The 129,545-nt window shown below is 46.5% G+C and overlaps 3 protein-coding genes across 4 annotated transcripts; 1 reads left to right on the top strand and 2 right to left on the bottom strand.

Moving 5' to 3' along the window:
* Positions 1–27,199: 27,199 nt before the first annotated feature.
* Positions 27,200–30,337, bottom strand: GPX1 (glutathione peroxidase 1). The gene is made up of 2 exons (XM_038740584.1): positions 30,046–30,337; positions 27,200–27,858 (listed from the first exon to the last, which is right to left on the bottom strand). The coding sequence occupies exons 1-2, from the start codon at positions 30,292–30,294 to the stop codon at positions 27,499–27,501; spliced, it is 609 nt and encodes a 202-aa protein (XP_038596512.1). The 5' UTR covers positions 30,295–30,337; the 3' UTR covers positions 27,200–27,498.
* Positions 30,338–34,871: 4,534 nt separating this feature from the next.
* On the bottom strand, positions 34,872–103,811 carry RHOA (ras homolog family member A). Of its 2 annotated transcripts, XM_038772662.1 has the most exons (7): positions 103,722–103,811; positions 94,310–94,390; positions 83,981–84,142; positions 47,673–47,830; positions 44,771–44,891; positions 40,125–40,255; positions 34,872–36,131 (listed from the first exon to the last, which is right to left on the bottom strand). In XM_038772662.1, exons 4-7 carry the CDS (start codon positions 47,826–47,828, stop codon positions 35,958–35,960), a joined length of 582 nt encoding a protein of 193 aa, XP_038628590.1. In that variant the 5' UTR covers positions 47,829–47,830; positions 83,981–84,142; positions 94,310–94,390; positions 103,722–103,811; the 3' UTR covers positions 34,872–35,957. The 2 variants fall into 2 exon arrangements, with proteins under 2 accessions (XP_038628590.1, XP_038628588.1); XM_038772660.1 differs by lacking the exon at positions 83,981–84,142.
* On the top strand, positions 103,484–121,002 carry TCTA (T cell leukemia translocation altered). The gene is made up of 4 exons (XM_038771718.1): positions 103,484–103,595; positions 103,728–103,880; positions 104,105–104,452; positions 117,066–121,002. Exons 1-4 carry the CDS (start codon positions 103,484–103,486, stop codon positions 117,182–117,184), a joined length of 732 nt encoding a protein of 243 aa, XP_038627646.1. The 3' UTR covers positions 117,185–121,002.
* The last annotated feature ends 8,543 nt before the right edge of the window (positions 121,003–129,545 follow it).

Below are 129,545 nucleotides of genomic sequence, written 5' to 3'. Positions count from 1 at the left end.
GGGCTTTGGAGTCAGAAGTCATGGGTTCGAATCCCGGCTCCGCCAATTGTCAGCTGTGTGACTTTGGTCAAGTCACTTAACTTCTCTGTGCCTCAGTTACCTTATCTGTAAAATGGGGATTAAGACTGTGAGCCCTCTGTGGGACAACCTGATCACCTTGTAACCTCCCCAGCACTTAGAACAGTGCTTTGCACATAGTAAGTGCTTAATAAATGCCATTATTATTATTATTATTACTATTATTATTATCAGACACCCAGTGTAATGGAATGCCATCACATGTACTGGAAGCGTTCCAATTTCACATTATCCTCAAAAGTTTTTTGGGGGGAGAGGGGAAGAACCTCCTCCAAGTACTCCAGAGTCTTTGAATTTCCTTCCCGCATACAGATAGGGCGGCCATGTATCCAGTTTTATGCCAGAGAATCTGATTTTTGTTTACCTGTCCCATCTAGTTCCAATATGATTCCAATATGTTTTTATATCTGATAAACTTATCTCAGTGCTCTGCCACGGCTCCTGTATTCTTTGACTGGGATATGCAGGCCAAGGTCACACTGACTTGGGAGGGGAACACAGAGTCTCTGGAATAATTGTGGGTGGGCGGGGATGTCAGACTCACCTAAATAAACACTCTAGTTTTAGGCCAATTCTGGCCAAATTGGGCAGACTTCCACAAAATGGCAGTTTCATAACACTATTCATTCAGTTGTGTTTATTGAGCACTTACTGTGTGCAGAGCACTGTACTAAGCACTTGGAAGAGTACAATATAGAAATAAAGTCACATTCCCTGCCCATAATGAGCCTACAGTCTAGAGGGGGAGATGGACGTTAATATAAATAAATAAATTACAGCTATGTAGGTAAGTGCTGTGGGGCTGGGATGGGGGGATGAATATAGGGAGCAAGTCAGGATGACCCAAAAGGGAGTGGGAGATGAGGAAAGGAGGGGCTTAGGGGAGGCCTCCTGGAAGAGACCTGCCTTCAGTTAGGCTTTGAAGGGGTGAAAGGTAATTGTCTGTCGGATTTGAGGAGGGAGGGCTTTCCAGGCCAGAGGCGGGACGTGGGCCAGGCGTTGGTTGGGAGACAGATGAGATGAAGGCATGATGAGAAGGTTAGCACTAGAGGAGCCAAGTGTGCGGGCTGGGTTGTAGTAGGAGGGTAGTGAGCTGAGATAGGAGGGGGCAAGGTGACTGAGTGCTTTGAAGCCAAAGGTGAGGAGTTTTTGTTTGATGTGGAGGTGGCCGGGCAACCACTGGAGTTTCTTGAGCAGTAGGAAACATGGCCTGAATGGTATTGTAGAAAAATGATCCGGGCAGCAGTGTGTAGTATGGACTGGAGTGGGGAGACAGGAGGTGGGAGGTCAGCAAAGAGACTGATAAAGTAATCGAGGTAGTAATCGACTGATAAAGTAATCTTTTAGACTGTGAGCCCACTGTTGGGTAGGGACTGTCTCTATATGTTGCCAATCTGTACTTCCCAAGCGCTTAGTACAGTGCTCTGCACAGAGTAAGCGCTCAATAAATACGATTGACGATGAGGCGGGATAGGTTAAGTGACTGTATTAGCGTGGTTGCAGTTTGGATGGAGATGGAGAGGAAAGGGGGGATTTTAGCGATGTTGAGAAGGTGGAACCGACAGGATTGAATATGTGGGTGGAATGAGAGAGAAGAGTCAAGGATCACAGCATTCTTTTTTTATGGCATTTGTTAAACACTTACTATGTGTCAGGCACTAAACTAAGCACTGGGATGGATACAAGATAATTGGGCTGGGTAATAATAATAGTGATGGTATTTGTTAAGCGCTTACTATGTGCCAAGCACTGTTCTAAGCGCTGGGGTAGATACAAGGTAATCAGGTTGTCTTAATGCCCATTTTACAGATGAGGTAACTGAGGCCCAGAGAAGTTAAGTGAGTTGCCCATGGTCACCCAGTAGGCAACTGTACTGAGCACTTAATAGGGTACCCTGCACACAGTAAGCTCTCAATAAATACGATGGAATGAACTGGCAGAGGCAGGATTAGAACCCAGGTCCTCTGACTCCCAGAGAAAGAGTTCCACTAGACCCCACTGCTTCTCATCTTGTGTGGTGCTGAAGTGTGTGTGTTTCGGGGTCCAGATGTTTCTGATGGCTTGTCGCTGGCCATCTTAGTATCACTACAGGACACGTGACGAGCAACCTGACCACTAAACTGTTTGGTATGAAACCTGATGAATAACAACCCGACCATTTCAGTCTGAACCCAGAGTGTTTCTAGGAACCCTGACCTCTTCAAATACTTCAAAGATATTGCTTTCCCCTCCTAGGTTTGTTTTGAACTCAGACACCATGTCCAAACCACAAAACTTGCAGCAGAAGTGAAGGCAGAGGGAGGTTGGGCAACGGCAATAGAAATGGTGGAAATAAAGGCACCTGATACCCTATCTATATCAGACAGAAAACCCGTCCGCTGTAAACTAGACAACTGACCAAACTAGGACTATGGGGGTGAGGGGGTGGTGGATGGGTCACAGTGTGATGATGGGTGTTTATATGAATTTGGTAGAAGTTGATTGGTACAGAGGTGTCGACTTTTTGTTTTGAGCAGTGGGGAAAAAAGTGATAGGGATTTGGGAAAGGGGGGAATGAGGACTGGGAGGGAATAGACACTCCAGAGTAATACACTGAAAAGCCATGGTTTTGAGTCTTTTCAGCCCTAATTGGAAACTCCTAGTTCTTGTTAGAGACCTGAAATGAGCAAGTGTACACATGCTGCCTCGAATTCCTCAACACCAACTCTCTCCTCGACCCCCTCCGGTCTGGCTTCCGTCCCCTACATTCCACGGAAACTGCCCTCTCAAAGGTCACCAATGACCTCCTGCTTGCCAAATCCAACGGCTCCTACTCTATCCTAATCCTCCTCGACCTCTCAGCTGCCTTCGACACTGTGGACCACCCCCTTCTCCCCAACACGCTATCCAACCTTGGCTTCACAGACTCCGTCCTCTCCTGGTTCTCCTCTTATCTCTCTGCTCATTCATTCTCAGTTTGTTTTGCGGGCTTCTCCTCCCCCTCCCATCCCCTTACTGTGGGGGTTCCTCAAGGTTCAGTGCTTGGTCCCCTTCTGTTCTCGATCTACACTCACTCCCTTGGTGACCTCATTCGCTCCCATGGCTTCAACTATCATCTCTATGCTGATGACACCCAAATCTACATCTCTGCCCCTGCTCTCTCCCCCTCCCTCCAGTCTCACATCTCCTCCTGCCTTCAGGACATCTCCATCTAGATGTCTGCCCGCCACCTAAAACTCAACATGTCCAAGACTGAACTCCTTGTCTTCCCTCCCAAACCCTGCCCTCTCCCTGACTTTCCCATCTCTGTTGACGGCACTACCATCCTTCCCGTCTCACAAGCCCGCAACCTTGGTGTCATCCTTGACTCCGCTCTCTTGTTCACCCCTCACATCCAAGCCGTCACCAAAACCTGCCGGTCTCAGCTCCACAACATTGCCAAGATCCGCCCTTTCCTCTCCATCCAAACCGCTACCCTGCTCGTTCAAGCTCTCATCCTATCCCGTCTGGACTACTGTATCAGCCTCCTCTCTGATCTCTCATCCTTGTGTTTCTCCCCACTTCAATCCATACTTCACGCCGCTGCCCAGATTGTCTTTGTCCAGAAACGCTCTGGGCATGTTACTCCCCTCCTCAAAAATCTCCAGTGGCTACCAATCAATCTGCGCATCAGGCAGAAACTCCTCACCCTCGGCTTCAAGGCTGTCCATCACCTCACCCCCTCCTACCTCACCTCCCTTCTCTCCTTCTCCAGCCCAGCCCGCACCCTCCGCTCCTCTGCTGCTAATCTCCTCACCATGCCTCGTTCTCGCCTGTCCCGCCGTTTACCCCCGGCCCACGTCATCCCCCTGGCCTGGAATGCCCTCCCTCCACACATCCACCAAGCTATCTCTCTTCCTCCCTTCAAGGCCCTACTGAGAGCTCACCTCCTCCAGGAGGCCTTCCCAGACTGAGCCCCCTCCTTCCTCTCCACCCCCACACCTTACCTCCTTATTTTCCCCACAGCACCTGTATATATGTATATATGTGTGTACATATTTATTACTCTATTTATTTATATATTTTACTTGTACATATCTATTCTATTTATTTCATTTTGTTAATATGCTTTGTTTTGTTCTCTGTCTCCCCCTTCTAGACTGTGAGCCCGCTGTTGGGTAGGGACCATCTCTATATGTTGCCAACTTGTACTTCCCAAGCGCTTAGTACAGTGCTCTGCACACAGTAAGCGCTCAATACGATTGATTGAAGTGTAGGAATCTAGTTCAGAAAAGCATTCATTCATTCAATTGTATTTATTGAGTGCTTACTGTGTGCAGAGCACTGTACTAAGCACTTAAAAGCAAGAGGGGATTGCCCTCATCGCCTACCTGGAGTGGGCACCCCTGGATTGCTGAGCATGTGAATGTGTGTGTGTGGGAGAGAGAGAGAGAGAGAGAGAGAGAGAGAGAGAGAGAGAGAGTGTGTGTGTGTGTGTGTGTGTGTGTGTGTGTGTGTATGTGTATGTGTGTTTGTGCTTGGAAGGGAGGGGGTGGGGGAGGCCAAAGCCAGGGGCTGAATCTGTCTCACTTGGACCTCTATCCGTTGAGAAGCAGCGTGGCTCAGTGGAAAGAGCCCAGGCTTGGGAGTCAGAGGTCATGGGTTCTAATCCCACCTCTGCCACTTGTCAGTTGTGTGACTTTGGGCAAGTCACTTGACTTCTCTGGGCCTCAGTTACCTCATCTGTAAAATCGGGATTAAGACTGTGAGCCCCACGTGGGGACAACCTGATGACCTTGTATCTACCCCAGCGCTCGGAACAGTGCTTGGCCCATAGTAAGTGCTTAACAAATGCCATCATTATTATTATTACTATTACGGGTGCTCCTTCACTAACAGTTTTTGCAAGGAAACAATGTAGTTCTCACCGATTTCAATTTCTTTCATCGCTAAAAATGTATTTGATTGCAAATAATTTTATTTGCAATTTATTGCACCTGTATATATGTATATATGTTTGTACATATTTATTACTCTATTTATATACTTTACTTGTACATATCTATTCTATTTATTTTATTTTGTTAAGTATGTTTGGTTTCGTTCTCTGCCTCCCCCTTTTAGACTGTGAGCCCACTGTTGGGTAGGGACTGTCTCTCTATGTTGCCGACTTGTACTTCCCAAGCGCTTAGTCCAGTGCTCCGCGCACAGTAGGCGCTCAATAAATACGATTGATGATGATGATGATTTCTGAAAAAAATATTAGAAAGGCACATAAGCGGTTAATGTGCTATTTGTGGTTTGCATGTCGATGTTAATCATTACAGAAGCCCTCACCCATAGGATGGGGTTGGACCTCCCTGAGCTCTCCTGCCTCCCAAGGCGGAAATGCAATTTCAAAACGTTGCATCTGCCCGAATGCTATGCCAAAATGACGTGCCATAACTGTTCAAAGTGAAAAATAACTCCCCCTTAATTCTCTCCCACTTTTTTTGTCCCCTAAATCCGTTCTCAAATGTTCTGCACTTTACGGGCCTTTTCTCGGGGCCCGCGTCTGGGCCGTGCTCTCTGCCGCCGCCCGGTGGCCGAAGCGAGCATCGTGCCCAATTGTACGCAAAGAAAAACCAGGTTCCAGAAGGTTCCTGAAGCAATCAATCAATCAATCGTATTTATTGAGCGCTTACTGTGTGCAGAGCACTGTACTAAGCGCTTGGGAAGCCCAAGTTTTGCCCCCCTCCTCTCTCCTTCCCCTCCCTCCTGCCTGGGAGTCCAGCCTCCATTTTGGTGCCTAAAGACCTCATATTTCTCTGAAAACATTATGCAGCGGAATAAATCAACTTTGCCCCCTTCTTGTGAGAAATGCGGAGCGGTTATTCACACCAGAAGGGGGTGAAGAGCTGTCCGGTTCCGCACTGGCCCAACCCTGGCCCGGTTCTGATATGATTCAAGGCACCTTTATGTTCTGTATTTATTTCTTTGGCCTCCCGCCCTTCTGATCCAAGTCTGAGTTCGCATGGCCCTGGGAGGGGAACACAATGTCCCTGGAACAGTTACGGGAGGTCGGGGTTTCCCAGAGAAATGTGAGTGTACTAGCCTCCGGCTGATTCTGGTCTAATAGGGCAAATTTCCCTCACAAGGCAGCTGTAAAATGTCATCACGTCGCACTGCCTGCCAGCGTAGCCTGTGTTACGTCAAGTTTGTCTCGGGATCTAGTTTTTTTTATGGCCTTTACTGCCATAATAATAATGGTATTTGTTAAGCACTTACTACGCGCCAAGCACTGTTCTATGCGCTGGGGTAGACACCCGGTAATCAAGTTGTCCCACGTGGGGCTCACACTTTTAACCCCCATTTTCCAGATGAGGTAACTGAGGCACAGAGAAGCTAAGTGACTTGCCCAAGGTCACGCAGCAGACGTGTGGCAGAGGCGGGATTAGAACCCATGACCTCTGACTCCTAAGCCTGTGCTCTTTCCACTAAGCCACGCTGTTTCTCTGAGTGTTGGTACCAGACAGGTGACAGGGGTTCTTAAACCGGACTGTCTGGTACAGAACCAGAAAACTGCTCTTCCTAGGAGCTCAGTGGGTTTGCATGTGAGTGTGGTGGAATTTATTGAGCACTTACTGTGTGCCGAGCACTGCACTAAGCGCTTCAGAGAGAACACTATAACAGAGTTGGTCGACTATGCTGGCTGGGTGTGAGAATATTGGGGAGTGGAATATTAGGGAGTGAGGTGGATGTGCGTGTGAAAGTAGTAGAATGTGAATGAAGCGTAGTGTGGTGGGTCTGTATGTGAAGCGAGGGAGTGTGGGGTGTGAGTGTGTGAGACAGAGAGACTATGGGAGAGTATGGTGTAATCATAATAATAATTAGGGTATTTGTTAGACTGTTTTGTTCAATTTGTTAGACTGTAACAATTTGTTAGACTGTATTTTTTAGACTGTGAGCCCACTGTTGGGTAGGAACTGTCTCTATATGTTGCCAACTTGTACTTCCCAAGCGCTTAGTACAGTGCTCTGCACACAGTAAGCGCTCAATAAATACAATTGATGGATTGATTGTTAATAAGAATAATAATTTTGGTATTTGCTACGCACTTACTACGTGCAAAGCACTGTTCTAAACGCTGGGGAGGATACAAGGCGATCAGGTTGTCCCATGTGGGGCTCACAGTCTTAATCCCCATCTTACAGATGAGGTAACTGAGGCACAGAGAAGTTAAGTTACTGGCCCAAAGTCACACAGTTGACCAGCGACGGAGCTGGAATTTGAGCCCATGACCTCTGACTCCCAAGCCTGTGCTCTTTCCACTGAGCCACACTCTTTGTTATGTGCTTACTATGTGCCAAGCACTGGTCTAAACTCTGGGGTAGATACAAGGTAACCAGGTTGTCCCAAGTGGGGCTCACAGTCTTAATAATCCCCATTTTACAGATGAGGTAACTGAGGCCCAAGGCAGTTAAGTGGCTTGCCCGAGGTCACACGGCAGACAAGTGGCGGAGCCGGGATTGGAACCCACGTCCTCTGACTCCCAAACCCATGCTCTTTCCGTGAAGCCATGGCGTGTGCATGTGTGTGTGTGTGTATGTGCGTGCGGTGAGAGGGCTTCAGGGATATGTTGCCAATTATATGTTGCCAATTTGTACTTCCCAAGCGCTTAGTACAGTGCTCTGCACATAGTAAGCGCTCAATAAATACGATTGATGATGATGATGATTGAATCTGGCCTCCTTGGACACTATTCCCCACTCACTGAAGCTCCTTCCATTAACAAAGTATTTGCTATAAAACAAGGTACTCCTATTCACCAATTTCAGTTTCTTTCATTCTCTTTAGTAAAAATGTACCGGAATCCAGTACCTTTTCCAAAGACTATATTAACAATTTACACGTGTGGTTTTTGTGGCATATGTTGTTTGCAAGTCCCCCCCTCTAGACTGTGAGCTCATTTTTTTTTTTGATGGTATTTGTTAAGCGCTTACTATGTGCCAAGCGCTGCTCTAAGTGCTAGGGTAGATACAAGGTAATCAAGGCGTCCCACACTCATTCATTCATTCAATCAATCATATTTATTGAGCACTTACTGTGTGCAGAGCACTGTACTAAGCGCTGATGAAGTACAAGTCAGCAACATATAGAGATGGTCCCTACCCAACAATGGGCTTAATCCCCATTTCACAGATGAGGTAACTGAGGCACAGAAGCGAAGTGACTTGCCCAAGGCCACACAGCTGATAAGTGGCAGAGCTGGGATTAGAACCCACGACCTCTGACTCTCAAGCCCAGGCTCTTTCCACTAAACCTTGCTGGGCAGGGAACATGCCTGCCAGCTCTGTTGTACTGTGCTCTCCCAAGAGCTTAGTATCATCAATCGTATTTATTGAGCACTTACTATGTGCAGAGCACTGTACTAAGCGCTTGGGAAGTCCAAATTGGCAACATATAGAGACAGTCCCTACCCAACAGTGGGCTCACAGTCTAAAAGTATGGTGCTCTGCACACAGTAAGTGCTCAATAAATACGATTGATTGATTGATTCTCTGTGCCTCAGTTTCCTCATCTGTAAAATGGGGATTCAATGCCTGTTCTCCCTCCTGTGGTTTTTAGGGCATTTATTAAGCACTTACAATGAGTCAAGCACTGTTCAAAGCACCAGGGTAGAGAAAAGATAATCAGGTTGGACACAGTTCCTGGCCCACACAGGGATCAGTTTAAGATGGAGGGAGGAGGATTTAATCCCCATTTTACAGATAAGGTAATTTAGGGGCAGAGAAGTTAAATGACTTGCCCTAGGTCACACAGCAGGTAAGTGGCAGAGCTGGGATTAGAACCCAGGTCCATGCTCTTTCCACTAGGCCACACTGCTTCCTACTTAGACTGTGAGCCCCATGTGGGACAGAGACCGTGTCTGACCCGATTAATGTGTACCTACCCCAGTGTTTAGAACAGTGCTTGGCACATTATAATGATGGCATTTATTAAGCACTTACTATAATAATAATGATGGCATTTGTTAAGCACTTACTATGTGCAAAGCACTGTTCTAAGCGCTGGGGGGGATGCAATGTGACAAGTTGTCCCACGCGGGGCTCACAGTCTTAATCCCCATTTTTACAGATGAGGGAACTGAGGCTCTGAGAAGTTCAGTGGCTTGCCCAAGGTCACACAGCAGACTTGTGGTGGAGCCGGGATTCGAACCCCCGACCTCTGACTCCAAAGCCCGGGCTCGTTCCACTGAGCCATGCTGCTTCTCTATGTGCAAAGCACTGTTCTAAGTGCTGGGAGGGTTACAAGGCGATCAGGCTGTCCCACGTGGGGCTCCCAGTCTTCATCCCCATTTTCCAGATGAGGTAACTGAGGCCCAGAGAAGTGAAGTGACTTGCCCAAAGTCACACAGCTGACAAGTGGCGGAGCCGGGATTTGAACCCATGACCTCCGACTCCAAAGCCCGGGCTCTTTCCACTGGGCCGCGAATGCTTCTCTAGCAAATAGTAAGCCCTTAACAAATAATCGTGATAATCGTGATAATTATGGTATTTGTTAAGCACTTACAAATAATAATAATGATGATGATGACAATCCCATCATGTTGTAGAGCTTGGTCTGGATTTTTTTCCATGGCAGTCTCTGCCTACCCTATAATCGGCCCTAGAAAGGAGACAGGCCAGCTGCAAACTGGACTGTCCAGTATAAAACTCATCGATTTGGCCCAAACCAACAGCGTTTCCCCCTCCCCGAGTTGCTCTAGAGACATTTCTCTCTGGCCCCAGGCTTCTAGCCGGAGGGAGGGGTGGCACTGAAAATCAACATATAATAATAATAATAATGATGGCATTTATTAAGCGCTTACTACGTGCAAAGCACTGTTCTAAGCACTGGGGAGATTACAAGGTGATCAGGTTGTCCCGCGGGGGCCTCACAGTCTTAATCCCCATTTTACAGATGAGGGAACTGAGGCCCAGAGAAGTGAAGTCACTTGCCCAAAGTCACACAGCTGACAATTGGCGGCGCCGGGATTCGAACCCATGACCTCGGACTCCAAAGCCCGGGCTCTTTCCACTGAGCCGCGCTTAATGATAATTATTATTATTAACATATCAGAGGTGAAGGTTTCCAGGGCTGTAGCCGTACCTTACGGGGGCAGGGACAGCCAAGGCAGTCCACTGGAAAACCAGCATATTTACCTGTGGTTGCGGGGTCTATATTTGTTACCTGTGGGCTACTGTCATTCATTCATCCATTCATCTGTATTTATTGAGCACTTACTAAGCACGTGGGCGAGTCCAATATAACAATAAACATTCACATTCCCTGCCCACAGTGGGTTTACGGTCTTTCCCCCTGGAAGCTCCTTTCACTGACACCGTATTTAGATGAAGATCATGGAGTTCTAGTCACCAGTTCCTTTGGATCCTTTTAGTAATTGTAATGCTAATAACCACATTTGGTTGATAGCATTCCAAATCATTTATTTGTAATTTGCGGTTTTTTAAAAGGGTGGCTTGCACGTGAAGCCAGGCTCGGTGGAAAGAGCCTGGGCTTGGGAGTCAGAGGTCATGGGTTATAATCCTGGCTCCGCCACTTGTCAGCTGTGTGACTTTAGGCAAGTCACTTCACTTCTCTGGGCCTCAGTGACCTCATCTGTAAAATGGGGATTAAGACTGTGAGCTCCGTGTGGGACAACCTGATTACCTTGCATCCCCCCCAATGCTTAGAACAGTGCTTGGCACATAGTAAGCACTTAACAAATGCCATTATTATTATTATTATTATTATTATTATTAAGCAGCGTGGCCTAGAGGAAAAAGAGCACAGGTCTGGGATACACAAGACCTGGGTTTGAAGCCCAGCTCCACCACTTGTTTGCTGTGTGACCTTGGGTAAGTCATTTAACTTCTCTAGTCTTAGTTCTCTCATCTGTAAGATGGGGATTCAATATCTGTTTTTTTATGGCACCTGTTTTTTTACGGCAATCAATTGTATTTATTGAGCGCTTACTGTGTGCAGAGCACTGTACTAAGCGCTTGGGAAGTACAAGTCGGCTTACTATGTGTCAGACACTGTTTTAAGCGTTGGGGTAGAAACCAGTGAATTAGGTTGAACCCAGTTCTTATCCCGAATGGTGCTCAATCAATCAATCAATCGTATTTATTGAGCGCTTACTGTGTGCAGAGCACTGTACTAAGCGCTTGGGAAGTACAAGTTGGCAACATATAGAGACAGTCCCTACCCAACAGTGGGCTCACAGTCTAAATAGGAGGATGAACAGGAGAACTGAGGCCCAGAGAGGTGAAGTGACTTGCCCAAGGTCACACAGCAAGCATTTGGCAGAGCTGGAATTAAAATTAGAATTAGAATTAGAATTAGCCAGAATTAGAATGCAGGTCCTGTGATTTCCAGGCTGCTGCTCTTTCCACTAGACTACACAGTTTCTCATGCAAACCACCCTTTTAAAAAACCGCAAATAATAAATCAATCATTTGGAATGTTGTTAGAAACCAAATATGATCATTATGATAATACAATAACATAAAAAAAATTCTGGACTAGTACTTGGGCAAATGAAAAGTTCTGAAATTGAATGTTAGGTTTGGGAGCAGGGAAAGCGTAGGCATGTCAAACTCATTCCCGTGGATGGGCTGATTAATAATAATAATAATAATAATAATAATGTTGGCATTTGTTAAGCGCTTACTATGTGCCAAGCACTGTTCTAAGCACTGGGGAGGTTACAAGGTCATCAGGTTGTCCCATTTGGGGCTCCCACTCTTCATCCCCATTTTACAAATGAGGTAACTGAGGCCCAGCGAAGTGAAGTGACTTGCGCAAAGTCACTCAGATGACGAGTGGCGGAGGCGGGATTTGAACCCATGACCTCTGACTCCAAAGCCCGGGCTCTTTCCACTGAGCCATGCTGCTTCTCTAATTATGTAGTTATATAGTTACGTAGTTATGTAGTTATACAGTCACATAATATTAACAATATTTGCTAAGCATTTACTAGGTGCCAAGCACCAATCTTAGCCATGGGGCCGATACAAGAAACTCAGGTGGACACAGTCCCTGTCCCACATGGGGCTCACGGTCTAAGTAGGAGAGAGTAGGATTGAATCCCCATTTTACAGATGAGGAAACTGAGGCACAGAGAAGGTAAGTGACCTGCCTAAAGTCACACAGCAGACAAATGGCAGAGCCGGGGTTAGTTAATCACTTAACCTGTCTGGGGCTCGGTTTCCTCATCTGTAAAAGGGGGATAAGGTACCCCATCTCCCTCCCATTTAGCTTGTGCGCCCCGTGTCCGATTTGATTATCTTTTCCCTAACAGGCCACCCAGCCCGTAGGAAATGCAGCGTAGCTCAGTGGAAAGAGCCCGGGCTTTGGAGTCGGAGGTCACGGGTTCAAGTTCCGGCTCCGCCAACTGTCAGCCGTGTGACTTTGGGCAAGTCACTTAATCGATCAATCAATCAATCGTATTTATTGAGCGCTTGCTGTGTGCAGAGCACTGTACTAAGCGCTTGGGAAGTACAAGTTGGCAACATATAGAGACAGTCCCTACCCAACAGTGGGCTCACATCATCATCATCATCAGTCGTATTTATTGAGCGCTTACTGTGTGCGGAGCACTGTACTAAGCGCTTGGGAAGTCCAAGTTGGCAACATATAGAGACAGTCCCTACCCAACAGTGGGCTCACAGTCTAAAAGGGGGAGACCGAGAACAAAACCAAACACACTAACAAAATAAAATAAATAGAATAGATATATACAAGTAAAATAAATCAATAAATCAATAAATAGAGTAATAAATATGTACAAACATATATACATATATACAGGTGCTGTGGGGAAGGGAAGGAGGTAAGACTTCTCTGTGCCTCATTACCCCATCTGTAAAATGGGAATTAAGACTGTGAGTCCCCCGTGGGACCACTTGATCAATCAATCAATCAATCAATCAATCATATTTATTGAGCGCTTGCTGTGTGCAGAGCACTGTACTAAGCGCTTGGGAAGTACAAGATGGCAACATATAGAGACGGTCCCTACCCAACAGTGGGCTCACAGTCTGAAAGGGGGAGACCGAGAACAAAACCAAACATACTAACAAAATAAAATAAATAGAATAGATATGTACAAGTAAAATAAATAAATAGAGTAATAAATATGTACAAATATATATACATATATATAGGTGCTGTGGGGAAGGGAAGGAGGTAAGACTTCTCTGTGCCTCAGTTACCCCATCTGTAAAATGGGAATTAAGACTGTGAGCCCCCCGTGGGACCACTTGATCACCTTGTGACCTCCCCAGTGCTTAGAACACTGCTTTGCACATAGTAAGCGCTTAATAAATGCCATTATTAAATGCGGACTGGGCACCAAAATTGTTTATGACCTCTTCTGTGGGCGTGGATCCTGACATCTAATTTCGACTGACACCCATTGGCTATATGTGGTATCACATCTAACTGCTCAAGGGAAAGGAAATTATGATCTAAAATCTTCTTTCCTGGAAACTCTGCACTTACCCCAACCCCCAAGCTGGGTCTTCGGCTGCCATTTGGGGATCTAAGAAGCCCCCAGTCCTTCCTCCAGTAGAGAAAATCAACTGGATTCTAATCCCGGCTCCGCCACTTGTCTGCTGTGTGACCTTGGGCAAGTCGCTTAACTTCTCTGTGCCTCAGTTCCCTCCTCTGTAAAATGGGGATTAAGACTGTGAGCCCTGGGTGGGACAAGGACTGTGTCCAACCTGATTAACTTGTATCTAACCCAGTGCTCGGAACAGTGCCTGGCACTTAGTAAATACTTCACAAATACCACAATTATTATTATTATTATTATTATTATTATTATTATTATTATTATGTTTCTGGTTACTTTTGAGATAGGACACACAGTTATTCACACCAGGGCCAGGTGCCCCAGCAATTTACAGCTGGTGTAGCACTGAGGAGGCTGACACTATTCAAGTCAAGATACGCCTCTTCTGAACCAGGCCATTTGGAAGGAGAAGAAGAGGCGGATTTGGGAAAAGTTATGGAGGATTGAGCGGCAGACCAAATATGAGAGGTGAAAGAGAGGGAGGAGTCAAAGATAATGCCAAATTTGCCAGCTTTAGTGACGGGGAGGGTGGTAGTGGTCACGTTGTGGGCTTTTGGGACAGGTGGTCTGGTGGTCAGCAGTGATGGGAAGGTTAGGTGGAGGAGGGGATTTGGGGAGGGAGAGGAGGAATTTGGTTTTAGACATATTGAGTTTGAGTGGCAGGAAAGACATCTCATGGAGATGTCCTGCAGGAAAGAGGAAATGTGAGATTTAAAGAGGAGAGGAGAGATTAGAGCTAGCGAAAATTTGGGAGACATGCAAGTCGAGGTGGGAGTTGAAACCATAGATTCGCTCCCTAGGGGAGTAAGTGTAAATTAAGAACAGAAGGTGACCCGAAACAGAGCTTTGAGGGACACCCACAGTTAAGCGATGAGAGGCGGGGAAGACAGTGAAAGAGACTGAGTGGCCAGAGAGAGAAGAGGAGAACCAGGAGAGAGCTGTATCCATGAAACCATGATTGGACAGCATTTCCAGGAGAAGCAGGGTCCACAGCGGCAAAGGCGGCCGAGAGGTACAGGATGATTAGAACAGAATCGAGTCGGTTAAGATTAAGCAAGGAGAAGGTCATTGGTGACCTTGGAGAGGTCTCAGCGGAAACAAGATTGTAGATCAAAAAGGGAGTTGGAGGTAAGTAACAGCAGCAACATCCTGCTGATAGGAGGAAAGAGGTGGAGCCAACGTTCATTTCACCACTGGTCCTTTTCCCCCTTCGAGGGGCAGGGTGGGCTAGTTACAGTTGTCTGCCTGCCCTGCCCAAAAAGCTAGAGTTAATGACTTAGCCCCCCTGGTCCCTTTTGCCCCAAAGGAGTTTGTGCCCATAGGGGCGGAGGAGTCTTCTGAAAGCATCGGAACCTCTTCTACAGTGTGCTTCAGAAGACGGAGGAGGGAAAGTGCCTTTTGCTTCCTCTTGCAGCCATGCCCAAAGTGATTCAATGTGACTCTGCCACTTGCTGCCCAGGAAAGCTCTTTCTTATTTCTTTTTCTTTACCCACTCAATGCCCCCCCACTCCTCACCTGCCCCCCTCAGTCTTCTCTTGCCCCCTCCCCTCCCCACTCGTCCCCACCCTCAATAAACAAACGAAGTGACAGACAGCAGAGTCAGGTTGAATCATGTTTGGCATGTCTGGGAGAGAGAGGAAGTAAAAGACACCCTCTGCGGCTCTCCGGTCAGGGGACTTGGAAAGGTTCCGTAGGTGAAGGGGTCTCAAAAAGCCTTACAGCATGCTTTAAGATTTGAATAAAATGCTTTTGCATTCTTTCACTTCATCTGTCCTTTAAGGAATGCTGAGGGAGTTGCCTGAAGAAGAGACTCTAGGCAAGTCTAATCGAGAAAAAGGTCATCTCTCTGTTTCAAGAATTTGGGTTGGAGGGCAGATTCCATTCCTATTTTGTCACCATAGCACCTGAGTGCATTCCTGAGCAAGTCACGTTAGGTTTGAAGGAGGGTTCGGTGTCAATGGGTTTATTAATAACAATGATTGCGGTATTTGTTAAGCGCTTACTATGTGTTAGGAACTGTACTAAGAGCTGGGGTGGATACAAGCAAACTGGGTTGGACACAGTCCCTGTCCCACATGGGCTCCCCATTTTACAGATGAAGTAACTGAGGCACAGAGAAGTGAAGTGACTTGCCCAAGGTCACACAGCAGACAAGTGGTGGAGCCAGGATTAGAACCCATGACCTTCTGACTCCCAGGCCTGTGCTCTATCCGCTACACCATGCTGAGAAAATCAGTTCCTTTGGCTTATTTTATTTCTTCCATTATGCTTATATCCTAATCCCAGCTCTTCCTGCTGTGTGACCTTAGGCAAGTCACTCAACCTTTCTGTATCGGGTTCCTCATCTGCAAAATGGGGATTCAATGCCCCCTCCCTTCTTCCCTCCCCAACTGCCACCTTCAACTGTTCGCTCTCCGATGGCTTCTTCCCCACGGTTTTCAAATGTACCCATGTCTCCCCTAACCTAAAAAAAACCCTCCCTTGACCTCACAGCTCCCTCCATCTCCCTCCTACCATTTCCTCTCCAAACTCCTTGAGTTAGTTGTCTACATCTACTGTCTCAAGTTCCCCTCCTCCAGTTCTTTCCAATCTGGAAGTCCCCTTCACTCCACAGAAACGGCCTTCGCAAAATGATCTCCTTCTTGCCAAATCCAACAGCCTCTACTCCATCCTAATCCTCCTTGGCCTCTCAACTGCCTTCGACACTGTCGACCACCACCTTCTCCCGGAAATGTTATCCAACCTTGGCTTCACTGACTCCATCCTCTCCTGGTTCTCCTCTTATCTCTCTGGCCATTAATTCTCAGTCTCCTTGGTGGGCTCCTCCTCCCCCTCCCATCCCCTTACTGTAGGTGTCCCTCAAGGTTCAGTCCCAGGCCCCCTTCTATTCTCCATCTACACCCACTCTCTTGAAGAACTCATTAGCTCACATGGCTTCAACTACCGCCTTTATGCAGATGATACCCAAATCTATATCTCCCGATCTCTCCTTCTCTGCAGCCTCCTCCTTCAAACCACCTCTACTTGAATGTCCTCAAGCTTGGCACATAGTAAGTGCTTCACAAATACCACCATTATTACTACAGTTATTATCTTGTGCCTTACCAGGCAGTATCACTGCAAAGTTTGGTACCCACGAGTCTAAGTTTTATGCCAGGTGGGGCGTGGAAAGATGGGCAGAATTTTTCTCCACCAATCAACGGTGCTTATTGAGTGTGCTTGAGCACAGTAAGTGTTCAATAGATACCACTGACTGACTGAGTAAGGGGTCAGAGGCAGGATTCAACAATGGAGTACATTTAGGAGGTGAGTTTGGGAAGAACCAAGAGCGGACGCTGGGGAGCAGTGAGATGAAGAGTGCTGACATCTAATCAGTCAATCAATCAATGATATTTATTGAGCACTTACTATGTGCACAGCACTGTCCTAAGCACATAATTAGCAGACACGTTCCCTACCCACAATGAATTTACAAGGTGGACAGAGCTGGTGGAGGGTCTTGAAGCCGGTGGTAAGGAATTTGTGTTGATAGGGAGGGAGAAGGCGGCCATTGGAGGATTTTGAGGCATGGAGAGCTGTGCGATGAGTGACGCTTTCGAAAGTTGAGCCAGGCGGCGGTGGCGGCGAGGGCAGACTGAATTGGGGAGACGCTGGCAGGTGAGAGACCGGGGACGAGGCTGATGGAGTGGTTTAATCGAACAATCCATCTATGGTATTTATTGAGCGCGTACTATGTGCAGAGCACTATACTAAGCGCTTGGGAGAGTACTAAGCGTGAGATGAAAAGAGATTGAAGTAGGGTTGGCTACTAAGCGTGAGATGAAGAGAGATTGAAGTAGGGTGTTGTCTACGGAGGCAATTGGTTCAGTTTTCAGCTGGTCTGTTCCCTGTCCGGTACAGATACGGCATCAGATGACTTTCTGTTTGGTATTTTTATTTGCAACATCCAGCCTCCCTCCCTCTGCCTTGCTTCCTGCCATGGAGTTCCCCGACTCGGAAGCGGTGTCCCTGTTTACAGGGACCGGGGAGGGAAACTCAATGGTTCTGGAGCAAAGGCAGAGGTTAGGTGTCCCTTTGAGGTCACACTGTAGTTCTGTGCATTCCCACAAAAAGTTCTCAAAGACAACATTATGTTTTGTGCATAACCTGTGTAATAAATGTCTGGTACTTCCAGCTCAGCAAAGAGACGGCCCGTCTGGCATTCACCCCTGCCATCAGTGGTCACCCTTTGTGGCCGTTGGGGTGGAGAGGAAGGGATCTGGGAAGCGTTTTGTCGGAAGGCCGGGCAGGACTTAGCGGTTGATCGAAGGCGATGAGTTGCAAGTGACACACAGGTTGGTGGTTTTTGGGATGGGGTTGGGGGTGGGGGTGGTCATCCGCAGGAAAGGGAAAGTTAGGAAGAAGTAAGATGAGATGTTCAATCTTGGACATGTTGAGTTTGAGGTGCTGGTGGGGTATACAGGTGGAGATGTACTGGATGCAATAGGGAATGTGAGCTTGTATAGAAGGAGAGAGGATGGGGCTAGTGTGGTAGATTTTCTATTTTACGGTATTTGTTAAGTGCTTACTATGTGCCAGGCACCACACTAAGCACTAGGGTAGATACAAGCTAATCAAGTTGGACACAGTCCCTGTCTTCTTTAATCCCCATTTTACAGATGAGGTAACTGAGTCCCAGAGAAGTGAAGTAACTTGCCCAAGGTCACCCAGCAGACACATGGCGGAGCCGGGATTAGAACCCAGGTCCTTCCGACTCTCGGGCCCGGGCTCTATCCACTGGACCTTGCTGCTTCTCAATTTGGGATTTGGGAGCCATTCGCATAGAGGTGGTAGCTGAAGCCATAAGAGTGCTGAGTATAGAACGAGAAGAGTCAGGGAGCCAGAACAGAGCCTAGCGGGCGCATCTTCCCAATAGTGAATAGGATATATAAATCCAACTAAAGTTCAGCCCCTCTACCCACTTTCCAGGCTCTGTTCCCTTAGGAGGTGTCATCGGCAGTGGCGACAGGAGTGGGAGAAGCGAGCAAAGTCTTCCGAGTGAATCGGAGATTGACGTGGAGGGGACGTGAGTCTGAGGGCCCGGCCGGCATCAGATCTTGGGCTGCCCGAAACGGGGGGCAAATCCATCTCCCCGCCACCTTCCGGATGACTTCATTAAGTCATGACTTGAATAAAGGGAACGCGTCAAGGTGACGCAGAAGGGAGTGGGAGAAGAGACAAGGAGGGCTCAGTCAGGGAAGGCTCTTGGAGGAGATGGGCTTTCAATAAGGCTTTGAAGGAGGGGAAAGTAATTGTCTGTCAGATTTGAGGAGGGAGGCCGTTCCAGCCCAGAGGCAAGATGTGGGCGTGAGAGACGAGACCGAGAAGGTTGGCATTAGAGGAGCGAAGGGTGTGGTGAGGGTTGTAGTAGGAGAGTAGTGAGGAGTAGTGCCAGTAGGAGCTGGCAAGGTGATTGACTGCTTTAAAGAGTGCCCTGCACACATATGCACTCAATAAATACCACTGATCGATTGATTGATTGACTGCGGAATAGAGGAAAGCCAACAGGTGTCCGTTTGAAACAAAAACTCCTCACTATTGGCTTTTAAAGCACTCTGTAACCTTGCCCCCTCCTATCTCACCTCGTTTCCCTCCTTCTACAACCCAGCCCGCACAATTCCCTCCTCTAATGCTAACCTTCTCACCATGCCTCCATCTCGCCCGTCTCACAGCCGACCCCTGGCCCACGTCCCGCCTCTGGCCTGGCACACCCTCCCTCCTCAAATCCGACAGACAATTACTCTCCCCACCTTCAAAGCCTTATTGAAGGCACATCTCCTCCAAGAGGCCTTCCCAGACTAAGCCCTGCTTTTCCTCATCTCCCTATCCCTTCTGCATCGCCCTGTCTTGCTCCCTTTGCTCTCTCCCATCCCCAGCCCTGCAGCACTTATGTATATATCTCCAATTTTATTTATTTGTATTGATGTCTGTCTCCCCTGCTCTAGACTGAACTCAGGGTGGGCAGAGAATGTCATGGTTTTTTGTTGTATTGTACTTTCCCAAGCGCTCAGGACAGTGCTCTGCACACAGTAAGCACTTAATAAAGACTATTGAATGAATGAATGAATGAAGTGTCTGAGAGTGTCATGGGAGGAACCATTTAGGGTCTGAATCACCTACCACTAGCAGGCAACGGACATTCCACAGCTGGCTAGGGAGGGACCATTTGGCTTTATACAGAAGTTGAACCTTGCCTAATTCAAATTTATACAGTTTACTTAACCCACTCTTCCCTTCTTGAGTAACATGGGAATTCCCTTGCACAACCCTGTTTCTATCTGCCCAGATCCTATGAAAGAAAATCAGGTTTTCATATCAAGTAATAATAATACAAAAATGGCATTTGTTAAGCACTTACTATGTGCAAAGCACTGTTCTAAGCGCTGGGGAGGATAAGGTGTTCAGATTGTCCCACGTGGGGCTCAGGTAGAAACCACTTGTTCTCCACTACAGTTAATAAGAGCCGGGAAGCAGCACGACCTAGCAGAAAGAGCCCGAGCCTGGGAATCAGAGGATCTGGGTTCTAAACCCAGCACTGCTACTTGTCTGCTGTGTGACCTTGGGCAAGTCACTTAACTGCTCTGTGCCTGTTTCCTCAACTGTAAAATGGGGATTCAATACCTGTTCTCCCTCCTACTTACACGGTGAGCCCCATTTGGGACAGGGGCTGTGTCCAGCCTGATTGATTTTTATCTACCCCACCACTTAGAACAGGTCTTGACACATAGCACTTAACAAGCACCATTTTTTTTTAAAAAAAGAGGAGCTTCAGTTACCTCTACATTTGCAAATTGTTCTTCTAGTGCAAAGAGTTGGAAACAACTAGATAGATGGGGGAGGAGAAGGGAACATTTACTGTTTCCCCTAGTCAGATTTAAGAGACATAAACTGAGCGGGGCGGGGGGTAAAGCACATTCACATTTATGAGACACATAGACTCACAAGGTACACAGATTTACAGAAAGATGCAGGCATACTTGCAGGGAGATATGCAAACAACACACCATCAATACAAACAACAAACCATCGATGGATGCGCAAACTCAAAACATTCAGAGAAAAGCAGAAAAAAAATTGAACCAGAGGCACACAAACTCACAAACACAAGCACAGAATTGCTGTAGATAGGGAGTGGAATTTTCAGGTTAAAAATATCTAACTCAGGAGGTAATTATAGAATGTTTTTATTTGGGTAAAAACTGTGTTTAAAATTCCAAAAATTGGGGATTTTAGTTTGGCAATCACCGTACAGGGCTACCTGCACAGCAAGCTTCTGAGCTCCATCATCTCAGCTACTGGGATCAGACTCCATCAGATCAGAAGCAGCGTGATTTAGTGGAAAGAGCATGGGCTTGGGAGTCAGAGGTCGTGGGTTCTAATCCTGGCTCCGCCACGTGTCAGCTGTGTGCCTTTGGGCAAGTCACTTGACTTCTCTGTACCTCAGTTACCTCATCTGTAAAATGGGGATTAAGACTGGGAGCCCCACGTGGAACAACCTGATTATCTTGTATCTACCCCAGCGCTTAGAATAGTGCTTGGCACATAGTAAGCGCTTAAAAAATACCATCATCATCATCAATCCAAAACTTAACAATACCCAGATTTTAGTTTTGAGGGGAAGGCTCTACATCGGAGCATAAAGACTGATGACACTCACACATTAATAATAATGATGGTATTTGTTAAGCGCTTACTATGTGCCAAGCACTGTTCTAAGCGCTGGGGAGGTTACAAGGTGATCAGGTTGTCCCACGGGGGGCTCACAGTTTTAATCCTCATTTTACAGATGAGGTAACTGAGGCACAGAGAAGTGAAGTGACTTGCCCAAAGTCACACAGCTGACAGTTGGCAGAGGCGGAATTTGATTTCATGACCTCTGACTCCAAAGCCCGTGCTCTTTCCACTGAGCCACACTGCTTCTCTGGAGACTAACAGAAACTTACTGCAGGTGCCGATTACCCAAGAAAACTTCAGAATGTTTACCAAGTGGGGAGAAGGGAAATTCTTTAGAAAAAGCAAACAAACAAAATAATGACTGCTTATGATGCACTGATGTATTTAAAAATGATTAAACCTCCCAGATTGCTCATTCCAAAGTTCGCACGGAGTCTATTGACATCAATGGAGATACTGATGATTCATCAAACATGCATGCTAAATTGATTTAAGACCACTGTGACTGCATGAGGATGGGTTAGTACATCGATTTAAGCCCATTTTCACAGTGAAAGTGTGCGGAAAAGCTACAACATTGAAAAAATTAAGTATTTTATTTTGGGGGTTAGCCCTAATTGAAAAAAGAGAAAAAGAATCGGGGCTGCGAAATCAGGTTAAATTGGGTAACGTGGCATTGGAGCAGCATGGCACAGTGGATAGAGCCTAGGCCTGTGAGTCAGAAGGTCATGAGTTCTAATCCCGGCTCTGCCACTTGTCTGTGTGACCTTGGGCAAGTCGCTTCACTTCTCTGAGCTTCAGTTACCTCATCTGTAAAATGGGGACTGAAACCGTGAGCCCCACGTGAGACAGGGACTCTGTTCAACCTGATTTACTTGTATCCACCCCAGCGCTTAGTACAGTGCCTGGCACATATTCATTCATTCATTCAATCGTATTTATGAAGTGCTTACTGTGTGCAGAACACCGTACTAAGCGCTTGGGAAGTACAAGTCGGAAACATATAGAGACGGTCCCTACCCAACAACGGGCTCACAGTCTAGGAGGGGGAGACAGACAACAAAACAAAACATGTAGACAGGTGTCAAAATAGTCAGAACAAATAGAATTATAGCTATATGCACATCATTAACAAAATAAATAGAATAGTAAATACGTACAAGTAAAATAGATAGAATAATAAATCTGTACAAATATATACAAGTGCTGTGGGGAGGGGAAGGAAGTAGGGCTGGGGGGATGGGGGGAGGAGATGAAAAAGGGGGCTCAGTCTGGGAAGGCCTCCTGGAGGAGGTGAGCTCTCAGTAGGGCTTTAGAGGGAGGAAGAGAGCGAGCTTGGCGGGTGTGTGGAGGGAGGGCATTCCAGGCCCGGGGGATGATGTGGGCCGGGGGTTGATGGCGGTACAGGGGAGAACGAGGTACAATCAGGAGGTTAGCGGCAGAGGAGCAGAGGGTCCGGGCTGGGCTGTAGAAGGAGAGAAGGGAGGTGAGGTAGGAGGGGGCGAGGTGATGGAAAGCCTTGAAGCTGAGAGTGAGGAGAGTGAGGAGCAGGCACATAGTAAGTGCTTAACAAATACCACAATTGCTATTATTTATTAGTCCCTCTAGACTGTAAGCTCTTTGTGGGCAGGGAACATGTCTACCAATTAATAATAATAATAATGATGGTATTTGTTAAGTGCTTACTATGTGCAAAGCACTGTTCTAAGCACTGGGGAGGTTACAAGGTGATCAGGTTGTCCCATGGGGGGCTCACAGTTTTAATCCCCATTTTACAGAGGAGGCAACTGAGGCCCAGAGAAGTTAAGTAATAATGATGGTATTTGTTAAGCGCTTACTATGTGCAAAGCACTGTTCTAAGCACTGGGGAGGTTACAAGGTGATCAGGTTGTCCCATGGGGGGCTCACAGTTTTAATCCCCATTTTACAGATGAGGCAACTGAGGCCCAGAGAAGTTAAGTAATAATGATGGTATTTGTTAAGTGCTTACTATGTGCAAAGCACTGTTCTAAGCACTGGGGAGGTTACAAGGTGATCAGGTTGTCCCATGGGGGGCTCACAGTTTTAATCCCCATTTTACAGATGAGGCAACTGAGGCCCAGAGAAGTTAAGTAATAACGATGGTATTTGTTAAGCGCTTACTATTTGCAAAGCACTGTTCTAAGCACTGGGGAGGTTACAAGGTGGTCAGGTTGTCCCATGGGGGGCTCACTGTTTTAATCCCCATTTTACAGATGAGGTAATTAAGGCACAGAGGAATTAAGTGACATTCCCAAAGTCACACAGCTGACAGTTGGCGGAGCTGGGATTTGAACCCATGACCTCTGACTCCAAAGCCCATGCTCTTTCCACCGAGCCAAGCTGCTTATCTACCGAGTCTTTTATATTGTCCTCTTCCAAGTCATGAATTCATTTTTTATGAATTATAATTTGTCTGTGAATTGTTCTCCACTCCCAGACTCTGAAGCGTCCGTGGGCAGAGGATCTTGTCTTAACAAATAGCTGTTGATGATGATAAAAGACTCACTTCCTCCAGGTTTCCTTGAAACTAAAAAAGTGCACAAAAGAAATCATGTGATAGAGAGAGGAGTTGTGCAAGAGGTCTCTGGCCTGCTTCATCAGATTGAATTTCATCCCAGAAAAAACAACCCACGAGAAAGTTCTAGCATGAAAGGTTCCAAACCTAAAGATGGGTTAGCCTGGCTCCTTTAGTTCTCTGGAGAACTCAGAATAGGAGATCCATTCTTGTCTCCGCAGAAATCTTTAAAAAGGCAAAAGGAAGCTTTCCTCATCCCTGAAGACTACAGCTGGGATGCATTAAAAGCTTCCCACTGAAAGGATTAGACAACTTTTTATCTTCTCCTATGGCTTTTAGGCTCTGAATTGTTTCTCTCACGTCCCGGACTCCAGAGCATCCCCGCCATCCCAAAGGGGAGAAGCAGTACATTTTAGACCAAAGGCAAAAGCTGTTGCCCCAGAGCCAGCAAACCACCCACACACTTCCCCTTTGGCCTCTTCCTGGAATTGTCCCAGGCAACAGTTGGCTCATCCGCCAAACTAGCTCTCTTCCCCTCTTCAAAGCCCTACTGAGAGCTCACCTCCTCCAGGAGGCCTTCCCAGACCGAACATCCCCCTTTTCCTCTCCTCGTCCTCCCCTTCCCATCGCCCCCATCCCTCTGCCCTCCCCCACCCCCTCCCCACAGCACTTGTGTATATTTGTACAGATTTATTACTCTATTTTATTAATGATGTGTATATACCTATAATTCTATTTATCTATTTTGATGGCATTGACACTTGTCTACTTGTTTCATCTTGTTGTCTGTCTCCCCCTTCTAGACTGTGAGCCTGTTGTTGGGTAGGGATCGTCTCTGCTGCCGAATTGTACTTTCCAAGCGCTTAGTACAGTGCTCTGCACATAGTAAGCGCTCAGTAAATACGATTGAATGAATGAATGAACAACTAGCAAATTTAGAGAAGCAGTGTGACGTAGTGGCACAGGCACCAGAGCCAGAAGGACCTGAGTTCTAATCCCAGCTCTGCCGCTTGTCTGCTGTGTGACCCTGGGCAAGTCACTTGGAAGCAGCATGGTGTAATGGATAGAGCACGGGCCTGGGAGTCAGAAGGTCATGAGTTCTAATCCCAGCTCTGCCACTTGTCTGCTGTGTGACCTTGGACAAGTCACTTCACTTCTCTGTGCTTCAGTTCCCTCATCTAGAAAATGGGGATTGAGACTGGGAGACAGGGACTGTGGCAAACCTGATTTGCTTGCATCTACCCCAGCGCTTAGTACAGTGCCTGGCACACAGTAAGCACTTAACAAATGCCACTTAACTTCTCCGGGCTTCAGTTACCTCATCTGTAAAATGGGGATAAGAGTGTGAGCACCACGTGGGACAGGGACTGCGTCCAACCTGATTAACTTGTATCTACCCCAGGGCTTAGAACAGTGCTTGGCACATAGTAAGCACTTAGCAAGTACTAGTATTATAAGTTGCCTATTCTTCTGCTGGGCCATGGGCATGTGCTGTTCCATTATGCCCCCCCACACCCCAAATGCTTGTGGAGATGGGTTAAAGTTAGATCAGGGCAATCCAAGAGCAATCGTTTTCCCTTTGCTGGGACTCTGCTGTTTTCTCTCACCCATGTGGCTGGGCTCCTCCTTAACTCCCCCCAGACTGAAACTCCTCCAGAGTGCAGACTCAGGCCTGGGGGCCAGCTGGGAGCAGGGACGCAACCTGTAGGATATGTGCAAATTTCCCACTTTTTTTTTTTTTAGCCAGTTGAAGTTGTGTTTGTCCCACAGGGGAAATGAAATTGGTCGGAATCTCTCAGTGTGTTTGCAAGCTTCCCCTCATTTTGATAACTATTTCATTCACACAGTATAAATGGAAGAGATAGAAATGTAGAATCAGCAAGACCAGGAAAAGATTTGTTTTAAGTGTTGGCAACACGACTTAAAACATGGGACTGGTGATCAGGACTCCAGGGGCCATTGTTTGCACCGTAACTACCACTGGCAAGTTCATAGCTCCCAGTGGGCTTGATGAGCAGCATGACCTAGGGACTAGACCAAGGGATCGGGAGTCAGGTCTTGGGTTATAATCCCGGCTCCGCCACTTGTCTGCTGTGTAACCTTGGGCCAAGTCGCTTCACTTCTCTGGGCCTCAGTTACCTCGTTTGGAAAATGGGGATTGAGATTGTGAGCCCCATGTGGCTCAGGGACTGTGTCCAACCCGCTTCGCTTGTATCCACCCCAGCGCTTAGTACAGTGCCTGGCACAAAGTAAGCATTTAACACATGCAAGACTTGTACTTTCCAAGCACTTAGTACAGTGCTCTGCACACAGTAAGTGCTCAATAAATACAATTGAATGAATGAATGGATTCTTCTTATTACTTGGATCTGTAACCTGCAAGCACTTGCTATCCATCCCATCCTCAGCATTTATGTATGTACTCTGCCATTTTCCCAATCTGTAAAAGTCTGTCTCCCCCTCTAAATGGTAAACCTCCTTGTGGGGAAGAATCATATCTACCAATTCTATTGTCTGGTACGCTCCCGAGTCCTTAGCACAGTGCTCTGCACACAGTAGATGTTCAGTAAATTCCACTGAAGATGTTACATATACTGGAATTTATTTAAGTACGTCACATAGGTGATTCGCTTCTGCTGAGGTTATCTGAAGGGAACCGGCTGAGTGGGATGGTGCTGCTGTTCACTACGCAGAAGGTGGTCAGGCAGATTATGAAGTGTCATCTTTATCATTGATTGTTTCTTCGAGTAGGAGGGGGAAGAAACCAGCCACCGTTAGAAGAATTTACTTTCCACTGTTAAGTCAGTTAACCATGATGTTTGGGGAAGGCTAAAGGAGGATAGGAGAAGGTACAGTTCAAGCAGAACTATGCTAAACAAGTAGCATGGCCTGGTGGAAAGAGCATGACCTAGGGAGTCAGAGAACCTGGGTTCTAATTCCAGCTCTGTCATCTGTCTGCTGTGTGACTTTGGGCTGGTCTTTGTGCCCTGGGGATTAAAATCCTCCTCCCTCTAATTTAGATTGTGAACTCCATGTGGGACAGGGTCAAAGTCCAAGATGATTATCTTGTGTCTACCCCATGGCTTAGTATAGTGCTTGGCACATAGTAGGTGTTCAATGAGTACCACCACCAAAAAAAAAAAAAAAAAAAAAAGAGTGGGCAAGGGTGGAAAGAGGAAATATTTAACTAGAAGATGGAAATAAATAATACTTGCTTCTCCCTCAGCTGGTCCAGCAGAGGAAGTAAGCAGCCCTAATTAGTTTCAGATGAAATAAAATAGAGACACACACATACACACACGTACACAGCCATGCTTCATTCTGCAGCTTTATTAAGAGAAAGCCTTTGGTCACAGTGACAGATTGAGAGCTGTAGCTAGACTGGTATGCTGCTACCAATGCACATGGAGTTTCCTCAGTATCCATCAAGTACTCTTCTGTAAAGGTTTAGAAGAAGCACCATCATAAATGAGATCTCCCCCATGGGCAAACAGCACCCTACCAGCAGACAAACAGCTGATCTGTCTCAGAGAAAGCAATCAGCTCAAAGGGCTAGCCATCAGAGGCTGTGAAGCCAGGGCTAAAGAACAACTGGAAATGCTCTGAAAGCATCTTAACCTTCCCTGGACATCTGATCAAGAAGCATCGCAATATCTTCTTTAATATTGATGGTTTCAAAGCGCCTGCTGTATCTCTTCAGTGGCACGCCATCAGGCCCGACAAGGAACTTCTCAAAATTCCAGGAGATGTCATTCCTGCACACCGGAGACCAGATGATGAACTTCGGGTCATTCATCAGAGATGTCGGGTCGTCACTTGGAGTGGGCAGCGATTCCCTCAGGAAAGCAAAGAGTGGATGTGCTTTCTCCCCATTCACCTCACACTTTTCAAACAGCGTGAAGTTAGGCTCAAACCCGTTCCCGGGCCGGACATACTTCAGGCAATTCAGAATCTCTTCGTTCTTGGCATTTTCCTGAAGAAGAACGGAATGGTTTATTACTCACTCCTCACGGCTACTCTATTAACTCCTAATGTAATGCGGGGGTGCGGAAAAGGTAAGTGACTTTCTTGGTGTCGGGGCTCGGCAGAATGCGAAGAACAGAATCCAGGAGTTGGGATGTCTCCAAAATGACCGTGTACCCCACAGTCTAGTCTGGCGGCAAACTTCTGCTCCGAGTCAGCCCCTCAGGTCTCACTGCCTGCGCTTCTTGCCAACTGTCACTCCCTGCTCTGTTCAGGCAGATGCCCCGCCCGCCCAATCTCTGGTGCACTGAGGCACCTTCCCACTGCCTCCCATGGGCCTTTCCGCCATCTGCTTCCGACGCTCTCCTCCATGCTGTCCCCGACAAAGCTGACCTCAACTCAAATGCCCCGGAATTCTTTTACCTCCACACCTTTTCCCTACCCGTGAGGGTGGAATATGGGTTTGTACCTATCCTTAAACTCTGTTGCTTCCCCCTACCTAGAATTATTTTAATGTCAGTCTCCTCCACTAGACGAAGCTCATCGAGGGCAGGAATTCAGTCTACCAACTCGCCTGTACTCCCCAAGTGCTTAGAACAAGGGTCTGCTCACCATAAGCGTTCAACAAATATCGCCGATTGACTGCCCCATTGCTTTTAGTCATTTTTATTTAGCCCTGTGACTAGACACCGTATTTAGGTTTATTTTACTTAGATCTCCAGATTGTAAGCTCATCGTGGGCAGGGAATGTGTCTACCAACTCTGTTACGGTACTCTCCCAAGCGCTCAGTACAGTGTTCGGCAGGCAGTAACTGCGCAATAAATACCATCGATTACCCCATTTCGCTTGCAAACTCTTTGAGGGCAGGTATCTTCTTTGTACCCTGCAGCCTCTAACACTACAATCACAGGAGGAGCTCACAAAGTTCTCTTTGGATCATTCCAATAATGCAGACCTAACCATTTTGGGAGCACTGGAAAACATGGCTCAACTGGGGCAGAAGTATTTCAGAGTCACATGTTTCCTCTTGCAACAGACCGTATGGGCCAGAGTCCTTGGGATACGGAGGAAGGCGGCTACCCTCTGGTCTGGAAAAAAGGGAAAGTGCCTAGGTCTGCACATCCCGGAAAGCAGTGGAGCATAGAGACCAGGACCTGTGCAGTCCTTGCTGAACTGGTGACCGGGCAAATCACCCCCCACCCCGCCCAAGAACAGGTCAATTTAGGGTGCCCTGCCTCTGGGGAGTGGGGTTAATGCTAAGGAATCAGTCTTTCTGCCCCTTGTGCGGTACAGTCCTCTGGACTGTAAACTCCTTTGGGGCAGGGAACGCGTCTCCCTACTCTGCTGTACTCTCCCAAGCTCTTAGTATGGTGCTCTGCACCCGGTAAGCGTTCACTAAATACCACTGATGTCGAGCTTAAACTGCTCTCGGTCTTTTAGACTGTGAGCCCACTGTTGGGTAGGGACTGTCTCTATATGTTGCCAACTTGGATTTCCCAAGCGCTTAGTACAGTGCTATGCACACAGTAAGCGCTCAATAAATACGATCGATTGATTAATCGTGGCCATCGGCAGCCCTCCGGAGGGAGGCCCAGTTTATAGATTCAGTTAGAGAATGAAAAGGCCACTTCGGGGGCCTCGCAGCCTTCAGTAGCCACCCTATACTACCTGGTGTGATTATGGGCGAGCAACCGGAGGAAAGGGCGAGGGCGGGCTCGGCGTGTGGCTCGCCAACCTACAAGGGCGGCCTGGTTTAGGGATCGGCGGCGGGGCGCGCACGGGCCTTAAAATCATGCAATCGTATTTATTGAGCGCTTACTGCGTGCACAGCACTGTACTAAGCGCTTGGGAAGTGCAAGTTGGCAACATATAGAGACGGCCCCTACCCAACAGTGGGCTCACAGTCTAGAGAAGCAGCTGTGGCTTAGAGGAAAGAGCCCGGGCTTGGGAGGCAGAGGTCATGGGTTCGAATCCCAGCTCTGCCACGTGACAGCTGGGTGACTCTGGGCAAGTCACTTCACTTCTCTGTGCCTCATCTGTAAAATGGGGACTAAGACGGTGAGCCCCACGTGGGACAACCTGATAGCCCTCTATCTACCCCAGCGCTTAGAACAGTGCACAAAGTAAGCGCTTAACAAGTACCATCATTATTATTATAAAAAAAGTCTCCAGCCCGCCCTCCCCCCCCCCCCTCACCTGATGGCCAAACTGGTTGCAAGGGAAGCCGAGCACGGCGAACCCGCGGGGCCCGTAGAGGCTTTGCAGCTCGTTCATCTGGGTGTAGTCCCGGACCGTCGTGCCTCAGAGAGACGCCACGTTCTCGATGAGCAGCACTTTCCCCCGCAGGGCGGCCAGGCTCAGGGGCTCGCCGGTAACGAGCAGCCGGGCCGAAAACCCGTACACTGTTTTTGGGAGCCCGGGGCTCGAGGCCGCTGCGGCGCACATGGCGGCGGGGACACAAGGGGACAGGCAGGGCGAGGGATCCCGGCGGCAACGGGCTCAGCCTTTTAAAGGGGTAGTCGGGGGGGGTGTGTGTGTGTGGTGTGTGTCATATGATTCCCCCGCCCCCCAGCCAGCCTGGGCCACCACCCGGGGGCGGAGGGCCACGAAACCACACCCAACTCCCGCGCTTTTCGCCCGCCCCGAATCGCCTCAGACGCTAGGCCCGACGGAGGAGGGAGCAATGGAGGCCGGGCGCCTCAGCCGCTAGGCCCGACGGAGGAGGGACCAATGGGGGCCGCTCTCCTCAGACGCTAGGCCCGACGGAGGAGGAAGCAATGGAGGAGGGTCGCCTCAGACGCTAGGCCCGACGGAGGACGAAGCAATGGAGGCCGGCCCCGTCCCCAGAGGCCTGCTTTTCTCGCTCCTCCTCGAACCGGTTGTGGTGAAATGTTGCCCGCCCCCCTCCCATTTTCGTTTAGCATCCTTGCTTGCGGCGGCCATTTACTGTGCCGGCTCACTCCGCTTCCCCCCCCCCCCCCCCGGCCCGTTCCCATCGAAGCAAAGAGGACCCCGCGGAAGTGGAGCGATCCCTTTTTCCGTGGAGCGCACACTGTGCAGAACGCTGGACTGAGGGGATCTCCGGCGGTTCTGGCGGATGAAACTGGGGAACGCACGTACGACTGGACTGTGAGCTCGTTGTGGGCAGAAATTGTCTCTTTATTGCTGTACTGATTACAGCAATTTATTGCTGTAGAACCTGATTACCTGTATATAATAATAGTTGGCTTAATTATTAATTATAATTAATAATATAATTAACAGAGAAGTTGTGACTTGCCCAGGATCACACAGCAGACATGAACCCATGACCTCTGACTCCAAAGCCCGTGCTCTTTCCACTGAGCCACGCTGCTTCTCTCCCTATATGTATATATGTTTGTATGTATTTATTACTCTATTTTATTTTGTTAGTATGTTTGGTTTTGTTCTCTGTCTCCCCCTTTTAGACTGTGAGCCCACTGTTGGGTAGGGACTGTCTCTATATGTTGCCAACTTGGACTTCCCAAGCGCTTAGTACAGTGCTCCACACATAGTAAGCGCTCAATAAATACGATTGATGATGATGATGATATGTATGTTTGTACATATTTATTACTCTATTTATTTATTTATTTTACGTGTCCAAACCTATTCTATTTATTTTATTTTGTTAGTATGTTTGGTTTTGTTCTCTGTTTCCCCCTCTTAGACTGTGAGCCCACTGTTGGGTAGGGACCGTCTCTATATGTTGCTAACTTGTACTTCCCAAGCGCTTAGTACAGTGCTCTGCACACAGTAAGCACTCAATAACTACAATTGATAATGATATGTATATATGTTTGTACATATTTATTACTCTATTTATTTTACTTGTACATATCTATTCTTTTTATTTTATTTTGTTAGTATGTTTGGTTTTGTTCTCTGTCTCCCCCTTTTAGACTGTGAGCCCACTATTGGGTAGGGACTGTCTCTATGTTGCCAACTTGGACTTCCCAAGCGCTTAGTACAGTGCTCTGCACACAGTAAGCACTCAATAAATACGATTGATGATGATGATATGTATATATGTTTGTACATATTTATTACTCTTTATTTATTTTACTTGTACATATCTATTCTATTTATTTTATTTTGTTAGTATGTTTGGTTTTGTTCTCTGTCTCCCCCTCTTAGACTGTGAGCCCACTGTTGGGTAGGGACTGTCTCTATAGGTTGCCAACTTGTACTTCCCAAGCGCTTAGTACAGTGCTCTGCACACAGTAAGCGCTCAAATACGATTGATGATGATATGTATATATGTTTGTACATATTACTCTATTTATTTTACTTGTACATATCTATTCATTTTATTTTGTTAGTATGTTTGGTTTTGTTCTCTGTCTCCCCCTTCTAGACTGTGAGCCCACTGTTGGGTAGGGACTGTCTCTATATGTTGCCAACTTGGACTTCCCAAGTGCTTAGTACAGTGCTCTGCACACAGTAAGCGCTCAATAAAGATGATTGAATGAATGGATGAATGAATTGGATACACCATCAGAATATGGTGTATCGGAGAAGCAGCACGGACTAGTGGAAAGGCCAAAGGCCTGGGTGTCAGAGGACCTGCGTTGTAATCCCGGCTCGGTCACTTAATAATAATGGCATTTACATGCTGTGTGACTTTGGGTAAGTCACCTCACTTCTCTGAGCCTGTTACCTCGTCTGTAAAATGGGGACTTACCAAGCACCATGAGGTACATGGATTGTGCCCAACTTGCATCTACCCCAGCACTCAGTAGTGTCTGGCACAGCGCTTAACAAATGCCATTAAAAAACAAACAAAAAAACCGGGATATACCATCAGACTGTGGTTTTGTTTTCTGAGGCAGACTCCTTTTAGGTCTGGACATGCCAGCATTTAGATAGCAAATGCAATTTATTTCCTTCCCTAATGATCTGGCACCTTTTTCCGGTAAACCCCAGAAAATGGGAGAAAACGGGGGTGCAGACACAGAGAACAGGAGTGCTTCTCCAGGGTTGTAATTCTGTTTCAAAATACTCGTCAGATGCAAGGCAGGATGCGGTTAGGGTGATGGATTATTTTCTATAAGCAATTTTGCTTTTTAGTGATTAATAAAAATTACGGTTAATGTAGCCGAGAATTAAGACAAAAAGTGACAATTCTGCTCTCAGATAGTACTTTTTCCTCCAAGGACCCAAAAGGACTTTATGTATTTTCCTCACTTACTTTCCTACTATTCCTGTGAGATGAGCATATATAGAGAAGCAGTTTGGTCTAGTGGCTAGAGCACAGGCTTGGGAGTCAGAAGGACCTGAGTCCTAATCCCGGCTCTGCCACTTGTCTGCTGTATGACCTTGGGTAAGTCACTTCACTTCTCTGTGCTTGTTACCTCATCTGTAAAATGGAGATTAAGACTGTGAGCCCCATGTGGGACAGGGACTAGGCTAATTTGCTTGTATCCCCTCCCCAGTGCTTAGTACAGTGCCTGGCACATAGTAAGCATATTTAACAAATACCCAAATTTTTACTGAAAAGGAGGAAGGGTCCACAGCAGTTTAAGACTGGAATCAGGTCTCTTACTGCTCCTGCTTACTCTTTTCATGGAAGGGAGCTACTCAAATGTACAACATAAATTACAGGTTCACAAGACCGCGATATAATTTGAGTGCCAAGAATAGGCCTCATACTCAGAATTATATTGTAATATCTTTCCGGGAAGTTTTCAATCGTAAGGTACAATGCAAATAATGGGAACAATATGAGTTATATTGAAGAAATGGCAGAAAAAGGGGATTCTAATCAGTCTGTCGTCGGTGGGTCCAGAAAACTTCACAAGTTCTATCCAACATCTGGACTGCTTTAATTGAAGATGAACGTTTTTAACCCAGTAAGTCTCAATGGCACAGAACCGTTCAAATTTGAATTTCTTTTTCTCCATTCCTTGAAACGGAGAAATGTGTGGGGAAGTTCTGGAGGGAAATTTCAGATTGGGGGAGCGCTGTGGTCACACTAAGCATCGTCACAGATGCGTCAGAACTAAAGGGAGCCCTGCTGTTGATGCAGTGGAAAGAGCCCGGCTCCGGGAATCGGGAGACTTGGGTACTTGTAGCCCCGGCTCTGGAAGTTGAGGAATGCTTGCTGCGTGAAGGTTTCTGATTGAAGAGCCTCCTAGGATGTTCTCTGAGGTGGACATGCCCAGTGGGAATCCTGTAAAATCCTATGGTTAACAAGGGTGGCAAAGACCACGGCAGCTATCAAGAAAAGCTTTTAATTCTAATGCTGTATTTTGGAGGTGACAGATCTGAATCCCCCAAGAGACCACCACGTTTGGGAACTAAGGCCATATCAGTAAGGAGAAGGAAAACAGCTAACTTTTAACCTTAAAAAAGCTGGGCCCAATACTCTCCACATGAACATCAGTCAATTGTATTCATTGGGTGTTTATTGTGTGCAGAGCACTGTGGGCTTGCTTGCTTCGAGGGAGTACAATATAACATCTAAGCACACTGGCCCTTGGGTGGAGAGTTCTCTTCTACCACCCCAACACCTGAAAATGAAAAAGACAAGGGTGGGGGGAGAGAGAGAGAGAGAGAGAGAGAGAGAGAGAGAGAGAGAGAGAGAGTGTGTGTCTCTCTCTCTAAGACCATACTATTTCCAACAGTGCTCTGGGAGAAGGGGGGGAAAAACTAGATCATCATCATCAATCGTATTTATTGAGCGCTTACTGTGTGTAGAGCACTGTACTAAGCGCTTGGGAAGTACAAGTTGGCAACATATAGAGACAATCCCTAAAGCTATTAACTCTCTCAAGTGGGGAGACTAAGTAGTTGTCTAATCATGAACGGTTAGTGCTTTCCCCCCAAAACAGCTAGAGACCACAGTCAGTTCCTCTGGCCAGATAAGTAGCGTGTCTTCAGCGCCTGAAAAACCAATGGCTTGTTTTGAGGTATCATTTAGCAATCTGTATTTTACCAGAGGCTGCCCTGGGATGCACGGTCCCCAAGAGCGATCAATACAAACACCAGGATCCGGGGAGTTTTAGAAAACTGCCTTTATTCTATTAGTAGTTGGAAAAATTAACTGATACAGAAAAAGAAGAGTTTAGTCAGCTGGAATGAGAAATCTGTTGAGTAAAGATTTTGGCCATCGGTGGAGATAACTCATAGCTCAAAGAATTCAGCGATCTGAATGGGAGGCAACTGAGCAAACTTCTGAAATGGCCAAACACCTAAATGGTGAAACAAAGTTCTCATTCATTTAGCAAAGCTCCAGGGGCAGGCAGGTGCTGCCGTATTGGTGCCAGGGGGAGTAGACAAACTGGGATGTCTGAGAAGGATCTGAATGGCCGTCTCTCTTTGAAGAAACTGGCAAAAGGGGGTTTTAAATGCTCTTTTCCATTTGACTACTTTCAAATACACTTTCTTAAAGAAAAAAAAAACCCACCAAAAAGCCAAAACCACTTTCTGCAGAGATTACAAGTGTAAGTATTAAGAAATCCAATTATACCAAAAATACTACATCTAAACTGGGGTAAATATATTTATTTTTTGGTAGCATACATTAAGTGGCACTAATTACACAGTAACTATAAGATAACTAATATGAAACCACAGAACTGTAACTTTTCCACAGCTGCCTAGGGATCAGTCCTTTCAGGCTGACTACATTTTCACACAATTGAATACCCCAGAGCTACACCAATGAAAAACCGTACAAAAGACACTGCTCTGAAGTACCTCCGGTCCCCAGAGTGCCTTGCAGCTGATGACAATAGGACAGGTTAATTATAAAATAGTTACAGCCCAATCCACAAGTTACCAGCTTTACTCTCCTCCTAAAAAGCAAGAAATGAAAGAATTCTCTTGAATTAGTGCCTGGCGTGTTGGGTGGGAGTGAGAGGGGGGTTTGTTACAGGACTGTCAAAATGACCCTGGAGTGCACAGATGTACTGGATGCAGACTGCTGTTAACAATCATGATTGGCTTCTAAATACTGGTAGCAAGATGATTTGTAAATCTCAAGTAAATTATAGATAAATGAAAAAGGCCAGTAATCATACACTAAGATTAATAAACAGCACTTCAAAAGTTAACCAGGCAAGGGCTGTGCTCTCTGCCACATTTTACAAGACAAGGCACCCGGACTTTTTCTTGCCACGTCTGGCTTGCAAAGCCGCTCTTGTAGCCATTTCAAAAACTTCCCTCACACCATCTTTGGTCTTTGCTGAACACTCCATGTATCCAAATGCACCAATCCGGTTCGCCATATCTCTGCCTTCTTCGGGTTTCACTGGTTCCTGGTGGGGGGTGAGGGAGAGAAAGAGGAAAAAAACAAAGCGGGAAGTTCAATAATTGATGTCTAATAGAATAAGTTAAAGCATGCTTCAAAAGCTGCTAACTACTCCCCTAAACTAGCACTTCTTTTCCTGTTCCATGTAGATTAAAACCTGCAGATTAATTAATTACGGTATTTGTTAAGTGCTTACTATGTGACAAGCACTGTTCTAAGCGCCGATTAGAACCAGGATCACCGTCCTCCCTCCCTTCTGTGGGAAGCGGCAACCTGCATATTTGAAACCAGCCAACGTAAGACTGGAAGGCTGGAATGTAAAGGCACATCACTGTTTGAAAGATTAAAAATTAGGATGCTGTTCACAAAGTCGTTCAGACCACAAGATGCAGGTGTATCTGCAAAAATGCGTGCACGGTCTTTCCATCTGAGTTGAATGATGACATGTTCCAACTTTCACTCGGGGTGAGCAGGAGGAGGTGGTTGCAGTGGTGGTAATAGTAGTGACTCAATTATTAGTGCACTGACAGCCAGGTTTGTGATTGAAGTATGGGACGACCTCTAGTCTGTAAAGCTCGTTGTGGGCAGGGAACATGTCTGCTAACTCTGTGAACTGTACTCTCCCAAGCACTTACAACAGTGCTCTGCACGCAGTAAGTGCTCAATAAATACCACTGACTGATTGATCTCACGGTGGCTTGCCTGCCGGGGCAAAAGTAATAGACCTAATTTCATGAGACACAGGGATATCCAGAAGAGGACATGAGGAGTTGGGGGAGAATCCAGAGTGAGTCGAACGGGCATTTGAGGAAAATATTGGGGGCAGGTCAGACTGCCCATCAAACGAAGACGCTGACGGTTGGAGACGCCTGCCTACCGAGGAAATTGGTTTATTGGAATATTTAGCGGCTCATGAGGACCTCAGTATCATTGGTACGTCAAAGACCTGGTGGAAGGAAGAAAACTACTGGGATTCAGTGCTGCAAAACTACAACTATATTAGAAAAGATTAGGCATATTGGGGGAACTATGCTATTTAATATGACGGAGAGCAAACAGAAACATAAAAATCTTACCAGGTAAGAGGAGAAGTGCTTGCAATCCCTTTGGCTAGACAGTCCAGATTTAAAACAAAAAGATCACAGTAGGAGTGTTTGGAGGCCTACCTGACCACAGCGATGAATGTGATCACCTAGTCATAATGGGAGCCTTCCATTATGCTCACAAGGCTAATTCATCAAGATAGAATAACTCATCAAGGAAGGAAAATGGAGGCAAGAATTTGAATATGATAAATGACTTTTCTAGAACAGCCAGTCCTAGAATCCACAAGAAAAGATAACATACTGGAGTTAATTCTGAGTGATGACAGGCACTGATGCAAGACATATGTGGGAACACCATTCTGTAACAGTGACCACACAGGAAGATTTCATCCAAACTCATACATGAAATGACTGGCCCTCAATTTCATCCTTCTAGCAGTTCTCAAAGAACTCAGGAAGTTGAACTCCTGGAGAATGTATGTAAAATCTTGTTACAAATGGTCACTGTTTTAACGGGGTGACATCGTCACTGTAGTTTCCACCTGTAAGAAGAGGTGTGGAAGCGACGCGAGAGGTTTTAGACTAGCGAGGGTCACGTCCACATCTGGCTGCTTACTTGTTAGGAACCGATAAGTTCAGCATGAGTGGTTTCTTGGAAAACACCATTTTCAAGGAGGAAAGACAAAATGGGTTAAGGGGAAATCAGGTCTCATTCATCTACGGGAATTCTTTGAAGGGATCACGCCTGGGAATAAAGGGGAACCAACAGACATAATAGATATAGATCTATGAAAGGTCCTTGACAATGTTCCACAAAGGGTGGGGATACATGACCCCTTTGGGTCTGAAGTGTAAATAATGGGACTGCCCCCCACAGGGATGAATTTTAGGACTAGTTCTGTTTAGCATCACCATTAAATAAATGAGCTCAAACAGAGAGTGGGCCATAAACTCTCCAAGTAGGAAGAGGACACTAAGCTAGATGCGAATCAACTGCAGGAAGACCTAAAAAAGCTGAAATAGTTGGCTGAAAGAGGACAGATGAGCTTAGGTGTGAGCAAATGCAAAGTAACATCTAATGCTAAAATAATCAGCACCGACTCCACTGAAGTTGGCAGGGGAATACAGTGGAGCACACTTCTTACACTCCCCCGCAACCCCCCCGCCGCCCCTCAAATAGGCACTCTGGAGGCAAAGCTATTAACTTTTCCCCCCTAGTCTTTTGGACAGGGGAGGGTAGCGGTAGCTAGCTCACTCCGCCAATTCGAGCCGACCCGAAGTACAGCGCTCCTGAAACAGTGGTTCCTCATCTCCGGGCCAGACTCCCAGCCTTTCTGTATTCCCCACTGACTCCGGGGATGACGACAAGAATTTCCACCCCTAGAATCACCAACCCCAGAGATAACACACTCCTCAAAATTCCACCCAAAGGTCACCACTATACTCATAAAGAAACGGAGGTACCTATGTAAAAAAAAAAAAAAAAATCCAAATTATTATACGACGCTGGTTTCCAAGCTACCAGGGCTCATTAGATTGTAAGCTCTCTGAGGGCAGACTGTGTGGTTTTTACTTCTGTTGTGTGTTCCTAAGCATTCAGTAAAATGCTCTGCACATGGTAATGCTCAAATACTGATTGAGGAAAAATCTTGGAGTCCGTTCTTGGCCGTTCTCACAAATCATTGGTTTGATGTGTGCCGGCAGCCGAAAAACCCAACCAAGTGCTGGGCGTCATCGGGAAGGGGATAGAAGACAAAAGGTAGAGAGTTATACAAAACCATGATAAGCCCCCACCAATTCTGGTTGCTCCATTTTAGGAAGGACACGGTGCAGTTGGAGAAGCTAGAGGGCAGCCACAATGATTGAGAGATGGAAAAATCTGCATTTAAGGACAGACCAAAAACATCAGGACTCTTCAGTCTGTAAGGATGAAGGCTAGGGTGGTGGGGGTGGAAGAGAGGGGAGATGCACATAACTGAAGTTTACAAAATTTGCCAGGACAAATACAAAATTACTCTTTCGTAGATCCCAGAAAACTAGGATGGGGGGCACAAATTGAAGCTTGAAGTTGGTATGCTTCAAAGAAATAATTCTTCATTAAGAGAGTAGCACACATGGAATACACTGCCAAGGGAAGTCATGCAGGATGAAAATGTCAGTAGGTTTTAAAGGGTTCTGGGTACATTTATGGACAAGACAGCCATAAAGGATTCCTAGGAGGGAAAGTTAAGGTTATGGCTCACCCCTAACCATTAAGATAGATGTCAAGAAAAGCAATCATATGGTTCCTCCACGTATTCTGATACCACCAATGAAGACCAAAAACTGGCTCAGAAAGACCACTGGACCTTCGTATAACATTTGGTAAGGGTTGAAAAAAGTGGGTTTATTCTTCTGTTACTCCCAAGATAAAACTTTACTTATAAATCTATTGGAACAAATCATTAAATTGATGTTTGGCTCATATGTCACTTAAAAGTCTTCTGAACAGTTACCTTTAAGAGAGCTTTATCATGGCTTTAGAAAAAAAAAGTTGCTCACTAATTTTAAGTAAAAACAGGCTCCTCCGTCTCTAACCCTGTCAGGTTATCACTATTACATTAATTGATAAAAGCAAAAACTATACTTTCACCACAGTCACTCCTTGAGGTGGCCCTGCAGACTAAGGCCTGCTAAAATTCCTCTTCATAATGGTCAGGGAAAGGCTAACCTCTGAGAAGTGGAAAAAAAAAAAGGGAAGGAGTATTTCTTCCTTCATCCACCAAGGCACCAAATAGGAAGGGAAATAAAAGCTAAATAAGAGATTTATACTGTAGACCTTAGCTTTATTTCCTGTGTGCTGAATTTTCTCTTAGCACCCCTGAAAAAGCAAGAGGGCCGGTTGACAGATAATCAATGATTGATAGACATATCAATCATAAACATCAGCCAATATAATTCGCAAAGCAACTTGCCTGCTTCATCTTAGCCAGCTCCCGCCTTGTGTGCTCATCATTCCGCAAGTCCTTCTTGTTTCCTACCAGAATGATGGGTACATTAGGGCAGAAATGCTTCACCTCAGGGGTCCATTTTTCCGGGATATTTTCTGGAAAGGGGAAAAAAAAATTGAGTCAAAATTTTTAACTATGCCAAAACAGAGGAAGAACATTTTCTTTTCTAAGCAGTCCAATGCAGGTTGAAGGGGGTAGGGAGGAGGAAGCACCAAAATTGGGACAGTTGGGGCTTGAATGTGCTCACACTTTATGGTAGGGGGTCCCTCGGTTGCAATTCTCGGGGACTTCCTGGGTCTGATGCATGCATCTCTTAAGTGCCTGGACTTTTGGGACTTGTTATAAGTATTTGGCTAGTTTTCAAATATGCAATGTTCTCATCACGCCTCCCCATTCTTGTTTCACCTCTCCGACTCCCCCAACATACTGCTTGTTGTGGAACCATGCCCCAAGGCCCAGGAATAACTTGGCTGTTCCCCCTCTGGAAGACTTCTGTTTATACTTTTCAGTAGGGGCAACAATAATATGAAAAATTCTAATTGGTTAAAGGTAAAAAAAAAAAAAAAGATCTCAATCATGGGTCAAGCAGCAAAGGGGAGTTTGAACAAACTAAACTTCAGCACATTTTTCAATTTGAGCCGACATCTTTTTCAGGTCGCTGAGTCTAAACATTTACATCCACCAAAACCCAATAAGCCATGTCAAGTGGCCAGAGTACAATGGGTAGATTGAATAATAAACAGGGCAGGAATCCTATTATAGCAGAGATCACCCATATTGGGCTGCTCAGAAAAGAACATGCCCGCCTTCTGTTTTGGTATAACTGAGCACAGATCATCATTTGGATTTACTATTATAATAATAATAATAATGTAGTATTTGTTAAGTGCTTACTATGTGCCAGGCACTGTACTTGAAACTTGGATCTGATGATCTTTGTAAATTTATGGGAGTTCTCACATCTACCACACTCACAATGGTGGGAGCTGGGATGGAGGGAGTGAGCCACTTTGGGCCTTATTTCTGACAGGAACCCCCCACCCATTAATTGGATTGGCTGCCTTCCCCTTGGTCGGTCTCTCTATTCCTCCTTAGCCCTTATAATTCCAATGGCAGGCGGGGAGTTTCAGGAGATGCTAGGGATATGCTTTCCACTCATCAGTAGGGGCAACAATGATATGAAAAATTCTACTTGGTTAAAGGTAAAACTGGATTGGCTGCCTTTCCTTGGTCGGCCTCTTTATCCTTCCTTATTAGCCCTTACAATTCCAATGCCAGGTGGGGAGTTTCAGGAGATGCTAGGGAACCGCTGCAGCCACCGTGCATTCCCCTTGACATCCGGCTCTCTCCACCATGGCAAGGTGAGAGGATGAAGGGGCAACATGCCTTCTGAACTGTTAGCATGTTGGGACTGTCTCTGTGGCTGAATTGTACTTTCCAAGCACTTAGTACAGTGCTCTGCACACATTAAGTGCTCAATAAATATGATCGAATGACTGAATGAATGGGGTTGGGGTGGCAGTGACTGTTGTGACTGATGGAAGAAGGTGAGAAACATGAACTGTTTCACCATTTTGTTTTGAAGCTCCCATAGGATTTATTCTCGCCTTGCCCTTTTATGTTGTTTTTGTTATTGTTTCCCTTTTCCTTATAAATCCATTCCCCACTTAGATTGTGAGTCTCTTTAAGGCCAGGGACAGTGCCTATTTCTCATCCGTGTACTTTGTCCCAGAGCTCAGTACAGTGTTCTGCAAACAGACGGCAGGTTAATAAATACTATTACTGCTACTACTATGAATATGCAGCAAAACTGATCAGGGACCCCTCTTCCATTCATGGCCTATACCACCTAGGGGACATTCGGACGGAAGAAAGAAGTTACTATAAGCAACTAAACGGCAAGAAAATTATCTTTTGCCTTCTCGGATATACCAGTACTAATTTAGGCATATATATGTCATCTGGCCCCCGAGGTCCTGCCTTCAATCAGCAAAGGCAGCAGTGCAGGCTGTAAACTGAAACCAAGGCAGATAGCTTTAAAAAGAAAAAAAGTAATTAAACAAGTGGAACAGGGTGGAAAGCTTTGTTCCCTAAGGTTTTCAGGCTGAAGGTCAGGATCATGCCGAGAGAGTCACAATACAAATGAGCAAATATGGTGAGAGTAAGGGGGAAACAAACAAAAACACACACGCTGCATGGCAACGGATAAGCATCGAAGGAGCAGACCTTGGAAAAATGTGCCTGCCAGCCCATTGATGACTGCATATTCAACCTTGGAAATAATCTTGTGCTGGAACAAAGGATTGAGGAAATTGTTCCAGTCTCCCACTCTAAATGGTTGATTTGGGAATGTTACTCCCAGATACTCAGAAAGCTTATGATCTTGTAACCAGTACCAAGGTTCTAAAAACCGGGAGCAGACTAATTTTTGGCCTCAGGGTCAACTGACAACAGAGCTCAGAGAAATCAAGTTGTCCCAAATTTCATATGTAAGCCCCGCATCTCCACATGGATTATAGAGGAGGAACTGGATAAGGCTCTATAAAGGTCCTTCAACTCCTTTCTTCCAGTGGCAGAAAAGGAGAGGAAGTTCTAGAAAGCAATGCCATTACTACCTCTCCCGCCTGTCCTTTTCGCTACTGTCTCCCTGGCATAAGGGAGAGAGAGCCGCTGACAGTGTCATTGCCAGGACTTGCTGGCCTCAGTATTATAATAATAATGGCATTTGTTAAGCGCTTACTATGTGCGAAGCACTGTTCTAAGTGCTGGGGAGGATACAAGGTGATCACGTTGTCCCACGTGAGGCTCACAGTCTTAATCTCCATTTTACAGATGAGGTAACTGAGGGTCAGAGAAGTGACTTGCCCAAGGTCACCCAGCAGACATGTGGGGGAGCCGGAATTAGAACCCATGACCTCTGACTCCCAAGCCCGTGCTCTTTCCACTGAGCCACGCTGCTTCCTAGTCTCAGGAATCCATAAAAAATTCAGCAGTCCTAATGTGAGCAACAAGTCTACGGGAGCTCAGTGATTTTCTCTTTTTAATTGGCTCCATTTCTGAGTTTGAGGGGAGGAGCTCAAATTGAAGGCATACATAAGAGGTAGGGGTTTTTTTGCTTAGCTTTTTTATGGTATTTTTTAAGTGCTTACTGTGTGCCAGACACTGTATTAAGTGCTGGGGCAGATAGAGGATCATCAAGTTGGACACTAGCTGTTACCTTATCTGTAAAATGGGGATTCAATACCCATTCTCCCTCTACTTAGAATGTGAACCCCATGTGGGACCTGATTATCTTGTATCTACCCCAGTGCTTAGTGCAGTGCCTGGCACATAGTAAGCACTTCGATACTGCAAATTATTATTATTATTATTATTATTAGGTCATGGGGCTAGATGGTTCGAAGGTAACACCAGAACTTTTTTTTAAAAAAAAAAACAACACACAAATTCCGGTATTACTATGTTCACAACAGGCAGAACGCTTCCTATTCTCCTGCCTCCTCTTGTTATTTTACCATATTAAATACTTTATTGTTGCAAACTCACAAGAGACACAAAGTCCTCTTGTTACATCAGAAGAGACCCTCCTTAATTCTTCCACTGTGTTATATCCAAATCGTGTAATAAAAACATGTGTTATATCAAATTGGGAGTGTGCCCTACTGAAAGACCAAAACGTGAGGCAATTCAGCGTGGTCTTACAGGGTAGAAGAACACGGGCCACGGTGAATGACATTCAATTTCCTCTTTCTCTTAGTGACATGGGCAGAAGACAGTGGATTAGGGTGTACTTTGACCACAGAATTAACCACCCCACACTCCCTACCATTAAGGTACCTTGCCAGAAGGTTGATTCACGCTCTCTGGCACCCGCCACCCCGTCCCTCGAGAAAATAGGGAGTGAAGAGATGGACAGGGATGTGAAAGGAAAGAGTTATGATGTCCTGTTTAAACAGAAGTGTTGCATGAACATTTTTAGAAGCGCTTCACAGGAACTCTTTCCTAGGGCAGCTGTTTGAAATAAAGCAGTTCTGGAAGAAAACTGTTGAGAAGCTTCCTCTAATGGGTGGTGCCCCATCTACTAGCCCAGCAGGAGCATCTACAAACCACAATAATGTGTCACAGAAATGGGCAGAAAATGCAGGAAAAGCTGGAATGCTCATTTCTGGAACAATGATTCTTTCACAGACAAATGGTACGTACTTATCTGGAGTGGAATACTTCAGACAGGAGTACCTATGCTTCTGTTTACTGCAGTCTCTACTGCTATTTTTAGAAGCTTCCCAGTTTCATCTCTACGACTTCCATGACAATCTTCCCTTATCCTCCCATGAGTTGCACAACTTGAAAAGAATCTTACCAAAGTTTTACTTTCTATTTAGTGATGAACAGAGGAAAGAATTCAAGAGCGCTGCCCAGCATTCCGTGTTATGACTAAACTGGAAGTTAATGTCAAACAAATAGAGCTTCCCACTATTTGGTGTATGGAAAAGTCTTGGTGATATGATGACCGCGAGGCTTCTAAACACCCCAAATTAATGAGCCGGACACCACCGTATTCCTTAAACTAGAAGGAACTGACATTTCTAGTGGGGAAAAAAGTTACTTACCTAAACTATCAGGACTATCAATTGAAAAACACATAAGTATAACATCCGTATCTGGGTAGGAAAGAGGCCTAAGACGATCGTAATCTTCTTGACCGGCTGTATCCCACAAAGCCAATTCCACCTAAAAGAGGACGAAAACAAGTCAGCCAGGTGGAAGTAAAGAATGAAGGTTGGGGGGGTCAACAAATATAACTACAAAGGTTGAATAAACTGAATTGCCTAGAAACACTTTTCCACCAAGGAGAAATGCACTTATGTATCAAAGAAAAATAAATGTCAATAAAAAGCTTTTTTGCTTTTAGATAGTATGGGCAACCTTTCAAATACTCAACAGCTGTCCCTAAAATTTGGCCATTGATTTTACCTTTGTTCTACTGTAGCCATCAGTGATGTGGAGTGATGTAGTAGCAAGACCATGAAGAAGCCCATACCAGATTGTGGGCGAACGCTAGTGGAAGGAGAGGTGGAGGGTCTGACATGTACTGAATGTTTTCGTAGAAAAATAATCCGAGCAGCAGAGTGAAGTATGGACTGATGTGGGAAGAGACAATAGGCTGAGTGGTCAAAAAGGAGGCTGATGCAGTGATCCAGGTGAGATAGGATGAGTGACTGTATTACCATGGTAGCAGTTTGGAAGGAGAAGAAAGAGCAGATTTTAGCGATGTTGTGAAGGTGAGACCGACGGACTGAATATGGGGGTTGAATGAGAGTGAGGAGTCAAGGTAACGCCAAGGTTTACAGGCTTGTGAGATAGGAAGGATGGTGGTGCCATCTACAGTGATGGGAAAGTCAGGTGGGAGGACAGGGTTTGGGTGGGAAGATAAGGAGTCCTGGACAAAGATAAGGAATTTTGGACATGTTAAGTTCGAGGTGACGGTAGGACATCCAAGTAAAGATGTTTTGAAGGCAGAAGGAGTTGTGACACTGGCGAGAGGGAGGAGAGAGATCAGGGCTGAAGATGTAGATTTGGGTATCATCCATAAGGAGTTGATAGCTGAAGCAATGGGAGCAAATAATAATAATTAATAATAATAATGGTAATTGTGCTATTTGTTAGGTGCTTACTGTGTGGCAGGCACTGTACTAAGCGCTGGGGTAGATACAGGTTAACCATGTTAGACACAGTCCGTGTCCCACGGGGGGCTTATGGACTTTATCCCCATTTTACAGAGGAGGAAACTGAAGCATAGAAAAATGAAGTGACTTGCCTAAGGTGACACAGCAGACAAGTGGCGGAGCCAGGATTAGAACCCTGTTCCTTCTGATTCCCAGGGCCGTGCTCTATCCACTAGGCCAATATGTCTTCCCCTAAGAGTTCTCTTAGGGAGTGGGTGTAGATGGAGAATAGAAGGGGACCCAGAACTGAACCCTGAGGGACAGCCTCCCACAGTTAGGGGGTGGGAGGCAGAGGATGAGTCCGCGAAGGAGACTGAGAATGAACGGCCAGAGAGATAAGAGGAAAACCAGGAGAGGACAGTGTCAGTGAAGCTGAGGTTGGATACAGTTTCCAGGAGAAGGGGGTGGTCCATAGTGTCAAAGGTAGCTAGGAGGTCGAGGAAGATTAGGATGGAGTAGAGCTTGCTGGATTTGGCAAGAAGATCATTGGTAATCTTTGAGAGGGCGGTTTCCGTGGAGTGAAGGGGACCCAAGCCAGATTGTAGGGGATGTCAAGGAGAGAATTGGAGGAGAGGAATTTGAGATAGCCGGTGTAGACAACTCGCTCAAGGAATTTGGAGAAGAAAAGAGGGAGACGGGGTGACAACTGGAGGGAGCTGTGGGATCAAGGGAGGGTTTTTTTCTTTTGGATGGGGAGACATGGGCATGTTTGAAAGCAGTGGGGAAGATGCTATTGGAGAGCGAATGGTTGAAGATGGTCGTTAGGGAGGGCAGAAAGGAGGGGGCGAGAGTTTTGATAAGGTGCGAAGGAATGAAGTCGGATGCGCAGATGGAAGGGGTGGCTTTTGAGAGGAGGCAGGCGATCTCCTCTAGAGATACTGCTGGGAAGGATGGGAGAGCTGAAGAGGGGGCTGAAAAGGGGAGGGACTGAGGAGGGGCAGGGGCGATTTTAGGGAGCTCACACCTGATGGTGGCAATTTTCTTTAAAAAGTAGGTGGCCAGCTTATTGCGGGCAAGGGGCCTGAGGAGAGTTAAGAAAGGTACGCTGAGAATTGGGAGTGCTATTGAAAAGAAGGCACTCTATTGAGAGGTTGCCTTTATTAGTGCAAGTTTCAAAAGGGAATATTTCTCCTGCTCTAAGACGAGACACCAAAGATAGTTTGGCCCTAGGGCAGGAGCGTTTGCCACCAGCTTATATCAGAGAAATACACCAGGGCATTCCGCCTGGCATGCTAGTTTCTGCTGTAGATTGCAAGCCCTGTGATGGACAGGGACTGTATCTGACTTGATTACATGTATCTTCCCCAGTGCTTTGAACAGGGCTTGACACACAGTAGGCTCTTAAATACCACTGTTTTTAGTATTATTTATTACATTGGCCATTACTGCCTGCCCCACTGTTCTGGGTTCTATGCAGTTTTTCCTTCTATGTGCATTATCACTCGTAGATCCCTACTAGGGCTCCAAAGTAGTAGCCTTAAGGAGCAGAGTGGTAGTAACTCAGGAGCATCTGAGCTGCTGAATTGGCAGTGGCCCCACTTATTTCCCTCACACTCTCTTTTGGAATGACACAGCCACTAAAATATGTTGCTGGGGCCTCGCTTAGACTAAGCAATACTAGGTGACGGGTAATCAACATGAATCCCATCCTCCTGCCATGAGAGCAATGGCTTATCTGTGCGTCTCACTGAGTACAGTGCTTATTTCTCAATAGGATTTATTAAATTTCCACTCATTTTTCCCGAGAGACTGTCAAGAGTAAAGCCAGCTATTGCAATGCACCTACCTGTTTCCCATCCACTTCGATATCAGCTACATAGTTTTCAAACACCGTGGGAACATAGACCTCAGGGAACTGGTCTTTGCTAAATACGATCAGCAGACAGGTCTTCCCACAAGCACCATCACCAACTATAACCAACTTTTTCCGGATGGCAGCCATTGCTGGAAAAAAAACAAAAATAAATGCAGCTTGATATTCAAACACGCCTGTCATACCAACCATTTCACACAACATCCACTTTCCCTATAGAAAGACCTCATTTTGTATTATCACATTCTGGTCTCAGAGTATATACTGATAGTTTTTTTTATTACAATCCTTAATTAGCTTATCTGTGTTGGGTGAAAAACTTTGCCCTCATCCCAGAACACCACCCGTCTCTGGCAAATCACGGGTTATGTTGGATCACCCAGGCTCTTGCTATGCTATTATTCCCTAGGTTTGAAAACAAACCTATGTGAATCAATAGGAAGCAGCTTCAAGCTACCATTTCTCCCCTCTTCAAGAAGTTATCCTTTAATGTTTGTCATCTGTATTTGTGTTTCCCTTCCCTTCTGTGTCTGGCACCAAGTCCCCACTCCACCCTTATTCTTAGACGGTAAATTCCCTTGGGGACCAAGGATTGCTTCTATACATCCACCGTGCGCTGCTGCCGTGACTACTACTACTACTACTACTATGACATTTTGCTCTCTGGATGGCAATCAGAATGCATCACTCCTCTCAAAAAAAACAAAACAAAACCCCAAAACCTCCAATGGCTACCTACCTTCTCTCCACACCAAGCAGGACTCCTGCCGACACTATTCAAGGCTATTAGCTGTCTCCTCACGACGATTCCATTATCTTCCCCTGCTGCATCCCCACTTGCTCTCTTCAATCCTCCAAAGCTTACCTCCTACCTGCACTTTACGCCTGTCCCTCTGCATGCAATCCCCTCCTTCCTCAAACCTGCCGAACCCCCTTCAAAATCCTCAAAACCAAACCACCCCCCTGAAAAACCAAAACCAAACCAAAAAAACCACCTCCAGGAGACACTCCCTGCCTAATCCTCCCCTCCCCTGATGAGGCTATCCCACTGGCCACTTTAGTGGTTTTTGTGTACTTCTGTTACGAGCTGTAATTGTTCTCTTTCTTGTTCATGATGTTTCAGCCTACCTCCCCCATAAGACTGTAAACTCCTTGAGGACTGGGGCTGTGTTTTCTACTTTTACTGTACGCTCCTAAGCACCCAATACAGAAGGCGCATGAAGTAGGTGACCAATAAACACTGATTCTTAGTGCCGTTTGAAAGTGCATCCATTGCTCTCCAAGTGTTCCATCCACACTACGGCTGGAAACATTTGTCTTTACAGAAGCCTATTACATTTCTCTGGTGCTCTGTCTGGGTGTTTTGATTGGGACTGACATCTTTCTCATTCTGCCATACTAAAGGAGGATGGCTAGAATTGGACAGGGGAGGGAGAAGATAAGTAAAACTTTCAGTATAGGACGGAAGATTCTAAGAAGTAGACTGGGCCTCTCTGCATTTCCCCTTGACTGCTCCAGTTGTCCACGTGAATTCTGTAAAAGCAGCTGTAACCTCCTATAGGTCTCTCACAGACTCAGATGCCATTCTCATTTCATTAAAGGACGATCTGGTATTCTCAGAACAGAAGTGCCTGAACCTCGCCTGGTAGCCATTAACGGCCAGTTCCTGCTCTCGCCACTTGTGCAGAAATTGAGACCAGCACTCAGTTTCCTCTTTTGAGTAAAGGGACAGCTCTCAAAATGGAGGCACTCGGTTTCCCTCTTGTCTTTTCTCAGAACTTTTAGGCGGTGAAGCTTGAAGCTATGATTAAGCACTCTTTCTTCAACCATTTGTTTAAATGGCTACACTTCTGAACATTCATTTTATTTCCACACCAGTAAATGCATTTTTAAACCAGCTTTTGGTAACCTTTCACTTAATCGCACCCTAGGCAGCATCAACGGGTATTAGGTGGTGAAGGAACGCCTTCAAAGAGACAAGTGGGTCAAACTGTATTTACAGGAGCCAGCTCCTTTTTACCTGGCCCCTGCTTTATATTTCACTTCCCAACCCACTTTGGGCCCTGGCTAGGTTCCCTCCTTTTCCTTCAGTTGCCAGGATCCTGCTGTCCCAGGGGAAGACATAATAATAATAATGATGATGGTATTTGTTAAGTGCTTACTATGTGCCAAGCACACTGTTCTAAGCGCTGGGGGAGATACAAGGTAATTGGGTTGTCCCACTTGGGGCTCACAGTCTAGGCACAGAGTGGCTTGCCCAAGGTCACACAGCAGACAAGTGGCAGAGCCGGGATTAGAACCCACATCCTCCGACACAGCAGGGCTTTACATGATGTCACTCAGAACATCCTCAAGCACCTCTGAAACTCCCCTACAATCCTGAGTCCTGAAAGAGCATTTGGTATATAACTAGAGCAACAGTTAGAGCTTGTGTTCAAAGCCCTTCTTCGGACTCCCATGCTCATCAACAATCATCTTGCTGTTTGCCTCGTCCTCAGTTCCAGTGGTCAAATGGATTTAAGGGATATGGGAAACCCATCCTACTCCTCCCTTCCCTGCCCCCTATTCCTACACCACACTTTCACACTTCTTCATTAGGGAGATGATTTTTGTCATCTCTGTACTCAGCAACAGCTGGATCAAAAAAGGGAAAGAAGGGGGTAGTGGTAAAATGCTACTCATTTCTCTCAGGACCCAGGTTGACAGGCGGCGAGAGGAAGAGGCCTAAGGAGTTTTTGGCTCATCCCTCTTCCCCAAAAGCCAATCTTTAACAAGTAGGGTAAATCAGTAAAATTTCCTCTTTTCATGGCAGCTGAAGCCAAAATTTCAGTTGTACGCAGGAAGAGACCAAAAGACGAAAAACAAAACAAAGAACAGTAACAACAACAACAACAAGAGAGAAGCTGGGCTTCCTGAAATATCTTTCTAGTTCCTTGTCTTTTGCTGGTCCTTAACTATGCAGACATTTGAGATCTTAACTGTGGACAGGACATACATTTAAAAAGCAGAAAACCCACATCCCTGGATCTTGAACATTTTGCTACTGCTACACCTGCCTGGTCAATTCAACCAAATAAATCATTCTAAGTGATTTAATTTGTGGGGAGATCAACTAATTCCCTTACCAAAGGATCACAATAATTGCTGGTGAAAATACAGCCGCACAAAGTAACTCATCAGAGGCTACTGCTATACGCTAGTTTTTAGCTTCCCACATTTGTGTTCTGATAGCTGGAACGTGGATCGCTACATAGTTCTCCCTGCTTAGCAGTTGTAATGAAAGGAATGAAAGCATTGAAACCAATATATCGGTGACTAGCTTTAGAGGATGTGCTTTCTTAAAAAATTGTGTGTGTGTGTGTGTGTGTTTTCGGGGGAAGGGCACAAGGGTAAAATGGTGAAAAATGTATTCATGGGCCAAGTGGTCTATGCGAACTAGGTAGACAAATACCCATATGCACACAGGATCTAAGAGTTTATTAAGAACGATCAGGGATGGAATCAGGGCTAGGGGTGCCAATTTTTCATTTCAGGTACGGTGCGGGGCAGGGTGAAAAATGAAACAGACACACATAGGGAAAGCAGCCAGGGCCCAAAGGCCAGAGCAGAGCCCTGGAGCCCCATCGCTGATCCAGCTTCCAGTTGGCCCAAAGCAGATGGAGATGGATGGAGTGGAAGGCCCAAAAGACCTCCTCACTTTCTCTACGGCTAGAGCCCTTGATGACGGGCACGTGCCAACACAAAGCCTGTGGACAGGAGAGCTGGGTGGAGTTGTGCCGAATCGGGAGGAAAGGGGATGGGTGTGACATCAATGGTTTAAAATAACATGAAGGACAGATTACTGATTGTCCTCAAGCCTGTGACTTGCAGCTGATCGCCTTTCCCGTTTTTGTGTTTCTAGGGCATTCCCATTTTTATTTGCAAATTGAAAGGAGGGGCCGTTTTGAGCCCCTCCTTCAATGTCTTCAATAGCTATATTAATCCAGGGAAATACTGTGCAAAAATTTAAAGAACAAATGTTACCTTGCGATTTGAAGGGGTTTGTACTACACTGCGACAAAGGAAAGAAAAGGGTACCTACTCTACTATAAATTAAGTTAGAATATTCTTAGGGAGCAAGATTGCTTGTTGGCTTGTCAGGGCTTATTTGTACTACTGCATATGCAGAGTATAGACTTTTCAGGCTTATAAAGAAAGAGCCTGGGGATAAGGATTATCCCCAGGCAAGCATTATCTTTTTTGAGTTTGGGGAAAAATCAAGTTTAAGTGATTAAAAACTAGGTTTTATTTTCACTTATGATTTACAGACAAAAAACTGAGTAGTGAGTATTTCTTGTGTGCATAGAACAGTGCTTTGCATGTAATAAGCACTTAATAAATGCCATTATTATTATTATTATTTGGAATATTACTCTTTCAGCATTTGCAAATGGCTAGATGAATGCTTAACATGACGGCTAAATGTTGAGACAAAAAGCAAAATTAAGGCAACCTCGTTCAATTTAGGAAACTGAACTCCAATATCAATACAAAACTGAGTAATATCCAAATCTCGGACTTAGGGGAATAGCTTTATAAGAGCACCTCAACTTATTTCCAAAGCACTTTTCCATTATTTAAGTCATTTTTGTCCTCACAACATCCCTGTGAGGTAGGGAGAGGCAGATATTACCACCCACATTTTGCAGATGGGGAAACTGGGGCACAGAGCAGTCAAGTGAATTGCCCAAAGTCACCCAGCCAGTAAATCGCAGAGGATCTGGGACTGGAGCCAGGGTCCTCTGAGCCCCGGACCTGTTTTTTTTTTTCCACCGAAACACGCTGCCTCGCCTTTATCTTGGCGTGAGAAGAACGATGACATTCACATACGAGATATGCAAAAATTGACTGGGGATGCCTGCCAGCTGAGGAAATTCCATACTCTTTAGAGAATGGGAGAAGGGAATTATTCAGAAAAGGATACATTAATGTACATAAAAATTGCTAAACCCACTTAGAGGTCACATTGCAAAGGGGGAATGATGGGAAATGGTGGGGGTAATGATGGGAAAATACAGGAAAAGCAACCTTTAAAAAACTGTTTAGCTACATTCCATATTCTATAAGTAATCCATTTGATGTGGATACATCAGAATAAAAATGCACTGCTACTCATCTCCATAATGCTTATCAGGGAGAAGCCCCAAAATATTTCAGGAGTGTTTTTTTTTTCCCTCCATTAAGCACATTTTCATTACATTCTAGGTGCCTGGTTTAAAAAAAAAAGGAGGGGGTGTAGTTACCTGTTGTCTAAAGGCAAATCTGCCACTTGCCACAGGGTTAGTCTCAGGGAGGCAAGTTTTGCAACTGCAAATAGGCTAGTACGCCCCAACAATATCACTCAGAGATACAGGGAGAGGGAGGAAAGAAGTCATGGTGGATAATTTTGGGTGGAAAAGAGCTTGGAGAGTAATTGCTGAAGGCTACATGGCCCAAGAACTGTTGCTCAGATTTCCACCTCTACCCAAATGACCCATTCTTACAAACTAACTGAGCTCATGACCCCCAAAAGTTAAATCTGCTATTGACTTTAGAACCAAGGTCTGTTATTATAATACTTAACTTGGGCTAAATTTTTAGGAAATGTCCTCATCCAAAGCCCTTCATGGAACTGCGTCATCTGACTCCAGCTGCACAGCTAGAGTCTGGTGTGGTTTCCTCTCTCAAAATGGCAGGTTGAGTATGTGTTAAAGAATTGAAAGGCAAAGAGGAAAAAAAATATAGCGAAGTATGTGTCACCTTACTTACTGCTTGCACTGTTTAGTCTTGCCCATTAAGGAGACAGCAGTTTCCTTGAACTCAGTGGGACTAAAGATTTGTTCAATTATCTGGGACAGGTACATGCTGAATTTTGGTTGATTAGTATCCAAACTTTCCTCTCTTTTCCCCTCAGTTCTCCCAATTTCGCCATTCAGATGACCACTCTTTAGGCGGGTAAGACACATGTTCTGCTCAAATCCAGGAATTTCAGACTCATCCAGTTTATGTCAAAGAGTGGGGTTTTGTCTTGAATAAAACAGTCTACTTTAATTGATTCGGACATTAAAGACACCTGAAAATTTGAATAGAATTGATGCAGGGCAAGTCTGGAAGAATTCAAAGGCGCGGGGGGGCGGGGGGGGGGGGGAGAATTTGATTAATAGACTCATAAACTAATAAGAGATTCTCAATCAAGCAGGGGGCCAGCTGGCTTGGCAGCCCTTAAAATAAATGTAATTACGCTTGGTTCTGCTCTGCAAGAACTCATCCCCCAAATTATAGGAGAGCTGGATGTACTCGCCTGTTGGATTAACTGGCCATCGTAACTTATGAAAATGGCATACCTTTAACATGCCTTGCTCCTTTTGATTTTTTCCCCCTGGAATGCAAACAAATGTTTCCCATTCTTCTCTATTCTCTTTTTCCAAAATAAATAAATACACTCCGGCTGAAGAGGCAGCTCTGGGGGGGGTTCTAAACCGTGAACAAGTCTTTACAGAGAAAACGACCTTGCAAAATTGTTTTTCTGCATTAGTTCGAATCGCTACAAAATTGCAATGCCGTCCTTACACATCTGGATTCATGCTACACCGGATCGTAAACACAGCTGCTAATCCACGCAGTCGTTGCTGCTATAATGCACAACCTGATACGGACGGGACGTGGCGGAACAATTAAGGAACATTCTCCCGCTAGCCCGGGTCTGTTCTGGGGAGAGAGCGAGCCCTGCGTTCCTGCTGATAGAGGGGGTAGGAAGAAAAGGTTGGGCGTGAGTCGCTGGTGGGATGCTGTTCCCCTTTCCAGCCTCAGCCTTACCGTAAAGGCCCGTGTGTTTCCTAACAGCTGCTCCCCTTACTCTCCACCCCCGGGGGGGCGGCTCTGTGGGAGGTACTGCGCTGTGAAGAGCCAGAAATCCTGCTACACCTTCCGCGTCTGTCATCATCTTTGACTTTCGTCTTTTTGTTTGCCTTTTCTTCTGTTACCAAGCCCACCCCTATCCCCCCGGCATTCTTTGGCTGTCAGCCCCTTGGGGGCCAGGGAGAATGTCGATACCTCACCTGTGTAATCCTTTCCCAGTGCTCCGCACGTGCTAGGCGCTGAATGCTGTTACTACTACTTCGGCGACTTCAGAGCATTTAATACCGAAAAACAAGAGTGAGTGGCGAGGCTGAAAAACATTCTGCTAGTGGTGGGACTCGTGTCAGTAAAGGTCAGTCGTGATGGTACCTTCAAATCATCTTCCCACAAAACCATTAACGGCTACTGACTCAATGGTCAGAAAGCAACTTTCTCATAACATGAGGTTCCTCCAGAACGCAACCATCGTGCTATTGTTGAACTAAGTCCAGAAATTATTTTTGCTGAGTATATTTGTCTTGACCCAACCCTTTCTTACACCACCAGCATTCAGAATTTGTCTACAATTAAACTGAGGAAACTAGGACGGTTCAGCCCCGTTTTCTGATTAGGAGCCACCCAGCGGGAGCTTTTTGACTATTTTAACATCAATGAAACGGCATCACCCTAGTGGAAAGAGCACAGGCCTGGGAGTCGGAGGACCTGGGTTCTAATCCTGGTTCCGCCACTGACATGCCATGTGACCTTGGGCAAGTCACTTAACTTCTCTGGGCCTCAGCTCCCTCATCTGCAAAATGGGGGTTCTCTCTGTTCTCTCTCCTTAGACTGTGAGCTCCACGTGGGACCTGATTATCCCGTACCTACCCAGCACTCAGAATAGTGCTTGGCATATAGCAAGCACTTAAATACCACAATAATTATCATTAGTAATAATAAAAATAATCATCTCTATTCTGTACCCCTACTTAACTGCGATTTCTTTGGAGCCTTCCTTGTAAGTTCTTCAATTAATTTTCATCCAGTCTGTTGAGAACTACTTTTAGCAACTTCAAAACTTCCATGCACTGTTTGCATTTCTCAGTACTAGCAAATACCAATGCCACCTGTCAAAACCCTCATAGCCTTAGTAGCCAGCTGTTGGTTCTAGTAATTAAAAGTGAAGCTCTTCCTTTTCTTCAGTGTGGGTGGTAGTATACCTTGTAGTAAAAGGGCCAGCTGAATTTCAGTGTTGGCTGCAATGCCAGCTTATTAAAGATCAGTTTTCATCCCTTGGCATCATCAGTTCTTTCGAGGTAAATCGAAGCTCCTGAAATTTGCTTCTTATTTCTGGGGTGGGGAGGCATCTCTCAGCTCCCCCCATAAATGCCCACTTTATCCTCCTCTTTCATGCACTCTGAATTTCAGTTTGGTCATCAGCTTTTACTAATCTCTTCAGAAATCTCAACAGTCTTGTCCAGTGGGGAACAATGTTTCATCTGTGGCCAGCTGGCTGAAATTCATGGACTTCAGTGAATAATCACACCAAGCAACACAAAAGTCAATGTGTGGGTTGGTGATAACCGTATTCTATGGGCACATAGGAAATTCCCTGTTTGAAAACAGTTGTCTGGATAATTTGCTTTCTACTGCATTTGTAAGACTTCCCTTTGCTTTGGGTACTTTACAGGTACCGGCGTATTCTCCTTTACACTTCTCCAATATAACCACCCTAAAATTTATTTTAAACTGTTCAATATTGGAGAAATAACTTTTTTTTTTAAATGATAGAGCTGTAGTACTAGACTGCAAATTCCTTGAAGGCAGGAATCATGCCTGTTACCTCAACTGTACTACACTTTTCCAAGTGCTTAGTTAAGTCTCTATATGTTGCCAGCTTGTACTTCCCAAGCGCTTAGTACAGTGCTCCGCACACAGTAAGCGCTCAATAAATACGATTGATTGATTAAGTACTAAAGTGCCACTGACTGATCCTACTTCTCTTCATGTCTGGGGCCTTTATTCCACTTGCAAAGCCCAAAATCTTTTTTTCCTAGGAAACATGCAGTAAGAGACCCACAGGACCGATAAAACCAATACCTGGTGACAAGCCACGAGAAGCTATTATTCGGAGAGACAATCAAAAAGATCTTCAAGAGTATGTAGCCAATGAGCATCAAGTAGAAACATGCATATTCACTTGAGTGCCTCACCCTTGCATTCAGTTTCCACTAATACACAGCCTGTGATTAAATATGGGGATTCAATCTACGAGTAAGAAAATCTAATGCCCCTTACTGTCAGGATTTTCCAACCCCAAGAAATCATAGAGAGTCAGTGATGGCCCTTGTGTCCATTTCATTATATGTAATACCGGGTAGGGTTAAAATGGCTTCTCGAAGCCTCGTGTTTTGTATGCATTACCATGGTGATTCTCAAAACATCCTTACATAGAAGGCAGATTTGAATAGTACCCACCTCGGTTTTACAGCAAATTAGTGGCGCCAGAATAGAACCCACTTCTGATTTTAGGATACTGTTCTAGTCAAACTCTTGCTTCTGGCTGAATGAGATAAATACTATCTCCGCCACTTGCCTATGTGACCTGGGGCAAGTCACTTCACTTCTCTGGGCCTCAGTTTCCTCAAATGCAAAATGGGGAATCAACACAAGTTCTCCCTCCTACTTACATTGTGAGCCCCATGTGAGAGAAGGACAGTGTCTGACTTGATTGATTTGTATCTACCCTAGGGCTCAGAACAGTGCTTGACACACAGTAAGCGCCTGATACCACAAAAACCCCCAAGATTAATAGCAAACTACTTAAAATACCTGGTTGGAAAAAATAATTTATACCAGTGTGTCTGGAGATAAAAGGCTTCAGGGAGGTGGCGCTCGGCCCATTTTCTTTTGATTACGTTGGAAATACGGCAAATGTCACTTGTTGACTACAAATGGATGTAACAGACCACTCATTGTACAGCAAAAGTTCTCATCAAAAACACTTCTATAGTCTTATAGTCAATAACTGTTCAGGAAAGTGCTCACATTCATCACCCTGTTGGTTCCTATTTTAAAGGCTGGTGTAAGGTAGCACATAACACCATGCTATTAGCAGAGATGGTTTCCAGTTTCAATGAAAGTATGTCTAGGAAGCATAGTCTATCTCCATAAGGGCAGAACTTCCAGCAGAATACCTTGGGCAGCTGCCCTAGGGACCTTGGGATTTGCGGGGAGGAGGGGGGAGAACATTCTTGGTGTTGGAGATCCCAGGCCTCCCAAAAACTGTGGATAGGCCTTCTGCCATGAGAAATTATCTGGGACAGTTCTAGAAATGCCCAGACTTTGGGTTTGGAGCCTTAAGCACCCACACTTGGAGTTCAGGGAGTTCCCACAACACAAGCTTTAAGTCCCAGGAATTCCTGAGCTTTAGGCACACCCAGCCTACCCCTGCTTGACTGTTTATTAGTGCTCCAATACTGAGACCTGCAATCTGCAACGACATTTTCACATGGTCTGAACACGTCCTAATGGATCACTGCACTTCTCAACGAAGATCTGACTTGGATGGCCTTTGAAGGGATGAATTTATATACATAAATTAATCCCCAGATTCAAAATGAAGCCTCTCTTTTGAATGGCGCACACAAAGCCAAGTTTGTTTGCAAATGAGGTAGCTATAAATTTAACTTGCGAAATCTGTTTAGACAGGGCAGGACATTACTCACCCAAGAGGATTTCAACTTCAACTACAGTATTCTAAACTCCACCCATGTAAACCTATGCTGGGAAACCAATGAACAGGCCTACTCTGTTCAGCAAAGGTGCCATGGAAAATCTTGGAGCCCACCTGGCTAATAACTTCAACTCCATCAAGGTTAACAGACTTCAGAAGAAAGAGCTTTAGCACTAACATTTGTTACCCAGGTCAAAATTGGGAGCGACTTTTATCTATCTGGGAGCGACTTTTATCTATCTATAGCTATCTATATATAGATATATAAATAAAACACACACACACAGACTTTACAGCAAAGCACTAGTTCCATTTTTGTAAAGCAGCAACATCACCACTCTAAGTCTGGGATAATGAAAAAAAACTTGGGATAAGGCTAGCTTGTTGAGTTACAAACTGAAGACCCGGGTCACGTTAGTCCCAACTTTTACCTTTCATTGAATAAGCACCATATTTGGAGCAACTAAGTAGACAGATGTCATTTCATGTTAAACTGTTCTGGCAAATTCCAAAACAAGATAGTTTACAATCACCTGCTGCTTCACAGCCATCTGACTGCAAGGAAGAGAGGAGAGGAGGGGCCAGGAAACTATGCGGTAACAGCTGTTCACTCTAATGCAGCAGCTGAAAGCTTGCATCATAGGAGCTGACAAACCACCAGCTTGCAGGTTTCCTCTCGGGGTTTCTGAGTCCAGTATGGTTCCACCCAAACCCCTCCTGGAGTTGAGGTTGCTTGGGTGTCCCCTGGGGAGTCTGTGCCCATGGGCAATGGCCTCGAGCAGTCCAAAGCAACCCCAGAGGACCCCTTGGTAGAAACGGGGCCAGTGAGTGTGGGGCATCTCTGTAGGGGCCTAGGTTCTGATTTCACAGGTCCAGTAATACGGTTTAGTCTGTGACTCCCCTGGCTCTCAATGCCTTCATCCCCTCAGAGGGTCACCGGACCATTCTGGATCTGTACCCTTTAAGAACCTGAATTCCACCCCGCCCTCAGCTCCACAGCACTTAGGTACAGATCCTCATGCCCTGCCACTTCCCCTCTCTGTAATTCATTTTAATGTCCGTTTCCCCAGCTAGACTAAGTGCCCTGTGGGCAGGGAACATGTCTACCAACTCTGTTGTACTGTACTCTCCCAAGTGCTTAGTACAGTGCTCTGTACAATAAAAACCACTGGACTGACTTTGGGATCTGCTCTCTCTAAGCACAGACCCCAGAGAAGAGGCCTGGACATCTACACGAAGACTGAAGGTTGCTTGGCCACCCATTTCCAGCTTCCAATCAGCCATCATTGCTAGAAGCACTATAAAATCATTCTTTACTTAAAGATTCACTCTGCAAGCAATCAAAAATATGCTCCCCTCAGAGACGGCCATCAACCAGTGGTATTTATTGAGAGCTTACTGTACGCAAAGCACTGTATTAAATGCTTGGGAGAGTACAATACAACAGACATGCTCTCTGCCCACAAAGAGCTTAGATTCTCTATTTCAGATATATATTACCTATTATTATAGATAAATCTATATAATCTCTCTATTTAATTTGAAATATTATCAACTGTTTCCAAACACACCTCCAAACTAAAGAGCACGTAGGGCTGCACTGCCAGGAACTCTATTCCTCTGAATTCACTGTGAAATTTTCTCAGAAAGGCTGCTCACCAGGCAACTATCCAGATTACTGGAGGTGCTAGCAAAAGTCTGTGCTAAAGAGCCAGGGAAATCTTGCTCTGAGCAGTGGGCCCTTGGGTCTACTTGTGAGCGCTGCAATGTCTGGCCTGGGGTTCTTTCCGTCTGCCAGAGAGCCTCGGGGCTTCACCTCTAAGCAGGACCACATGTCCTTTGGCAGGCACACTCGGGGAGGGCCAGATCCAGTCTGGGTAGCAAATGGGGCCCACTTTGTTCCAGAGGTCTTGCTCTTAGCAGTGCGCTCCTAAACGGTGAAGTCAGAGGAGCAGTCAAAAAACCCTTATGAGGTCCAACTCGAGAGTCTGGGCTACTCTGATGAGCCCAGGCTCCAATTTACAGCAATTCTGTCTGAGGCAGCTAACTATGGCAAAGCCCATCTTTGATGGAGCCCCTTACGGGGCAAATTAGCACAAAGGGACGATTCGGGAAAGCTTTAATTCCCTTAATCTTTCTTTGACAACCTATTATTTCTCATCCCCTCCCAAATACTTTAGAGGTCACAAAGCTGAAGAGCTTCACAGGGCTTCTGCTTTGACAAGTTATTTCCACACGAGAGTTGTAGTAGCAGGGATAGCAAAGGTATTAAGTGCTCACTGTATGCAAAGCACTGAACTAAGCACTGAGAAAGACTACAGGGGTGGGAATTAGGCCCAGTCCGCCATTCGTTGGCATCATTATTCCAGGTGCTGTTTAATACCCAGATGGGTAGAGTCCCAGTTTTCTATGGTGTGATTTGCAGGGTTGCCACCACTGAGGTCTGTAGTTGCTTTTCTGTGTATCTTTTGATTAGTGACATCCGGGAGCCTTTTTTTATTTGCTAGGCACTGGGGAGCTCTCAGCAATGACTTGATTCTGGCTTAAATAAACCTCAAACGGAGTCCTGAGGGTATACTTTGCTCGGAAAGAACACCGAGAGACAGCATGGTCTAGTGGATAGAGCACGGTCCTGGGAGTCAGAGGGCCTTGCCACTTGTCTGCTCTGTGACCTTGGGCAAATCACCTCACTTCTCTGGGCCTCAGCCACCTCATCTGTAAATTGGGGATGGAGACCGTGAGCCCTATGCTGGCCAGGGACAGTGTCCAACCTGATTAGCCTGTACCTTCCCCAGCGCTTAGTACAGTGCCTGGCACACCATAAGCACCCAATAAACACCGTTTAAAAGAAAAAGGACTGAAAAACGAAAGGAGGGACAAATGTGAAAACTTAATGGGCAGCATCAGATCCACTGTACGGTCCCCGGCTCCGTGGCCCTTTCTCTACCACCTTATTATCCTTTTCCAGAAACTTCGCCCCTACCTCCCCCAGTGGCTTACCACCCCCCTGAGCCTCCTCTTTGATGGCTACCCACCAGAAACTGGCTCCATCAATTGGGCCCTGTTCTACTGCTTCCAGCCCTGAACCCGCTCCATGCCCAAGCTTTCCCTGACTCAAAATAGCCAAGCTGAGCCTCACCCTCCAGTAAGTGGTTAGGATATTTCTAGCCCTCGGGGGTTAACAAGTGGGACCGGTCTCTCTGAAGCCACACAAGCAAGCCCTCTAGCTACGGCTCACCTTTGGAGAGAGAAACACATCTGAGGCAGGAAGGATGTTAACGTCTCCGAGGAATAGCAAGGACCTTCCTCCCTTCATGCGCTCAAGGCTTTGGGCTTCATTTCGGTTACAGACTGGAATGGTAGATTCAAAACCCTCAAGCAAGTGGCCGTGGATTAGGGAGTTTGGGGGCTATCTGTCCCGGTGCAGTTGACAAACAGGCCACTGAAATGCGAAGTGTGAAACGGGGAGCAGAGGGGAGAAGAAAGAGGCCCATAAGGCTGTTGAGGCAAGCCTGGAAACCAGTAAAGCCATAGATAGCAGCATGCTGAGGAAGACTGCAGGAAATGACCTCTTCCCTGGGAGCCCCAGTCCTTCTCCACAGGCTGGTTGCCCTCAACCCTCCCCAATCTCGGGATTATTCCCTAGATATTTGAGTCTGCTCCGGGACTAGGCAAAGCATTAAAAACAGAGAGAAACAGCATGGCCTTGTGGAAAGAGCACAGGCCTGGGAATCAGAGGGATCTAGGTTCTGATCCTGGCTCTGCCACTTATCTGCTGTGTGACCTTGGGCAAGTCACTTCACTTCTCTGTGCCTCAGTTACCTCATCTGGAAAATGGGGATTGAGACTGTGAGCCCCAGGTGGGACAGGAACTGTGTCAAACTTGATTACCATGTATCTACCCCAGTGCTTAGGACAGTGCTTGGCACATAGTAAGCACTTAACAAATGCCATTGTTATTAAACATAGTATAACCAACGTTTATCAAGAAACAACGGCAGAGGAATGAGGACGGCTGGCTTAGAGAGGACTATTTCCCTAAAACTGAAGAATTGAAAAACTCTTAGCGATCAGGAGAGGACTTCTAAAGCAGGCAGATCCTCGTGCCTCTGAACTGTTGAAGAATTACACCTTTATGTTGACCGATGCATATTCTGCATCCAGACAGACTTCACCTAGGGCTCCTACATGCTACATGTAAAAGGAATGGGACCACCATGCTTTTAATGGTACTTTTTTGAGAGTGGAATCAGGTCAGAAACACTGAGCTGGTCCCATGATGTCAACACCCGAAAGACGGTGCTGCCTGAACTGAAAGGGCAAGGGCAAACGAAGTCTGGGCACGCTAAGACGACGAGGTCATGAATGCAGTCAGCCCACCAGAATCGAAGCAAAGCTCAGCCCATCACACCTTTGCTGGGGGGGAACATGTGAGGAGAATGGATCACAGCAGGATACCCAATCGGCTGCTCTGTGGTGAGCTGAGATGGGATACCTGGAAACGGGAGAAACGTTTGAAAGACATAATGAAGCAAACCTCAAATAATACGGCACAGACGTGGTCAGCTCAGCAACAGCGGCAGAATGAAGACCAGATCGGGGGTCCGGCAATTAGATGCGGGGTGATTCTTAGAACCGGGGCTTCCAGTTCATGACACAAAGAGGGAGGAGGAAAAAAAGAGCAGCAAATGCAACAGTGCAAGGGACAATTTTTATGTGTTTGGGATATGGAAGGGATTGTCAGTCATGCACTGGTCTTATCAGCCGCACATAAACACAAAGAGCAACTCAGCTCCATCTTGGTCATCTTTGAACTTGGACAGCTATATCTCACTATATAGTGAGAGGGAAGAGGGGGGAGAGGAAGGGAGGGGAGGAGAGAGAGAGAGAGTGCAATGTAACATCAGCCTCAAAAGCTGGAAAAGAACCCCTCCGACATCAATTTAATCAGAAGAATCAGAAGTAGGGTTGCTTCTTACTCCAAAATGGGAGGCAAATAGGCACTGTAGTCACTGCAAAAAACAGAGCTATAGGTAGGTAATCAGTGTCAAAAAAGCTAAAGCTTTAAAAGAGCTACAGGCCTAAATGTTATCATTTGGTGACACTCAAGCCTAAGGGTCTTCTCCCCCACCCCCAGAAAAAATAATAATAATAATTTAAAAAGTGCAGTCATTTTTAAATTGCTGCTATGCTTATATGGTTGGAAGGGGAGTGACAGTCAAACGTATATTAAGCTCCTAATCTAAAGGTCTACGATTAATCGTGCCTTTCAGGAGCAAGGGTTGACCCTGCCCATTCAGCATTTGGATTAATCAACAACAGCTAGATCATCATATAGGTCAACAGGGACGCCCATAAAATGGTCCCACAGTGTATTTGGTTCACCGGTATTAAAGCACGCTTACTGCAACAGCTCTGCCGGGGAGAAGTTGAAAGGAGAAGGAAAAGAGGGTTTTACAAAACCAAAAACAACACTGCTCTAGGGAACTAAATGGAGTATATGCTGGACATAACAAATAATAAAAGGATGCCTAGAGCATAATTTGAAAAAATATGAGAGCCACAATAGGTTGCTAGGGAGCAATGGGAACAAACGAACTAGACTGCAGTTAAGCAACGGGCCCCGTAACTAGTGGAAATTACAGGTGTCCCTCATTATGGTCAAAGAAACAATATCCAGAATTTTTCTCCAATGCAACTGATAAACCAAGGAACACGTTTAAATGGGTGCTGTTACATTCTCACTTGAAGAATTGTGAGGCCGAGATAAAAGGGTCTGGACTCAGTGCCCTCCCTAACTCCATTTTCTAGACAGGCACCTTCATTTTCATTCACTATTGTGCCGAGATGCTTTACTTTGAAGCAGCTGCTAAAACGGCAAGAGGCGCATCAGAGCTTCTGCCACAGAACACAGGTGGAAAGCGTCAGGGGAAGCCACAGAACCACCACTGCTTGGCCCCACTTGGGTTTCCCTTGGTTTGAGGAGGTTGGTTTGTTCAATCTTGGGAACAAAAGGGGTAGGGAAGAGGGAGGAAAACGGGGAAGTGGCCCAGGCCACTTGGAAGCTTGGAAGCTTTCCCTTGTGGACTAGCACTTTGGAAGTGAAGCCTGCCCCTCTCCAGTGCCAGGCCGCGTCAGAGAGAGGAATAAACGGGCGACGTGAAGTACCATTTTTCTTGCATTTGGGGGATGCAACCTGGACGTCAACAATTACATAATGTCAGGCAGTGATTACATGTCTGTACTATGCAGCCCAGGGGGCCAGCAGACAAAGCCCCCGACAGTAATAGTCTTATAATAAATTTAAGACTGCATGTGTTCTTCAATTTCAAAACTGGCCTTCTCACCAAGGTACCAGCAGTCATTTTAACTTTGGGTACATACAAGTTTGACAGGTTGAGAGGGAAATGACAATTGCTGACACTGATAAATCTGTTAATTATTTTTTCCCAGTTGTTAAAAAAAAAAAGGTAGAAAATCCACATGGGTTTTGTGAAACTAATGCTGTCAAATTTGGCATCTTAGTTATCATCTTGAAATTTCCAATACTTCAGTATGACTCTACAAAAGTGGAACAAGGGGATTTCTACCTGCAGACTAGGTCTGGCTCTCCTGTCACATTGTGGGCTGAAGAAACGGGGGTGGGGGCGAGGAGGAGGGGAGGTGGGTTCGACCCTTTGGCTCAGTTTTAGAGACTAGGTGGACAAAACAGGGGACCACATGCTACAGGAAATTGGTGTGCAGTGCTATAGATAAGCCTGCTCCTCCGAATCAGAAGTTAAGAGGATAGAGCTTGAACTAAGCCTCTGAGGCGTTTACTGTCCTAGTCTGCTCTCCGTCACAGAGCATCTTAAAGGAGCGTCATATTATATTTTTGCTGCAGGCTCCTGAATCTGCAAGACAATCGCTGAATTTCTATCAGTGTAGGAGGCTGGAGTTAACACCATATGGTAAGTAAAGGTAAGAATTAAAAAAGCAATGTCTTTTTTTTTTTTGGAGGGGGGAGTTAAACAGCCTTAGTGGAAAGCCATTCAAATGACAAGCATACACATTATCCCAGCAAAGTCAACACTTTTTAAAGGCATTAGTTAATCAGCTTTCAGAGAGGAAACGGATGACAGATGCTTCTTTTTGTTGCATCCTGTAAACTTTGGATGCCCATATCCTCTCAGACTAAACAGGTTCTCAGTACTGACCATTTGTGGAACATTCCATATTTTTCCTCTATTAAAAACTCACCTCTTGGAATCTTTTCCGGATTAACCCCACCTGACCCTGTTTAGACTGGCTCCGTTCTGGCACACGGAAAAGAAAATTAGGTGTTCATCGTACGTACTCAAACTACATACTCTGCCCCTATCGCTTGTGCCTCATGTCTAACTATTATTGTCTCCCTGTTCCTCTCCCAAAGCCAGACTGCAAATTCGAGGGCGGTGACTGCAGTTTTCTTCTAATTCCTTTGCTGCGTATACAATGCTCTATACACAATGGCTGCTCAGTAAATAATGTCGATGAGGATACCCGGGCCCATTATCGTTAGAGCTGAAGAACTGCAGTGACATCAATTTACTGGGGTGCGGTAGTTATGGTGTGTTGCAGATTCTTCAAACCCTTCCAGCTGTGGGTGAAGAGGAGGTGTGGAAGAGACCGAGGGGGTAGGGGCGCCTAGCGGTCCTACTCAAGCCGAGAGCCTTCTGACCTCTGCTATGAGAGCTGTGGTGATGAGCGGGGTTTAGGCTGTCCCGCCTGGTTCAATGCTTCGAGAATCAGGCCGAAAAGAGCCTCCAACCTTCGCCACGAGAACCGCAGGGAAAAGGCTGGAAACCGCTTGGCTTGGGCGTGTCGCCCAGGCATGTGATGGCTGGAATTTCTTTTACTCAGGATTCTAGAGCACAGCTATGCACTTTAAGGATGTAGACACGTTGGAGAGGGTCCAAACAACTCTAGTTATTGGGGCCTGGGGAATGCAATCTCTCAGGACAAGCTGAAGGACTTGAGATGACTTAGCCCGAAAGAGAAAACGGGAGGAATTTGTGTTTTTGAAGGGATCTTTAGAGCACTCTGTAATGGATTCTCCCAAAGCCCATCTTCTCACTGTGCCTTCTTCCTTGACTCCCTTGCCTACGCCTTTCCTGCTTCCCAAAACTTCTTTTCCCCTTCAAATCCACCAGCCTGCAGCTCTCTCAATCTTCAAGGCCCTTCTAAAATCACATCTCCTCCAGGGGGTCTTCCCTGGCTAAGCTCCACCTTTCCAGGGTGCGTCCACCCAACTGCCCACCTTAGCATTTAGATTTATACGGGACATATTCATATACACTTCTGTATTTAACCTGATATACTTTTCCTAACGATCAACGGCCACAGTGTTTGGGAATGACTCATGTCTATCGGTCACCCCTGTAAGAGAGGAAGCTTCTGCACAAAATAGGAGCTCAATAAATACTACTGACTGATTGGAGGATAACGGTGACCAACTAAATGTTGTGACTGAAGCTGGAGGAAGAAGTATGTTGACTCCAGCACTGAATTTGGATTGTTTGGGGTTTTAGACTGACCGTAAGCTCCTTGTGGGCAGGGAACGTGTCTACTAACTCTAGTTACTGTACTGTCCCACGGACTTAGCATGGTGCTCCGCACACAGGAAGCACTCAGTAAATACCGTCAATTGTTGGATGATGGAAAAAGAAATTCCAAAAGATAATATGGTCTCTCACTTTTCTGGGCTCTGTCAAGGAACGCAACTACATTTTTGGAGGCACATCTCAGTAAGATCTGAGATTCTAAATATGAAGAACAATAATGAACATGCTATGACTTACTGGATCATTAAGTACAGGCTAAAAAGGAACAAGAAACAGCAAAGACCAAATTTTTACATACCAGTCACACCCTATCTTTTTTAACACACACACACGTCATCTTCGGAGTAGCGTACTGGAACAGAGGCCGACTGAGATGAGTACAGGGACCCCAGCATAATATTGGGAGAGCCAACTCATGACAGCTGGCTAGAAAACTAAAGGGGGCTAGCAGGAAAGCAGCCGAGAGAGCGCAAGGGAATCAAGGACCTAGACGGAAAGATTCCAAGCACACTGACAAGCAACTCCTCAGTTTAACGCACACATCCTGATGGTCAGACTCCCTCCCTCCACTCCATACCTGGAACACACAGAGTGTTTATGAAATGATGCAGGGGGAAGACATGTTCACCCTCATTAGGGAAAAATCCACAGGGCTCCGGGGTTCATTAACACTGGCAGTTTCAAGGACAATCGAGTTTCCCGAATTTTAGTTCTCCGGTACCTTTGCCCACTTGATTCAGAACGGGCAGAGACACAGTCGCTGAGCTGAAACCTGATGATCTGCTTCATACCACATGAGAAGCTAAACCCCTGTTTAGGCCAGACGCCAGAAACTGGTCCTGACTGGGCACTGAGGTGAACTAGATGGGAACCCCGGCTGCTTCGTACAGTGCTCGGCACACAGTAAGCGCTCAATAAATCTGGCTGAATGAACCAACGAATGCGGCTCAAGTTCACTGGCACTTGGCACTGCCCCAGCTGCCACGGTTTGGCTTTGTGTGGGCCACACCCAATCCCCTCACGCTCGGGCCCAAGAACGCATTATTAGAAGTGCCCTTAGACCTTTAAACACTTCTCTAGAACCCAAACCAAATCATGAAGAGGGGAAAACGGCCACCCCCGCCCCCCGACACACCCATCAGCCAAGGCTTGCAAAAATCTGTTCCTGCTTGTAGCTCTCAATTTCTCATTCTGAGTATGTAGGCAGCAGGCCAAAAAAACTGAATATTCTAGCCGAGAAAAATGCTGCTGCTACAAAAAAACAACAAAAACAAGAGCCACACACACACTTTGGTCTCAGGTACATTTTCCCTAAAAGCTAGTTGCCTTTTAGTGACTCGACTTCAAAATTCAAAGTTTTTCATCTACCCCCAACCCAACTACCACCCACAATTTTTGTTTTTTTTTTGTTTTTTTTTTGAATGGGATCTGTTAAGCTCTTACTTATGTGCCAGGCACTGTACTAAGTGCTGGGTCCCCCTTCTAGATTGTGAGCCCGCTGTTGGGTAGGGACCGTCTCTATATGTTGCAAACTTGTACTTCCCAAGCGCTTAGTACAGTGCTCTGCACACAGTAAGCACTCAACAAATACGATTGAATGAATGAATGAATGTAGCTAATCAGGTTGGACACAGTCACTGTCTCACACGGGGCTCCCACTCAATCCCCACTTTACAGATGAGGGAAATGAGACCCAGAGAAGTGAAGTGACTTGCCCAAGGTCACACAGCAGGCACGTGGCAGAGCTGGGATTAGAACCCAGGTCCTTCTGACTCTCAGGCCTGTGCTCTAAGCCACTAAGCCACGCTGCTTCTCGGTTACCTTTCCGACCAAAGTATACCCACAGACCTCCAACACTCGAGGCTTATTTAAGCTAGAATTTAGTCATTTCTGAGAGCTCCCCAATGTCTAGCAAATAAAAAAACCCTCCAGGATGTCCCTAATCAAAATATACACAGGAAGGAAACTACAGACCTCAATGGTGCAACCCTGCAAATCACACCATAGAAAAATTAAAAACAAAAGTGTGTGGGAGAGTATGGAGACTGTCCTTAAAATACAAACACACGTAGGAGGCCGGAAAGTTGGACTGAAGTCTGCCAAAACACAAGGTCTGCAACACCATTAGCCGAACAATGTAAACTCCAATCAACAATGGTAAAAAAAAAAAAAATCCACAGGGTTCCCAGCATCATATGGCTGGCTACCGAAAAGCAGCATTGGGAACGGGCCTGAAAGTCAGACGGTCGTGGGTTCTGATCCCGGATCCTCCACTTGTCTGCTGTGTGACCTTGGGCAAGTCATTTTACTTCTTTGTGCCTCAGCTACCTCATCCGTAAAATGGGGATTGAGACTGTGAACCCCACATGGGACAGGGATCGTGTCCAACCCAATTTGCTTGTATCCACTCCAGAGTTTAGTACAGTGCCTCGCACATAGTAAGCGTTCAACAAATACCATTATTATTATTATTATTATTATTATTATTATATTATTATTATTATTATTCCGATTAACATACCTTGAACGGGCAAATCTTAATCTTCAGAATTTGAGTGGGTGGCACCCCGAATTTTTCAATGCCTGCGGTACCCAAGCTAGGGTCCAGAAACCTGGCCAGCACAGGTAATGGCAGAAAGAGGAACAAGGAGGGGAGGGGATGCTTGGGGGGGGGGGGGGGGGTGGTGTGTGTGTGTGTGTGTGTGTGTGTGTGTGTGTGTGTGTGTGTGTGTGTGTGTGTGTGTGTGTGTGTGCCCATGCATGCAGGTCAAAAGGATCAGGTGGGGCAGGTGGAGAAGGATTTGTGGACAGGAACTCGGGGCAACATTTCCTTCCTACCCACCCTACTTCAAACCCAATCCCCCTTCCGAGTCCCTGGGGAAGCTAAAGGACCAGGAAGAAGAGGCTTTGCGCAAGGCTCTCTCGTGACTAGGCTGGGGATCTGCCACGCCACCCCCTTTCCCTCCTCGCTACTCTAAGGGGGCTGGTGACCGGACTGCAAGGGAGAACTGCACCTTGAAGGGAAATGGGGTGCTCTGCCTCTGCATGCACGGCTCTGATTTCATCTCTCTCCCTTTCCAGTCCCATCACAAGTTCTGCTGCTTGGTGTTGCACCACATCGATGCCACCTTTCAATGCCAATCACTTTTCACATTGCTCTCAATACTGGTGACTCCTTCTTGGTCTTGCAATCTTGGTCCCATGTTAGTCTATTTCTTTTCTCTCCACCCCTACTGTTGCCAAATCCTGTCACTGTTTTCCTGTGCATAACCTTAGGCATGCAACTAACCACTTCCCTGCTACTGTGGGGTGCCTTGGGGCCCAGCCAGGTCCAAATGAGTATGCCATCCCTCTTCTTCCCCCACACTCTCGGCCTCTCTGCCGCCCCTGCTACCAATTGGAGAGGAAAGAAGAGTGGCCAGGGTGCCAACTTTACATGCTGAGGGGGTAGGAAAAGGACAAAGGTCGGGGGGCAGGGGGTGGAAGCAGAGAGAAAGAAAGAGGGTGGGGGGAGAGAAAGGACAGAAGGACAGGAAGGTAAAGGGGCTCCCACCCTCTCTGCTGTGTTATCTCCTCCTCCACCCATGTCACACGGGCTTGGGGGCCAGGTCGTTCATCCTTACTGGACTCCAGAGCCCAATCACGGTGAGAGAAACCTCTGCAGCAGTTGTGGCAGAGACAGCATATCAGAAAAGGGGCCTAAAATGCCCTCCCTCCTCACATCCAAACTAGCTCTCTTCAAAGCCCCCCTTCAGAGCCCTACTGAGAGCTCACCTCCTCCAGGAGGCCTTCCCAGACTGAGCCCCCCTTTTCCTCTGCTCCTCCTCACCTCCCCATCGCCCCAATTCCCTCCCTCTGCTCCACCCCCTTCCCATCCCACAGCACTTGTGTATATTGTACATATTATTCTATTTATTTTATTAACGATGTGCCTACATCTATAATTCTATTTATCTATTTGGATGCTATTAATGCCTCTCAACTTGTTTTGTTTTGTTGTCTGTCTCCCCCTTCTAGACTGTGAGCCCATTGTTGGGTACGGATTGTCTCTGTTGCAAATCAGGTATCCCCTACTAGGCTACCAATTCACACCTTAGCTCCCTAGAAGAGATGGGAGACCCGGTTCTGGAACAACGAATGGCTGCCCTTCCGCCAAATGGATGTGGGTGCTTTTCGTGTCTCTGGAGCTTGAAGCCAGGAAATGGGGATGAGTGCAAAGCCCCGTGGCTCGGGTTCCCTACACATGCCTGTCAGTGGGTAGCTTTGGAGAGGTTGGATTCCCATGGATGAAAGAGCTGCAAGAACATCGATGAGTCAGGTCGTTCCCGGGGGGGCCGACTCTGAGGGGGCGAAGGGGGATTTGCCTCCAAATGGGGCAAGGCCATTACCTTGGCCCCCACAGCCCTCGGGACAGGGCGGGCAGCCTTAGCTAGCTACCCGAACAGTGCTTGGCATATAATAAGCACTTAACAAATACCATCGTTGTTATTATTATTACCCCCTCTCCTTGGAGCCGAGATGTTGGTATTACCTCTTACTCCTTGCCAGCAGGCTGCAGCCCCCAACCTCGCCCTGGTGGGTTTTCTCTCATTCATTCAATTGTATTTATTGAGCATTTTCTGTGTGCAGATCACTGTACTAAGCACTTGGGAGAGTCCAATCCAACAGAGTTGGAAGCCACGTTCCCTGTCCACAAGGAGCGTATAGTCTAGACGGGGAGACAGACATTAAAACGAGTTACAGATGGATATGCCCTTAAGTGCTGTGGGGCGAATATCAAGAACAAAATCAAGATCCCAGGTGCATAGGTGGTGCAGAAGAGAAGGGGATAAGGGATTTCTCCTTAGTTCATTCAGGATACAGCTCCCACTAGCACATTTTTGAAGCTATGCCTACTGGCTCCAAAGTAACTCCCCCGGTTCTGATTATTCCAAAATCATTTAAGCACTTCACCTAGCATCTGAGGCTATGGATATGTACTGCTACGATAAACTATGCTTAGGCTTTCCTTCTCTTCTCATTTTCTCCAATTTCACTGGATCGTAAACTCCTTAAGGGGTGGTTTTTCACCGCCTAACTCCTCCCTGTGCCGGTGGTTGCGGCATTCGGCATCCACACGGGTGTGTTCAAGTTCTGCTGACTGACTTGAAATCAAGCTGGCTTTTCCCTGGAGGCCCTAACCAGAGCCTGATGGAGCACGGGTTTCCCACAGGCCATTTTTACAAAGAGAGAAGTGAAGGGAAGGGAGAGGTGCTCACCCGAGGATGCAGAATGGAATAAGGGAGCAATTTCCTGGCCTAAGCATTAAAGTACTTGGGACTGCCCTCCCAATAACCCCACAGTTCATGACAGGGTTGGGGAAAGAGACAGCACCTTGAAGATAGTTGTATTAGAGACCTGCAGACTGGGTTGTTGGACGGGGCACGATTGAAAGGATATATTTTGATTCTTGAAGTCCTAGTCTGAGTATCAGGAGAAAACTGAAAGGGGAATGAGCTTAGACTCCTGGAGAGAGCCAAAACCTAATTCCATTTAGTTGCCGCTTCTTAAACTTCCTAGTAGGCACCCTTTTTGATATTTTGCTGACTCAAGTCTGGGGAACATGGGAACAAGTACAAAAATACAACTTCCATATTTCTTTATCCGCCTTTGAAGAACCAAGTTTTGCTTCAAGTTCTAAGACTAGAACTCCCCCCGCCAGGAGAAACCACCCCACCGGCCCCGACCCCATCACCCACTGTTTGAAATTCAACTTAGGGTTTGAACTATTTTTGAAATATACTTAGAATCAAGGTTGAAAGGACCCAAAATAGTGGTTCTTTGACATAAGAGCTCTTTGAGCTTGTCCCCCATCCCCACCCCAGGCTAAAATTCCTGCTCCCTATTTGCCCCTGTGCTGAAAATGAAAAGCTGGCACCTCTGCTCAGAATCATTCAAAATTGATTCAGTCTAGAGTAGGATAAAATGGTTGGAAATGGAAAGTGGAGCACTGAAATAATGAGGTGATGGAAGAAATAATGTCACAGATGAGAATAAAGGAAAGGAGACAAAGAGCCTTGAGGAACTTCGTGGCTCAGAATAACATACTACAAAAGATCCAAAAAAATTAATCTCGAGCCATTGACCACCTCAAAACATAATTATGGCACCCCACCAAGAACATCTTAACTGACTGCCTACAGAGAGCCTAAGCAGTGAGAAAGCTTTTCCAGCATTCTGAAAAAGAAAATTCAACAATCCAGATAAAATGGAATGATGAAGACTAAAATCAGAGGCTAAAGAACTTAAACAGGCTTGCCCTGAGGTAATTAGCCTTATTCAGTACTGAAGTAAAACTCTTCATTCCGTATATTAATTGAAAGCCAGAGCTAGAAGAGGGAAAAGGGCTGGAAAAAGATACCTCTGCAGTGAAAAAGAAATGAATTACGGTTTACTACTACAGAATGCTTTACGATTTTCCCCCCTAAAAATCCTCCAAGAGCAAAAGCACGAAACATCTATTTTCCAAAGTTTCTTCATGCTTAATTCAGAAGATTTTTAATATTGGCTTTAAAGGCATTGCGATGCAGGACCGCCACCAAAGTGTTAAAAAAATTTAGTATAAAAATATCAAGTTTCACACACATACTAAATGTGCTTTCATTATCTTAGCAAAGAATACACGCCAGGGATGCCTAATTAGACAAACGTTATATGGAAAAGATGCTTGGCGGTCACATAAAATACAGGCAGTTGAAATGCAACCACCAAGTATGTTCTTCAGTGCACAGCTTATTTATACTCAATTTCATCCTCACTCACAAATGCATTTTTGGTTGCCAATGCCTAGGCTAAAGCAGGCACTGGTAAGATTTTCCTGTTACTGTGAGTCTCAGCAGGTGAATCAATCAACTGTATTTATTGAGCACTTACTGTGCGCAAGGTGACGGGGGGGTGGGAGGGGAGAGGAAAAGATGAGAAGTGGCATGTGGAACAAGTGAACAACGTATGTGTGGAGCTTACAGTGGAAGCCATGTCCACTATCAGGTTTTATATAGCCAGCTTTGTCAATTTCCTGGGGTCTCTATGATGCCCTTGCTTCCCAAAGTGGAAGAAAGGCCAGCAAAGGGTCGGGGTGGGGGGACATGGACATAGCAGAGCAAGAGCCTAAAACAGTAGGGGAGAATTTGGAAGCCATAGCAACTAAGCTTTGATCTGCCAATCTCTAGAGGGTGTGAATTCTAATTTTAGTTCTGAATCACCAAAGGCCATACTAAGTTAGGACTTAACCTCCATGCACTTCACGTTCCTCAATCTGAATATAGCTAACCTACGTGTTTGAAAATGATGTCACGGACAGTGAACTTTATTTTAGACTGTGAGCCCACTGTTGGGTAGGGACTGTCTCTATATGTTGCCAACTTGTACTTCCCAAGCGCTTAGTACAGTGCTCTGCACACAGTAAGCGCTCAATAAATACGATTGATTGATTGATGTGTGTGGCTGGAGAGACCAATGCTCTCCTGACAGTCCCTGCCACACTGTGCCCACAAATACCGCCCTTTGCGGTGGTGATGTACTTGCCATTTGTCTCCATTTTTTTTTAAATTTCAGGATGGAAAAGAGAAGCATTAAATTATCTCACAGACTTGCACTGAATGTTGCAACGTGAAAAGGTTTTGGGTTTTTTTTTAAAAAAACAAAGCTACCCAGTCACCCGCAATTTACAGATTAACAATATACTTTATCTAGTTTACAGAAACCTGCCTTATAATATGCAAATCAAGTACTAGGCAGCAGAGCTCCCCAAAGCCAATAATAATAATAATAATAATAGTTATGGTATTTGTCAAGTGCTTACTAAGGGTCAGGCACTGTTCTAAGCGCCGGGGTAGATACGAGCTAGTCAAGTTGGGACATAGCCCCTGTCCCACAAGGGGGTCACAGGCTTAAATCCCCATTTTCCAAATGAGGTAACTGTGACCCAGAGAAGTGAAATGACTTGCCCAAGGTCACACGGCAGACAAGTGGCAGAGCTGGGATTAGAACCAAGGTCCTTCTGACAACAAGACCCGTGCTCTTTTTCCAGTGGGCCACGTGGCTTCTACACAGCATTAAAGACATCACAAACACGGCCCGAGAGAAGCCATCGTTAGGCCTCTGAAGAGCGAGGACGGCTCCAGCCTTGTCACAGGAAAGGAGAAAAACCACAAAAAGATGGCAACGACATTTTCCTATTCTCCTCAACACACCTTCTATGACTGAAGCTTGAAACCCTTCTAACGTGCAATCAGACTGCATTTGTCCCAACCTCAACAGCTGCCTTCCTAAAGTCTATGAGCAGCTAGAGGTCTCCAGTCAGAGCCCTCAAAAATGGCAAACCACCGGGATCTGATAGCATGACCCGATAACAAGAACAGAAGGGACAACCTGATTAATCACCTCTACTAGCTTTTCCTCAAAGTACACAACGTGGCAGAGATACTGCAGAATCCCAAAGATGCCACCATCAGTGAAAGATCAGACTGCGGCAGTTAGAGGCCTCTCATTACTCTCCATTTCTGGCAAGACCCTAACTAATAATAACAACAACAGTGACATTTGTTAAGCGCCTTCTACGTGCCAAGTGTTGTATTAAGCGCTGGGGTAGAAACAAGATAATCAGGTCAACATGGGGCTCCCAGTCAAAGTAGGAGGGAGAACAAGCATTGAATCCCTATTTGGCAGATGAGGAAACTGAGGCCCAGAGAAGGTAAGTGACTTGCCTAAGGCCACACAGCAGACAAGTGGCAGAGTTGGGATTAGAACCCAGCTCCTCTGACCCCCAGGCCTGAGCTCTTTTCAGTAGGCCATACTGCTTCTAGAGCAACTACTGAAAAGTATCAAAGATGGTATATTCCTGGAATCACACTGGGGTTTCAGATGTCTGTCTGGCCCAGCACCCCAGATATAGGAAAAGGGCAGGGAGCCTTTCTATATGCCTTTTATAGAGCTTATGAAGGCATTTGATACCGTCGGTAAATCTGGACTCTGGAAATCATTTACAAATTCGGCCGTCCTAAACAGTTCATTAAGAGTCTAAGGCTTCATGATGGCGCACAGCTGGCCACGTCAGGGCTGGGGGGTGCCCTGTCCGATTCATTTCCTGTTGCCAAAGGGGTTTTAAAATAATAATAATAATAACGGTATTTGTTAAGCACTTACTATGTGTCAGGCACTATTCTAAGCGCTGGAGTAGATACAAGCTAATTAGGTTGGAGACAGTCCCTGTCCTACACAGGGCTCAGTCTTAATCCCCATTTTTCCAGATGCGGAAACTGAGGCCCAGGGAAGTGAAGTGACTTGCCCAAGGTCACAGAGCAGATGAGTGGTGGAGCCAGAATTAGAACCCATGACCTCCTGACTCCCAGGCTTGTGCTCTATCCAAAATGATACACAAATGGTTGTAAGCTGCTTTGCTGAATGAGCCAGGAGTTAGAGGCGAAGTCTAAAGAAAACCAAGGTAGTGTACCAGACTGTGCTACAAAAGCCATACACAAAACAAAATCTATATTGGCGATACAGGGTGAAACGTGGTCCCTGAATTTTAATTCATACACAGCACACTGATCAAAGATGCGATAGACAGGGGAGAAGAAAATCAAATCAAGGAGGCCTGCACATTCTCCGGAAGACTGTCAAACCGAGTGGGGCGGCAATGTAGTGTTCGGCCTTAGGCCAAACTTAAGATCTATGGATCAACCTTCTTTATAGCCGAGAGACCTGGTTTTCCCCACAGATGCTGCAGCTGACTCTTTTAACAGTTCCAATAATGTCAAATACAGGCTAAACAAGTGGCAAGACAGAGAATGGCACGGTGTGGGTGCGCAGGTGCACAAATACAGCATATCTACTTACAAATTAGTTTTTACATTCCCCTGCCCTCCTTTTCCAGGAGTGACCAAGTTATAGTTATTTCCAAGTAGTCTCCAACATCACTTACTCTGCTGCTTTTTTCTTCTCCAAGACTTTTACATCTCACCGTTCATCATCTTTGCCAACTAAGGATTCTCCCCTTCCCAAATGTGACTGGCAAACTGTGACTATGTTCTCATTGGGTTTTTATAGAATCTAAAATTGCTCCTTTCTATTACTGAAGGCCCAATTCACAAATTTTCCAGGGTTTGTAAGGTTTTTGAATTATGAACTCAACCTAGTATGATGTGATGGCTTCTTGCAACTGGCTCCTTACCTGGGATAATTTGGCAATCTTTGCACGGGAGTACTAGAGAGTGTTAGTTTACCTAAATTATTGCACATAGTAAGTGCTTAATAAATGCCATTATTATTATTCTTATTTTACATGCACGGTATAAAGGGGAGAATGGTAGACCTGCACACCCACATTTTGCCTGACTTATGGGTAAGGTCAGCTGCACTGAATGATAGTCATGTAACAAATAGTATTTATTAAGTACTTACTGTTTGGAAACCACTTTACTCAGCCCTGAGAAAGAAATATACAGATGATGTATAGAGCCAGTTCCTGACCCCTAAGGGCTCCCAACCTAATAGGGGGCTTTGGGGTGCTGGGGGGGAGAAGAGGTCCGGTGACAGAGCCGTAAGGAAAGGTGAACAAAAATACAAGAGACAAAAGACGATGAAAGTATGAAAGGAGCAACAGGATTTCAGGTGCCTCACGGTTCAGCAGAACGAGCAGAGAAGTCACAGCTGTGCTTATGGCAGTGACCTTCTCAATGACTGAGAAGGTTTGTTGCCACTGGTCACGTCCTGCCTGGGCTGGAGCAGGGATGACAGGAGTCCCAGTCCCCAATCCCAGGGGAAGCGGGGAGGGGAACAGCTTTCTTCCGGTGCGTCTAGACCCTGGAAGTCAGCTGTAAGGGGGGCGGCAGTCAGCACAAGTGGCTGCCGCTGATCGAGGGAGGGACTGATGGGAAACTCAGTGTCGTGGGGGCTGGGGCGGCCTCTCTCCCGCACAGCTGGGCCCCAGAGGTCAGCTGGAGGGGGAGAGACCGACGGCTCGGGTGGCCGCTGCCATTTGAGTCAGGCTGGAGCAGGGACCGACGGGAGTCCCGGGGTCATGAGGGTGGGGCGGTGTCCAGAGGCCGGGGGTAAGGGGAAAGACGGGTGGTTCACGTGGCCGAGTGTGAGGAAAGTCATGGCTGGGACTGTCCTGCAGCCATGCTCTGCTCCTCCTCCACCCCAACCCCAGACCTGCCCCCCTACTCCTCAGGACTGAGGAGCAGGCAGCCAGTGGACACCTAAACGCCAGCACAAGGAACAGGTAGGGGGTAAGGTGGCTACCTGTAGTATCCACGGGTACCGGAGGCAAAGTTACAGGTCAGGCAGAGCAAGCACATTCGCTGTTGCCGTTGATGAGGCTGGGACTAAATCTAACAGACCTGAACGGGTTCTAAAGAGTGGGTTGGTTAGTGTTTTTGTTGTTGTTAGTAGCATCACAACATTTCTGAATACAGGTCACTCAATGTTACAAGTTGATGGCCGGTATTTGGATAAGGGACTTTTAGACCTAAAATTGTTTTGGGATGGAGTCGTTCCTCCAGGGCCAGTCCAGAGCCTCAATCACATTTACTGAGCACTATGTGTGGAGCACTGTACTAAGCGTTAGAGAGAGCACAATCCAACAGAGTCGGTAGACACCTTCTCTGCCCACAACGAACTTACTCCTGGGCAGTTTGCTCAATATTCATGAAGTGCCCACACTAACATGGATGCAGTCCTCACCTATTTGAGAGAAGCAGCGTGGTTCAGTGGAAAGAGCATGGGCTTTGGAGTCCAAGGTCATGGGTTCAAACCCTGGCTCCGCCAAGTGTCAGCTGTGTGACTTGGGCAAGTCACTTCACATCTCTGGGCCTCGGTTACCCCATCTGTAAAATGGGGATTAAGACTGTGAGCCCCCCATGAGACAACCTGATCACCTTGTAACCTCCCCAGCGCTTAGAATAGTGCTTTGCACATAGTAAGCGCTTAATAAATGCCATTATTATTATTATTATTAAATCTTAAAGTGAACAAGATGCCCAACCATTTTAATGTCTATATCCCTGTGGGCTTTTGGAGAATGTCTTTTTCACTTACAAATACCATAATCGCCAAAAGGCTGATCTAAGCTTCTTTCAACATTTCCTCTTCCTCCCAATGCCCACCCCCAAATACTCTCATCTGGCCTGAAACCTATCATGCAAAGTTTCACACTAAACTACGTGCTTGTTTTAAGTTAATGGAATGTCAAAAGGGGGGCTTAAAGCAGAAGGCTGACAGCTGCCCTATGCAGCAAAGACAATGACTGCCTCTCTAAAACAAGGAAGAAATTTGAAGAGGAGTGCCTTGATAGATTGTTTAGAGGACTGTGAAGAGTTTTGCAATGTCTGTTTTCTCAGATTCATCCTCTTTTTTCCAAATAATAGTAGACACAATGCAACTGATGACTAAGACTTCTGTCAGATCTCATGATTGTGCTGTGTCGCTGAAAGGAAAAGAAATCTCCGCATAGAAACAGAAGCTTTTCGACTAGTGATCAGCTACTCAATCTTTAGGACAATTACAAATTTCATCCCAATCCTCCCTCAAAGTCTGATTAGAACAACAAAACATTTCATTTATATCCAGCTTGCTCACTCTTCAGGACCTTTTAACTGTTCGTGAGGACAAAAAAAAGGCACAATGAACACAGAATCAGATATTGTCTGAATTTACACTCATGCTGGTTTCTTGAACTTAGCCTCCCTTAATTTAAAAATCCTAGCACATCCCAGCACTGTACAGGAGACAAACTAGTTCCGCCAGCTGTCACGTAACTGTTCCGAAGACAATGTTGGCAGGACAGCACTGTGAACTAACCGTCCCAACCAAATCCGGCAGCCTTATCCAGGTTTAGAAAGAATTGCCAAATTCAGTGCTCCTGTCTGAATTCAGAGGGACAGACCGAAAACTATCTATTGGGTAGCTGTTTCCTCTCAAACCATCATCGTGTTTCTCTTTTACACCTGTGGTACAACTGATTGCAAAGCTTATACCCAGTTCTAGACCGCGAGGGTTGAGTTTGGGCAAAACCCCATGCTATGGAAAACTGGCACCGAACACGCCGTACTCACCTGGTCCGATGTCATGGTGCGCCACATCCAAACAGGTTTGCGTTGTTAGATGAGCATCCCCCGATTCCCCAATAACGTTCTAGCGGGCACCAAAGATGGGGATACTGCTAGACCTGAGTGTATATTTAGCTGCCTCTGGGATCTGAAAACCAGGCCACTGCTCGTGAAGCTGCAGCCGTGTATATGACTACATATTTATGGATGGTCAACAGAACTTTACATACGTCAAGACTGACCTTGGGGGTTGCCGCTTTACCCCGCAGGCTGCCTGCGGTTTTTGCTCAAAACAGACCCTCCCGTACCCGATTGCTGCATGCCACTTCTCTACTGATGCTCCCAGAAGCCTCGACTATGCCACATTGAGGTTGCGTAGCTTTCAAGTCTTTCTTCTGTTCACCCTGGCCTGTAGCCATACCACTTCAGGACCACGTCCAACTGTGTGGGTTCCGCAGTCATCAGGTCCCATGTCCGGCTGGGTGGAATAAGCATCTCTGCAATGACGAGTGGCAGGCTTGGTTCCAAAACCTTGTTGGTGGGAAGTCCATCTTGTCATTTGACATTGTGTGGTTTGTAGGTGACGCTGATGAAATGGTCCAAGAAGCTAAATGGGATGTCTGAATGGTCCAGGTCTCCTAGCCATATCAGTCTGGCCTGAAGCTTGGTGCCACACTTTTTAGACAATCAAAAGGCAAGCTGACCTTCCTGGTTTAATTTTCTACTTGATCTAGTAGGGCATCATTGGACAGCGTTGCCTAGGTAGCAGAAAAATAAAAGACACTTGGCTCCTTGCCCAGTTTCCTTGGTGCCGGCTCTCTTGTGTGCTTCTGTTGATGTATACTGCCCAATCAGAAGGAAGAGTATCCCAGAGGACTGAACACATTCTAAGCTCCAGTTAGAGATCCCACGTTGTAATAGTAAATACAGTCGGCTTTTGTATTTGAAAGGTGGCACTACGGATGGTGAAGTTTCCATGTTTGTGTGTGGGTGGGGAGGGAAGGGAGCAGGGAGGGTAAAGAGAGATAAAGAGGAAAAGGCCAATGAGGACCCATAGTCCAGGCCTTGAACGAGTTGTCTACACGCGCTGCCTAGAATTCCTCAACAACAACTCTCTCCTCGACCCCCTCCAGTCTGGCTTCCGTCCCCTTCATTCCACGGAAACTGCGCTCTCAAAGGTCACCAATGACCTCCTGCTTGCCAAATCCAACGGCTCATACTCTGTCCTAATCCTCCTCGACCTCTCAGCTGCCTTTGACACTGTGGACCACCCCCTTCTCCTCAACACGTTATCTGACCTTGGCTTCACAGACTCCGTCCTCTCCTGGTTCTCCTCTTATCTCTCCGGTCGTTCTTTCTCAGTCTCTTTTGCAGGCTCCTCCTCCCCCTCCCATCCTCTTACTGTGGGGGTTCCCCAAGGTTCAGTGCTTGGTCCCCTTCTGTTCTCAATCTACACTCACTCCCTTGGTGACCTCATTCGCTCCCACGGCTTCAACTATCATCTCTACGCTGATGACACCCAGATCTACATCTCTGCCCCTGCTCTCTCCCCCTCCCTCCAGGCTCGCATCTCCTCCTGCCTTCAGGACATCTCCATCTGGATGTCCGCCCGCCACCTAAAGCTCAACATGTCGAAGACTGAGCTCCTTGTCTTCCCTCCCAAACCTTGTCCTCTCCCTGACTTTCCCATCTCTGTTGACGGCACTACCATCCTTCCCGTCTCACAAGCCCGCAACCTTGGTGTCATCCTCGACTCCGCTCTCTCGTTCACCCCTCACATCCAAGCCGTCACCAAAACCTGCCGGTCTCAGCTCCGCAACATTACCAAGATCCGCCCTTTCCTCTCCATCCAAACCGCTACCCTGCTAATTCAAGCTCTCATCCTATCCCGTCTGGACTACTGCACTAGCCTTCTCTCTGATCTCCCATCCTCGTGTCTCTCTCCACTTCAATCCATACTTCATGCTGCTGCCCGGATTATCTTTGTCCAGAAACGCTCTGGACATATTACTCCCCTCCTCAAAAACCTCCAATGGCTACCGATCAATCTGCGCATCAAGCAGAAACTCCTCACCCTGGGCTTCAAGGCTCTCCATCACCTCGCCCCCTCCTACCTCACCTCCCTTCTCTCCTTCTACTGCCCAGCCCGCACCCTCCGCTCCTCCACCACTAATCTCCTCACTGTACCTCGCTCTCGCCTGTCCCGCCATCGACCCCCGGCCCACGTCATCCCCCGGGCCTGGAATGCCCTCCCTCTGCCCATCCGCCAAGCTAGCTCTCTTCCTCCCTTCAAGGCCCTGCTGAGAGCTCACCTCCTCCAGGAGGCCTTCCAAGACTGAGCCCCTTCTTTCCTCTCCCCCTCGTCCCCCTCTCCATCCCCCCGTCTTACCTCCTTCCCTTCCCCACAGCACCTGTATATATGTATATATGGTTGTACATATTTATTACTCTATTTATTTATTTATTTATTTATTTTACTTGTACATTTCTATCCTACTTATTTTATTTTGTTGGTATGTTTGGTTCAGTTCTCTGTCTCCCCCTTTTAGACTGTGAGCCCACTGTTGGGTAGGGACTGTCTCTATGTGCTGCCAATTTGTACTTCCCAAGCGCTTAGTACAGTGCTCTGCACATAGTAAGCGCTCAATAAATACGATTGATTGATTGATTGATTGATTATGAACATGAAAAGGCTGCCCTTTGTCCCTTCTTGTATTGTGATGCTTAATGCCTGCAGTTCCATGGCACCATTTTCTCTTTGGCCTCCCTGTCTCTCATTCCAATTGAAGCTTTTGCTTTCACAGAGCCACTCCCTTCTTGATAGCAACGTGCCACGCTGGTCCTTCCCCAGCAACTGACTCCCAGTTCTCTGGTAGGATAGGGTCATATCCAAGGCTTGGCTTTAGTGTGTCTTGAGAATGTTTCTTCAGCCCTCTTTGCTTTTGGTTTCCCAATTTCGGCTTTCCACACAGCCCATAGCCTCAAGTAGCGCTACGCAAAATAGGGAAACCCATCACACAACTAATTTCACCTAAATTATGATAAAGAAAGGGTCAAATGGACAATTCCAGTCATAACAGTAACCTTGAAATCTTGGACAGACTAAGTTACTTGGTAGTAGTCAGACATCAAATCTACTGATAGCATCAAATGCTTTAGGATCGTGAATTCGGCATTGTCCCGATGCATTGATTTTCTTGTAACGCTTCCAATGAGTTTTAATAATGGTGGTATTCCTCAGTACTCTTCCTCCTCATGCTAACGATCTGATTTTGCCACATGTGCATTATGAGCAGTGTGTTGAAGTTGATAACGCTGCAGTACATCAAGGCCTCAAGGAAAGTCTCAACCAATGCAACATAGTAAGTTCTCTACTGGGAAGCAACAGGGATATACTGCCTGGCATGCAGCAATCAGGTGGCTTTTTGAGCGGAGTCCATTGCAAACATGAAAAAAAAACACCCTACATCTGGTGGTGAAAGTGTTGTCTGGACTAAGGTGAGCATCAAACCAACATATGTAAAGCTTTTGGTGAGGACAATGATGCTTTTTCTGTATACACTGACTCGTTTAAATGAAAAATATCTTAGTGGCATGTATTTAAGTTGTTTGAGCATGTAACTCAGTAGCATTAATTATCACGCATCACTTTTTTAAAAAATGCTTCATATTGTTTTGGTCAATTCATTGAATCCTGGGATTCACTCTGCACTATTTCCTGTGGGCAACTCTATTTCACAGGGTGCTCTTTCGCTTGACACTATATTCATGGAACCCGCTGAGGGTGTTAACCAGAGTAGAGCAGTAAGTTGTGGTGGCTTTAAGAGCGAACTCTGCTGCCCAGAGGCTGGAAGAGTGGGGAGATGACTACATCTGCTTTACTACTACGTCGAGGCCTCTGAGCTTCGTTGCAACTCTGTGAGTCCAGTTAGAGTTGCCTCCAGAAGGGCTCTGGCTAGGGTCTTACCGACAATGGAGAGCAGTGAGATGCCGTGTTATTTTGTGCGGGCAGCTTTCTCTCACCTTTCTTCCTGAAATGCTACGATATTTCCTCAGTGTTCCATATGTTGAAAGGCCCACGCAAACATCTAAGTAGTGCGACCTCTCCCTGCTTGTAAATATTGACAGGTATGCCATCAGATACAGGAGCTTTACCATTCTTCATGACTGACAGCTGGCTGGCATCTTCAAAACAAATGCAAAGCAAACCAAACCATTTCACTTCATGGCAAATCATCGGAAAACACTCTAAGAGGTTTCATTTACGATTCAGGCAAGTTTACCCTCAAATGATTTTAACTTCTTCGCAAAAAGGTATTGCACCGGTGTGCCGCAATTCTTTTTCCTAAGTCATGACAAATGCCAATTACATTGCCAAATTCACTCCCTCTTTCAACTTTATGACACATCGGTTTCAACTTTACATCTCTAGGCTCTTTTATGGCATTAGCTCCTGGGGCACAGGGCACAGATGGGACCACTCAGGTGCCTTGGGGAAACCATTTTAAAAGCCATGATCTGGGGGGGGGGAGGAAGGACAGTTTAGAAGAAAAGAGCAGGGAGGTGGGAGGGGTTACCTGATCACCAGAGTCACAAGGTAAGGTCGACATCCATTTTTTCTACTTCCAAAGAAGTAAGAGTTGGCTATACTATGATGGGACCATTGCGACTCGATATAAATACATTAAGGTAACTCTATGACATCTATAATTGAGTCACAATTCTGGATAATTTGGGCAAAAAACAAGGTATCAGAATAAAGTCCCCTCATTTAAAACACTGTTCCCATGAGACAATTAGTTCCAACTTGCATTTAATTTTCAGGAATTGTGTCAACTGAATCAATTGCGTCAACTCCTAGGACCGCCTGTAGAACAAAGTGCTGAAATCTTTTATCATGAGGATTTAGATTTCTGGCTCATGAACCAGACCCAGAATGACAGTTTTAGGTGAGGATGGTGCCATACATGGTACACGGGGCCTTTAGTTCAGTTGGTACATTTCCTGCTTAGCTTTAATGCCACACCACTCCGAGGCGTTACACCGTGAGGTGACACCCCATGTAATTTGAAGTAGGGTGACGAAAATGACATGTTTCTCAGATGAACTATTTCCAAATGTAAAACGTGTCAGATTTGGGCTCCCACACTGATGCCTATCAAAAGTTAGCCTCTTGGGTCCCTTCTGGGTATTATTATCAGTAATTAGGAAGCTGTAACCAAGGAAAGGGAGCAAAATCAGGTAATGGAGGAGATATAGGATGAGGTGGAGCTAAATAGATGAGGGGAACTGGATATTTTTGGAGAGAAAAAGGAAAACGCTTGAGAAAATACTGGTGGTGAATACTGATGGATAAAAATGGAGAGCTTGCAAAATTTGGTATGATTTTACAACGAATCTCATGGACGTTACCAGCACGCCCAAACCCATCATCCTTCTAGTATATTCAATGATGACTGTAAACTTAGAGAACCCATGTACACATAGTTCTAAATTCAAATTTGTGTAAGCAGCCCGGAAGCGCGGTCACCATTCACATAGGCAATTTCATTTCTCATCAGCCAAGTGCTCTTCAATCAATCAATCAATAATAGTCACTGTGCAGAATGCTTAGGAGATTACAACAGAACTAATATGGTCACGATCCCTGCCCTCAACGAGTTTACAATCTAGTTGTGGGGGGGAGAGCCAAACCCTAAAATAAATTTCAGATAGGAGGAAGCAGTGGAGTATAAAAGATATGTACATCAATGCTACGAGGAGAGGGAGGGTGAGTACCCAAGTGCTTAAGTGACGCAGAAGTGCTGAAGTGGCGTGATTTGTTTAGCATAAAGTCTTGGAGGAAAATTCAAAAATTCAGAGATGAGAGCCATCTTTCTGGGAATCCAACAGAGCTGGCTGGGCTGGCAATCACAGCTAGTCTCATTCAGCGGGATCCAGATGCAGGTCGGGGAGTGAGACGGGAGATGAACAGTATTCCAATCTTACTCCCTGCTCTGCTGTTCTGAGGAAGGTCTGTCTCTGTGCTCAAACATTTTGGGTTTGGGTTGATGCCGGTCCGACTGAAGTCTCTTCTGAGGAACTATTAGGAGCCAAATGGCAAAGCTTCTTGGCATGTGTTTCCTGCAATTTGACACATTTTGGGAACTGCAGCATGGCCTAGCTGAAAGAGCACGGGCCTGGACGTCAGAAGGATCTGGGTTCTAATCCCGGCTCTGCCACTTGTCTGCTGCGTGACCTCGGGTAAGTCGCTTCCCTTCTCTGTGCCTCAGTTGCCTCACCTGAACAATGAGGATGACTGTGTCCAACCTAATTCGCTTGTATCTACCTCAGCTCTTAGTACAGTGCCTGGCACATAGTAAGGGCTTAATAAATCCCATTAAAAACAAACAAAAAACCTGACCAAACGCTTTGTGTCCATGTGTCAGTGTTTCAAGCACTACCACAATTCCTTAAGCTAAGTCTGTCCGGTAAATCTCTTTGATCAGCATACTACAGATTGTTCATCAGTCTTCATGTACCCTCAATGCATTCCTTCGCATCAGACTTTCAGGCAAACTTGATTCATCCCTTCCCAAAGGGTTGCAATAGTTCCTTTCCAACTCATCATCCTTTCAGTATAATTCGAAAGAGTTAAGTATCCATTAGGAGCAAACATTTGAACTCTAACCCTAAATTCCCAAGGACTGAACTTGATAGTAGCCATGGGGGGGGGGGGGGGTGTGAAGGGGAGGGAGGGAGAGAGGGAGAGAGAGAGAGAGACAGAGAGAAAAACATCACCCATCCAGGACTGATTTTGCCTAGCCTCAATCAATCCAGGCAGGTTTTATTTACAGGACAACTGACATTTCACGGATGTATTTATTTACAGGTTTGGACAGCCCCGCCTGGCTCATTTAGTCACTGTCTTGACGTGTTTAGGTCTGTTCCTTTATAGGCCTGATGTGCTGCTCGTTTCTCTGCACTCAACTGTGGTAAACTTGCCAACCATAGGCCCTGACTTTTCATTCTGAGTGCAGAGACTTGGTAGGAGGACTGGGAGGGGATAGATTTCAAAAAGCTAACAGGCCAGAAAGCCACCATTCTGGGTCTCTGTTGAGCCTGGCCCAGTGGGGGAGGCTGTGTCATCTAGGGGAAAGAGCACAGGTCTGGGACTCAGGAGACCTGGGGTCTAATTCCAGCTCTGCCCCTGGCCTGCTGTGTGACTTTGGCCAAGTCACTGAATCTTAATGGACCTTAGTTCCCTCATCTGTAAAACGGGGTTAAGATACCAGCTCTCCCTCCCTCATAGACTAAGTTCCAAGTGGGGCAGGAACTGTGCACTTAATAAATGTCATCATTATTATCATTACTCAGTCCTGATGGGATGGAGATATATATATATATATATAAAATATAATCTGTACATTTGTTTATTTGAGCAGCATGGCCTAATGGAGAGAACACAAGCCTGGGAGTCAGAGGAGCCGGGTTCCAATGTCAGCTCTGCCAGTTGCCTGCTGTGTGACCTTGGGCAAGCCACTTCACCTCTCTGTGCCTCAGTTTCCTCATAAGTACAATGCCTGTTCTCCCTCCTACTCAGACTGAGTCCCACTTGGGACAGGAACTGTGTCCGACCTGATTAACTTCTATCTACCCCAGCATTTAGAATAATGCTTGACACATAGTAATATGATAATGATAATAATAACAATAGTAACATATTTGCTCAGCTGTTTCTTCCCGATGTGTTTTATTATATCCTTCTTCTAGCTCTCATTACCTGAAATTAATTTTTGTCTGTCTCCCCCATCCATTGAGTTTATTGAGGACAGGGAACAAGTACATTTCGACTAGCATACTTTTCCAAGTACTTAGCACAGTGCCTGGCACTCAATAAATACCACTGTTTGATCACTTCAGAGTCCTGGAGTGAGTAATGCTGGCAGTCGAACTCAAAGAGTCGAGGGGACAATTGGCCCCATGGAGTCCATTTCTTACGCTGCTGAAACTAGCCTTGGATTTAAAAAGAAACTCCCATAAAACTACTAAAATGATATCCAATGGATTAATCCCCAAGAAGTACATGAGAGGAAGTGGTTAGGTAAGAATAACGCAATACAGTTTTGTGCGATGGGTGTCCTAAGATCCCCAAACAAATCATCTGGAAACCAAAAGTACAAAATTCAAGTGAATTTCTGATTGGTCTACAGATACCCTCTTCTTCCTTTTTTCAAGGGCTGACTGAGCTCCGTAGGACTTCCAGCCCAGAAGGGGAGTTATCAAGCTCAAACCAGTAGCCGTTCCCAATCCTGACTACTGTTTAATCTGCAGTGAACAGAGTGGTGGATAAACTCCCATATAAAGATATATTTAAAGATATCTATGTATACGTATACATATAGATAGATATCTTTAACATATGGCTAAAATAACAAACATTCCTGTAAATCCTTTTTCTTACTCTCCCTTACTAGGATTAAAAAGAGGTGCATGTTCATTAAAGAGCTCAGCTGGAAAACAACATTTCTTTTTTTCAAGCCTGTCCACAGAAATACAATGCTTCCGTCCATTTCTTCAATACAATGGGGAAAGTCCATTTGGAGGGAAAGGAATCTAAACAGATTGAAGTCACAGAAGAACTTTCCTGCAGAACTACATGAAGGCAACCCAGCTGCCAAATCATGTTCCAAGATTTCCAAGCAGCAAAGTTCTGTGTGAACATTCATTAAAGAACAATGGCGACATTATGTGTCTCATTTCAAGCTTCTTTCCTTCAAGTCATTCACAAGGGACCCCAACCCGGTTCTTAATTCAAGTTGGCTCTGATATCGGAATGAATCGTATGGTACCAGACCGTACGATTTCACAGGTCAATGTTACAGGGCCTCGTTAGGCCAGAGTTGTATTAAGGTGGGACTTACAGCTGACCCGACTTTCCTTCTGGTTGGGCCTAGCTAGGTCAGTCTGACATCTAGGAGAAGGGAAGGAGGTTCCACACGTATGTAGCGGTCCTTGGACTCTGACAGAACTGGTCCCTAGCAGACATACTGCCATCGGCAAATGGAAACCTTCAAACTTGGGCCCGCCTCTCCAGTCTTGTACTTAGAAAGCCCACAATGATTTATCTAGTATGCAATGGTTGTACTCCAGGAGCTTATATGGTCTAGAAATGCTTTTGGTTTCTAAGACCTATCTGTCACCCCTGAACCCTCTTCTTAAAAAAGGAATCTGCCCAGGCCCTATTGTTTAGCACTCCATTTGGCCTTCTTTTCCTTAATGTGCACGCGACACGTGTCCACGGTATATGGAGAGCAAAACCTGACTCCCCACCCCCACCCCCTCACTTTCCCCACCTTGACACCACCCACCCAATTCCAGCAATCAAGAAAATGGGAACAAGAGGAAAGGAGGAATGCTGGGGTTCATCTCTTGAGTAACGGGGTAAAAGTGAGGGAAAATAAAATCCCTCAATAGTATGTACTGCGCACCTATTGTGTGCAGAGCACTGTCCTGAGCTCTTGGGAGAGTACAACAGAATTAGAAGATCCCTGCCCTCAAGAAGCTCACAGTCTATCAGGGGAGACAGACGCTAAAATCATTATGAATGGGAGGAAGGAGGAAAAGAGGGCAACATACATGCGTTAGTATTTAAGTAACAGAGTACGGGAGATGTGTACAGGGAGTGATACAGTTAATGCACAAATCCGTCTCCTCAACCCCAAACTCAATTCCTTCACCCCCCACCTTTCCATTGATTTGGCACCACCAACTCCCAGCCCTCGATCGCCTAAGGAGTGTGCGGTATGCTTCCTCTGCTCCTGCTATGGGGTATGTTTCCTCTGCTCCTGCGGTGGAGCGCTACTGGCAGAAATCGAGACACTGGGCTGACTTAGGTCACTTCAAATTTATCCTCTAACTCTGCCCACTCTTTCACTCCGCAACACTACTTTTCCTCCCTCATCAACTCGCATGCCTCTTGCCCCTACCAATTACTCCAGACAAACTCTCTCCTGAAACCTCCAGTACTCACCACCTTCCTCTATTACCCTCCATTCCTAACGACCTCGCAAACTACTTTGACAAAATCAAAGCCCTCGGTCTCTCCCTCATCGATTCTCTTATCCTTCTCGGACACCTCTCGAGAGGATGTCTCCGGCCTGCTTTCACAACCTAGCCCCTCTACCTGTGCCTCTCTGACCCCATCTCTTCATTCCTTGAAAACATTTGCGCCCACTCTTCTTCCCTTCCTTGTATCCACCTGCAACTGTTCACTCTCAGATGGCTCCTTCCCCCCGGTGTTCAAACACACCCAGGTCTCCCCGATTCTAAAAAATCCTCTCTAGCTCAGACTGTACTTCTCCAGCTATGGCCCCACCCGCCTCCCTTGAGCCCTGTCCAAACTCAAGTGGGTTTAGATACACCTTTAGCCTCCCCTTTCAACTCTCTTCTTGACAATCTGGCTTCTGGCCCCATCTCTCCAGTGAGACTGTCCTCTCCAAGGTCACCGATGACAACCTTTTCTTGCCAATCTAACACTCTGCTCTGTTCTCTCTTCAACCTCTTGACTGCCTTCGACACTGTCGACCACACCCTTCTCCTGAAAAGGCTATTTAATCTTGCCTTTTTCTGAAACAGTTCTCTCCTGGTGGTTCTCTTACCTCTCTGGCTGCTTCCCTTCTCAGTCTTTTTCACTGGTTCCTCCACTGTTTCTCACCCGTTAACTGTGGGGGTCCTTCACAGCTCTGTTCTGGGTCCTTTCCTTTCTCACTTTATACTCAGTCCCTAGGGGAGCTCATTTTCTCCCATGTCTTCAATAACCACCTCTGTGCAAATGACTCCCAAATCTACCTTGTTAGCTATGCCTTCTCTCACCACAATCTCACAGTTCCTCCTTTAAAAAAAAATGGATTTGTTAAGCACTTAATAGGTACCAGGCACCGTACTAAGCGCTGGGGTAGAGACAAGCTAATCAGGATGGACACAGTCCATGTCCCATATGGGGACTCACAGTACTAATCTCCATTTTATAAATGAGGTAACTAAGGCACAGAGAAGATAAGTGACTTGCTGAAGGTCACACAGCAGAAACGTGTTCTCCACGACATCTGGATGACCTGCCAGTACCTCATGTTCAATACTGAACTCCTCACCTCCTCTCCCAAATCCTCTCTCTGCTGCCTAAATTTATAGGCTCCTTGTGGGCAAGGACCATACCTGCCAACTCTGTTGTACTGTACTCTCCGAAGGGCTTAATACGATGCTCCACACACAGTGTCAAGAAATAAGACTGATTGACTGATCGCAGTTGACACCACCAACTTCTGTCTCTAAAGTTCACAACCTTGGCATTATCCTTGACTCCTCCCACCCTCTTATTCAGTCCGTCATCAAATCCTGTCAATTTTTTCTCCACATTTCCTGAACCCGCCCCAACTCCATTCAAATAGCCAACACACGTCATATCCCAGCTTGACTACTTCCACCAGCCTCCTCACTAATCTCTCGGCTTTCGATGCATACTTCCCACTACTGCCCAGATCATTAATTTCAAACATAGTTCTGCACATCTCCCCATGCCTCAAAAATCTTCACCATAACCCAAGACTTCTGATCAGTGACTAAGGCACTGAGTTGGCTCTCTCCCTCTACTTATCGACTCTTCTCCCAACACATCCTGGTTCGCACTCATAGTTCTTTTCAAGCTATCCTACTCACTGTTGTCTCATTCTTCTCTTGCCTGTCTGCCCCCTGCTCATACCTTTATACTCTTGCTTGGAACTTCAGCCACTTATCCAACCGGCCACAGCTCTCCCCATTTTCAAAGCCCTTCTGAAATCCCACCTCCTCCAGGAAGCCTCCCTAATTTCTCCTCTCCCCATTTTATATCCCTAACTGCCCCTTCAGCATCTATGTGCCGACTACGCACTGGTGGTACATACAACCACTCCCAGTACTAACATACCTATTTTACAAACCCTATCATTTAAGCCCAACCTCAATTCTCCTTTTCACCTCTATCAGTAATTTTACTGTCTTGTCTTCCCTGCTACATTGTAAACTATTTGATGTCAGGGGTAATGTCTTTTTATTTCATTGTACTCCCCCAAATGCACAGAAGAGAATTCTGCACACAACAGGTGCTCAAATACTATTGACTGGCTAATAGATAAACCTTCACCAGTTTCTGGTGGCTTCTTTCCCATTGTTTTCAAACTTCCTCATGTTTTCCTTATGCTTAAAAAAGCCCTCCCTTGACCCCCTGGCTCCCCCCAGGTATTGTCCCATCTCCTACCATTCCTCTCCAAACCCCTTGAGCAGGCTGCCTAATAATAATAATGTTAATTGTGATATCTGTTAAGCACTTACTGTGTGCCAAACACTGTACTAAGCGCTGGGGAAGATACAAGATACTCGGATCTCACAGTTTAAGTAGGCGGGAGAACAGGTATTGAATTCCGATTCTGCAGATGAGGTAACTGAGGCACAGAACAGTGACATGCCCAAGGTCATAGCAGGTATGTGGTGGAGCCCGGATGAGATCCCAAGTCCTACGATTCCCAGGCCCATGCTCTTTCCACTAGACTATACTGCTTCTCTACACCCGCTGCCTCCACCTCTCCAATTCTCTTCTTGACCCCTTCCAATCTGGCTTCCACTCCCTTCACTCCATGGAAAAACTGTCCTCTCTAAGGCCATCAACGAGCTCCTTCTTGCCAAATCCCACGGCCTCTACTCCATCCTAATCCTCCTCGATTTATCAGCTGCTTTCGACACCGTGGACCACCCTCTTCTTCTGAAAACATCATCCTACTTTGGCTTCGCTATAACTGCCCACTTCTGGTTCTCATCCTTATCTCTCTGGACGCTCCTTCTCAGTCTCTTTCCGGGGCTCCGCTTCTGCCTCCGACTCTCTCTCTAACTGTGGGAGTCCTGCAAGGCTCAGTTCTAGGTCACTCTCTATTCTCCTACACCCATTCCCCTGGAGAACTCATTCGCTCAGATGGCTTCAACTACCATCTCTACATGGATGATTCCCAAATCTACCTCTCCTCTTCTCTGCAGCCTCACATTCCCTCCTGCCGACACCTTAAACTGAACCTGTCTGAAACAGAACTCATCTTCCCACCCAAACCCTGTCCCCACCCCCGTCTTTCCCATCACTGTAGACAAACCACTATCCTCCCTGTCTCACTAGCCCGTAACCTTGGCATTATCCTCAACTCATCTCTCTCATTCAACCCACATATTCAAGGTCATCAGATCTTGTCAGTTCCACTTTCCCGATATTGCTAAAATCTGCCCTTTCCTCTCTATCTAAACTGCTACTGTGCTGATCCAAGCATTTATCCTATCCCGCCTCGACTATTGCATCAGCCTCCTTGCTGACCTAGCCGCCTCCTGTCTCTCTCCCCACTCCTGTCCCTACTTCACACTGCTGCCTGGATCATTTTCAGTCCGTACTTTCCCATTCTTCAGGAACCTCTGGTGGTTGCCACCCACCTCCACATCAAACTCCTTACCTTTGGCTTTAAAGCGCTCGATCAGCTCGCCCCCTCCAATCTTACCTATCTCCTACTATGACCCAGGCCACTCACTTCACTCCTCTAATGCTAACCTACTCACTGTATCTCGATCGCATCTATCCTGCTGCCGACGCCTCACCCACGTCCTGCCCCTGGAACTTCCTCCCCACCATATACGACTGATGATTGCTCTCCCCACCAAGCCTTATTCAAATCCCATCTCCTCCAAGAGGAGACTAAACCCTCATTTCCCCTCCTCCCCCTCCCTTCTGCGTCACCTATGCACTCAGAGCTGTACCCTTTATGCATTTGAGATTCATTCCACCCTCAGCCCCACAGGTGCTTATGTACAGATCCATAATTTATTTTAATGTCTATCTCCTCCCCTAGACTGTAAGCTCTTCATGGGCAGGGAACGTGTCTACCAATTCTGTTGCACTGCACTCTCCCAGGTGCTATTTACAGTGCTCTGCACACAGTAAGCACTCAATAAATACCATTGATTGATTGATTGGCCTTCAGGAAGGAAGGGCAGCTAAGAGGAAGAAAGAGAAGAGAAGGCAAAGTACATTATATGCAAGTCTCCACTGTAGAGACAGAATACTGGGCTAGGTGAACCATTAGTCTGACCCAGTAATGTCATTTCTTATGGAAGGGATAAACTAGAAAAATCTAAAGAAACAGAACATTTTCCTATGATATGGATAGTGCATTTGCCTTAAAACAGATACATAATGAATCACATTTTTATAAGAATAATCCCTCTACTTCCCCAGAACCTCCTTTCATCTTTCTTTTCAAGGGAGAGGAGGAAGCAAGGCCAGGTTATTTATGCACATTTACTTACCTCAGAGGATTCTTGTGAAGAATCTGGCCTGTGTGGCAGACGGGTTCTGAAGAGCACCTTGAGGTTCTTGGAGGAAAGGCACTATAGAAATGTAAAATAAATGTTGGAATTATAATCTCTTCACTTTAAATGGAGAAACCAAAGCACAGAGACATGAAGAAACTTGTCTGAAGTTCTACAAAGCAAGTCAGTGGCCAAGCTGGGAAAAGAGCCCAGGATTCAACTCTCAGGAGACAGGCTAGAATACATCATACATATGCATTCATGGGTATATTTCACATAATACGCAGATTATATGCTGTATACAGTATGAAAACTTTCCAGATAAGGAAGATTTTTAAAAAGTAGCTTCAAAAATACACCAGCTTATGTGACTAGCCTATCTAAGTCTGGCTTTCGACTAAGAAATGACATATTGGCAAGGAAATTTGGGGAAAGTTATAGATTCTAAAACTAAAAGCAGCCTAACAAGTTTAAGTCATTGTTTCACAAACAACAAACACTATTAGCAACTTCACTCCAACCGTGAACTCTTTGTTAGGAACAATCTAAAGGAAGGAGGTGTGTGGTAACTCCGGAAGAAGGCCACCGACCATCATTCATAGCTCGCTAATTTTATATCCAGTTGTATTTACACATAACCCTTTCGTTTATTTCACTAGCAGCCATGTTGTGATGTCTAACCTCTAATTGATAAGTTTGTTCGTTCACCACAAAATACCTCAAGTACTCATGATTTTTGTTATCCTAGATATAACTATATATAGAGATACATATATATATAGCGAGATATATATATGTATTCATTCATTCATTCATGCGTATTTACTGAGCGCTTACTGTGTGCAGAGCACTGTACTAAGCGCTTGGGAAGTACAAGCTGGCAAAATATAGAGACGGTCCCTACCCAACAGCGGGCTCACAGTCTAGAAGGGGGAGACAGACAACAAAACATACTAACCAAATAAAATAAATAGAATAAATATGTACAAATAAAATAGAGTAAGCAATACGGACAAACATATATACAGGTGCTGTGGGGAGGGGAAGGAGGTAAGGCGGGGGGGATGGGGAGGAGGGGGCTCAGTCTGGGAAGGCCTCCTAAGCGCTCCTCTATCAGGCGCTTAGGGTGGCGCTCAATAAATAGAGTCGGATTCATTCAATCGTATTTATTGAGCGCTTACTGAGGGGAGAGCACTGGACTAACTGGTTGGAGGGGCGGTTTGTTGCCCCGCCCCGGTACCTTCGCCGGCGGGGTCCATGTCCGGGCCGGGGGGGATGGGGGAGACGGAGCGCAGCGCTTCGCCCAACGTGTCCACCTCCGCCGCCGCCCGCCGCCCTCATATATATATATGTATATATATATGCATGTATATGTATATATATGTATATACATGCATATGTATATATGTATATGTATCATATATATATATGTGTGTCCTTTAAGCTCGTTGTGGGCAGGGAATGTGTCTGTTTATTGTTGTACTCTCCCAAGTGCTTAGTACAATGCTCTGCGCACAGTAAGCCACAGTAAGTGCTCAATAAATACAATTTACTGAATGAATACATATTTTCCAGGCTCACTTCATAAAGACAAGCTGATCTCAATTTAACGGTCCAAAATCTAACACACCAGGGAGGTACCGATAAGAGGAGAGAGCAGCTTTAGTTCCTTCCTGATTTACCATCACAACTACCGGTTACCATCCATGTATTCTTTCCTAGCCCTTAGAACAGTGCTTTCAGCACACAGTAAGCACTTAATACCATGACTATTACTATAAAGGCCTTCACTTAATGTGGCAGCCCAAGACAAACTGCTATATTTTGCCTCAAATCTAAGTTCCTTTCAATGTTATCTCAAAGTGATATCATTGAGGAAATCATTTCAAGTAAACTTTTTCACTGGAAATTAAATTTGCTTTAAAAATACTTAAAACTGACCATGTTCAGAATAAGAAAAATGACTCCCATTAAGATGAGATTCATATGTTTAAAAATGACTGATTGTTTCTTTGTAAAGAGCAGTCACAGGGAAAAAAAAAAAGTGATTAAGTGCCCTGCCTTCACTTTGAACTATTTCCCAAGCAAAAAATAAATGAAGTGAAGGTACATTTAACATGGAGAAAGGCAAGCAGCCCATCAGTAGACTTTATTGCTACTACAAGGTATTAGGGGTAATACTGTGGCTCAACCATGCAAATTAACATGAAGAAATGCAATAGACCTGGTCTACTACTAAAAATTCAACCACCAATCCTGCCTCCTACATACATTTCACCTTTGTTAAGACTGTCATGAGATCTTGTGCTTGGGGGTGCAAATGACTCCAGAGAGAGGCTTATAACTTCAGTCTATTAGTTTGGGAGCAGAAAGGGGTGCATTTATGGTGGCAGTGATTAAGGTTAAGTGGAGTAATAAAAATTTGGTGATGGGGGGGAGATAGGGGTGGGCAGGCAAGGTGGGGGGGGGGGGGAGAATTTGACCCTAACTGCAAAGCTGATACAGCTGATCCTAATGATGAAGCAAATATTCTAAAGGCAAATTAAATACACAAAACTTACAAAAATTATAAAATCATTGTCCTATAAGACCTCCCCATTACGCTAAAATACCAGTCCTGCTGCATACATGTGCCTACCCCAGGTTCCCAACACCACCATAATACGGAAAACCCGGGGATACTATGACTTTTGTTAATGTACCCCTGAATAACCACATTCTGCCCCTGATATTACAGCCAATACGTAAACCAATTCCCTCTGTCCCTGCGACCTCTCTATGCTGAACTGTGCCATGGCATACAGTTTTTTGGTTCTTTCTTTTACCATTCACCAGAATCTTCACTAGCACCACTGCCCTCCCCGGCTCCCTTCTCATTTGCTGGTTTGCAGTCTCCTTTCTTCATCCTGGGGGTGGAAGCTGGGATGGTCCGGGGCAGGACTGCGGAGGAGGGGAGGAGAAACGAGAGTGACAATGGCTTGGGAGGGGGCTGCTCTCCCGGCCTCTTCCATCCCGCCTCACCTACCGCTGCCTCCATCCCCACGGCCTTGTTCGGGATGGGGAAGCAGGGCCGTGGACCAGAATAAATGGGAAGTGGCAGGGCGACGGCGGGGACGACTGCTGAGGCTGCCACTAAGATTGAAATCAACTGTGAATTTACCCAAAAATATTACCACACAGCACAGTCTGCACTAAAGAGCGAGGGGTGGGAGGAGGGAGCGGAAAAGCAGTTAGGAATAAGGGGGGGGGGGGGGGATGGGAAGAAGAGGGGTGGCACCTAGTCTGGAATCCACACATCCAGTATAGCACGTCTTGCCAAGCAGCTAAGGCAGAGTCAATGAACTGCCTCATTTTAAAGTTCGGGAATTAAATCTCTGCGGGATTTGTGTTTTACTATTTTTGGGTGGGTTTCTTTTTTTAAAGTTTGTGATGGAAAATAGCGTAATGTGAATGCGCTCTTATGCCTTCCATTACTTTAATGAAGATCATACAATAGTTTAGTCATGTTGATCATTACTGCATGTAGCAGGTAAAGGAACTTCATATTTTACCAGTGATTCTGGAACGGATCCAAATTTACAGCATGTGAGTCTATGGGAAAACACACCCCAAGGTACAACCACATTTTCAAGCAATATTAAATTAGCCGGCTGCCTCGTGACGTATGTCTGTTGTTCTCTGCTCTGAGGAGATGCCACGAATGGTAAAATTCACCTATCAAGGGTTTGTGGCGGAAAAGGCCAATTCAGGAGCCACAGTCCCAACCAAACTGGACGCACACAGAGACCATCCTCTACTGTGCCTACCTGCAGCACCAGGCATTGCTTTTGCTTTTACTTCCTTGCCCCGTGATCCCTTCACAGCCTCTGCTCAACAACAACAACAACAACAACAACAACAAAAAGCCACTCCATTCTTGGTTCAACTCGTGTGGGAAAGGCATCTGCTCTGGGACTAGGTTTGATCCCTTTCCTTATGAGAAACTGCAAGAAACACCCTCAGTCAAGGATCACGGGGACAGGCGAGGGCTCCTCGGCAGTGGCCAACACATCACAGACATTCTGGTTGAGGACCACAGATTGCATCCCCTATCCTAGCCAGCTACCTTTCAGTGCCTGCTGCCGGTCATAGGGGCGAGTACACCGGGTGGCTCCATCAGTATAAACCAACACCACGACTTGTACAACAAATCCAACGTCCGCTCTGCTCACGGCTGGACGTGCCGCTCCCCTTCTCCCAGTTCAAAAATAAAGTCCTAAAAAACTTGGGCAGCCCCATTCAATAGCACTCGTTGTCTGAGCAGACCTACTTAGGGATGTAACATACTCGGCTCTTCCCTTACGTGTGTTTCCCCTATTAGTTTTGGCTAGAATGTCACTGGGGAATTAGGGAACGTTCTTCAATAAAACCCATCTTTCTGGATAGAGAGGGCTGCAACGTGGGGAGAAATGTTTGCGCACATTTACTATAACATGAGTTTTCCTGAAAGCAGGGTTCGTCAAGAGTGAAACCCCCACATTGTAGGAGAAGCAGCTGTATTCAGCCCAAGTGGCAAGAAACCAAAAAAAGGGCCCGCCTGTATTTTCATGGATGGTGTACATGAGAGCATATCCATGTGTATCATTGAGATAATCTCCCCTCCAAGTGTCATCTTCAAAAGCTATGTATAATACACACACATATGTCGTGTATACCCACACATATATGTAAACATAGACACACACCATAGAAGTACCGTGTCTTCTCTGAGGCCATAAAGCAAACATAACAAAATTGGTATATAACTTTGTTTGCAGCATACAAAAATCACCCTGTATCGGGAAATCTCTAAACACAACTAAAACCCTTCACTGGCAAGACAGAGCTAAATGCTGCCACAGAATTCTGATACCTTGGCAGCACACCAGTCAAATATGCAATAAGTCTTTTTTAAAAAATCTAATCAAGAAGACCAGCACATTCTCTATGAGACTATGGGAGAATAGGCAGCACTGCAGCACCAAATCAAATTGAAGGCTTACAAAGCCAGATCTGACTGATGCTGATGGAACTGCACATGTGGCAGGGCAGGATGACAATCTACAAGTCAATCTACCAGCACTAATACCATGTTCACCTCAATATAGCTTCACCGGGTGGGACACATGAGAAGAATGGATAAAAATACAATACCCAAGTCGCTGCTCTGTGTTGAGAGGTAAAAGGGCAACTGGAACAAGAGAGCCCTCATTTCCTCTTTTCCCACTCCCTTCTGCAACACCCTGACTTGCTCCCTTTACTCACCACCGCTCCCCCCAGCCCCACAGCACTTATGTATAGAGCCATAATTTATTTATATTAATGTCTGTCTCCCCCTCTAGACTGCAAGCTCGTTGTGGACAAGGAATGTGTCTTGTATTATTGTGTTGTACTCTCCCAAGAGCTCAGTACAGTGCTCTGCACACAGTAAGTACTTAAATTTGACTGACTGAAAGGTAATTTATCAAGGAAGTAGTAAAATGAAGTCTCAGACAATATGCCATCCCAGTTGATAACCACAGTAAACACACCAGCAGGGTGTACTGCACTCAAGAAAGGAGACACTCTCTTCTACCCAAGCAATAGCGCCAAAAACACAAAAGCTAAAACAGCACCAGAAGATGCAAACATGACAGCACAGCCATGGATGATCTTTATGGATGCATGGTGTGGTCAGGACTGGGGGTCCAGCATTGGCCTTCTGATTAGACTGGAAGCTCCTTGTGGTCAGGGACAATGTCTATCAACTCGGTTATATTGTACCGTCCCAAGTGCTTAGTACGGTGCTCTGCACACAGTAAACGCCCAATAAATACAACTGATTGATTTGGAGTCTCCACACACACACCTCCCTGGGTAAACTTCAGTCAGTGGTGTCACCTTCAAACAGAAGGGGCAGACAATAGTCATTGCCCCTTCTGCTACTGTTCAGAATCCACCCTCCTTTCAGGAAGTGCTTAAGGTTCTTTCTTTTTATACCCTAATTACAGCTTATTTGTTGTCAGTCCCAGGAAGTCGAGAGATCGGGCCTTCGGAAGGGCCAGTTTGGGAAACAGGACTGTAGAAGCTCTAAGGGAAAAGAAAGAACTGAACAACTTTTGGTAAGGGCTGGAGGAGTAGGGGAGGTCTCGCAGGGATGAGGTAATGGTTGGATGAAACCATGGTTGACTCTCTTGAAATGTATTACGGGAGAGACCTTTGTGCCCTAACTTCCCAATATCTTACCTACAAAGTAAAAGGGGATAAAGACTGTGAGCCCCATGTGGGAGAGGGACTCTGTCCAACCCGATTATCTTGTATCTACCCCAGCGCCTAGTACGGTGTATAAAGTAAATGCTTACAAAATACCACTTTACCCTTAAAAAAAACAAAAAAACCCCACTTTCCTCCTCTCCCCAACAATGCCCTCTTCTTTCCCTAGATTCTAGTGGGCCATCTTTTTTAATGCAAAAAAATTAAAACAAGACAGTAGCTCTAGACTTTGCTCCCTTCAAGCATAACCAATATGGACAACATAGCAAAACCGCTACAAGATCATCTCCTTTTTATGAATTTTGGTCAAAGCCATTTTAAAAAGGATTAGCAAATATCTGATGCCAAATGAAACAACACAACTCGGATGTACTAAGGCACTTTATCAGCATAAAAACTCCAAATTAAGATACTTTATAGCAGGTAGGCTTTTCACAATATTTTACAAATGTTATTCATTCAGTTTCATGTTTGTACATATTCACCTGTATATATGTATATGTTTGTACATATTTACTACTCTATTTATTTATTTTATTTGTACATATCTATTCTATTTATTTTATTTTGTTAGTGTGTTTGGTTTTGTTCTCGGTCTCCCCCTTTTAGATTGTGAGCCCACTGTTGGGTAGGGACTGTCTCTATATGTTGCCAATTTGTACTTCCCAAGCACTTAGTACAGTGCTCTGCACATAGTAAGCGCTCAATAAATACGATTGATGATGATGATAAAATATAGTCATCTCTAAAAGAAAAGGCAGGAATGCACAAAATACTGTTGGATATGTTTCCAGTAAATGCCATTTTAACTCTAAGTGCCTGAAACTATGAATAATGATCACCCAGAAAATCTCATGCAACCTTTTCAACCAAAACTATTTTGCCCTTCAAATTTAGCAGAGACTGATCCTATTCAGAGCCATGCTTAAAGCAGCCTCATTTTGGTCCTTATGCATTAAAAAGGGTCTATAAACGGACCACCAAAATAAAATTTTAAGGTTTAAAGATTCAATTGTTAGCACAGAAGAGTAGCAAATTGTAAAAAAAAAAAATTGCTTGAAGCAAATGTGCTACATTTCTGAAATTTCCCATTGAACTAAAGGGACTCCCAATGTTACAAAAGGAATATATATATATTCAGATAGTCACACCGGTAATTTTTGGTAGTTGCAGTTTAGGCATCACTGATTAATGTGGTTTTATTTTAAACCAGTAATTGTTCCGACCCAATTCAAAATACTTTATCAATATTGTGTTCAACAAAGGTCAGAAGAATGGTTTAGATTCTGATCTCAACCAAAAAGGCCTCTAAAAAATTATCTTAAAATCAGGTTTGGTTTTATTCCGACTACCTGCCCCACAGCACAATTTCTGAGCAGCTTATTAGAAACTGAAGACACAGAAGAGAATTCTGTACTCATTTCCCAAAGTATTGAAAACTTTTTTCCTGTCTCCTATTCAGTGGTTATAGGATTCAGACTAAATGAAACTGATAATCAAATTTCAGGTATTAAACCAGTATCTTCTGGAGGAGGCACGGTGGGTTTGCTACCTTTATTGGAAGTATAGCACTAGCTAATAAGGCAGGCCAACTTTGTGAAAATTCCAATTCTCCACCTTTGACCAGACGCATACATAGTTTGTGGTTAAATTCCTGTTCCGTCTCGGGGGTTTATTCTTTTGGAAGCTTTTATTTTAAGAAGTTACACGTTACGGCTCGGACAGGCCGCAGCAGAGTTGGCTCTCCAAGAACAAGTTCGGGGAAAGTCCCTGAAAACGTTTTCTCTCCCAAGTTTAGGCAACACAAACACTGAAATGAACAACGGCGGGGAAGAGCTTCATCTAGAAGCAGTTTGAGTTCTGTTGCTGTTATGTAACAGGTAGAAAAATAAGCAAAAAGGTGGGGGTGGGCCGGAGAAGGAAGGGAGTCTCTCTTCAGCATTATAAGTAGGCACTGGCTCCTCGATGGGGTGTGAAGGGAGAAATGAACAAGCTTTAACCTTCCCATTCCCTTTGGGCTGGAGTACAAACGTTACTTCGAATCTCCAGTGGGTCACTGCCCCAGGGAGAGGAGCAAATTCCCAGTGGAATGGGCTGGGCTCTTCGGAAAAGTTGGAAGCCCAGCCCCAAATTACCAAAGCGAAAAGGAGTGCCAAACCCTCATGGGTGCCGAGATTGCAAACGTGGGAGACCATAGCACGACAGGCATTTGAGGTGAAAAGGGAGAAGAGAAAGGACGGGGGGAAGGGGGCGAGAGAAGAGAGGTAAGGCAGAGGGGAAGAGAAAAGGAAGGGAGGGGGGCGAGGGAAGGCAGGGCGAGAGGGAAAAGGCGGGGAGAGAAGGAAGGCAGGGCGAGAGGAAAAGGGAGGGGGGAGAGGAAAAAGGAGGAGGGAAAGAAAAGGCGGGGGAGCGAGAAAAAGGGGGGAGAACGGGAAAAAGGGGGGAGCGGGAAATGGGGAAGAGGGGAAGGGGACGGCGGAGGGAACGGAAAAAAAGAGAGGGAGAGGGAGGACGGTGGGAGCGGGGAAAAGAGGGGGAGGGGGAGGACGGTGGGAGCGGGGAAAAGAGGAGGAGAGGGATGGCGGCGGGAGAGGAGAAAAAAAGTGGAGAAAGGGCCGGGAAAAAGAGCGGAGAAAAGAGTGCGGAGAGGGCCGGCGGAGGGAGCGAAGAAAAGAGGTGGAGAGAGAAAGGCGGAGGGAGCTAGGGCGGGCTGAGGCAGAAAAGGAAGAGGGAGAGGGAAGGCAAAGAGTGAAAAGACGGGAAGAGGGTAGGCAGACAGAGGGCACAAAAAGAAGGCAAAGTTGGAGGGAGTTGAAGTGAAAGTAGCAGCAGGTGGGGGGGGCGAAGACTATGGGGGGGGGTCGTCAATCGTGAAGCGGGGCGGGCCTGAGGAGAAGCGACATGGGGCAGAGTAGTCGAGGTCGGGCCGAATTTCGAGTTCCGGGAGCGAAGGGTTGCGACGGGCTGGGATCCGAGGGGATTGAAGGGCGGCAGGGGTACGGTACTTCGGCATGTAGGGGCGAAGGCTAAAGCGGGCCCACGAAGGCGCCAGCACCGCCGACGGCGGGGGGGGGGGGGGGGGCCTGGAGGGCGGGAGAGGCCCAGGGCAGGCGGCCCCAGGTGGGCCGTAGTCTCTTACCTCAAGTGGCCGTCGAGTCCCTCCGCGCCGGGAAACCGTTCGGCGGGCGGACGGACGGACGGACGGCCGGCCCTCACGCACAAGACCGGCAGAGTGGCGGCGGGAGCGCGGGCGGGGCGGGGCGGGACGTGCGCGCTCCCCCCTACCGAACGCGCTCGAGTCGCGCGCGCGCGCGCGCGCCCCGAACCCCACCCCTCCCCGAAGCTAATTGCTCCGAAGCGGGTGCACGCGCCAGGGGAGGCGGTTTAGCCAATCACAGCCTCCGCGCAGAGCATCACGGGAGCGAGAGAGCTATAAAAGCCCCGGTTGCTATTTGTGCTCTTGAGTCATCCACCCTCGGGGAGGGGGAGCGAGCGAGCGAGCGTCGCCGGTTTCCGTTCAAGTTGCCACCTCTTCGCGCATGCGGGGTAGTCCGTTCCTTCCCCAGGCGCCTGCGTGGTGGGAGCGCCGAGCCCCGGGGAGTCGGCGCCTGCGCAGTGGGCGCTCCCTTGACAGGTTCGGGGCGGGTATGGCGGCCCCGTGGCTGGCCCCGGGGTGGCAGGCGCTGCCCTCGGTCGTGCTGGGCGCCCTGGACGCAATGGGGAGGGAGTTCTGGCAGGAGTGGGAAACGCAGGACATGCGGGTGACCCTCTTCAAGCTGCTGCTGCTGTGGCTAGTGCTCAGTCTCGTGGGGATCCAGCTGAGCTGGGGGGTCTACGGGGGCATCGTGACCGGCCTGTACCACCGCCCAGGTGAGGACCCCCCCCCCCCCCCTCCACACACCCTTCTCCTGGATCGGACCAAGGGGCGAGGCATAATGATGACAGCTCGCCTTAGAGCTGTCAATCAGCATCAATCGTATTTATCGAGCGCTTACTGCGCGCAGAGCACTGGGCTAAGCGCTTGGGAAGTCCAAGTTGGCAGCATCTAGAGACAGCCCCGACCCAACAGTGGGCTCACAGTCTAGGAGGGGGAGACGGAGAACAAAGCCGAACAGACTGACAAAATAAAATAAATAGAAGAGATAGGTACGAGTGAATTAATTAAATAAATAAATAGAGTAACAAATATGTACAAACATATATACATATATACAGGTGCATGGGGGGGTGGAGAGGGGGATGAGGGGGAGAGGAAGGAAGGGGCTCAGTGTGGAAAGGCCTCCTGGAGGAGGGGAGCCCTCAGTAGGGCCTTGAAGGGAGGAAGAGAGTAATGAAGCAAAAACACAGTTGGAGGTGAACCCTGCTTAAAAAGAAGGGGTTCGGACTGTAGGAGGCTTTCCCTCCCCCTGTTTCCTGCTCAACCACCTCTCCTCACTTCTTTGCGTAGGGGCCACTCTGTTCCTCAGCCAGGCTGCACTCTTATGCCCTTCCAGTCTGTAGTATTGCCCAGTGACACCAAGCCTGGAGACCTCCCATGCCCTCCTTTCCACTCACCCCGTGGATATGGCCTCTTCTAGTTTCCTTAAGCCACCACCCGGATGGAATCCATGGAGGAGTGAATTTGATCTGAACCCATCTTATCCGAATCCATGGAGGAGTGAATTTGATCTGAACCCATCTTATCCGAATCCATGGAGGAGTGAATTTGATCTGAACCCATCTTATCCGAATCCATGGAGGAGTGAATTTGATCTGAACCCATCTTATCCGAATCCATGGAGGAGTGAATCTGATCTGAACCCATCTTATCCGAATCCAACCAGAGAAGCAGCGTGGCCTAGTGGAGAGAGCCTGGGCTCTGGAGTCCGAAGGACCTGGGTTCTAATCCCGGCTCGGCCACTTGTCTGCTGTGTGACCTTGGGCAAATCACTTCTCTGTGCCTCAGTTCCCTCATCTGTAAAGTGGGGGTTAAGACTATGAGCCCCATGTGGGGCAGGGACTATGTCCAACCCAATTATCTTATATCTACCCTATCATTCACAACAGTGCCTGGCACATAGTAAGTGCTTAGCAAATACCACACATTATTATTATTTATATTTTCCTTAGTAGTAGTAGTAATGACATTTATTAAGTGCTCACTGTGGACGGAGCACAGTAACAAGTACTAAGACAATATATGGCAGAATCACATATGCTCCCTGTCTCCTTGGGAGTGCCTTAGACTCATATGACCTATCAGTTCCAACCTAGTGAGATTGCCAAGCCTGGTCCCCCACCTAACACCCTGAAATGTTATTTAAGCACTTACTCTGTGCCAGGCACTGTACTAAGCCCTGGTGTGAATACAAGCCAGTCGGGTTGGACGCAGTCCCTGGCCCACATGGGGCTCACGGTCTCAATCCTCATTTTACAGATGAGGTAACTGAGGTCCAGAGAGGTGAAGTGACTTGCCCGAGGTCACACAGCAGACAAGTGGCAGAGCCGGGATTACTACCCATGACCTTTTGACTCCCAAGCCCTTGACTGTCTTCCACGAACACTGACCTAGTTGACCTACTCCAGGCAAAGATTCCACAGGGTACCCTCTCTTCTCCTCAGGCATCATAATAGCCACTACCTCTTTCTGACTGGAGTTATTGATGCCTGTCTACTTGTTTGGTTGTCTGTCTCCCCCCTTCTAGACTGGGTAGGGACTGTCTCTATCTGTTGCCAAATTGTACTTTCCAAGCGCTTAATACAGTGCTCTGCACACAGTAACCACTCAATGAATACGATTGAATGAATGAATGAATCTGGCCCTATTCCTATTTTAGATCGAGGAGGCCAGAACGGTGGAGCTCCTGGTGGTGCTTCATTCTTCCCCACATGGTGAGTGTAAAAGCCTTTATCACCTCTTCCATCCCAGCCTGTTAGGGGCCTGTTCCTCCACTCTCTGCCTATAGACTCAAGAAGAAATGTTACGGCATGACTCCCATTTTTGTGCTAGTAAGTACAGCAATCAACTGAGCTGTTCCTGATCACGGAAACAGGAAAATCAAAGAGTTGCCTAGCTGTGCTTCGGAATACCCGTCTGTTTGCCTGGGGTGGGAGGTAGGGAGGGGTTAAGTTCCAGGTTACATTTATACATGATCCTCTTGTTTCATGGGCCTGGACAGCCTTCTCTGACTCTTAGCAACACTATTGAGCAACTACTGTGCGCAGAGCAGGGGTCAAAGAAAAGAAGGCAAAGGCCCTTCCTTGGCAGAGCTTGCAGCCTTAAACTGATGGCAATCAGTAGTATCATTTAGCATCTACTGTGTATAGAGCACTGTACTAGTTCTTGGGAGAGTCTGAGAAAATTAGTATGCCCAATCCCCGTCCTCAAGGGGTTTACAGACTAATGGGGAGAGATAGACACTAAAATCATTTTCAGAAGGAGGAAGGAAAAGTGGATGGATAGCTGAGTGAATGCTTAAGTAATAGGATATGTAAGATATGTTTAGAAGTGTCTTGGGTGGTGGTGAGTAACCATGTATGTGCGTAGTTCACTCGTGGATTCAGTCGTATTTACTGAGCGCTCACTGTGTGCAGAGTACTGTACCGAGGGCTTGGGAGAGTACAATACAGCAATGAAGTCACATTCCCTGCCCACAACGGGCTTACAGTCTAGAGTGGGGGAGGCAGGCATCAATACAAATAAATAAAATTACAGATATGTACATAGTTGGTTCTGAGGATATAATCTGGGGAGAAGAGAAAATGAATCTGGAAAGGGCTAGTGAAGGATATGTGATTTCAGAAAGGTTTTTGATGATGGGCAGAGTTATGGTCTGCTTGGGACTCTGTCTCTCTTTCCTCCCTCCCTCCTCCCTTCAGTATTTCACCGGGAGAGAATTGACCCCATGAGCCACAGGGTCAGAGGCTGAAGAGGCGAGGCAGAGCAAGTAGATGACCTTGAGAGGAACGTATTAGAAGTAATAATAGAAAAGACGCACGTGAGCTGTGGTGTAATGGGAGAAGGGTGACTGAATAGGAGGGAGAGAGCGGATGAAGTGCCTTTCAGCCAGTGGTCAGGAGTTTCTGCATGATGTAGAGAGGAACGAATAACCATCGAAAGCTTTTGAGGGGTGAGATGGGTGCGGAATGCTGTTTAGAAAAAATGATCCAGGCAGCAGAGATGGCCTCAAGTAAGAGGGCAGAGGCCGGAGACAGGGAAACCAGTGACAAAGCTGCTGTCACCGTCCACCCAGGATATGATGAGGAGTCAGTCAGTCACTCAATGGTATTGAGTGTTCTCTGTGTGCCGAGCACTGTATGAAGTACTCGAGAGAAGACAGTAGACTACGTAGACACCATCCCTACTCTCAAGGAGCTCACAGTCTAGGAGGGGAGATGAGGAGGGGAAGCAGCATTCATGCAATTCATTCAGTCATGTTTATTGAGCTCTTACTGTGTGCAGAGCACTGTACTAAGGGCTTGGGAGAGTACAAGATAACAATAAGCAGACACAGCCCCTGCCCACAACAAGCTTACAGTCTAGAGGGGGAGGCAGACTAATATAAATAAATAAATGACAGCTATGTACATAAGTGCTGTGGGGCGGGGGGTGGGGGTGAATAAAGGGAGCAAGTCAGGATGTCACAGAAGGGAGTGGGAGAAGAGGAAAGGAAGGCTTAATCAGGGAAAGCCTCTTGGAGGAGATGGGCCTTCAATAATCAATCAATCAATCAATCAATCGTATTTATTGAGCGCTTACTGTGTGCAGAGCACTGTACTAAGCGCTTGGGAAGTACAAGTTGGCAACATATAGAGACGGTCCCTACCCAACAGTGGGCTCACAGTCTAGAAGAGGGAGACAGAGAACAAAACAAAGCAGATTAACAAAATAAAATAAATAGAATAGATGTGTACAAGTAAAATAAATAAATAGAGTAATAAATACGTACAACCATATACAAATATACAGGTGCTGTGGGGAAGGGAAGGAGGTATGGAGGGGGGAGGAGGGGGAGAGGAAGGAGGCGGCTCAGTCTGGGAAGGCCTCCTGGAGGAGGTGAGCTCTCAGTAGGGCCTTGAAGGGAGGAAGAGAGCTAGCTTGGCGGATGTTGGGAGGGAAGGCATTCCAGGCCAGGGGGATGACGTGGGCCGGGGTTCGACAGCGGGACAGGCGAGAACGAGGCCTAATGGTGAGGAGATTAGCAGCAGAGGAGCGGAGGGTGCGGGCTGGGCTGGAGAAGGAGAGAAGGGAGGTGAGGTAGGAGGGGGCGAGGTGATGGACAGCCTTGAAGCCCAGGGTGAGGAGTTTCTGCCTGATGCGTAGGTTGATTGGTAGCCACTGGAGATTTGGCTTTGAAGCGGTAGAGAGTAATTGTCAGATTTGAACAGAACATAAGATATATAACAAAATGCAGTGGGGGTGGGGTGAGAACCTAAATAATAATAATAATAATAATAATAATAGTATCTGTTAAGTGCTTATTCTGTGCCAGGCACTGTACTAAGTGCTGGTGTGGATAACCCTTCCCCACAGCACCTGTATATATGTTTGTACATATTTATTACTCTATTTTACTTGTACATATCTATTCTATTTATTTTATTTTGTTAGTATGTTTGGTTTTGTTCTCTGTCTCCCCCTTTTAGACTGTGAGCCCACTGTTGGGTAGGGACTGTCTCTATATGTTGCCAATTTGTACTTCCCAAGCGTTTAGTACAGTGCTCTGCACATAGTAAGTGCTCAATAAATACAATTGATTGATTGATATAAGCAAATTGGGTTGGACGCAGTCATCATCATCATCATCATCAATCGTATTTATTGAGCGCTTACTATGAAGCCAGTCCCTGTCCCACAGTCTCAATCCCCATTTTCCAGATGAGGGAACTGAGGCCCAGAGAAGTGAAGTGACGTGCCCCAGGTCACACAGCCGACAAGTGGCGGAACTGGGATTAGAACCCACGACCTTCTGACTCCCAGGCCCGGGCTCCATCTGCTGTGTCGTGCTGCTTCGCTAACTGCTTTGGGGTTACAGACTCAAGTTCATAAATGATGTAGCCCACTGTGAGCCCTTTTAGACTTTTAGACTGTGAGCCCACTGTTGGGTAGGGACTGTCTCTATATGTTGCCAACTTGTGCTTCCCAAGCGCTTAGTACAGTGCTCTGCACATAGTAAGCGCTCAATAAGTACAATTGATGATGATGATGTAGCGGGGAGATGAGAGATTAGTCGGGGAAGGCTTCCTGGGGGAGATTTGATTTTTGTAGGGCTTGGAAGATGGAGAGTGTGGTGGTCTGTCAGATATGAAGGGGGAGGGAGTTCCTGGCAGGAGGGAGGACACGAGAGAAGGGTCAAAAGTGAGAGAGACAGGAGTGGACCACGGTAAGTCGATTTGTATTAGAGGAGCGAAATATATGGGCAGTGTTGTAATGGGAGAGTAGTACGAATAAGTAGCCGGGAGGAGAGCTGAGGAGTTTTTGCTTGATGCTGAGAGGGATGGGAAACCATTGGAGGTTTGGGAGGAGTGGGAAGACATGCGCAGAGTTATTTTTGGGCAAGAAAAATTACCCGAGCAGCGGGGTGAAATATGGTCCGAAAAGGCTCAGTTGAAACGCGATATTACGAGTCCTTAGACCAGCATGATAGAAGTTTGGATGAAGAGGAGAGGGTGGATTCCGGACAGGATCTGGTGGCTGATGGAATATGAGGGTTGAAGGAGAGGGATGAGTCGAGTGTATCAGCAAGTTTGCGGGCTTGGGAGAAGGGGAGGGTGGTAGCGGTATCAGCTAGTGATGGGAAAGTGGGAAGCAGCTTGGCCTAATGGGAAGAGCATGAGATTAGGAGTCAGGAGATTCTGCCGCCTGCCTGCCGTGCGACCTCGGGCAAGGCACCTAGCTTCTCTCTGCCTCGGTTTCTCCATCTGTAAAATGGAGACTCCCCGTTCTCCCTTCTCCTTAAGCCATAAGCCCCAAGCTGTACAGGGAGATTTGATTGAACTTTCTCTACTCTAATGCTTAGCAGAGTGCTTGGCGCGTAGTAAGTGCTTAACAAATGCCACTCTTAATAATATTAACATTGGTAGGAGGAGAGGGTTTGAGTGGGAAGATGAGGAGTTCGGTTTTGGCCTTGTCGAGGTTGAGGCAACAGTGGAGTAGAGATGTCCTGAAGGCAGTCTGGCCCAGGGGGTGGCCGTTGGGATGGAGAGGAAGGGATGGAGCCAGGAAATGTGCGGGAGGAACCCACAGGAATTAGCGACACCCTGAATATGGAAGTTGAAAGCGAGGGAGGAGTCAAGGAGGATACCTACTTTGCCGGCTTCAGATGGAGGAAGGGTGTTGCTGCTGTCGCCTGTCTGGAAGTCAGGACCTGGATTCCAATCCCGGCTCTGCCAATTGCTTGCTGTGTGACCTAGGACAAGTGGCTTAACTTCTCTGTACCTCAGTTTCCTCAACTGTAAAATGGGGTTTAAATACTTGTTCTCCCTCCTACTTAGACGGGTAACCCCATGTGGGACAGGTACCATGGCTGGCCTAATTAACCTGTACCTACCCCAGCACTTCCCCTCTCAGGGGCACACCCGGAGAGTTTCCAGTCCTCCACCCGTCTCAACTACGGGAGGGAGAGTCATCATCATCATCAATCGTATTTATTGAGCGCTTACTGTGTGCAGAGCACTGTACTAAGCACTTGGGAAGTACAAGTTGGCAACATATACAGTCCCTACCCAACAGTGGGCTCACAGTCTAAAAAGGGTGGGGGGGGGGGGTCTTTTAGAGTCAAATACCCTAATTATTTTTTATGGTATTTGTTAAGCACTTACTATGTGACAGACACTGTTCTAAGCACTGGCGTAGATACAAGATAATTGGATTGGACACAGTCCATGCTCCTCATGGGGCTCACAGTATTAATCTCCATTGAGAAGCAGCGTGGCTCAGTGGAAAGAGCACAGGCTTTGGAGTCAGAGGTCGTGGGTTCAAATCCCAACTCCATCACATGTCTGCTGTGTGACCTTGGGCAAGTCACTAAACTTCTTTGAGCCTCAAGAGTCAAGCAGAGGCCTACCCATTCCATTCCTAGCTTGGCCAGTGGCTAGCAGCGTGGCTCAGTGGAAAGAGCCCGGGCTTTGGAGTCAGAGGTCATGGGTTCAAATCCCGGCTCCGCCAACTGTCAGCTGTGTGACTTCGGGCAAGTCACTTAACTTCTCTGTGCCTTAGTTACCTCATCTGTAAAATGGGGGTTAAGACTGTAAGCCCCCTGTGGGACAACCTGATCACCTTGTAACCTCCCCAGAGCTTAGAACAGTGCTTTGCATGTAGTAAGCACTTAACAAATACCATTATTATTATTATTAGCGAGTGGAAGGCAATCTGCTACAGGTCAAAACTCACCCGTGCTGGGCAGCAGCGGCATGGGAGAGAGTCAAGGGTGGAGACTCAAGTTTACTGCGTGGAAGGAGGCGATGGTAAACCACTTCCATATTTTTACCAAGAAAACACTATGGCTACACTACCAGAAAGATTGCATATGGAGGTGGGGTGCTCTGGGAGCACCATAGCGTCCATGACATCATAGTGTCCATAGTGTCCATGACGTCACTACGGGTCAGAGACGGCTCGACGGCATAAGACAAGACAAGACCCCAGCGCTTAAAACGATATTTGACACACAGGAAGCACTTAACAAATACCCTTAAAAAAACAAACAAAAAACCCGTGATGGAAAAATTAGGTGGAGAGGATTTGGATTTGTAAGTTCAGTTTTCTGCATATTGAGCATGAGGTGTCCACTTCTGGAAGCGAGTGGAAATTTGAGATTGCGGTAGAGGTGAGAGGTTGGGGCTATCGAGATAGTGACAGCATCCCACGCTAGATCGTAAGCTTCTTGAACACAGGGATGTCTACTAATTCATTCAATCATATTTACTGAGCACTTGCTGTGTGCAGAGCACTGTACTAAGCACTTAGCACTGTGATTCTGCTGTATTCTTCCAAGGGCTTAGTACAGTGCTCTTCACACAGTAGGCACTCCAAATACTAGTAGTTGACTGATAGATTTGGAGAGAGCACGGGGATGGGAGTCAGAAGGACCAGGGTTCTAATCCCAGCTCCACCGTTTGTCTGCTGTGGGACCTTGGGCAAGTCACTTCACTTCTCTTTGCCTCAGCTACCTCATCTATAAAATAATAATAATAATAATGGTATTTGTTAAGCGCTTACTATGTGCAAAGCACTGTTCTAAGCACTGGGGAGGTTACAGGGTGATCAGGTCGTCCCACAGGGGGCTCACGGTTTTAAACCCCATTTTACAGATGAGGGAACTGAGGCACAGAGAAGTGAAGTGACTTGCTCAAAGTCACACAGCTGACAGTTGGCGGAGTCAGGATTTGAACCCATGACCTCTGACTCCAAAGCTCGTGCTCTTTCCACTGAGCCATGCTGCTTCTCCAATAGCATTTGTTAAGCGCTTACTATGTGCAGAGCACTGTTCTAAGTGCTGGGGGGGGGGGGGTACAAGGTGATCACGTTGTCCCATGTGGGGCTCACAGTCTTCATCCCCATTTTACAGATGAGGTAACTGAGGCTCAGAGAAGTTTAGTGACTTGCCCAAGGTCACACAGCAGACATGTGACAGTCTTCTAGACAGTCTTCTAGACTGTGAGCCCGCTGTTGGGTAGGGACTGTCTCTATGTGTTGCCGACTTGTACTTCCCAAGCGCTTAGTACAGTGCTCTGCACACAGTAAGCGCTCAATAAATGCGATTGATTGATTGATTGATGTGATGGAGTTGGGATTCAAACCCATGACCTCTGACTCCAAAGCCTGTGCTCTTTCCACTGAGCCACGCTGCTTCTCAATGGAGATTAATATTGTGAGCCCCATGAGGAGCATGGACTGTGTCCAATCCGATTATCTTGTATCTACGCCAGTGCTTAGAACAGTGTCTGTCACATAGTAAGTGCTTAACAAATACCATAAAAAATAATTAGGGTATTTGTTTAGCACTTAGTATGTTGCAAGCACTGTTCTAAGCACTAGGATAGATACGAGTTAATCGGGTCCGACACAGAGCCTGTCCCACATGGGGCTCAAAGTCTAAGTAGGAGGGAGAACAGGTATTGCGTCCTCATTTTACAGTTGAGGAAACTGAGGCACAGAAAAGTTGAGACTTACCCAAGGTCACACAGCAGACAAATGACGGAGGCAGGATTAGAACCCAGATCTTTTGATTCCCAGGGCTTTTCCCACTAGATCACTCTGCTTCCCCAGTTGGGGTAGCCCTTTAATACGGGGCTACCCCACTATTGGTCGCAGACTAAAATTTTAATGTTGAAGCGTTCAAGCAGGAGACACTGTACCAATGTTGGGCTGAAGATGAAAATAGAAAATTAGAAGCAGAAAAGTCTGAAATACTTGTCAGCAACATTTGTTAAGTGCTTATAGTCGATCATTGGTGTTTATTGAGCTCTTCTGTGAACAGAACACTATACTCAGCACTCGGGGGAGTCCAGTTCAACAGAGCAGACACATTCCCCGCCCACGACAAGCTTATAATCTGTGCAACGTAGTGTGTTAAGTGTTGGGGAGAAAAATAAGGGCAGCCAATTCAGACTCCATCCCTGGGGCATTCAGTCTAAGTAGGGGAGGGAGAGGCCTGTAAAACAAAAGAATAACAGACATCATTTTTTAAAAAAGCTAATTTTATTGTTCAACTTTATCAACAGTGAAAAATAGTCGAAGTATTAGGAGGGGCCAGGCCTCAGAAGACTCTCCTCTTCAGGCCAGTAGTGGTGCAACCTTCCCAACTTCCTTACAGTTGGGGAGATAGGTTTGGCTACCTTAGGTGTCAGGCCGGAGGGAGGGAGGCCGGTCTGGACAGCGGATCATCCTCGCTCTTCACATGCTGGCGATTTGAGTTGGAGGTTAAGGAATGACAGGTCAGCTGAGTTTAGGCACGAAGCCTAACACAGATGTTGTCTGCTGGCGGGATGATACGAGTGGGCCCGGAAGGAGAATCGAGAGAATGGGCTGAGCTAACAGAATGAGAGAAACAATGAAGTTGGTTTCCTGGCTGATCCTCAAGCTTGTCCTTTTCCAGGGGTTCCTGAGAGACCTAGGGCCATAATTAGAAAGGGAACGGTAGTTTATGGAGAGGAGATAATGGACTATCTGTCACAATTGTCCCCCGCAGTTTAACCCAGAAACGGGGCAACCCTTCAACGTCCTTCTCCCACGCCGCAAAAGATGGAGCCCCAGAAGCTGTCGGTCCCAGGGCTTATTTGGTACCGTTCTGAGCAGTGAGGTCCACCAGGGACAATAGCCCTGAGTTGCCCTAACTGAGCGGCAGCCCTGTGAATGGATTATATCATAATAGTAATAATAATGATGGTATTTGTTAAGCGCTTACTGTGTGTGAAGCACTGTATGACACGTCAAGCATGGTGTCTATTCACAAAGGTCCTTTTTTGATCACAGTAGGTAATAATAATAATGATGGTATTTGTTAAGCGCTTACTACGTGCCAGTCACTGAACTAAGCGCTGGGATGATTACAGGCAACTCGGGTTGGACACCGTCCCTGTCCCTATTTTACAGATGAGGTAACTGAGGCACAGAGAAGTGAAGTGACTTGCCCAAGGTCCCACAGCAGACAAGCGGCGGAGCCGAGATTAGAACCCACGTCTTCTGACTCCTAAGCCCGGGCTCTTGCCACTAGTCCATGCTGCTTCTGAGCAACGTTGGAGGAACAGAAGGGTGAGACGTGGACAACACAGCAGGGTTGTCTCTTTCCACAAAGCCACGCTGCTTCTCTGTAGAAGAAGAAAAGAGTTTTATCTTCTCTACATCGTCTTTGTAGATAGTAATGCAAAAACTGCAGTTCCCGATCCAAATGCTTTCCTTTCTCCTGAGGTCGTTAGACCTATTTGCCTTGGACATCCAAAATGTTATGAGTGGAGGGTGAGTCCTAGACTGCGTGCATGAGTTAACGAAATGGCAAGCACACCTCACTGGCTCTGCCCCAGCCCTGGAGGTACAGATCCAACTGAGGGTGAACCTAGGGAGTCTACGTAACAGCCCTTGACCCGGAGGAAGCCAAAATGATTGCAGAGCCGACTCAGAGGTTCGCATCTCCTCTAAGGTAATCCTTTTCTGTTGTCTTTGGAACCTCCCAGGATAGAGAAGCAGCATGGCCTAGTGGATAGAGCACACGCCTGGGAGTCGGAAGGACCCGGTTTCTAATCCAGGCTCTCTGCCTCTGTTACCTCAACTGTCAGATGGGGATCAAGACGGTGAGCCCCAGGTGGGACAGGGACTGTGTCCAACCTGATTCGCTCATATCGATCCCAGTGCTTAGTACAGTGCCCGGCATGCAGTATGCACTTAACAAACACCACCACTATTATCGTCGTCATATATTGTTGTTGTGTTTGTTATGTGCTTACTATATGCCGAGCCGTGTTCTAAGCACTAGGGTAGGTGCAAGCTAAGGTGGACACAGTCCCTGTCCCAGTCTCATTATCGTGGGTCTCCCCGGTTTGATCTGGAAACTAGGCCAAAATGGGACCGACCCTTAGGGGAAGGAAGGTGAGACATTTGTCCAGGCATATTCTATCACTGTGGGAGGACCCGCTGGGTGTTAAGAACTTTTTATTTGCTTTTTAAAGGAACCCTCTAGCACTTGAAAATGGCAGAAGTAGAAGGGAAGGTTCAAATCTGTGGACATGGCGAAACTAGCTGCCCAGAAAGCGGACTAACTTTGATTAAGGCTAGAAAGTATTCACCACTACTACAGTAAATCCTTTTATTCAAGTTTCCTGCACATCTGTGACAGCCTTACATACAAAAGGTGATTGGACTCGGAAATTAATTCGGGGAGGAAAAGGGTAATTTCTCCCTTACCCCTTCTCCTCCTTGTTCCCCCTTCCTCCCAACCCCCCACTTTACCCCATACTTCGGTTGGGGCTCTAAAGGAAGAGCCTAAGTATTTGAAAAGAAAAGAGCTCGGTGAGTAGAGTAATCCAAATTCTTCCTCCTCCCAGAAATTCAACCATTGGCCACATAGTACCTAGCCTTCTGAAACAAGTAACGTTCTCAGGCCTGGGTTACGGCTCACTTCCTTAGTGCTATATCCAATCTTTACATAACTTGCTCTTTATATGAAGACTAGGGTGTGGGAGGCAGGCTAGCTGAAAAGTAGCGGAAATTTTTTAGCACATGTAGCAAGCCAGGCTCTGTGCCGTAGTTGGCAGCTCCGTAAGTCGGAGGGCGTAGATTTCTGGGAACTAGCCCTTTAAAATCTCGTTTTACTCCTTGTGTAGCGCGGGCTGCCATCCCGGGAAGTGAGGCCCGCTCTGCTTGCTACTGGATCTCTTCACCAGTTTCTATGCTTGTAGCCACTCCGACCCAAGAAGCGTGGGCGCCCGCGTCTCATGGCCGTTTCCAGCGGTAGCCACGCTCGTGCTGATCTTGGACCGTTTCTGCTTTCTCTTCCCGATTTTTCAGGGAAGCCTCCGAAAACGAATCTCTCAAAACCCATCGAGAATGACCAACGGGTGGGCGAGCAGCCCGCGCTTCCGCTCCCAGGAGTCACCTGCCCGACGAATTCTGGAAAGGCTCTCTAGGATGGATCGATGGACTTCTGCCATCCTCTGCTTGCCCCACCTGCCTCATGGGCATATGGACCTTGCTTAGTTCCGTGATGCTGGAAACCATAGATATTTGCTGGCTTGTGGTGTGCATCTGGGGGAATAGGAGTGATGAGATAGTGTGGGAGGAAAGTGGCCGGAGCAGCCTTGTTCTAAGAGGGGTCTCCTGGGTTTCTCCCTCAGGCTCCTTTTTTTTTAAAAAAACAACAACCTTTTTCCCCCCAATGAGAAGAACAAGTTGTCTCAGGGCAGATCGTGACCATGCGGAAGATGCTTAATGTGCTTACCGCTAGGCCTTACCATCATCCCTCCTTTACTTGATGCCGTTAAGGAGGGGATGTTCTGTTTGAGGCTAGGGGGCTGCCCCAAGGAGTCACCACTTTCACAACGCTTAACCATCCTCCTAAACTGAATGACCCCTTCTAATACATGCCCTGACCACAGCCTGCCGGGTCTGGTCACGGGGGACCAATTTTTGCTCCCCTGGTGGCAGTCATCCTAGACCTGACCCCGACCTCCACCCCCCGCCAAATAATGGAGCAGGGAGGGAATACTGTTGGAAAGGTCCACGAGCCCAGTGCTCTTTATCTTTCCGTCCCAATTCTGCCCCGTTCAGGGAAAGAAATAGTCTGAGTAATCTAATGAGTAATGTAACATTACTATTGCTGTAACAGATATTTAAAGGAAAATATTTACCCCAAAATGCTGATGCTAGTCTGTCTTTATAGCAGATGTTCTCTGCGCCCTGCCGCAGACTTCAGGCATGTTGAAAGGTGCTTCGGGGCTTCCTTGCCGTCTGCCCATCTCCACTACTGCAGTGTGCCTTAGAAAGAGACCATGCACAGCCCTGTGTTCACTGACAAAATTGTCTCCTTTAGAAGCCTGGAGATAAAGGAATGGTGCTGGTATTGGTGTTTGGCAATTGAGAGAGAGAGAAAGAGTGTTATTACCATTTTCCAATGGGAACTAATGAGGTGAGAACAAACCAGACAGTCCTAAACACAGGACTGAGGAGTACCGTTTGGTGACTTGTGCAGGAATATTGGGGGCAGAGAGGATGAGCACTGCAACTCTTCCCACCTTGTGAACCTCAGCCAAGTATCATGACTCCTCCATTCTGCTCAATGGGGATGAGCAGCAGGAGTGCAACTTTTTTTTTTCCATTCCGAGTGCAGGGGCAAATCTGAGGCATAGTGATCTGGGGACAAGGCTCTGAGAGGTAAATGCATCACTCTCCCCCTCTTTCTCTCCCTCCTCCTGCCTCCCTTCCTTCAGACTCTTGTGGGGATTCAAAACCCTCTTAGCTGGACCTGTTGTGGGGCAGATGAGAAAAGCACACAACCTGGCGGTACCAGTGTCCAGTGGAGGGTGAGGGAGCCCTCTGTTAGCTACCAGATGACCAACTGCAAAGTCCAGAGTGGGTGAACAGAGCCCATATCTGGCTTTGGGTATGGGCGGGGAAACAGGAGGAGCCCCTGGACCACTTGCCAGACGGCATGGCTAGGGAGCTCATGCGACCACCAACGGAAGGAGGGGTGAGATAGGCTCCAAACTCGCTTCCAGAGCCCCTGCCGGACTCCAGGGCTGAGAGGAGCCTCTGACACAGTCCTAGAGCTTGGAAGGGGAAAAAGGAATGCTACTGTAGGGATTTAGGGGCCAGGTTGGGAGCGGCTCCTGGCCAGCTCTCTCTAGACTGGAAACTCTTTGTGGGCAGGGATCGAGTCTATCAGTTCTGTTCTATTGTATTTTCCCAAGTGCTTAGTACAGTGTCCTATGCACAGTAAGTGCTCAATGGATACCACTGACTGAAGAATGTGGAGCCACCATCTTGGCTCTACTTCAGGCCTCCATCTAGCTACAAGGCAAAGCGTGCTAGTTTGTGAGTGACCAAAAAGCTGTGGGAATGAAGCTTATGGTGCTGTGACTCATCTCGTGGGGATGTCACCCCTTTGTCCCTGGTGCCCTTGAAGGACAAGCCGAGTTGCAGGTACCGGCTACTGCTACGCGTCCTTTTGAATCCTTGCTGCCAGTTCAGTTCAGCAGTGGCTTGTCAAAGCCCGAAGAGTGGGCTGTGGAACATGAGCAGTGGGTACATTGACCGTTAGGGCAAAGGACCTTTGCTGTGTGCTAATAAATGGTATTCTTGTCCCCTCTGTAGGTGACAACTGGCAGGGAGAGGCTGCCTCAACTGAAAGTGAGGACCCTAATCTGTGTAGTGCATGAGGCAAATAACTGTTTCCTAAATGTCTCCTAACTTCATGGTCTCTCCTAGGGAAAGAGGAGGGACCGTGAAGTTAGGAAACAGTTCGTTTCCCTAGGAGAGTGATAAATTGTTTAGCTCATCTTCCGGAAAGGAGACTGATCAATAAGATAGAGGGAAGTTAAATGATCCTAACCAAATACTACATTGCCCACCAGTGTCCGAGGCAATGTTATTCCTAGGTTGGGCTCTGCACAGCCAGTATTGGGTAGGTAGGGTCCAAGATAGCAGCCATCAAGGTTTGTCAGGCAAAGCAAATAAGTCATTTGTGACTTGAAAAAAATTCTCTCCACCCCTTGTGAGCCAGTCAAAGCCTCATGCTGAGTCGGGCAGAAAAGAACACAGCAGTCTTCACGTCTATTTTTCCCCTGCCCCATATTGCAGAGAGATGTTCCAACATTTATTGAGTCTTCCCACCGGCAACGGGGCCCTAACGAGGATGCGTGACTCATGTCATGGCAGTGGGCAGCAGCAGCAGCCTCACAACAGATGGTGTTGGACTTTATATTTCCAATTTTTATTAGCTGTGGCCCACAGTGATTCGTAAAGCGGAAGGCCAGTGTCGACGTGCATGACTGCATTAAAACGCTACTTCTATTAAATGAATGTTTGGAGGAAAAACATGACGTGGTCTAATGGAAATAGCACGGGTTTGGAGATCAGGAAGCCTAGGTTCCAGCCCCAGGTCTACCATCGACCAGCTGCATGACCTCGGGTAAATCCCTTAGGTTTTTCTGTGCCTCAGCTTCTCCCACTGTAAAATGGGGAATGATGCCGCCTGTCGCCTCCCTACCTCACAGGTGGGGAGTGAGGACAAAATAAGAACCGGTGTGAAAGTACTTCGATGGAAATACTTCGAGTATTTTGTACAGGAGCCCCATGTGGTCTCGGACATTAAGGAATGGACTGAGGATTGTGGCCTTGGAAGGATCAAAAGGAAGTTGGGAAGTAAAAGACAAGGTGAAGGGAAAGGCTTGTGTGTATGGTGTAGTGGATAGAGCACGGGCCTGGGATTCAGAAGGCCGTGGGTTCTAATTCCGGCTCTGTCACTTGTCTGCTGTATGACCTTGGGCAAATCACTTCACTTCTCTGTGCCTCAGTTCCCTCATCTGGAAAATGGGGATCAAGACTGTGAGCCCGATGTGGATGGGGACTGTGTCCAACCCAATTTGCTTGTATCTACCCCAGTGCTTATTACAGTGCCTGGCACAGAGTAAGTGCTTAACAAATAACACAGTTGTTATTATTATTATTATTATTATTATGCACACCTGTCAGGAAGAATCACTTCATCCTTATCTGAAGGATGTCATAGGAACACTGAACCTAGAGTGCCACCCTGGGAAAATATAGGTGGGACCCCAGGTTAGACTTAGCATTTCAGTGGCAAAGCGTTTTGAGCCATTTTAGCTCACCTCTTAATAATGGCATTTCATTCCTCGCTAATATCGGATCGTGTATTACAATTTCAGACTTGTACTTGTCCATTCATCGAGTGATATGATTCAATAAAACCTATCACAAGTTTCTGGCATATTTTGTCCTAACACTGTTTTCCTTTTTATTTTTTTTTTCTGCTATCTAAATTCAAAGCATTGTGGGGGCTGGACTGCATCATCAGTCCACTTGTAAGCCACATTCAACTATTCTAGATTTCTTTTTGAATATCAAGACATTTATCTGCCCACATACAACCACAGCCAGACATTCATCTGCCCACCTACAATATAATCTGAAAATAATGTTCTTAAATTTTAGCAAGTTTCAGCTGTGAAACCAGCTTTTTAAACATGTAAAGTGTCAGTCACATAATTCAACAGAAAAGTGTTTCTTCCAAATGGCAAAACAGAGAAAACACTAAGCTCCTTTTGAGTAGGAGCCCGTGGTTTGAGAGGTTGAGCCATTTTTAGCAATATTTTCCTATTTTAAAATAAGTGCAACAAAAAGCCCTCCTATTACCCCAGCTCAGAAGTTTCCTACTTGAATCACAGAGAAGCTGAACACTGTTGCCATCAGGGAGAAGTGGTTTAATGGGGAAAATCCTCTCCTGCCCCACAGCCTCTGGCTCTCCACCTCAAAGATCCCCCTACATACACATACGCCTACCTTCCACACTGTGGCCCCAATCACAGCCGACTTTGACTGCCAGCTATTTTAGGGGGACATCTGGGAATCAGTTATATTTTATATCAGTGGAGACCCTCCCCCCCCCCCCACACACACACCTCCCCACAAGTCTAGCGGAGAAGACAGCACTACCATCCTTCCCGTCTCACAAGCCCGCAACCTTGGTGTCATCCTCGACTCCGCTCTCTCGTTCACCCCTCACATCCAATCCGTCACCAAAACCTGCCGGTCTCACCTCCGCAACATCGCCAAGATCCACCCTTTCCTCTCCATCCAAACCGCTACCCTGCTGGTTCAATCTCTCATCCTATCCCGACTGGATTACTGCATCAGCCTCCTCTCTGATCTCCCATCCTCCTGTCTCTCCCCACTTCAATCTATACTTCACGCTGCTGCCCGGATCATCTTTGTGCAGAAACGCTCTGGGCATGTTACTCCCCTCCTCAAAAATCTCCAGTGGCTACCAATCAACCTACACATCAGGCAAAAACTCCTCACACTCGGCTTCAAGGCTGTCCATCACCTCGCCCTCTCCTACCTCACCTCCCTTCTCTCCTTCTACAGCCCAGCCCACACCCTCCGCTCCTCTGCCACTAATCTCCTCATCGTGCCTCGTTCTCGCCTGTCCCGCCGTCGACCCCCGGCCCACGTCCTCTCCCTGGCCTGGAATGCCCTCCCTCCGCACATCCTCCAAGCTAGCGCTCTTTCTCCCTTCAAAGCCCTACTGAGAGCTCACCTCCTCCAGGAGGCCTTCCCAGACTAAGCCCCGTCCTCCCCCTCCTCATCCCCTCCCCACAGCACCTGTATATATGTTTGTACATATTTATTACTCTATTTTACTTGTTCACATGTACTATTCTATTTATTTTATTTTGTTAATATGTTTTGTTGCCTGTCTCCCCCTTCTAGACTGTGAGCCTGCTGTTGGGTAGGGACTGTCTCTATATGTTGCCAACTTGTACTTCCCAAGTGCTTAGTACAGTGCTCTGCACACAGTAAGCGCTCACTAAATATGATTGAATGAATGAATGAATGAAAGAGAGATGCTGTTCGAAAGTCACACAACCAACCATATGTGATCACAGCAGCAGCAGCAGCAAATCATTCCATGGGTGAGGTTGAAAAGTCCCATCCAAACTCATGAATTTTGTTTTCAGCGGCCACTGTTTGAGGCTCCTCCTTTGACTCAGTCTTGCCAGAAATCTATACTTAGAAAGTCATCCCATTCCTGATTGCTAGGATAATCCATTAGTCACTGTTACCACTCTTCAGCCATCTTGAGGTTATGTTTTCATGTGTGTTGCTGACCACCCATTGGGGATGGTGCAGGGGCGGGGAGAAGACCGACCACCTTAGTTCAGCTCACTGTACAGCAGTTGTTCGGATTTCCTGCTATCTTCCATGAGAAGCAGTGTGACCTAGTGGATAGAGCCTGGGCCTGGGAGACAGAAGGACCTGGGTTCTAATCCCAGCTCCGCCACTTATCTGCTGTGTGACCTTGGGCAAGTAACTTAACTTCTCTGGGCTTCAGTTACCTCATCTGTAAAATGGGGATTAAGATTGAGTGCCATGTGGAACACGGACTATGTCCAACCTGATTAGCTTGTATCTACCCCAGCACTTGGAAGTGCCTGGAATATAGTAAGTGCTTAACAAGTACCATGAAAAAAAAAAATCCATTCTCTTGGATGTTCTGTCCATGAGATTGTGTCGTCACATTCCAGTGCTAGTACATAGCTTCATCATCATCATCAATCATATTTATTGAGCGCTTACTGTGTGCAGAGCACTGTACTAAGCGCTTGGGAAGTACAGGTTGGCAACATATAGAGACAGTCCCTACCCAATAGTGGGCTCACAGTCTAAAAGGGGGAGACAGAGAACAAAACCAAACATACTAACAAAATAAAATAAATAGAATAGATATGTACAAGTAAAATAAATAAATAGAGTAATAAATATGTAAATATATACATATATACAGGTGCTGTGGGGAAGGGAAGGAGGTAAGATGAGGGGGATGGAGAGGGGGACGAGGGGGAGAGGAAGGAAGGGGCTCAGTCTGGGAAGGCCTCCTGGAGGAGGTGAGCTCTCAGTAGGGCCTTGAAGGGAGGAAGAGAGCTAGCTTGGAGGATGGGCAGAGGGAGGGCATTCCAGGCCCGGGGGATGACATGGGCTGGGGGTCGATGGCGGGACAGGCGAGAACGAGGCATGGTGAGATTAGCAGCAGAGGAACGGAGGGTGCGGGGTGGGCTGTAGAAGGAGAGAAGGGAGGTGAGGTAAGAGGGGGTGAGGCGATGGACAGCCTTGAAGCCAAGGGTGAGGAGTTTCTGCCTGATGTGCAGATTGATTGGTAGCCACTGGAGATTTTTGAGGAGGGGAGTAACATGCCCAGAGCGTTTCTGGACAAAGACAATCCGGGCAGCGGCGTGAAGTATGGATTGAAGTGGGGAGAGACACGATGGGAGATCAGAGAGGAGGCTGATACAGTAGTCCAGACGGGATAGGATGAGAGCTTGAACGAGCAGGGTAGTGGTTTGAATGGAGAGGGAAGGGCGGATCTTGGCAATGTTGCGTAGTTGAGACTGGCAGGTTTTGGTGACGGCTTGGATGTGAGGGGTGAATGAGACAGCGGAGTCGAGGATGACACCAAGGTTGCTTCAAGATTTCAGTGTTGGTGAGTCTGTCCTGCCACTTGAATAATGTAGCTCATACTGCCATATGCACTGTGCTATACATACACATATATGCACAAGTGTCCTTCAGGTTCAAAGATGACCCTCCTGTTAGATTGTATTAGCACGGAGGGACTGATAAGATCAAGGCGTGACTAAAAATCCCCTCCGCATCAGGTATGTTTAATATACCTTGGTTAATTTTGGCACTACCAACTTACAGTTCATCAGTTCATCATGAGAAGCAGTGTGGTCTAGTGGGAAGAGCACCGGCCTGGGAGTTAGAGGACCTAGGTTCTAATCCCAGCTCCACTATTTGTCTACTCTGCGACCTTGGACAAGTCTCTTTACTTCTCTGTGCCTGTTACCTCGTCTTTAAAATGGGGATTAAGACTGTGAGCCTCATCCGTGTGTTAGATACTGGTGCCGAGAGGGCGGTGCTAGGAAATATAAAGTTAGTGGAGGAAATCAAACTCTCTTCCCTGGACCTGCAGTTTCCCTGGTGGGAGCTAAATGTTGCCTTTGGCTAGGGGGCTTGAGGAAAGCAGTAGACCCTCTAGCTCCGAGCTGCCCCGAAGCCACCAATCTCTCTGGTCACCTCCCTCCAAATTGCCAAAGAGCTATAAATGCTGGAGAATATGGGATGGGATGGAAGGGGCGGAGTACTGCTAACCAGCTGTCAAACTGCAGCAACTGTTGTGCCTGATTATAGACCAGTCACAAAGCTTACCCAGACAGCTAATAAATCCCCTATCACCTCAACCTAATGTTGTTCGGCCCTCCTCGGCTGCATCGCAATGGAAAGCACTTCAATAAAATGAGATTGGCCTCCAATGAGACCTTCATCATAATAGGAAACAAAGGCCCAATTGCCTGTGAGTTAAGTGAAAAGTATACAGTGAGATTTTCCAGTTCAACCTTATGAGGTCCCTCTGGAGCCGGCTAGTGATTTTTCTCGATTTTTCTGTTTTTTGAACAGGGCTATAGCCTGCTTCCACACCCTGGATTTCCTCCTCATTCCAAGGGGATCTTCCTGCCCTCTCCAGAAGGAATTCTCATCCCTTGCCTACAAGGAGTTTCTTGACCTCCCAGCTATTGTGGGAAGAGTCCCCCTCTAGACTGTAAGCTCATTATGGTTAGGGTATTATAATAATAATATGGTATTTGTTAAGTGCTTACTATGTGCCAAGCACTGTTCTAAGTGCTGGGGTAAATACAAGGTAATCAGGTTGTCCCACGTGGGGCTCACAGTCTCAATCCCCATTTGACAGATGAAGTAACTGAGGCACAGAGAAGGTCGCACAGCAGACAAGTGGCCGAGCCGGGATTATTCATTCATTCATTCAATCGTATTTATTGAGCGCTTACTGTGTGTACAGCACTGTACTAAGCGCTTGGGAAGTACAAGTTGGTAATATATAGAGACAGTCCCTACCCAACAGCAGGCCCACAGTCTAGTTAGAACCCACCACCTCTGATTCCCAAGCCCATGTATGTCTGCTAATTCTGCCAACTCTTCCAAGCGCCTAGTACAGTGCTCTGCACATAGTCAGTGTTCAATACCATTGATTGAGATGGGGGAGACTTCCTTGCCTTTCCTGCACCTTGGGCGGAATTCCTCACTACTCCTCCCCTCTACACATTGGGGACGTTCCTGCCATGCACTGAGGGACTTCTTGCAGCACCCCTGGAGGTTCCCTTCCCTAAGCCTTGCCCCCTCCTACTTCACCTCTCTAATCTCCTACTATAATCCAGCCTGCACACTTCGCTCCTCTAATGCTAACCTTCTCACTGTATCCCGACCTCGTCTATCTCGCCGCCGGCCCCTCTCCCACATCCCACCTCTGGCCTTGAACACCCCCCACCCCCACCCCCCTTTCAAAGCCTCATTGAAAGCACATCTCCTCCAAGAGGCCTTCCTTGACTAATTTCCTCTTTCCCCATTCAGGTTCACTCTGACTTGCTCCCTTTATTCATTCTCCCTCCCACCCCCACAGCACTTGAGTACATATTTGTAATTTATTTATATAAATTACATGTCTCCCCCTCAAGACTGTAAGCTTTTCGTGGCCAGGGAATGTTTAATGATAATAATAATAATCGCATTTGCTAAGCGCTTACTATGTGCAAAGCACTGTTCTATGCGCTGGGGAGGATACAAGATGATCAGGTTGTCCCACGTGGGGCTGTCTTCATCCCCATTTTACAGATGAGGTAACAGAGGCCCAGAGAAGTTAAGTGGCTTGCCCAAAGTCACAGTTGACAATTGGCGGAGCCGGGATTTGAACCCATGACTTCTGACTTTCAAGCCCGTGCTCTTTCCATTGAGCCATGCTGCTTCTCTCTATTTTTCTTTCATTTTATGTTTCTGTTTATCGTTGTATTGTACTCTCCCCAGCCCTTAGTACAGTGCTCTGCACACAGTAAACGCTCAGTAAATATGATAGACTGACAGACTACCCCTTGCTCATATGGATTCCTCCAGCACTTCCCCTTCAAGTTTCAGCAGGTTTTCGGATTTCTTTACCTTAAAGCACAAGGGTTCCTGGGCTTCTCTTTTTCTAGGTTTCCCCCTGCCCCTCTAGTGTTAGCTGGCTAATTGAGAAAGATTGCTGTAGGGCCACTGAGAAACACGTGACCATTTTTGAACCGTTGTTCTTTTGCCTTGGCGGGACTTCACCGGGGTCCTGAGTGAGCTGAGAAAGCAAACTCCCCCTCTGTGGATCAGAGACTTTGCCGCTGGCAAAAATGGAGATTTGACTGGGCATGGCGATGAGTGCAGAATTACATGTAGGCTTGTGTATATGTACTTGTTTCAGGTTGGGGTAGTAGGTATGTGCACAGGGGGCTTGCGAGGACTGTTTTAGGAAAAAGTGATGATAATCACGATTATGATGATGACACTAACATCTGCAGTCAAGAATGGATGAGCCTCAGTGTTGAGACTTCAGGACTGAGAATCTGCAGAAAGGAATTGATTTTATTGATAGTGGTTTTGCACTGCGCCACTCACGTTCTTGCTAGGGCACGGACGAAGTAGACTGTAGGATCCTTGTGGGCAGGGATCGTGTATGCTAACTCTGTTGTACTGTACTCTCCCAGGCGCTTAGTACAGTGCTCTGCATGCAGTAAGTGCTCTATAAATACAATTGATTGGTGTAATCACGTACAACTACTGTAATAAGTGATCACGTTTATCTTTGGATGGTTTGAACATTTTAAATAATGACTACTTTAGGGAGTTTGCTAAGTTCTGAATATATGAAGCCTTCACTTTCAGCGTAAACTTCCTTATTGTCAGTTGGCTAATGGGAAATTTCAGGAGGGGCATTAAGCAACAGGGATCCTACAACTGTTTTCAAACTGTCTCCTCGCCCTAGACGGATTAGAACACTCGCAACGGCCTTCACAATGGGTCTGACTCAGGAGACGAAAACGAGAACTCTCCCTTTGAGGATCATGGAAATGCAGGTTACCCTGGCTCCAAGCCAACCTGCACTCAACCTGCTAAAATGTGGCAGAGATGAGGCTTTTGTCCAGCTCCCTGCTGGTGGTGGTTTGATCTGAAGCCAGACTGAATGGAAACCGAAGAGTCTCATCTTGATACTCACCCCATTCCAAGACCCACAGCACTTTTTTCCTTAAATTACTATTATTACTATAGTTTTTAAGCTCTTACTACGTGCCAAGCCCTGTTCTAAGCACTGGGATAGATATAAGGTTATCAGGTTGGACACGGTACCTGTCCCTCATGGGGTTCACAGTCTGGGTGGGAGGGAGTAGGATTTAATCCCAATTTAACAGATGAGGAAACTGAAGCAAAGAGAAGTTAAATGATTTGCCCAGAGACACACAGCAAATATATATATATATGTGTGTATATATATATATATCTCCTTATACTCTTGATTTCCCAATCTGTGATTTATTTTAATGCCTGTCTCCCCGGCTAGACTGTAAGCTCCTTGAAGGACAGAGAGTGTGTCTACCAACTCTACTGTATTCTGGAGAAGTAGTGTTGCCTATCGGACAGAGCACAGGCTTGGGAGTCAGAAGGACCTAGGTTCTAATCCTGGCTCTGGCACTTGTCTGCTGTGTGACCTTGGGCAAGTCACTTCACTTCTCGGAGCCTCAGTTCTCTCATCCGTAAAATGGGGATTAAGCCTGTGAGCCCCATGTGGGGCATGGACTTTGTCCAACCTGATTAGTTTGTATCTACTTCAGCAGTTAAAACAGTGCTTGACACATAAGCAAGCACTTAGCCAATACCATCATTATTATTACTACATTTTGCCCATGCACTTAGTACAGTGCTCTGCACACAAGTAAATGCTCAAATACCATTGATTGAATGAAGAGTCGCAGGATGAGCAATCATTTACTTGTTCTGAAAATCACCGACACACTTACATTTAACATCCAGAGAAAGGGGAAGGACAGAAAAACAGAGAAGATAGGTTTGGCCCCAGCTACAGCAGCCCAAAGAAACACGGCAAGTCAAGAGATTTGCCTAAAGTACCCAGCAGACGAGCCGGGGAGCCGTACACATGCAGCCGCGTGGGAAGAGCGGGACAGGAATCCCGCTCACGTGATCACATTTTCCTACGGCAAGAGACACCTCTTCGGAAGTAGAGGGGGGTTCTATGGAAAGTTTAACTGGCCCCAATGTGGAAAGGTTTGCCAGCCCCCTTAAAGCGATAGGCTGTCGCACAGACATTGAGATCACGTAGAAATGTGTGAACACTGCCCCTTGGTTTCACGTTAAGGCTTTTCCACCTCAGCTGCCGGGTTTCCAACCATCTATAAATTCACTCAGCTGTACCCTCCGCATGCTGCTGCCTACGGGGTTGGAGCAGTGGTAGTGGTGACGATGATAATGGTGATGGCAGGTATTAAGCACTTCCCATCAAGCAGAAATTCTTGAGCATTGGCTTTAAAGCACCCTCTTCCTCCTCCTTGCCCACCTCTCCTCCCAGGAAACTCCAGCTCACACCCTTCGTTCCTCACATAGGTACCCTTCTCATGTGCCTCGGTCTCCTCTCTCCATCCACCCACCTGTTGTTCACTCCTTCCCTGCTGCCTAAACTTCCCCTTGCGTAACTGGGAGACTGCTGCTCTCCCCATCTTCAAAGCCATTCTGGAAACGTCTCCTCCAGGACATCTGCCGTGAGTAATCTCTAATCTCCCCACTTTATAGCCCCCAACTGTCATTTCAGCCCTTCCGCGCCGCCTAAGCGCTCACAACCCTCTTAGCACTTATATACTCTATTCCTTC

The sequence above is a fragment of the Tachyglossus aculeatus genome, chromosome X1, assembly GCF_015852505.1.
Source record: "Tachyglossus aculeatus isolate mTacAcu1 chromosome X1, mTacAcu1.pri, whole genome shotgun sequence".
In the NCBI taxonomy this organism is placed as follows: domain Eukaryota; kingdom Metazoa; phylum Chordata; class Mammalia; order Monotremata; family Tachyglossidae; genus Tachyglossus; species Tachyglossus aculeatus.
This window is presented reverse-complemented; position numbering and strand designations above follow the sequence as displayed.

Excerpts from the sequence above, each read along its gene's own strand:
- RHOA (XM_038772662.1), bottom strand. The coding sequence starts at position 47,828 with ATGGCTGCCATCCGGAAAAAGTTGGTTATAGTTGGTGATGGTGCTTGT. Across the intron at positions 40,256-44,770 it reads TGATAGTCCTGATAGTTTAG|AAAATATCCCGGAAAAATGG; the intron begins GTAAGTAACTTT and ends TCCCCTTTCCAG. Across the intron at positions 36,132-40,124 it reads AGCTGGCTAAGATGAAGCAG|GAACCAGTGAAACCCGAAGA; the intron begins GCAAGTTGCTTT and ends ACCCCCCACCAG.
- TCTA (XM_038771718.1), top strand. The coding sequence starts at position 103,484 with ATGGGGCAGAGTAGTCGAGGTCGGGCCGAATTTCGAGTTCCGGGAGCG. Across the intron at positions 103,596-103,727 it reads GGGGTACGGTACTTCGGCAT|TGGCCGTCGAGTCCCTCCGC; the intron begins GTAGGGGCGAAG and ends TCTTACCTCAAG. Across the intron at positions 103,881-104,104 it reads CCCCTACCGAACGCGCTCGA|TTGCCACCTCTTCGCGCATG; the intron begins GTCGCGCGCGCG and ends TTTCCGTTCAAG.